The sequence below is a fragment of the Homalodisca vitripennis genome, chromosome 3 (assembly GCF_021130785.1).
Source record: "Homalodisca vitripennis isolate AUS2020 chromosome 3, UT_GWSS_2.1, whole genome shotgun sequence".
Lineage (NCBI taxonomy): Eukaryota > Metazoa > Arthropoda > Insecta > Hemiptera > Cicadellidae > Homalodisca > Homalodisca vitripennis.
This window is the reverse complement of record NC_060209.1, coordinates 119587963-119732141: the sequence shown is the minus strand read 5'-3', so window position 1 is coordinate 119732141 and position 144179 is coordinate 119587963. Positions and strand designations below refer to the sequence as shown.

Genomic DNA, 144179 nt, shown 5'->3' with positions numbered 1-144179 from the left:
TATATATACTTGTTCTGACTGTACAATTCAAAAGCATCAAATTTGTTTTAAGTTTAATTTTAATTTAACTTGAGAACACATTTGTTACTTTTTATTTTTAATATTTAAGGTCACTGCCAAAAATGTCTTACATATACCAAGGAGTTTAAAATGTTCGGTATAAATATAATTATAAATTTGGGTTTGAACAACTCATCTAATACTAAAAATTATTATACATGTACTTTTATTCTTGTTTGTATACTCTATATTTTATATCGTTTATGAAAACCTACTCTACAAGATAGCCGCTAGCTAACCTAGACAGGAAAGATCCTACCAGAACCTGTCCAGTGGAATTCCAGATAGTAGGAGGCTCCCATTGTTTAAGCTATAAGCTGAAGGTAGGCGCAGCTAGCTATCGTGTTCGCGGCTACTGATAGATTACGTGCCAAAATTCAAATCTATAGTGGCATTCACCGCATGGTAAAATACAAAAGAATTGAATCGTAAAAAGTAATTATTATAGTTTTAGAATGTCCGCCTGACAAGAAATCTGGGTTCTAGTACTTTTTGTAATTCCATCTTTATAGAAATAAAATCTCTCTCTCTCTCTCACACACACACACACACACACACATATATTTAAACTTTTGAATGGAGGAAACTTTTGGGCTCTGGAAGTAATGTTCGGTGAACTTATGCTGAATGTTTTGGTAAATGCTAACATGAGGAGAATTGCAATAGGTTTTGCAAAACCTTTATTTGGCTGTTACAATTTTCATAATTTATTGAAAATATTACTTTGATGTAGTTCATGATTTTATTGTATAGAAAAATAACTCCTTGAAAATTATATTTGTAAATTTCAAATTACTAATAGCTAAATAAATATGATTAAAAGTAAGAATACATTATATCGGCCTGATTATTATAACTATATAATTCACTTCTCAGGCACATTCTGTGGTCTCTGACATTCTGCCATTGTCATCTAATTCATAAATGAAATGTGAATTTATTTCCAATGAATATGCACTATTAAAGAATATAATACAAATAATAATGTAATAACAAATATAATACAAATTTAAGACAAGATTTGTTGAATTATTAAACAATAAAATTATCAGAAATATCTACAATAACTTTATCTGGTTAAACTGAAGTTGTATGGAAATGAGCCTACATGGTCAAACGCCCAGTGTGTAAGCTTGAGTTAAACTTGTAAACACTGAAATGTTCTTTATGAAGTTATCAGTAATCAAACTTGTGAGCTAATTAACTTTATAAATATTGTTCTAAAAGGATTGTTGTTTGTTAGATTATTAAAGGGGATAGTAACATAGCGGAAGCATTTGCTACATACTTTAAATCTACTTTCACTCCATCCTCTTTAACTGGAAAGTTCACTGACCCTGGAACTTGTCTATCCTCCCTAGCCTTAGTTATTGATAAAATATTTGAGGGTGATGTAAGTGATGCTTTTAAATACCTTAGTTGTAAACGATCTGCTGGCCCAGATAAAATCCCATCATATATTTATAAGGGTTGTAGTGAAACATTTGTGAAACCACTTTGTGTAATTTTTAACATTTGTTTAATTAATTGTTATTTTCCTGATTTGTTTAAATTGACTCGAGTAACACCTATTTTTAAAAGTGGAAATTCTAAGCTTGTACAAAGTTATTGTCCAGTTACAATTTTATTAACTCCTGCAAAAATATTTGAGATTATTATTTGTAAAAAAAATTGTAAATTTTATGACACCATTGATGTCTGATAGGCAGCATGGGTTTCAAGCTAAGAAATCAATTGTTACAAATTTGTTAAATTTTAAGGAATATGTTTTATTTCAAATGGATAATAACTCTCAGGTAGATATAATATTTACAGATTTAACTAAGGCATTTGATAGAGTAGATCACAGTTTAATTTTAAGTAAAATGCATAATTTAGGTTTCTCGTCTAAGTTGGTAAATTTGTCTTCTTCTTACTTTTCTAATAGGTTACAATATGTTTCTTATATGGGGCACAATTCTAGTCAATATTTAGTAACTTCAGGGGTTCCTCAGGGGTCAAACTTGGGCCCAGTACTTTTTAATTTGTTTATTAATGATATTGTTAACTGCACAAAAAATTCACAAATTTTACTGTATGCAGATGACCTTACACTTTATAAAGTAGTCAATAGCCCTCAGGATTCCAACGCATTACAGGGGGATTTGGAAGCAATTGTAGATTGGACCAGTAAATATAAGATCTTTTTTAATATTAGTAAGTGCAAAGTAATGTATCACAAGGAAAAAGATATCAATTTCGAATAACTATGCCATAAATGGTAGTAATCTTGAAAGGGTATTTGAATTTAAGGATTTAGGCGTAATTTTGGATCCTACTTTAACTTTCAATCCTCATATCTCATCTATTGTAAATAAGGCCTACAAAAATTTGGGATTTATTATTAGACAGTCTTCAAATTTTCATTCAATTTCAACCTTAAAAACATTGTATATATCACTTGTCCGATCAAATTTAGAATTTGCCAATATAGTATGGAATCCTTATTTTGCTAATCGCATTAATTTAATTGAAAAGGTACAAAAAAGGTTTTTATGATATTTATATTTTAAAGAAACTGGTCACTTTACCTTCGATATTTCATATAATCAACTTTTAAGCATTTTTGAAATGGAAAGTCTTCAAAAACATAGAAAATTAGTGAATTTACTTTTTCTTTTTAAATTGCTGAGAGGTGAAGTAATGGATTCATTTTGCTTGTCAAAAATTAATTTTTACACTCCATAATTTTATAATAGATCCCAAAATTTGTTTCACATTAATCTTTCTCGTACAATGGCACATTTTTCATCACCTTTGAATACAATGATGAGATTGCATAATTCTTTGCCTGGGAAGGTTGATATATTTTTACATAATATTAATCAATACAAAAGACTTTGTCAGAGGGATATAAACTGAGCTAGACTATCTAATACCTTACATGTACACATTTAACAAATATACTACACTACCAATATTTGTATTAAGATGTTTATACTTTTAATCACACACACACACACACACACACACACACACAAAATCAAATCAAATCTTTAATTGCTCGTCACAATTACACATTGTATGGCAAACGTCAGAATTAATTGTAAATTTAAGACTCGCATTCCACATTACCACCACGTCCAAACTTACATAATTTTCATACATTCCAGTCTCATTCATCCATCGCCAATCTCAACCCACTTCCAGCGCTGGAGTCAGTCATTGAATTGGGCGGTCTCCCAGTTAAACGCCAGAAACTCGTCAACGCTGTAAAATGCATTTCCAGAAACATGCAACGCTTTTGACGCCTTGGGCGTTTGGGCGTTTGTAATAGAATTTGGCAAACTGTTGATAAAATGAACACCTGCCTGCGAAGGCAAGTGCTCATAAACCACCGTTCTGTGTCTTCCAGTACGATAGTTATCTCTGCCTCTAGTCTCATACCCGTGTATGTCACGTCCCCTGGTTAGGGCACATTTAGACAAACAGAACAAAGATGTTTCTAAAATGTAGAGACTGGGCAAAGTCAACAGTTGCAAAGTTTTGAATGCTGTCCTGCACGACTCTCTGAAATTCAACTTTGCGATGATACGAATTGCTTTTTTTTGCAATTTGAACACCTTCAGGAAATTATTGCCTGTACAGGCCCCCACAACACCACTCCATAGGAAAGGTGAGAGTGAATTAGCCCATAATATGCCGCAATCAATACCTGACTGGGGCAGTACCGGGCCAAGGACCTCAAAACATATATTCCTGAGGACAGTTTGGCACACACATGGTCAATGTGATTATTCCATGTCAACCCTCGGTCGAGGAGTATTCCAAGGAATTTTGAGGAGTAGACTTCTTCCAATATGGAATCTGCCAACATGACAGCTGACCCACATTGGGAGTCCATTGGACGCAGTGCGAAATTTAGCACGTTGGATTTCGAAGAATTCGTTTGAAGGTTGAGGCTATTGAAATATTGCACACAATTGTTGATATCGACAAAGGTTTGTAGCTCCAAACCTTCTTGTGTGTTATCTGTGAAACAGAGAGTCGTGTCATCAGCATACTGCACAATTTTACCATGCAGCAGCGATGAATGTACGTCATTGACGTACAACAGGAAAAGGATTGGGCTGAGTATAGAGCCCTGAGGGACTCCATAACTCAGTTGAATTGGTTTAAAAAGTTGGTTTGATATCTGGACCACTTGAGTTCTCTGACTTAAAAATGATTTAAGCCATAAGAGCGGCACACCTCGGATGCCATGAGAATGTAGTGTGTCAAGCAGTATTTCATGGTCAACGCAGTCGAATGCTTTAGACAGGTCAAGGTGGGGGGGGGGGGTGGGGGGGGGGGGGGGTGGGGGGGGGGGGGGGTGGGGGGGGGGGGGGGTGGGGGGGGGGGGGGGTGGGGGGGGGGGGGGGTGGGGGGGTATAAAAATTAAAAAAATATTAATTGTAGTTTTGTTATCAACCTTAGGGAATAATTGTAAATATATTTTGTGTTTAAATCTGAACTAAAAAACAAGAATAGTCCAAAAACAGCAAAAAAAACCTCCCTCAGGGTCTGTTAGACCGGATGATACTGTAAGTGATTGTAATTTCATGATACGGTAATAAGAGTTAAAAATCGAGTAGTAACATGGGAATTCCGTTCAAAGGTTACTATGGCCAGTTGGAGGGTTAACAAGTAGTAAGCGTACTTTATTTAAACCCTAGATAACTGTTAATCGACAAAATTTTGTCGGTCAATGCCGCTTCTGTAGTGTTAACCGTCAAAATTGGTGTCAGTCAAACATTTCCTCGTATAATTACTTTTTACAATATACTCCGGTAAAGTATCGATATAATTCATGCACCATTGGATTCAGGAAGAAAAATGCTAGGGAACAGATGAGTTTTATTCCTCTTTGTATTATGGTTATGAACGTAGCAAGCTTGTCATTTTTAAACGGTAAAAGAAAACGACACAGTTTTGTTGTGAACCACCTTTCGTGCCGAGCTGTGGATATTTGTAACTTTTAATAGTTTTACGCGTGTTTTAGTATTGTATTTAATGTATAGTGTGTTGTTTGATGTCGTAGTAGTGTAAAACATATATACTTTAGAATAAATCAATTTCTATTTACTGAAATATGTTTGAGAAATTACCGGCTTTGTGTAGGCTATGGCAAAATGACTTGGCTAAAATTCATTTCACATAGTTTGTTATTGTTTTCACGTACTAAACGTTATTTATAGCACTCTTTTAGCTCTGAAGTAACTATTTATTTTTGGTAAATAGATAGTTTTTCACAATAAAATATATATTTCCTGTAATTTCTTTGGTTATATATAATAAACTGTTTGGGTTATTCTATAATTTTTCCATAATATTTAGTTATATTTATAATTTTCTAACTACATAATATTTCCTATTACTTATAAACCATAAATTTATAAATTTTGATATAATACAAGCTTTAGAAACGATTTTATATTTTGCTGAATGAAAATTTTTTCACAAAATTTTTGAATAATGGCAAAATGTAACTTTTTTTACTTTTCAAAAAATAAATTTATGGTAATTATTTCATTAGTACTGTATATTCTATGTTATTCTAAGTAAGAAAATATGCAATATAACATGTATTCATAGATAAATGTATTAGCAAAACTTGTTTTTACTAGTCTTACGTGTACACCCGATTTTCTGAATTTATGTGCATCGCTGCTTTTTGTTCTATAGCTTCATGATGCTTTCATAAATGTGTATAATGTTTATGTTTTTCTGAAACTAGATAAAATTTGACACAGAATGGCTATCTCACTCTTAAATATATCTCACTATAACTTCATTTGTTAGGTATGGTCCCCCAAATTTAACTCTTTGAATGCCACAAGGCAAAAAATTTAGTACAAAAGAAATGCACTAGCAACTATATTGCAAGTAATTTGCGAAAAATGCCAGGGAATAATAAGAAGTATTACCGGGCTTCCGGAAAAAGAATATATTTTTATTATTTTTCATACTATTTTTATGAAACAGGTATCAAAATGTTTGTAAAAAGTTGTATTACAATAAAATGTTACAAAACCAAAAAATGTATAAAGCATATTTTACTATGAGAAGAATTTTTTTAATATTCTTTATAACATTGTTAATGTGAAAAAAAATAATGGTTAACTTTTTTATATAATTACGGTACTTTGGGATTATACCGACCACACCAGTATGAAGAACACAAAAATAGAAATTTATAGAAACAAACATGATAGAACGAAAAAACAACTCTTCAATTACAAAATTACAAACTTACAAGCATTTCCAGGTATTGTGATCGGTATTGTTGTCGCTGTTATCTTATCTTTCTCGAGAATCCTGATTACGGGCAGGCCGCGCGGCATCACGTGATTTGCACGGTACATCATTGCCTTTCCATTACAATTCAATTTATATTTCTGATTAGCCCCTCTAGAATTTGATATTTTTACTGATAGGTACTATCTCGAGGGATGTTTTTCTTTCGTCGACATCAGCGCGGGGCAGCACCGAAGGTGCTGCCGAAGCCCGCGCTGATGGCCGGAGGCACTCGCATTTTGGGTGGCGGAATGTGATCAAGAATAAAAACAAGTTTTGAGTGTTTTTTTAATAAAAAAGTTTAGTTTGGTAAATGTTTGTTTTTGTTTGAATTTTTGTGTTTGGAGAAATGTAGAGGTAAAACACGGAAGTACAACAAAGCGATGCACCAGCTGAACGGGCGGCGGCGAGACTCTGCAATCACGTTAATCTACTAGACGCTCGACTTTGACCTCTGTCTGAGGATGGGGAGGTGTTTGCGATAAGACAATTCCTGTTTTATATTGACGAAATATTGTTCTACGCTAATCTAGTAATCAGTAGAAACGAAATGTGAAATAACGATTCATGTCTGGGTGTGGTCGGTATAATCCCAAAGTACCATAATTACTATAGTTACATAACAATGCTTGAAAATTATGTACATAATGAAAAAATCATTTTTCAGTACCGGTAACACAACACTAAAACAAAAATAATTAATGCATTACTTACATTTATATCCTTTGGTTCTAAAGTATATCTAATATATGGTCTTCATATTTTCCCAAAAAATATGTAACTTACACACACACACACACACACACACGGGCGCGCGCCCGCGCGCACACACACACAACACGCACGTGCGCGCCACGCACGCACGGGAGATATCAATTTAACAAAATCATTTTAGAGATCCTAACCTCAAAACGATGTAAACAGAACCATGTAACCGAACGTATTATTTTAGATATTACGCATACTATACGAAGCGAGTTGTTTACGCGCCAACGATGTTACGCGCCCCGTTGATCACCGCCAGCTGTTGTTGCTTCTATTAGGCTATTCTGTGTTTTTTTTATCTTCACTAATATAAAGTACTATGTGAACTATTATTTATCTATTGCAGGATAGTTAACAAATAAAACAATATTGGTTGTGAAAAGAATTCATGAAAAATAAAGCGTTAAAAATTACGATAACAGACGGCGACGACAGATCGTCGCCTGGCACTTTTCGCACAGAAAGTCGGCGACGATGTATCGTCGCCGTGGCACGCAAAGGGTTAAGAAATATTTTTCGTAAATTTTATATTTGATTAAAAAAAGTGTTTATTAAAAAAGTGTTATGGTTAATTTTACAATATAGTGTAATTCTACGTTTAATTCTGAACACAAAAATATATACTTTTATTTATATTGCTTTTATTTTATATTTGTAATAATTTTTTTTTAAAACCTTGCGCGAAGCTCCAAAACAGCCCGACACTACAGGATGAAATGACCGCCAGTTCTAGGGTTAAGAACTTAAAAGATTAATAATTAGGCTTAGTTTAATCAGATAAAAAGTAATAAAATTAGGTATAGGCATTGAAGACATACTTTGATGACAAAAGTATATGCCACCTAGATTCCAATTCAAAGGCCTGCTGTTCAAAAGCCAATTACTTATTCAACAATGACCAACTTGCTATGGTAAGTATAGGCTACTGCTAATATTATTGATATTATTTCTTTCTGATATAAGAACATATCACGAATACCTTTACAAGTATTAGTTATGTCCATAATAAATTACCTATATAGTAAGGATATAGGATATGTTAAATTTATTCAAAACTTAATGTAATACTAGAATATATTAAATTAGTTAAGATTCCCTGAAGAATCCATACATTAGGCCTAATACTAAGCAAAATGTCGTCGTTCTATTTAATGCGATTGTGCTTTAAAATATTCAATTATAAATACAACTATATACATTACATCTTGTTTTAATTGCAAACTACTCACCATTTTGGAAAAGTAAGAATCTTTAGATACCAAAACACTCTTTATCGCATTACTTAACAATACCTTCACCGGATACCGGCGTATAACTTAATTATTACATCTGTATTGAAGCAACCAATGGGAAACGAACATATGTCTCATCATTTATTTAGAAACCGATACTGAATATAACCTTATAAAGTAAACCGTATGGACGTATAATTTATATATATATATATAAAACTTGTTATATAGTTAATAAAAAGTATATAGCCTATACATATGTACTGGAATACTACTTTTGCTTTCATTCAAAACACAATACCTACACTTTTTATTTACTATATAACAAGTAATGTAATATAGTTAATAAAGAGTATACTGTCTATACATACTGGACTACTGCTTTTTCTTGCATTCAAAAACACATTGTTGGTATAAATATGTAATATATTCTTTCAATTCAATAACAAATATCTGCAATGTTCTCTAGGTCGAAACGACTAAGTGAAGGGATAATATTAATTTACTAAATAATACAAGGCGACGATGTAAGCTGAGAATGGGAGTCTTTTGAGGGTGGCGCACGTATCAAAAATAATAAATTAAATAGACTGAACTAAGATTGTAATTATTGACATGTCAAAACGTTTTGTTTTTCAGAAGGAAATAGGAATTAGTAGCTATAATCAAAGCGCATCATTTATTACGTTTCTTTATAATTAATTTCAGTAGTGATGTGAATACCATAACATGGTTAAACGTTAAAATGAACTAGATCAATTCGTATAAATTTGTTACTACTTAATACTTTTCCTGCAACGATTGAATGACACTTTTACCAAATTAGGATCAATGGGATTCTGTCTTTTGAATGTGTTCAACAAAATAGATAATGGTCTTATTTCTAAACTCAATGGTTACAGTATGTATAACACGCTGTTGGATTAGTTTGGATCTTATATCTTAAGTAGACAGCTGACGATGAATTTTAATTCATCTCTATCTCATGAATTTAGGTTTATGTCAAATGTACTCCAAAAGTTTCACATTAACTTCTTACTTACATAACATATTTTATAGATGTAATTATGCTGTGTATAATCGTAGGCTAGTTCTTTATGAAATAACACAAAGTTTTGGAGCACTCGATTGGAAATATCACTACCTATGTTTGAATTAGAACTATCAACAATAGGAAACTTATCTTGAATTATTTTTATGGATAGCCTCATTAGGTCGCAGTTGACTGAAGTGTGCACCAGTGATTGGTGCATACTAGTATTTGTCATCCATCTTATCAGATAAAGAGCAACCTGAAAGATTTAATAACTACCTATATATTACGTTGTTTTGAGACAACTCCTTGAATTCTTCATAAAAACTTTAGTCTCCATAACAAGTAAATCACATTAACGATATCCAGGTAATCCATGAGAAATTCGTTAGAGGTTGGTGCAGGAAATTGTATTTAAAATAGAGTGGTTTTTGTAATTGATATGAGGAATCAGCCTTATCCTTCCTCCCTCGAAGATCGTAGGGTGGAGTATTAAAGTATGTTCCTGTTCAAAAGTGTGAGGGAGTTTTTGGTGGGGATGGTAAACTACGTTTACAAAGTAAGCAACACACTCCAAATTACAGTTGTTACAGCCACAAGGCATGAGTCTAGAGAATGGATTTCATGTCAGACAGAAGTGGCTTCCTTAACCATAGTACTTCAGTGTTCCGATAGAACCTCAATATTCAGTGTAGGTTAAACTTACCGGAGAGAACAGCCCGCTCTGATGTCATCGTGGCATCATAAGTTCCGGTACTTATAACAAGTAGAGTTATAATGATACTGTGACTTTAGTTTGTCATGTTCATACTGGTAGTAATGCATTGTGTGTGTGTGTGTGTGTGTGTGTGTGTGTGTGTGTGTGTGTGTGTGTGTGTGTGTGTGTGTGTGTGTGTGTGTGTGTGTGTGTGTGTGTGTGTGTGTGTGTGTGTGTGTGATTTCATTTCTATAAAGATAGAATCACAAAAAATACTGGAACCCGGATCTCTCGCTTGTCAGGCGGAAATTCTAAAACTACGCAACAGAGTACTTACTTTTTACGATTCAATTCGTTTGTATTTTACCATGCGGCGAGTGCCACTATAGATTTGAATTTTGGCGCGTAATCTCAGTAGCCACGAACATGATAGCCAGCTGCGCCGACCTTTAGGTCATAGCTTTAAAAATGGAAGCCTCCTACTATATGGAATTCTACTGGAGAGGTTCTGGTAGGATCTTTCCTGCCTTGATGAGCGGAGGTTGTGTCGTTGTGTGGCTATCGTGTTGGGCCGGATAAAAGTGTATGAAAATACGTGAGAGAACGGTTGCTGAATCAGGGTAGGCTATTCTCTGACAACTGTATCTCGTATTAAAAAATAAATTTCTACAAATAACCATAACATAAGAGACAATGGTTATCATAAATCCTTTCAAGCCGCAAATAAAAACTTTTTAAAAATAAGCCAGTGACTGACTTTGATGTCAATGCGTCATGTAATACATTTTATCAGTTCCACTTGACAGAGAAGCGACTTCCAAAACAGTGAAACATTTAAAACATTTTGAACGAAAAAAAATGTCTATACTGTTAGTGGACAAATTTTGAGAATGAATTTTAAAGAGTTGGCATTTAAGTTGATAAAAATGTGTAAACAATTTCAAGCTGCTGGTTTAAAAATACGAGAAAACAAATAACGTGTCTGCAGTCCATTAAAGAAATACAAAGAGGAGGCAATAACTGTGATTTACATGGATGAATCATATATTTTGACCAATAATATGAATGTAGGTTTTTTCAACCTTCAATCTCACCCCATGATAGCCTGACACGTGACAGGTCCGTGGTGTGCGCAGTAGTCGATCGTGCATCTTCCCCACTACAACATTTGCACTTGTCACTGTCAAGTTCAAGTAGTCAGTTTGCAGAACTTGTAAAGGTCTTTTTTATGCAAGTGCAGTCGCACAAAAATGGCTTTCCCTATCGATTCTTCTCCCAAATGTTAATTGACGAGTATTATTGGGTATTGAGTATTATTATCGTATTAAATACGAAATTTTTCACGCCATGGGTCTGCGAGTATAGGCATTCACAGTAAGACAGCAGGTTTGTTCGGGTAGTCCACTTTGATAAAGTTTTACTATTGTTCTCTCTGACCTTGTGATGGGATAGTCGGAGGCCAATCAAAGGCGTCAGATTTAGTTAGCTGGTTAGGTGAAAGGGGTCGGTATAAAAACCTCTGACACACGCTTCCCGGCGTTGTACTATTAGTTACAACTAATAGTACCGCCCCTTTTCGCACCACTGCCAGCTGATTATTTCTCCCGCCCCCTACCCTACCGCATACCACCTAGTCTGAATTCTAGTTTTGGTTTGAGAGTTTGTCTCTTAATTCTCCTATATAATTTCTCCTTAATTTTTTTTTCGAGAGCCATTCTACTATCCACAACCTATGGACCCACCGTGTCCCGGACTGGCAACCGGTAGTCGTGAAGTTCCTCTGATCACCGTCCGGCGGGAATGCAGGTGACGTACCTCACGGGCAACCCACCCTCCCTTCTTGTCATTAGGTATTTACATTATTTGTCTAATTTTCTTTGCATTATTTTTAGTTTGTTATAACTGAATTACCACTAGACTAGATACTCATACAATAGCTTTTTTCTGATTGTTCTTGTTGCTAAGTCGCCAATAATGTTTTTGTAATATAATTTCAAAGTACTGTCGTTTTGGGTGCACAACAACAATATACCATTAAGCTTTTCATCAACTATCGACGATCTAATTTCTTACTTGTTTCTCAAAGCTGAAAAACTGTTCTGCTATGCACATCATCACAGGTAGGGTTAGATATATCCTAATAGCGGCTTTCAAATTGGGGAAAGTGCTCTTTAATCGGTTTTGTTTTATGTAGGGATACATTTATTTGATCTGTGTAATGTTGTCCAAAATCATGTATTGTTTAAAATAGTTACAATCTTGGGCAAAGTCTTGTTCATCAATATCTTTCTGATATATTTTGCCTAACAGTTTACTTTCACAAGTCACCTCTTTGGAATTTTTGTTTTGTAAATTCTGGAAGATCTTAAATCTTGTGTCAAGATTTTATAAGCCTCTCTTCTTTTGTCTAGTTGCACTAAAAGGTTGTCAACTACGGCAACAAATACCCCAGTGCGGAATCTCTCTTGAGGAGACGTTTGTTCCATGCAATGTCCTAATTTTCATCAGGAAATTATTTTCTCCTTCTTTCTTTGTCATATACTGGTTCTTCTTTATCTGCAGCTTCAATCGTTTGACTCGTATTCATCAAACGAGTCTTTTTTTTCATTCAAGAACGAGGATAGTGTTTCAAGTTCCTTTGTAGCGCCAAAAAGATCTAAGTCTGGGTCTGACTTATTGTGTCCACTCTTTCAAAAATTTTCATCTCAGATCACAGTACCTATGTAACGTGATTTTGAAATTTCCAAAAACCAGGCAGCTGTGACTCGTTTCGCTGGTGTTTGAATATCGTCTTTATTCATCAAGGGCGTCTTTCAGTTCATGTTGACTTATTATCAGAGCTTGAAATGCGTCTTGTGCTTCTCAGTGGTTTAATCAACAGCTTTCACTGAGCTTTTTTCCCTTCGTTACTCTTTTCAACATGATTTTTGAGAACGTTCCACCTTTGAGTGTATGCATAGAAAAAAACCATACAGACCTTGTAGGAATGAAAAAATATGGTTACTTCTGGACATGCCTTTTCGGCAGCAAAACAACCAGGTAGGTTTAGTGATTGAGCTACACATGGTACATACTCAGCAAGGTAATTTTTACTTTTAATCCTTGCCTGAAGACCTGAGTATATGCCCGACATGTTGGATACTTTGTCGTAATTTTGTCCACACAGTTATCAACATTCAGCTCAAGATTCTTTAGTCTGTGTTTGATGTGTCTGGGGTCGAGTCTACGATTAGAGAAAAATAAAGAGCTTGTTTGGTTTCATCCAAGATTTCTCTCAGTACTTCTTTGCTCAATATCTCAATAAATCTCAATAAATTCACAGCAAATGTCGGACAAAAGGTATGATACACTCACTACCTTTGCCTCTTTTGCTATATTTTGCGCAAGAAATGGAACACATTCACTTATCAGCTCAAGACAGCTTAGAAAAAGTCCATTTCATTTAGATCCAAGTTTTTTATTATCATCTCTAAATGGGAGACCTCTACTCAATAAAAACTTTATAACAGACACAACTCTAGTCAATAATTCGCGCCTTTTTTCTCAAAATAAATTTTAAAACATTATTTCTGTGGTTGTCAGATTGTTCATGTTTCTCACCTAACCAAACAAATTTTTCCAATCATTAAACCCTTTAGTAAAAGATTTGGATATTTTCCTCTGGTTGGAAGATAAGACAAAATTTACAAATACCTGTTGTGTTGATAGAGAATAAATAAGCCTCTCTCTTTTGATCTTTTCTCTGTTTGGAAGCTCAACAAAAAATAAGTTGACTGAAAGCTTTTGTTTCTCCTTACTTTTTCAATTTTTGTTATGTTCAGACTTTTAAAGGTCAGTTTGCAGAAGAATTTGATGAATTTCAGAACATAGTATTTCATTTACTTGAAATTCATTTTTTATATTCCATCTTGCTGGGTCTTCAAGCTCAAAACTGCATAGGTCTTCATCAATTGAGTCCTTGGTTTTCAGACGTTCTACTTTGAGGTTTGTGTCTGGGTTAGAGTTACTGTCGTGGAAAAATGCAATTATTTAATCTAATGTGGCCGATGTTGTTGGATGAATGAGAACTCCTGATGAGTCATCGTCGCGCAAGCAGGCTGTGTGGTTGGCAGACATCATGGTAGTATCAAGCGACAAGCACCACGTGGAGCGGCTGAGATTGGGGTCGGCAGTAGCACAATCATACATGTAAATAAAACCACTGCAATCTTTTTCATTTGTTGGCACCCCCCAAAAAATGCCAATTGTCATGCGTCCTAGGCATGTTCCTATTCGGTTAAAACAGACCTGAACTTTACTACAACCACTTAAAAACTAATTATAACAGTGGATCGAAGAAGTCTACAAATTTTCTAATTGACGCTCTCTCTCACGATTTGGCTGTCTTGTATCTTCCGTCAGCTTTTTATAAAATATATTTTAATTCATATCATTTAATAGATCCATATCATTAAACAATTTCTTTTATCACTCAAATACTGTATAGAAAATGATGGCTACAATATCCATTTATAACATTTTCCATTCTCCATTACATTCAAGTTCATGCCAGAAATGTCATCACAGATTAGGTTGGATGAGGCTGAGGCTCTTATCATAATCACCTATGGTAAGATGTGGACATGCTCTCTTTATCCCTTCACCCACGCAAGCACAATGTTGGTATTTCTGTTGCAGCATTGTTTCTTTCAGTCATAATCCATCACTGTTGAAAACTTATTGTAGAAATATGCATTATTTTAACCAACCAACTTCCCATAAAACCTTATTTCCAGTTGCTTCTTAGTCATATTTTACCCTTATTTCTGTTTTTATTTTTTTCTAAAAATTTACTTCAATCAAAATCTTTTATTTTATTTTATTTTTTATTTACATGCAACAATACAGGTTACACACCCAATTACATTGTGCATGTTTCAATCAAGAAGACATGCAATAATATCCACACATTCAAATATAATCCAGTTCAGTCCAGTGTTCCACCAAAATAGTTCCCGTTAAATAGATAATTAAGCCTAAAGATAAATAACAGATACATATATATATATAGATATAACAACGTAACTATAATAAAATTATTAACAAAATAACAACAATAATAAATAATCGTAAATATTAACAAAGTCAAGATAAGCCATAACAAAAAGAACATGTGTGTGTGTGTGTTTTTTTTTTTTCCATCGCTGCCACAGGGGAATCCCATGCGCAGACAGAGTCCAACAGCCTCAATGGCTCTGACTCCTGTAGTTGAGGAAGAGCTCGATAAAATCATTCAACAATTACCAGCTAAAAAATCAAATGATCTAGAATCGAGATCCATGTGGTTAATAAAACAATGCTCAAGGCATATCGTGAAACCACTGACTCAATTGGTCAATTTGTCTTTTAACTCAGGAGTTTTTCCCTCTCTCCTAAAAATTGCAAAAGTGCATCCAATTTTCAAGAAAGAAAACCCCTGTTCAATAAATAACTATCGGCCCGTCTCAATTTTGCCTGTATTGAGCAAAAATATTTGAAAAACTTTTTCTAACGAGAATGCTTTATTTCTTAAATAAAAACAACCAGCTTTCTGAACACCAATTTGGATTCAGGAAAAATAAATCTACGATAGACGCAGTGGTGAGTCTGGTTGATATGGTTGTAGAGGGACTAGAACGTCAGGATCACACATTAAGTGTGTTCCTTGACCTGTCTAAAGCATTCGACTGCGTTGACCATGAAATACTGCTTGACACACTACATTCTCATGGCATCCGAGGGTGTGTGCCGCTCTTATGGCTTAAATCATTTTTAAGTCAGAGAACTCAAGTGGTCCAGATATCAAACCAACTTTTTAAACCAATTCAACTGAGTTATGGAGTCCCTCAGGGCTCTATACTCAGCCCAATCCTTTTCCTGTTGTACGTCAATGACGTACATTCATCGCTGCTGCATGGAAAAATTGTGCAGTATGCTGATGACACGACTCTCTGTTTCACAGATAACACACAAGAAGGTTTGGAGCTACAAACCTTTGTCGATATCAACAATTGTGTGCAATATTTCAATAGCCTCAACCTTCAAACGAATTCTTCGAAATCCAACGTGCTAAATTTCGCACTGCGTCCAATGGACTCCCAATGTGGGTCAGCTGTCATGTTGGCAGATTCCATATTGGAAGAAGTCTACTCCTCAAAATTCCTTGGAATACTCCTCGACCGAGGGTTGACATGGAATAATCACATTGACCATGTGTGTGCCAAACTGTCCTCAGGAATATATGTTTTGAGGGTCCTTGGCCCGGTACTGCCCCAGTCAGGTATTGATTGCGGCATATTATGGGCTAATTCACTCTCACCTTTCCTATGGAGTGGTGTTGTGGGGGCCTGTACAGGCAATAATTTCCTGAGGGTGTTCAAATTGCAAAAAAAAGCAATTCGTATCATCGCAAAGTTGAATTTCAGAGAGTCGTGCAGGACAGCATTCAAAACTTTGCAACTGTTGACTTTGCCCAGTCTCTACATTTTAGAAACATCTTTGTTCTGTTTGTCTAAATGTGCCCTAACCAGGGGACAGGACATACACGGGTATGAGACTAGAGGCAGAGATAACTATCGTACTGGAAGACACAGAACGGTGGTTTATAAGCACTTGCCTTCGCAGGCAGGTGTTCATTTTATCAACAGTTTGCCAAATTCTATTACAAACGCCCAAACGCCCAAGGCGTCAAAAGCGTTGCATGTTTCTGGAAATGCATTTTACAGCGTTGACGAGTTTCTGGCGTTTAACTGGGAGACCGCCCAATTCAATGACTGACTCTAGCGCTGGAAGTGGGTTGAGATTGGCGATGGATGAATGAGACTGGAATGTATGAAAATTATGTAAGTTTGGACGTGGTGGTAATGTGGAATGCGAGTCTTAAATTTACAATTAATTCTGACGTTTTGCCATACAATGTGTAATTGTGACGAGCAATTAAAGATTTGATTTGATTTTGTGTGTGTGTGCGCGCGCATGCGTGTGTGTGTGTGTGTGTGATTAAAAGTATAAACATCTTAATAAAAATATTGGTAGTGTAGTATATTTGTTAAATGTGTACATGTAAGGTATTAGATAGTCTAGCTCAGTTTATATCCCTCTGACAAAGTCTTTTGTATTGATTAATATTATGTAAAAATATATCAACCTTCCCAGGCAAAGAATTATGCAATCTCATCATTGTATTCAAAGGTGATGAAAAATGTGCCATTGTACGAGAAAGATTAATGTGAAACAAATTTTGGGATCTATTATAAAATTATGGAGTGTAAAAATTAATTTTTGACAAGCAAAATGAATCCATTACTTCACCTCTCAGCAATTTAAAAATAAAAAGTAAATTCACTAATTTTCTATGTTTTTGAAGACTTTCCATTTCAAAAATGCTTAAAAGTTGATTATATGAAATATCGAAGGTAAAGTGACCAGTTTCTTTAAAATATAAATATCATAAAAACCTTTTTTTGTACCTTTTTCAATTAAATTAATGCGATTAGCAAAATAAGGATTCCATACTATATTGGCAAATTCTAAATTTGATCGGACAAGTGATATTATACAATGTTTTTAAGGTTGAAAATTGAAATGAAAATTTGAAGACTGTCTAATAATAAATCCCAAATTTTTGTAGGCCTTATTTACAATAGATTGAGATATGAGGATTGAAAGTTAAAGTAGGATCCAAAATTACGCCTAAATCCTTAAATTCAAAATACCCTTTCAAGATTACTACCATTTATGGCATAGTTATTTCGAAATTGATATCTTTTTCCTTGTGATACATTACTTTGCCACTTACTAATATTAAAAAAGATCTTATATTTTACTGGTCCAATCTACAATTGAGGTCCGGTGAGAGTCAAAGTGGTATATCTCACTTTACTACAAACTTTTCAGGACAGAGCGTTTTTATCCCATCAGGTACAAAAAAATTAGGTTTCATGTGAGAAATATTTTAATTGCTGGATGATGTTAACAAAAGTCTATTTTAACTAATGGAACAGTTTGAAATTGTTAATTCTTTAACAGATAACCGTAATGATAGTGTTCAAATGAGTTATACCACTTTTACTCTAAATAAAACTCACTAAAATGTAACAGGTAAAATATAAGTTTTTAACTACTAAAACCTGTTTAATTTTTGTATTTAGCTAATTGTATTTACATGAAAAATTGAAACAAAAATTACAGAAAATATTTTACAATAGAAGAAAACTTATTGGCTTCACTGCAAATTTTCTTCCTCCTTCTCGAGTGTCCTCTTCAACATTCAGAAATTGGTGTCTTCCGCTGTGTTTGAACTTTTTATGTTCTTGAAGTAGGCATGGTGGATTGGAGGAATATACTTTAGGAGGAAGTCATGTCTCTTTTTTCCACAGCATTAAATTATTCTGGGATTCTTGTAAAGTTGGTCTCTTTCATCGGGTAAGAGAGGCCTAGGGACGACCCTTAGCTGATGTATTAGGGCATTTAGATCGTTCAAAGTACTAAAAGGTTTGTCATCATCTAGTCTTGTCTTGTACAAGATCTCAAAAGGTTTACTTTTGTCATACCGAATCCACTGAAACGATAGCCAGTTAAATTTATATCTCCAGCTGTGTTTTTAGTCCTCCTAACAATGGCCTTTGCTAAATTTTCAGTGGAAAGAAATATCTGGTGCTTGCTGCCATCTGAACTACTATAAAACTATTCTTTTTTCTTGCTGACGCCATTGCTCTGTACCAATCATTCAGGAACGTAGATGGATTTCATTTTTGCACATTGTTCAATGAGACCAAAAATTAGAATCATTGGGCAAATAGGAGTGTCCTGATACAAGAAATTTTTGTTCTACTATGTTAACAGAGGGCTGTCTTGAACAAAACATTCATCAGAGCTAAGGCAACCTTTATGTTCCGATTCTGTCCAGTGCAAGTGTCACTGTAAATTGTTATATGATTTTGGTTTGCTAAACAGTGCAACGATAAGTGTTTTAAAAATTGCAGAAGTGTGATTTCATTGAGATCCTCGAGAAGCTGTACATTTATTCCAAACATACATTGCAGCGTTATTGTTGGCAAGGTCATGCACACCTAAGTTATAACAATACATGATTCGCCTGTAGTACGCATTAGGACACTGTCGGCTTAGGAAAGGGAAGAGCTTTCTGGAGATCTATACTTAATGCTAACAGTTCATCTTTTTTTCTTTGGCCGTGTCTCCTTCATTCTTCATTGCAGATCTCTAGCCTTTTCAGCTTTACGAAAATGGATTTCATTTACCTGCAGAATAAGAAGCTGCTATCACTGTAGTTTGGTTGATATTCTTTATCCCTTATCACTATCATATTTTTCTTCACTTGTATCTTCCATTACCAGAAATATCTTTCAAACTTTTATCAAGATAGAAAGACATTAAAGCTGATGGGATTTGCCATATAACCGCACCAAAAGTTACACTCAGAGTGAGATAAGTCTGAGTTATACCACTTTTGTTTCTAACTAAAACTAGGTTTTGTAAGTGTAAACAAACAGTGCTGCTGTCTTTAGGAGAAATCATGAACGAGAATTTATCCCACTTTTACACTAAACAGAAAACATGTTTTTGGGGTTTGAAAACAGCTGTTAAGTGAAATTTAGAAAAAAAAAATTTGAGTTATACCACTTTGACTCTCTCACCACCTCAATTGCTTCCAAATCCCCCTGTAATGCGTTGGAATCCTGAGGGCTATTCGACTACTTTATAAAGTGTAAGGTCATCTGCATTACAGTAAAATTTGTGAATTTTTTGTGCAGTTAACAATATCATTAATAAACAAATTAAAAAGTACTGGGCCCAAGTTTGACCCCTGAGGAACCCCTGAAGTTACTAAATATTGACTAGGAATTGTGCCCCATATAAGAAACATATTGTAAACTATTAGAAAAGTAAGAAGAAGACAAATTTACCAACTTAGACGAGAAACCTAAATTATGCATTTTACTTAAAATTAAACTGTGATCTACTCTATTCAAATGCCTTAGTTAAATCTGTAAATATTATATCTACCTGAGAGTTATTATCCATTTGAAATAAGACATATTCCTTAAAATTTAACAAATTTGTAACAAATTGATTTCTTAGCTTGAAACCCATGCTGCCTATCAGACATCAATGGTGTCATTAAAATTTACAATTTTTTTTACAAATAATAATCTCAAATATTTTTGCAGGAGTTAATTAAAATTGTAACTGGACAATAAACTTTGTACAAGCTTAGAATTTCCACTTTTAAAAAATAGGTGTTACTCGAGTCAATTTAAACAAATCAGGAAAATAACAATTAATTAAACAAATGTTAAAAATTACACAAAGTGGTTTCACAAATGTTTCACTACAACCCTTATAAATATATGATGGGATTTTACGAAGGTGGTACTTGCTCCAATTAGTAATTGTGCTTTAAGTGCTAATTTTAACTCTGAAGGTACCCACTGGAGCCTGGTAATTATTGATGTTGTCAGGCAGGAGTTCCAACATATGGATTCCCTGCCAGGTCTTAATCATGAGCTTGCACTTGAGTTCTGTAAGAAAGTAAATAGTGTTTTGATGTTTCCTAGGTTTGTGTTCAAAAACCGTAAATGTAAGAAACAGTTGGATGATTTCAGCTGTGGATACGAAGTTGTTAAAAATGCCAGGTCTCAGGCACAATATTATTGTTATAAAAGTAAGGTTACCACAAATTCACACATTTCCAACAGGAAAAACCACATCAACTTAAATTTGCATACTACAAACACGAAGCGAAGAAACAGGAAATTATGTCACGGAAAAATCAAAAGGTGCAAAACCAATAGTACCAAACAGCAGAGAAAAGAAAAACTCACAAACATGACCCAAAATTGTCTTATAGTGAATTTGTATCAGATTACTTCCTAATAAATTAAAAATTCAAGACGCAAAGTAGTGGTAGTTGGCGGACAGTCATGATACAGAGACCTGGCATGGTTTGTTACCAAACCATTGTTACCTCAGCATAATGTCATGGTTCAATGTTTGTTACCCTGGAGCTCCATTGCGAGTTATGTTTTGGAGTCTCTTGGTCTTCTTGATGCGTGAGGAATTTGGGAGCGCAAGGACACTGTGATTGTAATGGGTTGGAACCAATAAACACTTAGCTCTGACCACGTGCTTCCACGACGTGTTGTCAGAAATTGAAAAACTATGTTGTATATAATTAACAACTTTCAAGTGTAAAAATTGTTTCCCTCTTCGACTGAAGATACCGTTGTTGTTCTTGGTGCCACCTTAAAAAACTTAAGTTAAGTTCAAGATCAAAGCTTGTAATGGCTACGATTTTTTTCTCTTGCTAACTCAATCTCAGTAGTATCCGTTTTTGATTTGTCAACCATCTTTCTAGAGAAACAAATCATTACGTAAGGACTGCGGGTCAAGGCAACCTGATTGAATTTATCTGGGGTAAGAGATTGTTGTTGTACGGCATTTGTGCAATGCTCTGTTGTCTCATTATACAAATGTTCTCTCGAGCTGAGACGAGGCATCACTCACCAGCCTCTTTTTCTATAGAATCAGCGACACCTTTATTCTAATAATTGTAGTAAGAAGGTCTATATAAACCTTGTTGCATCAATAATGTTAACAATCTGGTGTGCCTCAAAAATTGGGCCCATTGAGAAGCCATTCTTCACAGTAAGTAAAGATTGTAGATATTAGCTTGTTTTACAGAGCATTGGTCTAACCCCCGACAAGCGGAGTAGTTTGAATAATATACAGGGGTGTACCTGGAATGTGCTGTGATATTTACTGTAGGACCCTAACCTCACTAGAGGTGGTGTTTGTACACTTGTCAGTAACAGATTCCCTCATCTCGTTCTCGAGACCGGCCAGGTTATCTCTTCACCTCAACTACGAGAAGCACTTTTGGAGTCCTCTGTCTTGTTGTTGCTCCATGGTTCTGAATTTGACATTACTGTCACTTTTACAGATTCTTCCAGGATGGCGGGACTGCTGACGCGTTTTCATTGAGAAGGACCTGGAGGAAGGCTCTCAGAAATACTTATGAGAAGGCAACAGGAAATATTATCATATGCGGATGAATTTTAATATTCATTTTTTTTGTGGAAAGTAACTGACAAGAAATTTGTTAACAAAACTATTAGGATGTTCTCAATAGTTGTTTCACTGAAAAATTCTGTATCGAGTTTCGAGGGTAGTGACACGTTCCTTGCTCTTCTGGTGGCTCGTGCACTTGCATACACAGTCTGTTGAACTAACATTTGACGGAGGTCGAGATCATGGGTCCTCATGCCGGAAATACTCCCTACAAGGCCTTATCGGACCACGGAAAGCCCAGTTGTTCTCCGGTCTCAGGACACCTCTGGTTTCGACTCGGTCTAGCGGTGGCCGACCAGCCCGCCGCCCGGCCACCCGAAGACCGACCCGACCCCCCCCCCGCCGACCTCCCCCCCCCCGACCGCCACCCCCGAACCCCCGAACCGAAGACCCCGCCTCCCCAGCACGGCACCCCCCCCGAGCCGACCCCCCGGAAGATCCGACCCGAAAGCCGAAGACCGACCACCGACGAAGACCCCCCGCCCCCCGCTCCCCCGGACCCCTCCCCCGCCCGCCGACCCGCGAAGCCCCCCTCGAACCCCCCCGAAGATGTACCCCCGGAAGCCCCCGAGCACCCGACCCCCGAAGCCCCCACCGGCCCGTAGTTCCGACCCTCGAAGACCCGCCCCGACCCCCCCCGACCGCCCCGCTCCGACCGACCCGAATCCCGACCCCTCGCCCCCCCTCGCCCCCCGGCCCCCCCCCTCCCCGAAGCCGAAGTCCCCCCCGAACCCTGACGCCCCCCCGTCGACCCCGACGACCGCACCCGCCCGACCGCCCACGACCGAAGAACCCGGGGCACCCCCCCCCCCCGCCAGACCACCCGAAGCGAACCGCCCCCGCCGAACTCCCCCGACCCGACCCGCCCCCAGACCCGGACGAAGATGCCCGAAGATCCCCGAAGCCCCGTAGATACCCGACCCCCCCCCCAGGAACCCCGGCCACCGCCCGACCCACCCGACCCGAAGTCGACATGCGCCCCCCGTCCCCGCCGACCCAGACCTACTCCCAGCCGAAAGGCCGCGCCCCGACGTCCCACCCCTCAGCCGCCGCCCGCCCCGAACCCCCCCCAGCCCCATGACGACCCCGCCCCCCGAACGAATGGTGTAAAATGCGGAGAAAGGTTCTCCTTCAATAAACGTTGATTAAGATTTTCTAGTCTTTTTGCAACAAAGGTTAACTGGGAACAAACATGTATTCAAATGATTGGATAGGGAGGATAGTTGAGGTCCAATTTTCTTCTTTTATTGGATTGTTCTTGTACATATCTCTTAATTTAGACATTTCCCCTTCGTCATCTCGCAAGGACCCGAAAGGTAGAGTACGTCCTAAAATGGCTCACTGTTGAGGGTCGTCAGAGCGAGGGAGGCGTTTGAAGGATCTATGATTTGCTCCAGCCGCAATTATCCATCGGCCTTTCCATCGCAAGTTGGTATAATAAAAGAAAATCCGAGTATCGAATAGCTGGTATCCAATCAGGAGAAGAGCATTGTGGCTAGGTCTCATATTGAGAATAGTGACAATACAGGAAAAGGCGGTTTGGCAGAATTGTGGCATGAATATTCAGGGAAAGGGGGTCAGTGCAAAAGGTAACAAAACGCACTAAATGGTTTGATTGATGGATGGCTTTTTTGGTCTCAGAAACCTAGTTTGATAGCTGCAAGGTTTAATTCTCATTTCGTTAACGCTTGTAATCTAGTTGGACACTTCAGAGCTCAAGAATAAACATCAAACTGATTCGGGGTGTGCCCAGCTCTCCATGTTCATTCCGAGCATTTTTTTTGTGACTCCTGCCTCGTACAGTGAAGTGTTGAGTGTGGACTATGGGTCTCAAGGCTCAGCTCCTGCTTCTGATGTATTTGATATGTCTCCATCCATTGTCAGGAGGGTTGCAGGATTCACTCTCGTGTCCCTTTAAAACTGTCCTGGTTTAATAATTCTTATTAACCAAGGGACTCTTTCCTTCTGGCGTTAAATCCGCCAAGGTCATTCCTGTCTTTAAGAAGGAGAGATAGAACCTCATGTTAACCAATATCGCCCCATCTCAATTCTTCCCACGTTGTAGGCAAAGTATTTGAACGATTTAAATATCACAATAGAATGATTAATTTTCTTAACGAAAATTCCTTTACTAATCTCCTTTCACAATTTTAGGGTCGTATTGTTTCTTTAAAGATAAAATCAAAACCACTCACGCGATAAATGATTTCCTTAATACCAGCTCTTCTCTTCTTGTTTTGACTCTGGCAGTGAGGACTGCGCGGGCTTTTTTTGTTGATTCTTTCCCGTGCCTTTGACACCGTTCTATCACCAACGTCTTCCTGGACAAGGATGGGATAATGTGCTGGTGTTAGAGGCCATCCTCTAGAGTGGTTTCGTTCCTATCTTTATGGCTGGTCGGCTCTCTAGTTTGTTGAAGATGATCCACCAACCAAAAGGGGGTAGGGGTAGGGGTCTGCCTCTCTTACCGGTCAAGGTTGGTGTGCCGCAACAACGGTCTCAATTCTTGGCCCTCTTTTATTTAAATATTATACGTGAATGACCTTAACTCATCTAGTGAGGGGCCACTTGGGTGCAATATAGCGGACGATCACCAGTGTACTTATTCAGGCTGACACAGCTCAATCTCTTTTTACCACCGATGCTTGCCTTTTTTCACTCAAGAGTCTTAGTTCTTGGTTTTCTGCTAACTATTTATTTCTTCAATCCTGAAGAAAAACCTACAATAGTCCACTTTTTAGACCCCACAAAGAATGATGAGTGCAGTTAGTTACTCTCCTTGACAATATACCTAGTCGAGCATTTCTTCAAACGAGTCTGCTTCCTGGGGACTCCACATTGATTTCCAGATTTTGATTGGTCAAATCACATTATCAGTCATGTCTGTCAAAGACTTGGTGCCAGCATTTACTCTTTAAGGTTACACTAAACAAGGGTTTTCTGGTTCTAGAGTTACTGTTAGGCTGGTGTACTTTGGTTTACTTTGTGGCTCCATTTTAAACATATGGATTGATTTTTCTTGGGCGGACGGCTTCAGGTTTTTTTTTGAGGGTTGATCAGCTAGGGTTTTCAAACTGCAGGAAGCATGGCTGTGTACGGAACTGAGCAGTGTGTGGTCTGGGTCATCCGCTGGAAGAGCTGTCGGGAGGTTTTCCTAGGGAACGCCTAATTGACATTGCCATCACTTTATAATATATTCGGTTGCCACATTTACATTTAAGAACCTTCAATCCTTCCCATAATTTAACCACTGTGTATTTCTACAAGGAAAAACAGAGATGCTCTAATCATTCCACAAAACATCATAATAACAACATTTAAAAAATCCAATGTCATATATGGGCCCTGTAAAAATCTTTAATGGCTTTTGCTCTTCTCAGTATCCACAAGCATTGTAGCGAGATGTGAGAGTACGCGGTCTTTTAAAAACAACCTAAAAAAAATACCTAATCAGACAAGCATTCTTACGTGTCCATTAACCGGAACTGGTGTCGCGGAGCGGGTTGCTCCAGCCTAGTGGACGATATAAATTATATTGGTTTGTAGTTTAAGTTGTACTATTTTAATATTTTAAACTGTTTTTTTTCTGATATTTAAATGTGTGATTTTGTTCTGATCTCAGTTTTAATCGATTTCTATAATATCTGACAAATGTTCCATAGCATGTATCATGTCAATGATACATGTAAAAAGAATTTGATTTTTGATTTGATTTTATCTGGGCCAGCAGATCGTTTTACAACTAAGGTATTTAAAACGCATCACTCGTACTATCACCGTCAAATATTTTTGGGGGGGGGTGGGGGGGGGGGGGGGTGGGGGGGGGGGGGGGTGGGGGGGGGGGGGGGTGGGGGGGGGGGGGGGTGGGGGGGGGGGGGGGTGGGGGGGGGGCAAAATTTAACTCCGACAAATTAGATGCATGATTTTTCCGGACATTTGCAATCGTTCAGTGAAACAAAAAATCAGTAACACTACATTTCGAGATCTGCAATCTGATCTCTTCTTTCAGGTAAATACCTAACCTAATACATAATTACAAACTAGGTTAAAAACAAACAAATCATACCAAAGCATTGTGACGTATGCTTAAGTCAAGAATCACAACCACCATGTTGTGTGTGTCAACTTCAACTAACTCTAAAAAACATGCACTTAATAAAAGTTGTTAAGCATACAATTTTTGTGGCTAGCTTTTTTTGCATTGGAAAGGTTATGCCTCTTAATTGAATCATAGTGATAGAAGCAATTTAGTTTTTTTTTTTTTTTTGTAAATAGGGGTATTAAAATGAGTGCCTCCCTATTCTTTCAACTTTTCTGAGGTAAAGTAGTGGTATTACAAGAAAATTCTGTTCACCAAGGCTGTGAGATTTTAGGTGGTCTGTATAGCTATTTACACATTTTATAGCTTGTGCTATTAAAGGTGAAGAAGGTAAAGTTCATTTTTTCAAAAGGCAATCATTTAACAAATCTACTAGCTGACCCGGCGAACTTTGTCCCGCCTTAAAGGCAATATCACATGATCACATTTTTTTACTTTTTAAATTAGGATAACTGTAAATAAAAACAATATAATTATTCGATGATTTTTTATTTGCCATTTATTGTAGCACCTTGTGATAAACTACATTTTTTGTTTTTTTTTATTAGGCGCGAAAACAAATAACGCGGGCGGATGGTCTTCCGACCCGTGGACATGCCACATTTAATTGGCCGTGGGAAAAAACATGAATGTTTGAGATTAAGACCACAAACTTTCAACGATTGGCCTTGTGACTTATTTACAGTCATGGCGAATGCAAGACGGATCGGAAATTGGAACCGTTTAAACTCAAATGGGATGTCGGGTGGGATCATCGGGATCCTCAGAATGAGAATTTCCTCACCTTTGAGTATTGTGGTGTAAATCAAATTGTTCATCAATTTACTTACCACCAAACTTGTTCCGTTGCACAGTTTTGGTTGGTATAAGTTTCGAAGCATGATTACTACGGAACCAATATTTAGTTGTAAATTGTGCCAGGTACATCCAAGGAGTTTAAACATTCAATTGGATAGTTGGTGGCATCATCTTCATTTGTTACACAGTCAACAGATTTGAAAGAATGCAGTGTACCAATGATCTCATTCTGAATTATGTAGTTTAAGTCATCTACATCTTTATTCTTAGCTGCCAAAATTGCTCGCTCACTCAACCATTCATTATTTTTGAGGTTAGTAATGATGTTTGGGAATACTTTGTTGATGAGTTCGTCTTTCGATGAGACAAAGTTACAGATATTCCGAGGAAATGAAATCAATCCGCTCGATTCGTCGACAGGTACTCAACCATTACCGATAGTCAGCAATTACTCAGAGAAATCTTCAGCAGATGTATCGTTCAGCAATGCAACTCTCATGTTTGTTGTTAGCTGAAGTTTCCTAACATAGCGCCATAGATTCGATGATTTGAGGCAAGCGTTTATTTTGTCGGCAGCAGTCGATCTGGGAATTACTGGCAATGTTTGGCGGGAAATCGCCAGACAGTAAAATAGTTGCGCCTCCAAAACATTTTGAGTCATTACGTAGATCTTGCAATGTTAGGTTAACTGCTTCCAATGCATGTTTATGCGCTATTGTGCATTCGTCCCAGATGATGATCTTCGATTCTGATAAAATTTTCGCCATAGCGGAGCGCTTTGTAATGTTGCACATTGGTTCTTCAATATATTGAAGATTTAACGGCAATTTTAATGCAGAATGTGCCGTACGACATCCTTCTAGCAATGTGGCTGCTATTCCAGAAGAAGTAACTGAAACTGCAATATTGGATCTTGCACGAACAGTGGCTAAAACTACTGACATGAGGAATGTCTTACCAGTTCCACCATGTAAATATAAACCACCGTTTCCATCATCAATTGCCTTCATTAATGTATCATAAACTTCCTTTTGTTGGGGGTTCATCAGGGGCAAATTTGTTTGAACTACTAAATCTAATTCCTGGTGATCATATTCACGTTCCCATTCCAATTCTCGATTAAATGCGTCATTCATTTTACGATTTGGCGCTGGCATTCCTAACCTGACTAATAAACTACCACACATGAGATAACACTTGTCTTCGATCAAGAGCAAGGCCCGATTATGTATCTCCTCATTCATTTTAAGATCGGAATTTATTGAACTGACACGAATTTTATGTAAAATATCTTCTGCCATATTATCCTTGTATTTGTGCCACAGGTTATAGATGGGTTCGATGGAAAGCATGTCGAAATGATGATAGCAAATAATGTACGTATCTGACTTGGAGATGCAGAGATAACTGCTTTGAATTGTAAAAAATTAAAATTTGAATTGTATTATCTGGATAGTAAAGTCTATGCATAACAGTGATTGCAGAAACAGTTGAAACAAAATTTGCTGTTTCTCTTAAGCTTACTCTATGCTTTCAAACTATAAGTGTAAAGAAATTTAAAATAGTAATTAAATGATATAAACATATGTTTCTTTTGTCGCATTATATATGTTTACAAAGAACAGCTGATTAAATTTGAACAGGCTCTTTCACTTAATAACATATGTTTGCTGCAATGCATTTCTTATGGGTATTTCTGTAATTTTTAGAGGCCAGTGGGGCGGAATCCTGAATCGGGAACGGGATAAAAAGTATCCTATGTGTTTCTCCCAGTTCTTAGCTACCTCCCTACCAATTTTCAGCCAAATCGGTTCAGCCGTTCTTGACTTATAAATAGTGTAACTAACACGACTTTCTTTTATATATATAGATATGTTTGGAAATAGACATCAATCATCCATTTTGTGCTCAAGAGCTCACTGGTCAAGACTAACTTTTTTAGTGTAATATCAGTTTGACTCTCATTATCTTTAGCAAATATTTCCATCTGTCCATCTGTTTATATCTTAGTGACCTTGTAAGAAAAGCTTTTTTTTCCAGTTAACTTATTTCTTGTTAACCCTTTTAGTGCTAAGGGGTCTGGTGCATTGCCATACCCAAGAGTGCTAAGCATTTTAGTGCATAAATGCAGAGTTTTAGTAAATTCCTTACTATTTCCTTATTTGAGGTCATATCTTGTTACTTTTTTTTGTATTGAAGATAGATAAATAGCCAATAAACAGAAATAAATACAAAAAGATACATTTGTACATATTTGGATTGTTATAAAAAAATTTTTCTTTATAATGTAAATTTTTTCACTTTGGCATACAATTTTAGTATGTAAACAGTTTTATATTATTTTTCTGATGCTACCATCGGAAAGAGCAACTAAAACTAAAAAAATTCCATATATTTTATTTTATTTTTACACAACAAATAAGAAGTGTGGACGAAAAAATATAATATGTTGTCGCACCAAATTTTACCCTACATGTAATGCTCAAGAGGAAAAGTAATACACTTATTATTACTATTAGCATAAATACTTTACTAACTTTATTATTATTTATAAAATAAGAAATGCAAGCACATTAAACACTTTTTTTATGTAATTAATTGTTTTATTCAGTAATAAAACTATAAAAAAGGTGAAGTAACTCATCATAACCCGCAATGTTCTTACTAGACATATTTTGTAACTTAGTAAAATATAATACACACGGAAAACAAATGAAAAATGAAGTAATGCAATGATTTGGAATACTAATGAAGTAGTATTTCACAATTATAACACAATTTAATGGATAAAATAAGATAAAACAGAGTAAAAAAGCACAGCGTCAGTTCGCTCGCAACGTAAACATCCGAACTGACCTTCTTTTTATTTCACGTCAAAGACGTATACACAGCTGGTCTTCGGCAATCAAATATACAAATATCGTTACTCTATGGCTTTTGGATGAACTGTCATCGTTTGCAGCCAGTAACTTGCATAATCTAAACAAATATATATACAAATACGCTGCGTCTACGACGTAGACGCTAGCACTTTTAGACATAAACGTAGCGTCTACAAAAAGGTTAAAACTCCTTACTGTGGTTGTGTTGATTTTGGGCAGTTTTAAAATATTTTATCATCGGTATTGGTTTTTGACATGGTTATAATAAAATGGGGTGCAGTTTTCTTTCTTTTTTATTAATTAATAAATTAATTGTTAGATGATAAATAGTTTTAGTTATTTCATTGTTATTATTGCAGAACATAAGGGATGAAGTAGTTATGCAGTAAAATTTTAGCAATCTTCAGCAAAATGCAGTGAAACTTCTTGACTCACACTCGAGTTGTGTCTGAGTAAACAAACAAACAATGACATTTCCGCCATCACTGCTTTTTTATGCCAGTATCCAACAATTACCATACAATTCACACATCATATGTGAGTGTTTAGAATAGTACATTTTTGCTGAAATCAAATCTGGATTATTGATGCTCTACTTTATACTCTTCTAATGCTACTTATCTCACTTGCAAGACAATAGAAATAATTATTTAAAACTTCCAAATAACAAAAAATTTAAACTTCTTAAATTCTTGTATGCTTTAAATATTCCAAAACTTTAAAAATCTGATCTTTAAATCTCTGTAAAAACCTAATCATTAGAACTTTATATATTTAAAAATTAGTCAGAATCTAAAAGACAAGAGCAAATGGAGTTAGTGACCAAAATTTATTATTTGTGGAGAAATGTTATTTGTTACTTGCACTTTGCTTACAAAGCAATTAAAAAAAAGAAATCTTGATATTTTGAAAATAGGTAACCTAAAGGTGGAAAGGGACATAGCGATACTGAAAATCCAATTGGAGAAAGTATGCAGAGGCTTACAAGGTTCACTAAGTGACAAATTTAGCAACTGGCTGTAAGCTATTACAAATGGAATTAAGATAAACACGGCAAACAAGAAGAGGGAGGAAGGCTACAACCAGAAGCTAAGGGAAGGCTCGGGGTATATGTTAGTCTAACTGATATGCATACGCAGTCACATTAGCTGATCCAACATCGTAGTTTATGAGGCCTGTGTGAGTTGGCAAGTCCAATATTATCAGTCTGAGATACAAACAATCTATATCAAATATCCTGACTGATGATTCACCAACACCCAGCAAATGAAAGATCTACATGACATTTTGGTACTAAAGTTTCCTTGTTGTCTTAGAGGCGCACTGAAGAAGAATTTTTCTCTGCTCATTAGCCTAGTAGCAAAGATTCCTATAAGGAATGCTGCAAGCATAATTATTAATATAAAATACTAGCGGGCCCGGCGCGCTTTGCTGCGCATTTCAATAATTTTTTGCAAAAGTTGCCCGCGGCTTCGCACGCAATTTCCCGTTGAAAACAGTACACTATATTCACTTATTCTTTTTCTATCACATTCTAAACATTGCTGAGATAATTGATAGTCGTTCCATCGTGAGCCTCTTGGGCGTATTATGAAGGTATGTACCATATTCCTGCCTCTATCTAGCTGTTACCCACGGCTTCGCACGCAAATCTTAAGAACCGAAGTCCTTATATTACTTAGTAAATTTTTTTTTACTATAATAAATTTTAGATTAAATTAGTTATATCTCCGATGCCACGATTGAGCTTGCTTTGTTGTCTCGATCGAGAGAATATGTACACACGGAGTTTTGAGAACCATACTTCTGTCAAAAAAAACAACTAAGGTTGATTTTATAACATTCTTTATATTTGTAGCCAACGTAAGATAGTAATTATGATATCTGCATTACTCTTCTGATCAAGCATGAGCATGGTTTATATTAAATAAATATTGCAGTTAAAGGTGAATTTTTACGTCAAATTTGAATTGTATTATCTGGATAGTAAAGTCTATGTTTAACAGTGATTGCAAAAACAGTTTAAACAAAATTTGTCGTTTCTCTTAAGCTTACTCTATGCTTTAAAACTATAAGTGTAATATATGTTTACAAAGAACAGCTGATTAAAAATTTGAAAAGACGTTAACATATGTTTGCTGCAATGCATTTCTTATGGGTATTTCTGTAACCAGTGGGGCGGAATCCTGAATCGGGAAAGGGATGGGCATAGCTTATAAACCTTCTCCGTGGAAAAATACATATACGTACAAATTTTCATCATGATCGGTCCAATAGTTCACGATTCCATAAAGGACAAACATACAAACATTCATTTTTATATATATAGATAGATAAGATTTTGTTAGATGTGAGCAGATGTTTAATGTAAACAGATTCTAATACTCAATATGTGACAACCTCTAACCATAACAGTATCAATGTATTGATGGTTCTGAATACTGGGGCTCTTTTCATTCGATTCCGATATAAATATTTTCAAAATATTTTATTACAAAATATTGAATATAATTAATTACCAGAAATGGGAAGAAAAATCAGTAAAGTAGAATATATGTAAAAAATGAAATCCTTACAGACTGACTTCATTGTTTATCATCAATGCCCAGCAAAAAACAATGAAAGACAGAGACATAACATTTGGTACATACATTTATTTAGTGTTCTAGAGGCGCACTAAGGAAGGATTTTTTTCTCTGCCCCATTGGCCCCTAAAGTTTCAAAAATTTCTATAAGAAACGCAATGCAACAAACACATGTTATTAATTAAAAGAACCAATCAAGTGTTCTATGTAAAGATCGTAAAATAACAACATAACCATATGTTTAATAAATCTATACTGTTAAATAAACATTTTAGCAAATATTAAGTATGTAGTGTTAATACCATATAAGAGACAAAATTATTAAATTTTACTACAGATTTGCATACATGTTATAAAATTAAACTTAGTTGTTTTTTTTGACAGAAGTAGTCATCTCAGACCTGCTTATTTATAGATCTTCTTGATGGGGACAACAATGCAAACTCCACTGTGACATTAGAAATATCTTAGACTTGAAGCAAATTACAATGGCCGAAAGTAGACGCTGTATGAGCGAAGTAGGGTTCTGAAATATATATGAATATATGCAGGATGAATAAAAATTCAGGACCCTTCCCTCAATTTTGTTTTAAAGTTATACAGGGAGATAATCTTTGGGTAGTGCAGTACAGTCTCTGAAGCATTTTGGCTACCCATTTTTTCGGATTGGATAGATTAACATGAAATTTGGACTGTAGCCAATGAAACAAAAAGTGATATAGTGGTGATGTGTGCTTTTACACCAGGGTGGATGAATATAATAATATATAGGTGGGAAATATAAATGTTTTAATAAAAAATAACTTCACCATTTCAATATAGGGAGATATTGTCACCTAAAGGTGGTCGTTTTTAGCATTCAAAATGCATGTTTTATAGAAATTGTTTTGCAAATATCTAAAAAACTACACAATTTTTAGAGAAAAAAATTGTAAGAAATATTAACACTATTAAATAACAAAGAGGTTGCTTTTTGTTTTATTTTTATAGGTGGTATATAAATCAAATTATAGCTCATTGAAGTTGAAGTTGATTTTCAAGATAGGATGAATTGGAACTTTCAATTTCATTTAGCAGAGAAATGAACGCTTTTACTTAAAAAAAAAACTTTTTTGAGGTACTTGAATAAACCTTTAAACCAAGGTCAAGTAAAAGTCATTAGCTTCAAAATTAATGAATTTACAGTGAAAATAAAATTGTTTTCTTGATTTTTGAGAAACAAAATTGGTATTAACATCTATTACTTGACAGCAAACATTTAAATGAAGTGTAATTCATCACCAGTTTACTTTATTCATATGTCAAAAATAAGTTTAGGGAGTTTGGATGGATTTAGATGCTTAAAATTGAATAAATATTTCATTAATATTAACAGGTTAATGGGAGTAGACCTCCTACCTCCACTCATGTTAGGTACACTTTTCTCTGGAACCACTGCAGAGATCTGTAATTTTAACACTTATTTATATATTCATTATTAAGACTTTATCTAGTGGGATTCATTCTTTCTTTGTCAGAGAAGAAATTATACTTGTTTTCAAAATATGTTTTTGAAACACTTAAAATAATTATCCAAAAAGGTCATGAAATAAAAAGAAAAAAGTATTTTTGAAATCTGCTGGTGTGATTGTTAACTATCACTTCCTACACATGTGTTTCATATTTCAAGGTTCTAGCTCAAGTAGTTTATCAGAAAAAGTGTACCTATATGTAAAAAAACAATGTTCTTTTAAAAAATTGCTTTAGATTAATAAAATTACAACTGACCCTTTTAATAACTTCCAGTAGCATAAAAAGGATTGTCTGGAACTTAATCTTCTTGAAATTGATCCTCATCCTTGAAATTGGTCCTCATTCAAATATAATTCATAAGCAACTTTTCCATAAATAATGTTAACACTATGTTTCAATAACATAATTTATTTTTTATAAGGGATAGGTCTTCTATGAGTTTTTGGGGGGAATTAAAAAGTTCAAATATAATCATAAAAAAATCAAAAACTTTTTGAAAGTCACAATTTATCATATGTATACCAGTAACACATTTCAAGCCTTCAATAAACATTTTATTCTTTGTTTTATTACTAGCTGTTACCCTCGGCTTCGCACGCAAATCTTAAGAACCAAAGTCCTTATATTAGCCTACTTAGTAAAAGCAATTATGCGCAATTGGCTGTGGGTAACAGCTAGTTCGTCAATAAATTCGTAGTATTTTATAACGAAAACTCTTCATTTTCAATAAAATACCAATTACAACCAAATACCCACGGCTTCGCACACGATTTCCTACAGAAAAATTGGGACATAGGAGGCATATTTCTTTTGAATGTCGTTATTACCCTTCTGAGATAAATGATAGTCACTGAAAGATACTCCAAGCTCATGATCTATTTAAGATTTAAATTTTAAAACAGTCTCAATATGCACCTGTGAAATAACTGGAATTTTTCTCCAATATTCCATGATTTTTGTATACAATTGAACTATATTAGACCATCGTGGACAGGAGTCAAAAAGTCGGAATTCATTAGCGCACATACAATGTAATAAATGAAGGCGCTCAATGTAATTTTGAAACGACAATAGGCATATTTTAGGTACATATTATTACAGTCTAATGATTATGAGCTTCAGGTGTTAAGCGAAATTGCGTATGGTTTTTATTTTTGGCTTTGCGCGTGTATCACTTTTCGCGTGGATCAAATTAGTTATATCTCCGATGCCATGATTGAGCTTGCTTTGTTGTCTCGATTGAGAGAATATGTACACACGGAGTTTTGAGAACCATACTTCTGTCTAGTAATTTTGATATCTGCATTGCTCTTTTGATCAAGCACGAGCATGGTGTATATTAGATAAATATTGCAGTTAAAGGAGAATTTTTACGTCAAATTTGAATTGTATTATCTGGATAGTAAAGTCTATGATTAACAGTGATTGCAGAAACAGTTGAAACAAAATTTGCTGTTTCTCTTAATCTTACTCTATGCTTTCAAACTATAAGTGTAAAGAAATTTAAAATAGTAATTAAATGATATAAACATATATTTCTTTTGTCGCATTATATATGTTTACAAAGAACAGCTGATTAAATTTGAAAAGGCTCTTTCACTTAATAACATATGTTTGCTGCAATGCATTTCTTACGGATATTTCTGTAACTTTTAGAGACCAGTGGGGCGGAATCCTGAATCGGGAACGGGATAAAAAGTATCCTATGTCCTTCTCCCAGTTCTTAGCTACCTCCCTACCAATTTTCAGCCAAATCGGTTCAGCCGTTCTTGACTTATAAATAGTGTAACTAACACGACTTTCTTTTATATATATATACATAGATATAGATAAGGTGTGGTTTTTAAGGGTTGCAACTGTTTAATGAGTGATAAGTTTTTTGATAAATAATAAAAGGTTCAATATATTATGAATGCACCAAAAGTTCTTTTTACTCTACTAAAAACTTTTTCCTCTACATTTTCGGGCATAAAGGGATAGTTTTTAAGGATTTTAAGAGTAGGAAAGTAATGTAATTTCCTACTTTATATTGAAGAACTTCAAAGGAACTTTATCCAACATATTTGAATATGAATTAAATCTTTAAAATTCGTAAATCTGGACTTTTTGAGTATTTCATACAATGTTTTTACCTCCAAATTGCAAAAAGCACACATTGAGACAATATCACTTTTAAAGTTGAGGGTCAGATGAGGTGGTATGCAAATTTTCAAAAGTAATTCCATGTAATCAGAAAAAATTTGGTTCTTTTATCTATTTTCACCTTCAGTCACTGTATTAGTGGTACAATGTGGAAAGGAAGTTTCATTTGGTAATTTTGAAAATGTTTTGTGTCCTGCAAAAATGCAGGATTTTGGGGGCAACTCCAAAATTTTCAATGTCAACCCGTCTTAAGTGACCCCTTATTTTGAAGAGCATAAAACAAACTTAAAGAATGGTGAAAACCAGAGATTGCTCAAGATTAGTCAATGAATTGCAACATTTATAACACTTTGTGCGGTTTTAAAACTTTCCAATCATAATGTGAGCATTGACACAGTGAAGGGCCTTAGGAAGATTAGCGTAACTTGTCATGACAGTCTCCCCACCTTCACTATGACTTCAATATTTACAAAATTGTTCACTGCCAATTGGGTCTATTTGGATGTCTTAAATTATACTTATTTCCCACCAGAAGCCTGTTTGTTGATGATGTTATTATGTTGATAGATGAGGTTGGTGATTTGCCTGTTGGTGCTTACTAGTGTGGTGCTAGCTGATGAGGGTGAAGCCTCTGTAGAAGTGGATGATGCTTCTGTTGATGACGTAAGTTAAAATTTTAAATTAATTTCACTAGTTTTTGTTTCTACTACATAGTAAGTTATGATTGTACTATATTACATTTAGTAGGTCGTGCAAATTCAGCATAATTTGTCTAAGTAATATGATGGTATCTTATGTGTATAATGCACAGAACCAGGGTATCTTAATTTATGTAAATTTATACTGATAGTTTTCAGTATTTATATTTTCTAAGTTAGTACGTATCATATTAGAGAAGACAAAGGATATTGTAAGAAAATAGTCCAGGTTTGCCAAAAGCTAGTGGAGTCACTGCCGTTAATCAGCTCAACCAAATTGGGTACCTCTACACCAAATGGTGTAGGCGCCCGTATCTCCCAACTATTTTGAGGCAATGGTTATTTCCGTGATGGTTTCCTGGTGAATCATGATACGTTGAATTACCTGAAGAGGAATTCAGGACACTGTTATGCTATATGAATTTATATGAAATGGAAGGAATGTTGTCAATCTGTGGATTCTGTTTTCTCAAAACCAGAGTAACCTCCTGGAGAGCACCATGATCTACGAAAGCGACTCCCAAAGGACTGATTTCACCATTTTAACTACTGACGTTGAGGTGGTATTTCACATATTTCAATATTTTAATTCAACTCGTTCGAAAGTTATTGCGCATACAGACAGAAATCTAATTTCATCATCAAGTGTTTTTATAATTATAGGTATGAGTGAGATGTAAATTGACAAAGTAGGATTGCAAGAAAAACGGAAGTAGTCCTTTCATGAAACTGATAAAATAAAAGTTACAGGTTGTTTATGGTAAAAGTAAATATGAGGTGGATAGAATCAAATTGTCTGCAAAACCTGGCATGTTTTTGATGATAAATGTTTGCTGGTGAAGCCAGCATATTACAATCCCCGTTATAATGTTTGTAATATAAATTTGTCTGCATGATATACAATATGATTGTATTCACAGTCTCGACATGAGAGTTGCTGGCAACGCCAGTACTTTCCTACCTTATGGTTGTTGGTATAAGATTGCTGAGAAAGTTGATGCATTTTCAATATAAACTTTTAAAATATAACTGTTTTTTTTGTTAACCCATTAGTGACTGAATAAATTACTATAATTTTTGGACCACAGGACTGGATATTTTCCATGCTTTCGTGTAAGAACAGGTGCACTTTGCATAACACTTACTGTATAACATGCTATGAATATTATAAATTTACCTTAGTTATTCCTTGTTATTATATGAACACAAAATGTTAGTTTTTTAAAATATACATTTATTTACACTATTTACAAATTATTATTGTACTTCTTTAGAAGTTGGTTTGAGTGTGAAACACCTCAAAACATGTTTCCAGATGAAGTGGAACATGACACTTTTTACACTGGTACACTGTTTCACTTCTTTTCCCCTGTGAGGCACAAACTTTACATTTTCTTGAGGGCCTGGCTTTGGTGGTTGGAGGTATCTTCTCAATAAAATGCCCCCAAAACTTTCCTTGAAGGCGCAGTGGGGATTCCCCACAGGCGGGAGGCCTACCAGCAGTTGTTCTGGGAGGTAGCTGCACATTCTGCAGTATTTGCTCTGCCAAATTTGTTCTGAATGTTGAGATTGATTGTTTTTTTCCCAGTCATTATATTATGCACTATTAGACAATTATATATAGCAACATCAAAGAGATAGAAAAAAATCTTTTTGTATCCTTTTACGGTTCTTCGCATCACTGGGAAGGAGGACAATCTCTGATCTTGTTTATCAACCCCACACATTGATTGGTTATAATCAACCACAACATTTGGTTTGAGAGTTGATTTTGGGTTAGGCCTACTTCTTTCTCTTTGAGAAACGACATCTACAAAGTCCGGTCGCTCATGGATAGTAGATAGCATTGTGACATCCTTCCTGTCCTTCCATTTGAGACACAACATGTTTTGGGTGGAACTAAAGGTAAGCTCTCCTTTTGAAACCTGACATCGCCGCCCGCACACCCACAGCAAACATCAGGGAAGCGCGCGCCCATGGCGGCGAACGGGATGCCGGATCAAAAAAACTAGGTAAAAAAAGAACACCGTGGTCAGCATACTCAGGTTCATTTACTTCGAAAACACAGGCCTATCCTGTCAATATAATTATGTATAAATATATATACTATAAATTAAAAAAAAAATAAAAGTGCCTGCAGTAGTATATCTCAAACAATCTCCGTCAGGTGCACCTGCATACAAAAATTAGAAATGCCATAATTTGAAACAAGAAATGCCAATTCCACCCGGTATCCTTCGGCTAAGGGCGGGCTCCTAATGAAATCCAAGAAATAACTAAATAATATCTAAAACTAACTTAAAACTAAATAACAAAATATAAACTATATAAATGGCAACAATAACAATATCACAGGGTATCACAGGTGTTGAATAGTAGGTATGTCCATCATGGTGGCCGTCCTTCAGCAGCTAGCGCAAAGGCGAAGTTTCTCTGCGACCACGCATGATGGAGAGATGACAGGATAAAACAATTCATCCCTTGGACCCTGAAACCAGGTTTCAGCCTAGTATTCTTTTAAAGTTAATAATAATCAATAAATAGTTGCCAAACAATATAGATTTTAATTAAAGTACAGTTGTCAAAAGTTATCTATCAAGAATTTTAAGTTAAGTTAAATTACCAAAATTTCAAATATCACAGACCAATCAATTACTGATAAAATTAAAATAAACCTTAATATATAAGCTGGTAACATTAGAAAACAATAAATAAACAAGATATTCCAATTAAAAGACTAAAACAAAAAGTTATAAAGGAAATTTGTTTGAGGTATACGCAGTAGCCTACCATACGTAACAATTTGGTTCAAACATTTTTAAAACAGGCAAATACTGACAGAATTGGCTCAAAATTGGTGAAAAGCAGGGGAAGGGCATTCTGCACTTAAAATAAAATTCCCCACTCAAAACAACAACCCCAAGGAAAGTTAGAATGAAAATCCCCTCTGTCACAGAACAAAAATTAAGCGTATTACTCTTGGTGAAAAAAAAATTTTAATGATTAGGAAAAAACTGATGGCCAAAAGTAGCAGCCTATTAACAGGAATCTAAAATTTAAAATTTGATGGCAGAAGGCCTTAAATTAACCAAGTAGGCTAAAAGGGGGAGTTGTGGGCTAAAGACCCGAAGAACGTTACATCTCTCAGAAGGCTTAAAAATTTAGTAAAATGAACCTTCAGCAGTCTCTCTGGGTTTGTTTACAAAACTACATAACAAGTGACACATTACAAACAATATTGGCTGCAGAATAAAAGGAACTGTAACATAAGCCTAGGACTGGTCCTCACTGAGAGACAGAAAATTAATATAAGCTGAAGAGAAAGGGTGAAAACTAACAAAAGTGTAAGAGAAATAATTTGAAAGCCAATTTAAAATTTAGTTAACAGCCAGAAGTACTAAAAGTTAATAAAAAGCAAAACTACAATTTGGAAAACCATGTGCTCTTAACCTTCACAGTTTGAAAAAAGAAAATAATCACTAAAATTTAAAAGAAAGCAAAACTTACTCATCAGTGAGGGGCCGTCAACTTAGCTGCACATGTTAGAAGGAGAAATGCTCAGCAAAACTAACAAACACTTAAATTTAACAAAATAAATTAAACTGGAGCTGCTCCTAACCAGTACAGCACGGCTCGGAGTCTTTGCCACTCTGCCGGAAAGGCCAAACGCCTTCAAATGGTCAGTCGCCTCTGCAGCCAATAAACCACACACACACTATATAAAACACACATGAGCCGGGGAGATATAGGTATAGAACCGGCTCAGACTCCCCCCCCAAAAGGAGGAACTCCCCTCTGTTAATTTCTTCAAAATGAAGAACCAAACGAAATGCCTCTCCCCCCCAATGGTTGAAGAAATATAAACCGGAAACCCTTAAGTCTGCAGAAGGGAAAACCAAGAAAATCCAGTTGGAGGCAAGAAAAACCCTCCAAGAGTAGTGTGGGTACAAAGAAGAACACAGGACCTTGATCAGGAAGAAGTAGCAGAGGTGATCAGGCCTCTGGACCTAAAACCCTCCCGCACAGACTAAAGAGAAATCACGGATGACTCCGGCAAGGCTTCAGATGGGATATGTGCGCCTTCCTGAAAATCTTCCCGGACTGAGGATCTCCCAGTCGGGCAGTCACCGGAGTCAGAAACTTCAAGATGCGGTGGGGACCAGTCCACCTGTAGCAAAGTTTAGCAGCTCTATTGTCCACAGCCGAACTGACTGGGTGAGCCTTGCAGTAAACTAGATCCCCCACCTGGAAGGGATTGGCAATACGACCTCGGTTGTACTTCCTCCTTACTAACTCCCTAGCCCGAATGAGATTCCGCCTGGCTGCCTCCCAAGTGGCTTTCACATCGGGAGTACCAGGAGGTGGCAGAAGATCGCTAATTTTCCAAAGGTTCGCCAAAGGGTTGTTTGGCGGAAAGCCAAATAATAACTCGAAAGGTACCGCCTTGTGACTTTCATGCTGGGCCGTATTAAAGGCAAATTGGATCCAAGGTAGTTGTTGATCCCAGGTGGTCTGATTTTCCGCATGAAAGGCAATGAGAGCAGATCGAAGATTGCGATTAAACCGTTCGGCGTGAGAAGGCTGAGGATAGAAAGGGGAAGTAGTCACATGGCGGATTCCGTGCCCAAAGCACATTCTTTTAAAGATATTGGAGACAAACTGTGAACCATTATCGGAAACTAAGGTGGCAGGGATTCCAAAGTGTTGAAAGAAATGGTTACGAAGTGCTTGCACCGTGAGCTGCGCGGTAGCACTCCGCAATGGGAACAACCAAACAAACTTGGAGAAGGCATCCACACAAACAAGTAGGAACTTATTTCCGGACTTGCTACGTGGGAGAGGCCCAACATAGTCAATGAAAACCTTCTCCAAAGGTTTTTCCGCCACCTCAGATGACAAAAGACCCAACTTGGTATTTTGAGCGGGTTTGCTTAGCGAGCACAGTTCACAAGAACGTACTCGAGCTGCAATATCCCGGTCCATACCTTTCCAGATGAACTGATCCCTAATCTTCGCGATGGTCTTATGAATTCCTAGATGTCCGCCCACAGGAGAAGAATGAAAATACTGAAAGACCATCGGTACAAGAAAGCTTGGCAGCACTAACTTAGGTTTTCTCCGCTGCTTGTCACGGCAGCATAGAGCACCTCGGTACAGAAAATAAGGAGGGTGGGCACCTCCGTTTTTAAGCTCATTGATGATAGCAGTCAGCTCGGGATCCTTAAGTTGGTGTGGAACAATGTCCGAAAATGCCAGAGGAAAGTCTAGGAGCACGCCACAACATGGCGGCTCTGATAAATCCTGGTGGTCGTTGGGTAAGTGATACATGCGTGACAGAGTGTCCGCTATGATATTTTGGGTGCCTCGCACGTGCTGCACTGTGAACTTAAGGGCAGAAATTTGGACTACCCAGCGACCAATCTTCCCGAGCTGACGGGGGTGGGCAAGGAGCCAAGAAAGTGCCTGGTTGTCGGTTTCCAACAAAAATTCTTTATGTTCTAGGTAACGCCTGAACTTGTTAATCCCAAACACGACAGCCAAACATTCCAGCTCATAAACAGAACAACTCTTCTTCTCACAAGGGGTTAACGTGCGTGAAGCATAAGCTATGGGCTGCCGGATACCATCTACTTCTTGCGATAAAACAGCAGCAACGGCTAAGGAGGAAGCATCAGTTTGCAAGACGAACTTACGACTGAAATCAGGCATAGCCAAGACTGGAGGCTGCATCACTGCCTCTTTCAGCTGCTCAAAAGCAGTCTGTTGCGCTTCACCCCACTCAAACTTGGCACCCTTTTTCCTAAGAGAGTTCAGAGGGGCCGCCACTTCAGCAACATTGGGGATGAAACGACGATAAAAATTTATCATTCCCACAAAACGGGCAATCCCCTTGGCATCCTTAGGAGGAGGAAACTCCCTGATTGCCTGGGTTCTCTCTGGATCAATACAAACACCTCGAGAAGAGACAAGATGACCCAGAAACGATATTTCAGGCTGAGCAAAACTCACCTTTTCAGGATTGACGGTAAGGCCAGACTCACGCAGCCTAGTTAGAACTTCCTCTAGATGAGTCAAGTGCTCCTCATAACTCTCACTGTACACAAGCAGGTCATCCAGATAGTTGAACACGAACTTAAATTTGACATCATGAAAGATAGAATCCAGGAGTCTGGTGAGTGTTTGGGCCCCCACAGCCAAGCCCATAGGCACTCGGGTGAACTGGTACAAATTCCAAGGCACACAAAAAGCAGTGAGAGGTCGAGACTCGTGTTTTAGTGGAATCTGATGGTATGCCTGGTTAAGATCAAAAATGGAGAAATACTTGGCCTTACCAAACCAGTCGAAAGCAGAATGCAAATCGGGGAGAGGCACGGAGTCAATTTCTATCTGAGCATTGAGCTTTCGATAATCCAGGACCAATCTGGACTTCCCATTAGGTTTCGGCACTAGAAACGCTGGACTGGAAAAATTTGAGCAAGACGGCTCGATAACCCCACTCTTAAGTAAATCATCAATCATATTTCTCAGAATCTCCATCTTGGGCGGAGCAAGCTTATATGGATGGGAACGTACAGGACGGGTGTCTGTAAGACGAATCTCGTATTCCAAGAGATTGGTCGTACCCAGTTTGTCAGTAAGGACTTCAGGAAAACTGGAACAAATCTGCCTTATGTCCTCTGCCTCTTTCGGCGTAAGATGTCCTAGTTGGTCAGGAGGAGTCAAGCTCTTATCTTCCATCTCTAAGGCAGCAGTCCCACGAGACTCGACATCAGAAAAGGGAACGAGCACCCGCCTGGCGAAAGCAAAGAAAACATGACTGGAGGCCAAATCCAAAATCATGCCAGTTTTTCCGATAAAATCTGCTCCCAAGATGAAAGGAAAAGTCAGGTCCTTAGCCACCAAAAAGCTCCAATCCCAAGAGAAATAATTAATTTTGATGTGAATCTGGGCACTACAGATAATAGGTAAAGGTGTGCGTGAAGCAGTCCAGCAGATAAGTGAACTAGGCTCAACCTGCCGTATTAGCCCAGAGGATTTTAGATCTTCAAAAAACGACAAAGAAATCAGGCTGCGGGCTGACCCAGAATCAACCAGGGCCTTCTGCACCACATTCCCCACAAGCACATCCAGTTGTGGGCAGGTTGAGCGGGCAGCCCTTACTCCCTGCGCAGCCAGAGCAGCAACCTCCCCTCTCGGCCAACGATGATAACTGTCCCCAAGTCTATTTCTTTCTGTTTTCTTTCTGTTCTGTATTAAACCAGCTACCCTTTTACCATCAAAATTAGGTACATATTTGCCCTCAAAATTACCTTTACGGCACGAGTCGGGCTTACTCGTCCGCAAGCTTACTAGTTTTTTTTTATTAAGTGGACAAAACGGTCTAATATGTCCCACTTGCTTGCAGCCATAACAGGTAGGAGGCTGCCTACGGGAAGGAGCAGCTGCTGGCTCAGACTGCACCGGAGCATGGACCGGCCCCGGAGGCAAGTGAGGAAGATGCCTCGACATGGTCTCCCTTTGATCATCCGCATCCTGAACCCCTCTAGAGATGATGGAGAGCCGGTCCAAATCCGCAAAAGATGCGGGACGGCTACAAAAAATCAAACGGGAGCGTTCTTCAGGTTTAATGCCCTCCAAAATAAGGTTCACCAACTCCGTTTCGCTCAAGCTCAAGCGCAACACCCGGGCTACATCCCGTATCTCCCCGACAAAATGGCTCAACGTCTCATCTGGTGCCTGAGGACGATAAACGCGTTCCACCCGCAAGCGCTCCCTAACACGAGCAGGTACAAAGAACTCCAAGATCTCGGCGTGGAACTGGTCAAAAGTGGCACCTCTCTTAAGGCAGTCTAGAAGGCGATCAAAAAGGGGCCTTAAGGAAAACTGCGCTAAAATCTGCATAAGCATGGCATCTGTCATACCAGGAAATTCTCTCAGTTTAAAAACTTCCAGAAGAAAATGGATAAGTAAATTAGTGTCAAGTCCATCAACTCTGGGGAAGTGTTGTAACACACTCCCCAAAGGATGAGGCAGTTTGCCAAAGCTAGAAAAGGAAGGCACAACTATAGATGAAGCCTCACCAGCCGCTTCAGGAGGGCTACCACCCATCGGAGACATAGTAACTCTGGGAGGCTCGAAAGAAAGAGCCGGAGGATGGTTAGCAAAAGTAATGGTAGTGGGAACCTCCGTTGGAGTGACAGAGGTAAATAGTACCCCCTTCTCCTTCACCGAGCGCACCTCACTCAAACCATCTAGGGCTTGTTTTAATTTATTACTGGCCGAAAAAGCCCAACTTTTAATTTCAGAGTCTAAACTAGGAGCCGACATAAGTAAAACTATTCTGTCACCCCAATGTAAAAGCTGAGATGCCAATCTAGCCTTTGCTGACCCGGACATGGGAAGTGACTCAAAATTAATATCGTCTTCCAATTCCTCCATTCGGGTTTTACAAAACTCAAATTCTGTGTTAGTTTGGAACTCTGCATTCCAGCTGCGGTCCAACGCTATACAAGCCCGTAATTGAGCTCTTAATGCCCTCACATCTCCCTCGGGCTTCTGTCCTCTCGCCAGGACCTCAAAAACCAACTCGGGCTTGCGTAGATGTTCAGGCACCAGGGAAAAAGCCATACCAAACAATTAAGACAAATAAATAAACAATAAACAACAAAGCGTACGCAACAATTACTTAGTAAACTAAGTGGACTCAACTCACAAAGGGCTTACACTGACGAGGTCCAAGTGAAGAACTTAATACCTGCTACCTAATAGAAGGATACCCTGCAAATATACACTAACCACAACCTACAAACACAGAAGCAATAAATATAACAAAACAACACATTGATAGGGGAGAAGTAGAGTACAGTTAGATAAATTTAGCGGTTAAGCAATTTAGAGTCCCTTGCTCCCTGCAAAGGGTAAGTCTGCAGGAAGCAAGACACTAAACCAATTCCACCCGGTATCCTGTGCTAGGGCGAGCTCCTAATGAAAAAAAAAATTGTGTACTCTAACCTCCCCCTACCTAACACTAACCTACACCAACAAACAAAACCAGAACTGAGAGACAGCTGAGAGAGCAGCTAACCACGCTCTGCTACCATTGAAACCTGACATCGCCGCCCGCACACCCACAGCAAACATCAGGGAAGCGCGCGCCCATGGCGGCGAACGGGATGCCGGATCAAAAAAACTAGGTAAAAAAAGAACACCGTGGTCAGCATACTCAGGTTCATTTACTTCGAAAACACAGGCCTATCCTGTCAATATAATTATGTATAAATATATATACTATAAATTAAAAAAAAAATAAAAGTGCCTGCAGTAGTATATCTCAAACAATCTCCGTCAGGTGCACCTGCATACAAAAATTAGAAATGCCATAATTTGAAACAAGAAATGCCAATTCCACCCGGTATCCTTCGGCTAAGGGCGGGCTCCTAATGAAATCCAAGAAATAACTAAATAATATCTAAAACTAACTTAAAACTAAATAACAAAATATAAACTATATAAATGGCAACAATAACAATATCACAGGGTATCACAGGTGTTGAATAGTAGGTATGTCCATCATGGTGGCCGTCCTTCAGCAGCTAGCGCAAAGGCGAAGTTTCTCTGCGACCACGCATGATGGAGAGATGACAGGATAAAACAATTCATCCCTTGGACCCTGAAACCAGGTTTCAGCCTAGTATTCTTTTAAAGTTAATAATAATCAATAAATAGTTGCCAAACAATATAGATTTTAATTAAAGTACAGTTGTCAAAAGTTATCTATCAAGAATTTTAAGTTAAGTTAAATTACCAAAATTTCAAATATCACAGACCAATCAATTACTGATAAAATTAAAATAAACCTTAATATATAAGCTGGTAACATTAGAAAACAATAAATAAACAAGATATTCCAATTAAAAGACTAAAACAAAAAGTTATAAAGGAAATTTGTTTGAGGTATACGCAGTAGCCTACCATACGTAACAATTTGGTTCAAACATTTTTAAAACAGGCAAATACTGACAGAATTGGCTCAAAATTGGTGAAAAGCAGGGGAAGGGCATTCTGCACTTAAAATAAAATTCCCCACTCAAAACAACAACCCCAAGGAAAGTTAGAATGAAAATCCCCTCTGTCACAGAACAAAAATTAAGCGTATTACTCTTGGTGAAAAAAAAATTTTAATGATTAGGAAAAAACTGATGGCCAAAAGTAGCAGCCTATTAACAGGAATCTAAAATTTAAAATTTGATGGCAGAAGGCCTTAAATTAACCAAGTAGGCTAAAAGGGGGAGTTGTGGGCTAAAGACCCGAAGAACGTTACATCTCTCAGAAGGCTTAAAAATTTAGTAAAATGAACCTTCAGCAGTCTCTCTGGGTTTGTTTACAAAACTACATAACAAGTGACACATTACAAACAATATTGGCTGCAGAATAAAAGGAACTGTAACATAAGCCTAGGACTGGTCCTCACTGAGAGACAGAAAATTAATATAAGCTGAAGAGAAAGGGTGAAAACTAACAAAAGTGTAAGAGAAATAATTTGAAAGCCAATTTAAAATTTAGTTAACAGCCAGAAGTACTAAAAGTTAATAAAAAGCAAAACTACAATTTGGAAAACCATGTGCTCTTAACCTTCACAGTTTGAAAAAAGAAAATAATCACTAAAATTTAAAAGAAAGCAAAACTTACTCATCAGTGAGGGGCCGTCAACTTAGCTGCACATGTTAGAAGGAGAAATGCTCAGCAAAACTAACAAACACTTAAATTTAACAAAATAAATTAAACTGGAGCTGCTCCTAACCAGTACAGCACGGCTCGGAGTCTTTGCCACTCTGCCGGAAAGGCCAAACGCCTTCAAATGGTCAGTCGCCTCTGCAGCCAATAAACCACACACACACTATATAAAACACACATGAGCCGGGGAGATATAGGTATAGAACCGGCTCAGACTCCCCCCCCAAAAGGAGGAACTCCCCTCTGTTAATTTCTTCAAAATGAAGAACCAAACGAAATGCCTCTCCCCCCCAATGGTTGAAGAAATATAAACCGGAAACCCTTAAGTCTGCAGAAGGGAAAACCAAGAAAATCCAGTTGGAGGCAAGAAAAACCCTCCAAGAGTAGTGTGGGTACAAAGAAGAACACAGGACCTTGATCAGGAAGAAGTAGCAGAGGTGATCAGGCCTCTGGACCTAAAACCCTCCCGCACAGACTAAAGAGAAATCACGGATGACTCCGGCAAGGCTTCAGATGGGATATGTGCGCCTTCCTGAAAATCTTCCCGGACTGAGGATCTCCCAGTCGGGCAGTCACCGGAGTCAGAAACTTCAAGATGCGGTGGGGACCAGTCCACCTGTAGCAAAGTTTAGCAGCTCTATTGTCCACAGCCGAACTGACTGGGTGAGCCTTGCAGTAAACTAGATCCCCCACCTGGAAGGGATTGGCAATACGACCTCGGTTGTACTTCCTCCTTACTAACTCCCTAGCCCGAATGAGATTCCGCCTGGCTGCCTCCCAAGTGGCTTTCACATCGGGAGTACCAGGAGGTGGCAGAAAATCGCTAATTTTCCAAAGGTTCGCCAAAGGGTTGTTTGGCGGAAAGCCAAATAATAACTCGAAAGGTACCGCCTTGTGACTTTCATGCTGGGCCGTATTAAAGGCAAATTGGATCCAAGGTAGTTGTTGATCCCAGGTGGTCTGATTTTCCGCATGAAAGGCAATGAGAGCAGATCGAAGATTGCGATTAAACCGTTCGGCGTGAGAAGGCTGAGGATAGAAAGGGGAAGTAGTCACATGGCGGATTCCGTGCCCAAAGCACATTCTTTTAAAGATATTGGAGACAAACTGTGAACCATTATCGGAAACTAAGGTGGCAGGGATTCCAAAGTGTTGAAAGAAATGGTTACGAAGTGCTTGCACCGTGAGCTGCGCGGTAGCACTCCGCAATGGGAACAACCAAACAAACTTGGAGAAGGCATCCACACAAACAAGTAGGAACTTATTTCCGGACTTGCTACGCGGGAGAGGCCCAACATAGTCAATGAAAACCTTCTCCAAAGGTTTTTCCGCCACCTCAGATGACAAAAGACCCAACTTGGTATTTTGAGCGGGTTTGCTTAGCGAGCACAGTTCACAAGAACGTACTCGAGCTGCAATATCCCGGTCCATACCTTTCCAGATGAACTGATCCCTAATCTTCGCGATGGTCTTATGAATTCCTAGATGTCCGCCCACAGGAGAAGAATGAAAATACTGAAAGACCATCGGTACAAGAAAGCTTGGCAGCACTAACTTAGGTTTTCTCCGCTGCTTGTCACGGCAGCATAGAGCACCTCGGTACAGAAAATAAGGAGGGTGGGCACCTCCGTTTTTAAGCTCATTGATGATAGCAGTCAGCTCGGGATCCTTAAGTTGGTGTGGAACAATGTCCGAAAATGCCAGAGGAAAGTCTAGGAGCACGCCACAACATGGCGGCTCTGATAAATCCTGGTGGTCGTTGGGTAAGTGATACATGCGTGACAGAGTGTCCGCTATGATATTTTGGGTGCCTCGCACGTGCTGCACTGTGAACTTAAGGGCAGAAATTTGGACTACCCAGCGACCAATCTTCCCGAGCTGACGGGGGTGGGCAAGGAGCCAAGAAAGTGCCTGGTTGTCGGTTTCCAACAAAAATTCTTTATGTTCTAGGTAACGCCTGAACTTGTTAATCCCAAACACGACAGCCAAACATTCCAGCTCATAAACAGAACAACTCTTCTTCTCACAAGGGGTTAACGTGCGTGAAGCATAAGCTATGGGCTGCCGGATACCATCTACTTCTTGCGATAAAACAGCAGCAACGGCTAAGGAGGAAGCATCAGTTTGCAAGACGAACTTACGACTGAAATCAGGCATAGCCAAGACTGGAGGCTGCATCACTGCCTCTTTCAGCTGCTCAAAAGCAGTCTGTTGCGCTTCACCCCACTCAAACTTGGCACCCTTTTTCCTAAGAGAGTTCAGAGGGGCCGCCACTTCAGCAACATTGGGGATGAAACGACGATAAAAATTTATCATTCCCACAAAACGGGCAATCCCCTTGGCATCCTTAGGAGGAGGAAACTCCCTGATTGCCTGGGTTCTCTCTGGATCAATACAAACACCTCGAGAAGAGACAAGATGACCCAGAAACGATATTTCAGGCTGAGCAAAACTCACCTTTTCAGGATTGACGGTAAGGCCAGACTCACGCAGCCTAGTTAGAACTTCCTCTAGATGAGTCAAGTGCTCCTCATAACTCTCACTGTACACAAGCAGGTCATCCAGATAGTTGAACACGAACTTAAATTTGACATCATGAAAGATAGAATCCAGGAGTCTGGTGAGTGTTTGGGCCCCCACAGCCAAGCCCATAGGCACTCGGGTGAACTGGTACAAATTCCAAGGCACACAAAAAGCAGTGAGAGGTCGAGACTCGTGTTTTAGTGGAATCTGATGGTATGCCTGGTTAAGATCAAAAATGGAGAAATACTTGGCCTTACCAAACCAGTCGAAAGCAGAATGCAAATCGGGGAGAGGCACGGAGTCAATTTCTATCTGAGCATTGAGCTTTCGATAATCCAGGACCAATCTGGACTTCCCATTAGGTTTCGGCACTAGAAACGCTGGACTGGAAAAATTTGAGCAAGACGGCTCGATAACCCCACTCTTAAGTAAATCATCAATCATATTTCTCAGAATCTCCATCTTGGGCGGAGCAAGCTTATATGGATGGGAACGTACAGGACGGGTGTCTGTAAGACGAATCTCGTATTCCAAGAGATTGGTCGTACCCAGTTTGTCAGTAAGGACTTCAGGAAAACTGGAACAAATCTGCCTTATGTCCTCTGCCTCTTTCGGCGTAAGATGTCCTAGTTGGTCAGGAGGAGTCAAGCTCTTATCTTCCATCTCTAAGGCAGCAGTCCCACGAGACTCGACATCAGAAAAGGGAACGAGCACCCGCCTGGCGAAAGCAAAGAAAACATGACTGGAGGCCAAATCCAAAATCATGCCAGTTTTTCCGATAAAATCTGCTCCCAAGATGAAAGGAAAAGTCAGGTCCTTAGCCACCAAAAAGCTCCAATCCCAAGAGAAATAATTAATTTTGATGTGAATCTGGGCACTACAGATAATAGGTAAAGGTGTGCGTGAAGCAGTCCAGCAGATAAGTGAACTAGGCTCAACCTGCCGTATTAGCCCAGAGGATTTTAGATCTTCAAAAAACGACAAAGAAATCAGGCTGCGGGCTGACCCAGAATCAACCAGGGCCTTCTGCACCACATTCCCCACAAGCACATCCAGTTGTGGGCAGGTTGAGCGGGCAGCCCTTACTCCCTGCGCAGCCAGAGCAGCAACCTCCCCTCTCGGCCAACGATGATAACTGTCCCCAAGTCTATTTCTTTCTGTTTTCTTTCTGTTCTGTATTAAACCAGCTACCCTTTTACCATCAAAATTAGGTACATATTTGCCCTCAAAATTACCTTTACGGCACGAGTCGGGCTTACTCGTCCGCAAGCTTACTAGTTTTTTTTATTAAGTGGACAAAACGGTCTAATATGTCCCACTTGCTTGCAGCCATAACAGGTAGGAGGCTGCCTACGGGAAGGAGCAGCTGCTGGCTCAGACTGCACCGGAGCATGGACCGGCCCCGGAGGCAAGTGAGGAAGATGCCTCGACATGGTCTCCCTTTGATCATCCGCATCCTGAACCCCTCTAGAGATGATGGAGAGCCGGTCCAAATCCGCAAAAGATGCGGGACGGCTACAAAAAATCAAACGGGAGCGTTCTTCAGGTTTAATGCCCTCCAAAATAAGGTTCACCAACTCCGTTTCGCTCAAGCTCAAGCGCAACACCCGGGCTACATCCCGTATCTCCCCGACAAAATGGCTCAACGTCTCATCTGGTGCCTGAGGACGATAAACGCGTTCCACCCGCAAGCGCTCCCTAACCCGAGCAGGTACAAAGAACTCCAAGATCTCGGCGTGGAACTGGTCAAAAGTGGCACCTCTCTTAAGGCAGTCTAGAAGGCGATCAAAAAGGGGCCTTAAGGAAAACTGCGCTAAAATCTGCATAAGCATGGCATCTGTCATACCAGGAAATTCTCTCAGTTTAAAAACTTCCAGAAGAAAATGGATAAGTAAATTAGTGTCAAGTCCATCAACTCTGGGGAAGTGTTGTAACACACTCCCCAAAGGATGAGGCAGTTTGCCAAAGCTAGAAAAGGAAGGCACAACTATAGATGAAGCCTCACCAGCCGCTTCAGGAGGGCTACCACCCATCGGAGACATAGTAACTCTGGGAGGCTCGAAAGAAAGAGCCGGAGGATGGTTAGCAAAAGTAATGGTAGTGGGAACCTCCGTTGGAGTGACAGAGGTAAATAGTACCCCCTTCTCCTTCACCGAGCGCACCTCACTCAAACCATCTAGGGCTTGTTTTAATTTATTACTGGCCGAAAAAGCCCAACTTTTAATTTCAGAGTCTAAACTAGGAGCCGACATAAGTAAAACTATTCTGTCACCCCAATGTAAAAGCTGAGATGCCAATCTAGCCTTTGCTGACCCGGACATGGGAAGTGACTCAAAATTAATATCGTCTTCCAATTCCTCCATTCGGGTTTTACAAAACTCAAATTCTGTGTTAGTTTGGAACTCTGCATTCCAGCTGCGGTCCAACGCTATACAAGCCCGTAATTGAGCTCTTAATGCCCTCACATCTCCCTCGGGCTTCTGTCCTCTCGCCAGGACCTCAAAAACCAACTCGGGCTTGCGTAGATGTTCAGGCACCAGGGAAAAAGCCATACCAAACAATTAAGACAAATAAATAAACAATAAACAACAAAGCGTACGCAACAATTACTTAGTAAACTAAGTGGACTCAACTCACAAAGGGCTTACACTGACGAGGTCCAAGTGAAGAACTTAATACCTGCTACCTAATAGAAGGATACCCTGCAAATATACACTAACCACAACCTACAAACACAGAAGCAATAAATATAACAAAACAACACATTGATAGGGGAGAAGTAGAGTACAGTTAGATAAATTTAGCGGTTAAGCAATTTAGAGTCCCTTGCTCCCTGCAAAGGGTAAGTCTGCAGGAAGCAAGACACTAAACCAATTCCACCCGGTATCCTGTGCTAGGGCGAGCTCCTAATGAAAAAAAAAATTGTGTACTCTAACCTCCCCCTACCTAACACTAACCTACACCAACAAACAAAACCAGAACTGAGAGACAGCTGAGAGAGCAGCTAACCACGCTCTGCTACCATTGAAACCTGACATCGCCGCCCGCACACCCACAGCAAACATCAGGGAAGCGCGCGCCCATGGCGGCGAACGGGATGCCGGATCAAAAAAACTAGGTAAAAAAAGAACACCGTGGTCAGCATACTCAGGTTCATTTACTTCGAAAACACAGGCCTATCCTGTCAATATAATTATGTATAAATATATATACTATAAATTAAAAAAAAAATAAAAGTGCCTGCAGTAGTATATCTCAAACAATCTCCGTCAGGTGCACCTGCATACAAAAATTAGAAATGCCATAATTTGAAACAAGAAATGCCAATTCCACCCGGTATCCTTCGGCTAAGGGCGGGCTCCTAATGAAATCCAAGAAATAACTAAATAATATCTAAAACTAACTTAAAACTAAATAACAAAATATAAACTATATAAATGGCAACAATAACAATATCACAGGGTATCACAGGTGTTGAATAGTAGGTATGTCCATCATGGTGGCCGTCCTTCAGCAGCTAGCGCAAAGGCGAAGTTTCTCTGCGACCACGCATGATGGAGAGATGACAGGATAAAACAATTCATCCCTTGGACCCTGAAACCAGGTTTCAGCCTAGTATTCTTTTAAAGTTAATAATAATCAATAAATAGTTGCCAAACAATATAGATTTTAATTAAAGTACAGTTGTCAAAAGTTATCTATCAAGAATTTTAAGTTAAGTTAAATTACCAAAATTTCAAATATCACAGACCAATCAATTACTGATAAAATTAAAATAAACCTTAATATATAAGCTGGTAACATTAGAAAACAATAAATAAACAAGATATTCCAATTAAAAGACTAAAACAAAAAGTTATAAAGGAAATTTGTTTGAGGTATACGCAGTAGCCTACCATACGTAACAATTTGGTTCAAACATTTTTAAAACAGGCAAATACTGACAGAATTGGCTCAAAATTGGTGAAAAGCAGGGGAAGGGCATTCTGCACTTAAAATAAAATTCCCCACTCAAAACAACAACCCCAAGGAAAGTTAGAATGAAAATCCCCTCTGTCACAGAACAAAAATTAAGCGTATTACTCTTGGTGAAAAAAAAATTTTAATGATTAGGAAAAAACTGATGGCCAAAAGTAGCAGCCTATTAACAGGAATCTAAAATTTAAAATTTGATGGCAGAAGGCCTTAAATTAACCAAGTAGGCTAAAAGGGGGAGTTGTGGGCTAAAGACCCGAAGAACGTTACATCTCTCAGAAGGCTTAAAAATTTAGTAAAATGAACCTTCAGCAGTCTCTCTGGGTTTGTTTACAAAACTACATAACAAGTGACACATTACAAACAATATTGGCTGCAGAATAAAAGGAACTGTAACATAAGCCTAGGACTGGTCCTCACTGAGAGACAGAAAATTAATATAAGCTGAAGAGAAAGGGTGAAAACTAACAAAAGTGTAAGAGAAATAATTTGAAAGCCAATTTAAAATTTAGTTAACAGCCAGAAGTACTAAAAGTTAATAAAAAGCAAAACTACAATTTGGAAAACCATGTGCTCTTAACCTTCACAGTTTGAAAAAAGAAAATAATCACTAAAATTTAAAAGAAAGCAAAACTTACTCATCAGTGAGGGGCCGTCAACTTAGCTGCACATGTTAGAAGGAGAAATGCTCAGCAAAACTAACAAACACTTAAATTTAACAAAATAAATTAAACTGGAGCTGCTCCTAACCAGTACAGCACGGCTCGGAGTCTTTGCCACTCTGCCGGAAAGGCCAAACGCCTTCAAATGGTCAGTCGCCTCTGCAGCCAATAAACCACACACACACTATATAAAACACACATGAGCCGGGGAGATATAGGTATAGAACCGGCTCACTTTTTTCAACTTCTGTTTTTTCATATCAGCAGGTAAATTTTGCCTATTGGCCCTGACAGTCCCCACAGCATATGTCTGTCTCTCCAGAAGCTCCTTGAAGAGTTTTGGTGAACTGTACCAGTTGTCCATGAACAGTACACGGCCTTGATCCAAAAGATCTGAACATAAGTCCAAGACAACTTGTTCACTGACTGAGAACTCTTGACTAAGCCTAGCAGTAGTTTCTTTCCCCGTATAGATTTTAAAATTATAACAGTACCCAGATTTTGAATCACATACTTTATAGATTTTTATCCCAAACCTGGCTCTTTTTGATGGGTTGAATTGTATCCAAGAAAGCCTTCCCCGAAACATCATCAAACTCTCATCAATACAAATATGTCTATCAGGGGTGAAAATCTTTTTGAAAACTAGTAAGAGATAATCAACTATGGGCCTGATTTTTCTCAATTTGTCCGTCGGGTTTAGAGACGATGAAAAATGGAGATACCTTGAAATCAATTTGAACCGGTCCCTTGCCATGGTTTCACCAAATATGGGCATACACTTAACTCTTCTAGTAGACCAATAGTCACTAATTGCAGACTTTGGATTCTGGGCCGATAAGATAACTAAGGCAAAATATGCCTTCAGTTCATTTACAGAAATGTATTTCCATTTAGACACTCTGTTATTGTCTCCCTCTCCCAATCCTAGGCTATCACTGGCATATTTGTTCGTTTCATTACATACCTGAGCCCAAAAGGTTTCGTCACAGAAGTAATTGAACACATCTGATTCAGTGCAGTTTTCTCCTAACTGCCTCGAAATGATAGGATTTATTCCATGATTGCCGGTAAAAACGCATTTTACTAACAGTATTTGGTCCAACACTCCACGCAAAATCACAAGGCCTAGCCGGTGGGTTTTCGTCACTTTCATTATCACTGCTGTCATCGTTTGTACCATCAGACATTTCATTATTTTCATGTATTATGTCATCTTGTTCACTGTCACTTTCCTCATCACCACTTTCATCTAAAACATTAGCAACGTAAGCCGCAAAATCATCCGAATTTACAAACACATCATTCCGGTCGCGAGACGCCATCTTGACTGTGTACAAACAAAAGAAAGCTGTTTTGCCAAGACGATTTGAGGCAATATCAGATGTTTTTCAGCAACGAAGAAGAAGAAAAACATAGACTAGAATATTGAGAACAAAATATGCAGCAAATGTGAATGCCTCTGCGATCTATCGGCAATATATTCAACTACGTCGATGTCGTGTCTAGCGGACGGGCGCTGCCCGTCTTTAGTCATTGGGCCGCGCAAAGTGAAGGACGGAAACTGCCCGTCCAACGTCTTGAATGGGTTAACCTGAAACTGGTGGTCAGATTTCTCTTAAATGTAGCCACTGTATCCTTGTGAACATAACTTATTTCAAAAAAGTGAATTTGGAATTTGTGATTTCTTTAACACTTATGATTAGTGATTAAATTATAAAATATTACTAACGTTTTTAACAGAAATACAGTGTCAGTAGTTCATATTGTTGTGTATGTCACAAGCATACAACAATCTTTTGTTTCTAAGGATGCTAATAATACCATAAAAATTGTTAAATACAATAAAACAAAAATAAAAATGTTCTGTGTAAAAAACACTATCCTATCCTGTGTGTATTGTTTTAATTTCTTAATTAAGATTTATTCATGAAACAACAATCAAATAAAATGGACTCTTGAGATTTTCTTATGATTATTTAATTTTCCATGAAGTGCCCTCCATTGTTGGCACTATAAACAAGAATCCTGTTCTACAGTAATATGAATGAAAGTAGAGGATAAGTGGCATGAACTAATGTTAGCATTGTTTTAATTACTGCTCATAGCTGCAATGCTAACTACTTACTGTACTCAAGTAAATATACTAAGCTAGGAGTTACATAACTAAACATTAGGAGTGTCTTATCATTACTATTTCTTTTGTTAGACCTAGCAAGTAATACCAATGTAGCCTTCCATTTTATTATTTAATTCCTGAAGACTTTTGTTAAGTAGTAGGATTTTGTATGCCAAGTGTATTTTTTAACGTTCTTATCTGTTTTCTTTTTTGTATGGAGAAGAAGGAAATTGGCTTATAATGAACTGATACAGTTCCCATATGCATTTAGTACACAATTTCTATTTAAAACTGACATATGTGGTACATTTATGTAAAAATTTGACTTTGGATTAAGTAAAAACTTTTGTTACAATGTATATAAGCAAATAAATAGTTTCATATCTATAAAATAATATAGGAAATGTTAGCAAATGTGTTGTAACTTGTCCCCATTGTGGCTGACAAAACTATTTTTTGATGGTAATAATAATATTAAAGTCTATCTAAATCCAAAACAAGGCAGCACAGTGCTGTTTATTCATTCTGCACTCATAGTTAATTTATTTTCACCTAAAACAGAGCATGTGACACTTTAGTATCTAATATTTGTATGTATTCAATCATTCAATACAATCGTATGTTAAAATACATCCAATAAAAGTAAACTTATCATTACTTAAATTAAAATCTAATAACATTTTTTATTGGAGATTCAAACGAGTAAATAGACTTTAAAGTAGAATAGGGTTTTTACATAAAAGATTATTGAATATTTTCTGTTGGGTTGAATAAATGGCAATACTGGTTTATTTATTATTAAATAGTAGTTGTTTCAAGCTTTCTTATAATCTGAATACCAAACATTCTTGGTATAGTTTATGTGAAATTCAATTTATTAGTTTAGACCTTGTCTATGCATGAGATCCATAATATCTTACATCAGTACTTAACATTTAGCACTCACCTGAAAACCAAAACTTGTTATATATCTGACTATCGTTTATTACTGGACCGAACTGGAGTGAACTTCTGTACTGTAGCATACATGTTGAAACTGGCACTAGTTCTTAATTATAAATTATGAAACTTAACTATAAATTTATGTATGTTTTGAAACATTATGAAACTTGAATCTTTTTACTACATTATGATTAAAACCTGATTGTTTTGAAACTTTATGATTTGAAATCACAAATTAGAAACTTGATATTATGAGCCTGGAGGTTATGAAATTTTCCTAAGAAATAATACTGATCCCTTTTGTTAGTCATTGTAATTGTATGTTCAATGCTCTTAATATTCAATTCATAATTTTCTTTTATTGTTCAGAGCAAAATATTTAATTGAACACCAAATATTTATACCATATCTATTTATACTAAATATTAGGCTTAAAATACTACCTTTTAGTTAAAAGATACAGAATATTGATTTTTGTTGTTAAATAGAAAAAGTATTCAAAACTGTTATAAAATTATTACCATAATGTGTAAGTTATGAGGGTGTGGTTTAAAATAACTATATTTGAACAGTTTGTTAGTTCAATTTTGTTGTTGAACATTATGTCCAGTAAAGCTTAGAAGGGAAGTAAGAGTTTGAATATTAGTACAAAGTTTTAAATGGGGAGAGAGCCACTTAAAAAGCAATTGTTGGGACCCTCCCTCAGGCCATTGACCTGCTGTGTGCACTGTAGTTGTTGGTTTTCTATCTTTGTATAACTGATCCCCGTTAGCTGTGGTTAATTCATCAACATTATATATATAGTTCAACTGTTGCTTAAACAATTAAAAAATCAAAGTTAATTAGATTTTATATTATTCAATCATTTTGTATGAAATTACGTTTTATTGTTATTTTATAATTGTAAATTTCTAATGTTTTAGGCTGAAGCTACTGTAGAAACTGTAGAGGATATAAGTTATGTGACGCCTACTTTGCCTTCTGGATCGTCTGTTTATATGGCCGAGCATTTTGATGACCCAACAAGTTTTAAAAAGAAATGGATTAAATCTGAGGCAAAAAAAGAAGGAATTGATGAAGACATAGCTAAATATGATGGTAAGATGATTTAATTAACCTAGATATGTGTATAGTTTCATGGAATTGATAGATATAGAATAAAAACCGTAGACAAAATGAAAATTTTGTTACAGCACTACTGTTATGTTAATGTAGGATTGTGGGAGGTGGAGGCAGCGGAGAGAGATCCGCTAAAGGGAGATTCAGGTCTGGTGCTCAAGTCAAAGGCCAAACATTCGGCCATTGCAGCCAAGCTGGACCGGCCTTTTGTGTTTGGAGAGCGGCCACTAGTGGTGCAGTATGAGGTGCTACATCAGACCGGGCAAGAGTGTGGCGGAGCATATCTCAAGCTGCTGAGTGTGGATCGGCAGTCTGCTGACCTGCGCCAGTTGCATGATAAGACTCCTTATACCATCATGTTCGGTCCTGACAAGTGTGGCAATGATTATAAGGTATACTCTCTCAACATTACAAAAACAAGTATTTTACCATATTAACTGCTGCACCAAATTCTGTCACTCTTGTGATCCTCAACCTACACAAACAGCTCCTTTAACCCATTCAGTGCTAGACAATTTTTTGGAATGTTAGTCAATAATGCCAAAAATATTTTGTAGGTGTTATCCAAAAGTGCTGTACTATTTTTAGCAATTTTCGTACGGTTATTATAAAATATCATAAATTGACAAATTGTTTATAATTTTTGTTTTGTTTTGTAAAAAAAGTGTATATTAACACTAAATATACTAAAAAACTTCTTATATTACCAGACACACAAAGGATAACAACAATAAAATCTAAAAAATGTTTTGTTTTTTTTTAAGTTTTAGGTTTGACTCTCAATTAAAAAAAATTACACTCAGTAAAGTCAATCACACTAAAAGAACATTTTATTTTAAACATATCCACCAATTTTTGTAACGTATCTTATAGGGTTTATTTTAACACTGCTCACTTTTTTATGAGGAACTAAAATGCATATCTTGATTAGCAAATGTCCATTTCTTTTACAGGTTTTATTTTTTTATTCTGAGTGATAGCCATAATAATAATAATAATATTGATATAACACTGTAGGATAGAACAAAAAGTAATAGGCCTAACATAATTTTGCCTATTTACATGACAAAAGAAATATCATTTACAAAGTTGTTATAACTTCCTCCTAAAATATATACAATGTTACAACAAAGTTGTGTAAGTATTGATTCTTGGGACTCCTGTAATCTATTCATTTTTAGCCTTCCCAACTATGTGACAGAAAGGCCATCAGTCAGAAGAAGACGAAAGAAATATTTTATGTCCATGACATCATTAAAAGAAAAGTTGACTTTTTTACTGATGGGATGCTGAAGATCAAAGTTTACTATCTCCTGTTAGCTAGACCATCAATGATGTTATAATCCCTGGATTGTGAATTCAGTGGAATAAAAACTGTCTTTTTCTCAAAATTCAAGTAAAGGTATACGATTTGAAAGACAGTGAAATGAACTTGCTATTTTATGTATATTAACCGCTCAGAGTCATGTATGCAATCCATGAACCAAAAAAGATAAGTGGAAATATGAAACAAAATTATATTTTGGGTTAATAAGAATGGGACTGAAATCCATCACCCACCAAAAATTATTTTGCGTTTAATCAGTACGTCAATATCACAGAAGATAATCTAAAATCTGCTGACCATATCATTATTTCAAGACTAGACGTGTATTGTGGTTGATGTCATTTCAGTAAAGTCTAGTTCTTGAACCTACCAATAAGAAAAATAAGATAAATGATTGCTTTGTTAAAAGATGCATGAGATATCTGCAAGATTAGCAAATCACTAAGCTAAGCTTAGCTCAACAAGTTGTTCAAAAGTTGTATTTTCCCATCTGCACTGAAAACAGCTAAAGTGTATCCAAAAAAGAAAAAAGAGTACTCACATTGGTTATGAACTATCAACCTATTTCTACAATTCCAAACTTGATCAAAAATAATAGGAAAATAATCCTAAAAAGGCTAATGACATTTAAATCAACAAAACTTACTGACCTTGTCAACATAGCTTTCTCAAAGACAGGTCTACAACTACAGCCACAACATTGCTAGTTGAGTTTTATCAGGTCACCTAGATGGCTGAAAATACTTTACACTCATTAAGTTTTACTCAAAAGTCTTTGATGCCTGGGCCATGATATAGCACTAGACAAGCTGGAGTCATTGAGGGTGAGAGGGATTGCATAAAGATGGTAATTCGGATCTTAGAAGCTGAAGTAAACTAATGGAGATGACACATACAGTAGTCAGTGTAACACAAACAGCTAGGGTACAGCTACTACTAATCAGCAGAGGAATTGTACAAGAGTTAGTATTGGACCCAGTCCTTTTCATAATGACTTTTTACACATCAAATTTTATAGCTCAGATGTTAAGTATACTGATGACAACATCCTGTTGCTTATATATGAAGCAACCTTAACATCGATTCATATATAACACTTGACATACTGCTCCTTAAATGAGTAATAACGAATTGGTTAAAAACAAAACAAACAAATTTTGGAAGAAGAGGTGATACAATTTTAGCCTTACCTGATACAAACCATGTTGGCGTAGCAAATTCATCCCATTTACCATCAACAAAAATCTTATCTGAACATATCGATGAACTTAGTAACAAACTAAACTAAGCAGTGAACATATATTAAGAAGAATCAATATAACAATAAAAAAAAACATACCATGCACTCCTTTAGCACCATTTATAGTTAACTATTGTGGCACCTCTGGAGGAAATATCAACAGAGTGTTGACTACTTTAAAGATGGTTATAAGATCCTAAGCCAACCTGAATTGCATTACCAGATGCAGGCCAGCTATTCAAGAACTTACTGCAATGTACATACTGGAGGTAATATTCCTCATAGATAGGGTAGGACTTCCAAGAGAAACCAGCACACAAAACTATAACACTAGGAATGCATCAAGAATTGCAGTCACCAGACACAACCCTGGCAATTCATGTACAATAAATATCCTTCCAGCTGACATCAAACTGAATATCTAGCTGACAAAACACCTGTCTATACCAAGTGCAAGAATTTTTAACCAAAATTGGACTGAGCTCAAACACTAATGAAAGCAAATTTTACTACACATTACACAATATCCACCATTATTATTGTTATTATAAATATATATCTTTGCATACATTAAATGTATACACTCCATAAGAAGTATTTACTGCACCCAGGGTTCAATGAAATGAACAATTTGTAAAAAAAGATATAATTATAATTATGATGTATTTTTTTAGTAATTATGTAAATTTTTCAGCTACATTTCATCTTCAGACATAAGAATCCTTTGAATGGAACTTTGTCTGAAAAACATTGTAAGAAGCCCAAAGAGCGACTGGATGAGCCGTTCACTGACAAGACACCTCACTTGTATACTCTGATCTTGAGGCCAGACAACACCTTCCAGATATACCTCGATCATAAGGTATTGATGTTTATTATACGTTATTTAACCCAGTTTTGTGAACAATATATTTAGTTTTATTTAAAAGTTTACATAATATTTCATAACAAAGATCAACAAGGCTAGTATTATAGATGGATTTTGAAACTGTTTTGTCAAATCTTATCTTTTACCCAAAAAATAGTAAAATTTTATTTCAAGTTAGTTGAATCAAAACAGTTAGTTGGACCCTGCAAAACTATCTGAGAAAACCGGTCTGAATATTGGCTATAATATTTCAATACTTTACGTGTATTCTTTTGACCCTTAAATTTAATCTACAGTTCCAGTTAAATAACTTTATAAATAAATTGGTGTTCGTCTTGTTAAAAACAAATTATTTTATTTTTTGTATAATGTTAATAAAATATATTGATTGAAAAGGTTGTCAATGAGGGTAGTCTACTGGAAGACTTTACCCCTCCAGTGAATCCACAAGCAGAGATTGACGATCCAGCAGATGTGAAGCCTGCAGACTGGGACGAGAGAGAGAAGATTCCTGATGCCGACGCACGCAAGCCTGATGATTGGGACGAAGATGCACCACAGTATATTCCTGACCCTAGTGCTGTCAAGCCAACCGGATGGCTTGATGATGAGCCTCCAAACATCCCAGATCCTTCTGCTGAGAAACCGTCTGATTGGTGAATTTAGTTTTCTCTTATGTATGATAGCTTGATTATTATATATATACATACATACATACATATACATATACACACAGATACCTGTGGTTTCGTATGCAATTTTTCAAAATCAAAGTCCTTATACTATTTAGTATTTACTAAACACTAAAAGCACATTTTGATGTAATATGATAGAGTCATATGAAATGCTTCAACTTATGAAAGCATACATAAGGTACAAATTATTGCAGAGTTCATGGTTAAGAGGATCAGAGTTTAACCTGACTCTTATATCATGCTCTGCACGTGTACAAGCTTTTTTGGATCGAGTTAATTATATTCCCGATGCCAAAGATGAGTTTGCCTTGTTACTCTGAATATTCAAATACAAATATATAGGTCTCTGATACCTATTTTGATTAAAAAGCCTTTACTTTAAGCCCTTTTTGTATATGTAAGATCTAACATATTTCCAGTGCCATAGTTGAGTTTGTCCCATTGCAGAAAATATACGTATATACAGAGGACTGAAAAGCCTATTATGGTTTAGAGGAAAATCTTACAATTTCCGGTATAAGGAGGAAATCCTTATTAAGTTCATGCAACATTTCAAAATAATCATTTATAAGGTTTTGCATTATAAACATCTCAATTGTTTTTATTACTGCAGTGAGGGAAAGAATGGATCATTGAAACATGTTAGTGTTTGTTTCTTTGTTTTTCTTTAAATTTCTGATAAAATGGCATATTGCAATATCAAGGAAGCCCATTAGTTTTCTACCTTGTATGTAAAAATTCGCAGCTTTATTCATTAAGGTTGGTTTTATAACTGTGTTTACACAATATTTAAAATGCATCAAATGGTTTAAATTCGTTTAAAAAGCAATTAGCCAAATTAGTCCAGCTTTCCTCGAGATCAGAGCTTAGCAGCACATTTAGATTTTCATTTTCATTTATAAGATATATGATCTTTAAAATATTTTGGTTTAAACTGTTATCAGGAAATTAAAAAACTTGTAGAAATAGGGCTATATTATTCACACACACGCACGCACGCACGCACGCACACACACACACACACACACACACACACACACACACACAATGCATTACTACCAGTATGAACATGACAAACTAAAGTCACAGTATCATTATAACTCTACTTGTTATAAGTACCCGAACTTATGATGCCACGATGACATCAGAGCGGGCTGTTCTCTCCGGTAAGTTTAACCTACACTGAATATTGAGGTTCTATCGGAACACTGAAGTACTACGGTTAAGGAAGCCACTTCTGTCTGACATGAAATCCATTCTCTAGACTCATGCCTTGTGGCTGTAACAACTGTAATTTGGAGTGTGTTGCTTACTTTGTAAACGTATGACACAGACACACAGGCACACAGACACAGACACACAGACACACACAATATATAAAATTTAAATTTCAGTTAAATTTAGTATATTTGAATTACCAGGTAATGCGATGGATGTGGAAAAGTTAGAAATTTAAAGTAACTTTAACAGTGAGAAAACGTTTTTACCATTTGGTCATAATTAATTATGGGTAGATGTCATTAACTCGTTCAACTTAGTGGCTATAGTGTTGGAATAACCTTTTCAACTAACAACAATACAATGCTACTCAAATATAACAGTCCTATAAACATTAATTAGTTAGTATATGCATGAAAATAATCTTAAAATTAAATTAATCTAGCCATTGATATTTCCTTATAAAATAGGGTTAGGTGGGGGAATTGGGAGGTATGTTTCACAAATGTATCTGGTTTCTCATCCTTTCTTGTTATTATTGCTACATGTCTATTTCACTAATTGTGTAATGCAAAAAGCAATATTTTTACAGGTTTAAAATATTTTTTAGTGGTTTTTTCATTTATTTTTAATAAAATGTGTTTACCTCCCAGTTACCCCCATGGGGGGGTAATTGGATGGCAAGCCAAAAAATCCACTCAATGCTACTATTGTGGGCTTTTGGGTGGTAGAAAGAGAAAGTACAAGTAACAGTTTACTGAATTTTATTGCTGTCAAAAAATTTTTTCATCCAAATATTGATGTAACAAAGTAAATATTTGAAACTTTACACATTATCTTAAATCATCAAACTAATACTGAATCTTATGACCTAGAGACTTTAAATTCATAACACAAAGAGTAAACTAACACTATTTAAAAAAATAAAACCAAAACATATTTGTGTAAAGGCAAAATTCTAAATAATGGTCACAAACAATTGTACATTTAACCCTACATCGGGCGCTAAACGGAGTTTTCCTCCATGTATTTTTTATTATTAAAAATAGTACTACTTTTCTGATGTTGGCAGTCGTTTCCCGCAGTGTACTTCACGAGCATCTTTTAGGGAAGCGAAACAATAGCCTCCGGCTTATCTTTGTCAAAATCTGTCAGTATGTGGTCTACTTCTGTGCAAGACTGGACGATTCCTCAGTGAGCGCCCGATGTTGTGTTTGTAGTGCTTGGACGAAATCTCTGTGAGCGCCTTATTGTGTTTAGTTTTTATGGAGTAATAATCCGTGTGCGCCTAAATGTGTGACCTGTGATGGTTTCTTTTTAAGTTTTACAATATATTTTATTTGAATTTTGTGAAATGGAGAATGAAGACGAGAGACCTGTCAGTACAGTATCAGTGTGCTAGGGAACATTTCAGTACTGTTTATGGAGTGAACATTGTCGTTATAAGAACCAAAAGGAACATGTTTTGAAACTGTGTGTACTGTGTAAAAAAAGCTTTAGTAAAGAATAAATTTTGATTTCAGAGTAATAATTGACATTACAATTGTATAATATCTCAAGAATTGAAGTAAGTTGTTTTTGTAAGAAGTTAAAAACTAAGTTAATTTCCATATATTATTACAGTAGGTTAAACATTTTTACAATTAATTGCATTATTCCTTAAAATTAATCATGTTGTTATTATACAATAACATTTTTTAAGATTTTGAATTTCTTATTTGGAAAATTCATTACATAAGAAGTAATTTTTATTTAATTTCTAAAAATTAATATATTACATTGTAATTAAATCAGTATAAATATTTAAACAAATAAAAACAGTTTAAACGACTATGATATCCATTTTTCGCTAACCTGGAGGAAACCTCCGTGAGCGCCTGATGGTGTTTCTAATTTTAAGCGCCTGATGGAGGGTTAAGAGGGATTTTGACCGTTTGAATTTCATTTGGCAGCCAAAAATATTTTGAGCATTCTTTTTACCAAATAAATTATTAGGCATGTTTTTCAATATGTTTTTTTTTACTTAATTACTTAACAAAAGTAGTTTCATGTTACTATAAATTATAATACATTTTTTAAGTTTGTTGAAGTTGAGATACCACTTTTGGATTCATAAAATTACAACGGTGACTAAGACTACTCCTCTCCTTTAAATGTTTAATTCTACAAAGCTGAAATAAAACTGGCACATTCTAGGAGAGTTTAGCTTTCCAATCTTATAATTATAGCTAAGATAAAGTTAAAAATTTGAGAAATAAAAATAAAATAAAATTTTACCACCCAATTACCCCCTCTTACCCTACAAAACTCATGGTAAAATTTGTAGTTTTAGAAAAAAATATATATAGTTTGAGAATTTATTAATTTGATGACTACCATTTATTTTTAACATATAATTGTCTATTAGTTAATTAAATTGTAAATTCAAATAATATAAAAGTTCACAAGAACCTTATGAATTACACAGCCATACACACCATCCCATACCGAATGTAACATTAATTGGCTGTTAAGATGTGATGTAAAAGTGTTCAAAGTTAATTACAAATTTTTATATAATTTGATTATTTTATTACTATGATGTATAATTGCAGGGATGAAGAAATAGATGGGGAGTGGGAGGCCCCACTGGTAAACAACCCTGCATGTGAAGAGGCGCCAGGCTGCGGAGAGTGGAAACCTGCTGACATTGTTAACCCTGCATTCAAGGGAAAATGGAGAGCTCCTATGATAGACAATCCCAACTATCAAGGCAAGTGGGCTCCACGTCGTATACCCAACCCGGAGTACTTTGAGGACAAGCATCCTTTCAAGATGACATCCATTGTAAGTGGTAGCTCAGTTTTGTATGTTTTGTTTATTTACAAGTTAGATTGTTAGATTGTTTTGTTTATTTTACAATTTTTTACAAAAAACAATTAAATTACACTGGAAATTTATGCGTAAAATTGTTTTAAGTCCAATGTTTTGAATATTGGCACTAAACTTTTGAAGCCTGGGTCCATTTATAGCTCTAGTCTGGACTTGGGTATACTTCTAGTTTTCGAAGTAGTGTATGGACATTCTGATTTACTGTAGAGAATCATTTCTATTTCCCCTTGCAAAAGAAGATCATCAAAATCATAAGGTCTTCTGTTCTGCTGGTTGTCAGTCTCAAAGTCTTTATTTCAGAGCATGTTTGTATAAATAACACTCACAAGACCAATGATTGTTGGCAATGATTGTGCTGCAATATCCATAGCAAAACTTATGATAACTCACCTATCCAAACACTTCATTAACATTCTTCAACAGTTATTGTAGTACTTTCGAGAGTGCTGTCTACAAGACAACACGGGGCTGTGAAGTTCTTAGCAAACACATTATTAGAGTCAAATTTGTGTCAATGAAAATTACTTATTAACCTTAAGTGTCAGAGAAACCACCACTGCTCAGACGCAATATTCCTGAATCCTTGTGAATATTGAGAGGTACCTGAGATGCTGGATCACTGGGTTCTGATGAAACAGAATTTGTTTTGTGTGCGATCATACGACTACTGTAGTCAGATTCTAAGCAGTTGGCTCAGAAGGCTCCTACTTGTTTCAGTATCTTACAATTTCTTGATTTCATTAAGTATGCCATAGACTAATTATACACCTTTCTTAAGAATGATGGCCTTAATTTGGTGAACATTTAAACTTAGATTACTTGCTTAGCTGCCAAAGTTTTCAGTTTTGGTAATGCTCTTCACCTTCTCATTAGAAAAGTATAATGTCCATCCAGTTTAAAATGCTTGTAGTCTACTTTTTTAATCTTACACAAATTATCCAATTATTATTTTTGAACGGTTGAGATAGAATATTAATTCTTTGTGCTATTATGATGTTGATTGTTGTCATGAATAAAAATAAAACATTGTACCAGCAAAAGCTTTGCATAGTTATGCAACAATCCAAAATTTAAAGTTTAGACAGTTTGAAATCAGTACAAAATCAGTTCAAAAATGTCAAGCAATGAATAAAAATGTAGTAATAATAGTATTTTAAGTAAATAATTAACTATATAGCTCATTTATTTATTTATTGTATTCTACTAGCAGACCTCGCATTATATATACAGTTAAGTGGTTCCCCACTTTTTGCGTTCTATCTCAAGAAGGGTTGAATGTACGTAAAATTAATTGAGCTAAAAGTTAGAGATTTTTTTGTTTTACAATTTTTCTAATCATATTAAATATTATTCAGTGCAAGGAAGACTAGATATGAAAAAAAACTGATTTTCATGACCTTTGATCTTAAATATCAAGTTGTGGACACGTGTTTATATGAGACTTTTGAGGTAAGTTTTATAACACCAAAATAAAGACGTATGCACATTTTTAGTTTATTATCTTTCATTCTGAGGTTTGCCCCTTTTTTTGCCTCATTTGACTGAGTTAATGAGAAGCTTGCACAACTGTGTGCTGTAAGATAATAGACCTCTATTTACTTAGCCTCAGAATGTAGGTCAACTAAAAACACTTTCTCACTAATAATAATTAACAGAAAACAACCATGCATTCTACCCGACTGTTTGTAACCTACAAAACGCTCTAGCTAGAATATTGATGACTTATTTGATGTTTAAAACAAAGTCTTTAACACATACAAACTTAAGCTCCATATGTATGTATTAACATATGGGCAGTTAATTTCAGAATAAAATATAATTTAATTAATTAAGAAGTATCCAAGTTCTGAAGTAAATAATAAATTATAAACATACCAGAAAACATTAGGTAGATGATGAATATTAAGGTATACTTTACATATCTTTTTGTAAACATCAAATAAAACACAAAGCAGTTCACTATATATTTTGTGGAAAAGTTACACATTAAGTTACACAAAAGTACAGTGAAATAGTTGCTTTCTCACTGTAGTTTAAGTATAACATTAAAAACACAAGGTAGAGTAATTAACTGTTACACTTTATCAGTGCACTGCTTTTGCTTGTCCTTGATTCAAAACATTTTTCAAACCTATCTTATATTACAATGTTTATATTAGGAAGATGTTTTGGACCTTTTGTAAAACATTTTATTAGAAGAAATATCTTAATTGTTGAATATGAAATCTTTTGTTCTGTGGAGAACATCCTGTGCCACAGTAAAACTTAAAAATATGTTAGTAAATAATTTTGGATTATGAATTTTGACCGTAGTGTCAGACCTTGGTGTAGTTAAGAGTGTAGGTGATGAGCAGCTTGTGCCGAGAACTGAAGTGGTTTTAAAATTTACAACTAACAAATTGTATTCAAGTTTGCAGTATGTAAAGATTTCCTTCGGGAACAATTCCCTTAATCTTATATAGTATTTTTGAACACAAACCAACTTATTTTATCTGAAGTTATAAGAAAACTATAATTTGTTTTTGACTGATTTACAGTTTGCGGTTGGTTTCGAGTTATGGTCCATGTCCAATCAGATTTTGTTTGACAATATAATCATCACAGATGACCCATCTGTCGCCACCCTGTGGGCTTCACAAACGTTTGATCTCAAGAGGAAGAAGATAGAGAAGGAAGCAGTAAGTCCAATTTTATTGTTGGTTCTCTCAAATATTTTTACAGTTAATATGATAAGAAGTTAATGAACTTTACTTTATTGTAGTAAAAATGTCTAGTCAAGAAATACAAACTAGATCTGAGACTGCTCAAAGGTTAACATACATAATAAGTTACAAAAGTGTGTTTCTGTTTAGTGATAAAATAAATTTTCATAACAGATTTTTCAATACCAAGTACACAATCTTACTAATATTGAAAATTAATGATAATTGAATAATGCTTACAAATAACAATTATAATATATAATGCATTATGTACGTTATGATTTAAGTTTCTGGTCAGCAAAATATTAAGTATTTAAGTTGCCTTTAATCAGCAATAATCTTGGATATTAATACGTTTTTTTTAAATTAGACAATGGCAACCTGCAGATTCTTATTTTCTATGTAATAAAATAAAATATTAAAACACTTTTTGTACATATTGCTCTTTTAATCCTAATTTAAAAATGTCATTCCATAACCAGACTAACCGTAAAATCAAATGTTTAACCCTTGAGCTAGCAATTTGCCATTCTACTGGGACACATATATGACATTTTAATAGATGTGCAAGCAGTTTATAACTAATCACATTTAATTAGTAATAGACAATTCAATTACTGTAAACCTTTTCACCAATCCATTCAAAAAGATAACAATATAGTAATAATAACATATAGTTTTCAATAAATAATAAGTAAATAAATCAAATTTTTAGACTAAAAATAAAAAAAATATGTTTAATTTTAAAATAATGTAAATAATGTTCTTGCAACTGTTTAGATTTTTTTTACACCTAATATTATGTAAATACATAAATTATTATAGATTTTGTGCTAATTTCTAAAATATATGTAGTTTTTCTAAGTTTTATTTATAAACATGTTTTTTTATATGGCTTTTCAAAAAAAAGTGCACAAATTATCTGTCAAGTATGTAAACAGGCATAGATCTACAATCTCTTATATAAACAAACATTATGAAACAAAAGCAATATTTATTTACATAATTGTGACAATTAACATAAAAACAAAATATACTACTCAGATGTAAATTACACATTTGGTTAGTAGCACATTTTATTTCTTTCTATAACTGTGTTTTGTTCTAAAAACAATACATAAAGCAGTGTATTATTTACATTTATTAATGTAAAAATGTCAATATTATTTGAATGTTTCAATAGCAACAAGATTTTTTTTGGTTTTGTAGTTTTCAGTATTGTCGCCAAGTGCATACAAGTTTGACAATCTATTGTGGACATTAGTGTATTGCGGAAAAGTATAATAATATACATGAAGTTTGTTATAACTTCATGGCCCTTCATGTGGTATAGGTAAAAAATCTAAAAAGTAATACATATGGACAATTTAAAATTAAGATAAAAAGTTAAAGAAATGTTGTATTAACCCTTTGAGTGCCACAGGTATTTTCCGAAGGCATATGCATAAAGTGCCACGCTGTTTTTCGCATATTTGTAAGCTTTTGGGAAAAAAGCTGTTGTAAAATAACTACCAAACAGATTTCCATCATTTTGTTGTTGTTGTTTTTCTTATTAAATGCAGAATATGATACATATCGTTACAAATAAAATTTTATTTATAAAAATATAAAAATTTCAGTATTTATAAAAAAAATTTTACTTTTGTATAAAAAGTTAAGTTTCGACCTAATTTGCGTGTATACAGTATTTTTAAGATTTGTTTTCTTTATACCATGATAAAGGCCATATGATTCTAAATAAAACCCATGTGTAATATCTTATTCTAGAATTTTAAAAACATGGCATTATATGTATTAACAAAATGCTGCCCGGTACCGACATTTTATAAACTGTACTTCATTTGTCACAGTTTAGAAATTACTTAGTAATGATGTAGTTTTCCCAATAAATCTAATAAAACATTAATACAACACAAATAAATATGATTAGTAAATTTAGAAACAAATACTTGCTAAAATATTTACGTAAAAGTTTACATTTACTAAATAATAACCCTAATAATATTTACACTGAAAATTCACGTTTTTCGCTTGAACACAACTCAAATCATACATTACTTTTGTAAAGAAATACAGTAAAATACTGTATAAGTTACTATTTTATTTTGTATTTACTCAAATGCTTGGTTATCGGCACATAAACAACAAGAAATGCCGTTAAGCAACACGGTACTCGTCCGCTACGTCCGCTACGTCGCTACGTCGCGTGACTGGAAGACAGAATCATCGTACAGGTACTTATCACAGCCCACTATTTTTGGACGAGTTTTCCTTATCAGAGATCAAAATAAACTTCATTATACGTTCCTTCTTCCATAATGAATCTAAAAATACTCGATGAGTCATACTTCCTATCTCCAAATCGTCTCCAAATAGACACAGGAATGACCTGACATTTTCGAATAATGAAACGATGTTCTTATAGTTTTTGATTTAATTGATTGTCGTAATAACTTGTAAATTCCAAAATAGGTTAAATAAAGTCAGTTGTTCTTAACACTATAATTTATTTTGTCCCCGATAAGGAAAACTCGTCCAAAAATAGTGGCTTCTTGATAAGTACCCAAACAACATAAGTTTCACAGATAAAATAGTAGAGAAACAACATAAAACTCGTATTTATTTATAGTTTGAAACCTATTGAATACAGCCGTCTGATTATTTGGCCAAAATAATCTTGTACTATATAAAATATTATCGAAATACGAAACGTCAAAATTGGCGACTCTGGCACTTTATGCACTTTTCGTACCGTCAAAATTAGCGACGCTGTGGCACTCAAAGGGTTAATACATATTAAAAATATATTGTATTTTATTTTTATCAGAAAAATATGTATTATATTCTTCACATCACTCAAAGCATTAATTATTTGACAGTATACACAGAAAATATTGTACTGTGTATAAGTAATGATTCCTCTAAGATCACTTGATCTATTTCTAAAGTTTTCACAACATTATTTAAACATAAGTAGTCTAAACACCATAAAGTAAGAACACTAAAACACTGTAATCATAGTTATTCTACTAAAATTTGCAGATTTAATAACACAAATACAGAATACCGCATGTTTACAATGCACAACAACATACAACACACTTACTTGTATTATGTCAGCTTTCCATACAGAACAGGGTTTTTGCGGCAAAGTGAGTGAAACTTTCTGAACAACAATAAATCAGTACTAAGTTAGATCCCTTATTAAAATGTTTATTAAAAGTAATTGAAGTTAAATATTTTAAAGTTAGAAAATTGTAAATGTCTGCTCTGGCAACAATCATAGTATCATGTGAAATGAAATGAAAAATGTCTTCATTTACAGAGGCGAAGTTAGGACTTAAAAGTCCTCTCTACCACTTAACCTCCAATTATGTGTGAACATAATTCAAGTCAATTGTTTTTATCCATTCATAGCTATAAAGATTTTAAATGTAATGTTTTGTTTTAGCTTATTATAATTCTGGAAATGTTAGAGTTTATAAATGTACAAAAATAAGAACTACACTGAGCAGTACAGTTGAATATAAAGTGGCTGAACGTAAATAATAGTATTAACTAACATGTACATTTTCCGGTTCACAGCGTGTTGAAATATTGCTTCCACAATTAAAATTTTGGCCTTGCTATAGAGACCCATCTCTGCACTTAACAGGTGTTATACTGGAACTGTTTTAGCAAGCAGTGTTTGTAGTCTGAACTGGAAAATTTAGATGTTAGTTGCGACACCGCCTGCTTAACCCATTGCGGATCACTGACGAGCTGGGCTCGTCACGCAGCGGCCGGGCCTGACGGCACAATGACAAGCTCAGATCGCTTTTGCGATCTGCTTTTAAGTTTCCCTCCAAATAGTTCTATTAATGTCTGATAGATTGGGCGATCATCTTCACTTGTCAACTAATAGTGTTTAACAACGGTCTTCGTTTAGAGTTTTCAAAATTTTATAAATATCCCACAGATCGCAGTTGTATGTTGAAGTTGAAAAATCATTCATAAGAGTTTACTCTCTGCTTTTTAGCACTTCTGATTGGTTATTTTCGTATGTGAGGTCTGTGATTGGTATTTGTTCCCTAAAATCCAGAAACTAATTAAAGTTTTGTCCAATTTTGTTATGTTTACAGGAAAGAATAAATAGTGACAGCTGATTGAGGACATTGTGCATTGTTTTAAACAATGGTGGTACAAATGTTCTTATTAAGAGTGATGATCTTGTGAGTGATGAATTGGCGATTAGAATCAACAACAAAATTTATAAAACTCATTGTCTCATGATAACAGAATTTTCAAAAAAGTTACCCAAATTTCATGCAATTAGATGGAAAACCTTACTTATCACAAACGTTGTGCTAGTTGGGTTCTGGAAACTGAAACACTGAATTATTGCTTATATTGTATGGAGAAGAGACTGGGAGAAATATTTCAAATGTGAAATTATAGTGAGAAAAGGCAGTTGCTGGAATAGAGACACAAATTCTACCAATTCTCTGCATGTACGTATAAACCATTAGTTAAACCATTGCAGACTGCAGGTTTCTATAAAGACAGTATTGAAAGACTTTTGCCACGGTATGATAAATCCCTTAAATGTATCTTTGAAATTAAAATAAGGAATTGGGAATTTTATTTTCTTATTTCAAAATGCCCGTTACTTTCTGGGCAGCTCTTGCATTATACCTTTAGAATATTGTACCATATTTTTTATTAGTACTATAATGACAATGTATTACATTATTAGATCAAGTTCCATATCATAGGATTAAAAGTTATTTATATGACCCTGTCGTCTTGAGTTATGAAACAATAATTTATAAGTTAAGATTCTTGTGTATGTGTTGTAGAATAACCTTATTTAAGTGTCTAGGACTCATGTAGGTTCGTATAAAATATATCAATTATGGCTCTGGATGGTGGACCATTGATATTATTACAAACTATTATATGAGGTAGTATTGTGGAATCATGAAGCTAAGTTTGATAGTTTGTGTTATCTCGGTAAACTGTGTTTTGTGTACTAACCAACTGTGAGTGTCTAGGACTCATTGTGGGTTCGTACTATGAAACATATCAACTATAAACCTGGATGGTGGGCAGTTTATTTCTTCTACTGCAGTATTCCTATCATCATCTACGTCTGGTACCTCCGGAAAAGAGCTCGGGAGGTATAGAGTGAATCACTGTAGCAAATATTATTATATGCACAGTTGGCCCACTGCAGATACCAAGTGATGTTTGAGATTTTGTAACATCACACTGTCATTTTTAGTTTAGTTCCCTTAGTTCTCATCACACGGTAATATTAGGATGTAGATTAGGAGTATAATGTTTTCTAATAAAGATTTTGACAATATTTATATTATAATCCTAAAATCAGTTCTTAATTTCAGTTGTTCTATAAATATGCAGACCAATGAAATGAGAAAAAGGAATGTGTTTAAAATACTTATAAATAGTAATTATATTTGTAAAGAAATCTTCAGTAAACAAAACTTGAGAAATAATAAAGTTTTTTTGGAAAATTTATTATTGTAGAAAAACCGTGAATGTAGTGGTTGTTACTACCTAACACCCAGCGTAAACACAATGTTCAACTGAGTTTTACTTTAATAATCATCCTCATGTTACTGAGATCTAACCTTGATGTATTGTAGGGCAGACCGAGTATGGGTGATCATCTTGTATCAGACTTAGCTGACACACTGTCTAAACACAATGTCCAATTGACCCTGATATTACTGAGATCTAACCTTGATGTATTGTAGGGCAGACTGAGTATGGGTGATCATCTTGCATCAGACTTAGCTGACACTGCCTAAACACAATGTCCAATTGACCCTGATATTACTGAGATCTAACCTTGATGTATTGTAGGGCAGACTGAGTATGGGTGATCATCTTGTATCAGACTTAGCTGACACACTGTGTACACACAATGTCCAATTGATACTTACTTTCAAAAGCACATTGATATTACTGAGATCTAACCTTGATGTATTGTAGGGCAGACTGAGTATGGGTGATCATCTTGCATCAGACTTAGCTGACACTGCCTAAACACAATGTCCAATTGACCCTGATATTACTGAGATCTAACCTTGATGTATTGTAGGGCAGACCGAGTATGGGTGATCATCTTGTATCAGACTTAGCTTACACACTGCTTACACACAATGTCCAATTGATACTTACTTTCAAAAGCACATTGATATTACTGGATCTAACCTTGATGTATTGTAGGGCAGACCGAGTATGGGTGATCATCTTGCATCAGTCTTAGTTTACACACTGCGTACACACAATGTCCAATTGATACTTACTTTCAAATCACCCTGATATTACTAGAACTAACTTTGATCACGGGAGTGGCTGAGAGTAGCTATCTTTACTTCTCCACTACCAACAAGAAACTATTGTTTTCCATTATAACAAACGGGGCAGTGTACTTAATGCAGTTGCTGAATATGTTTATGTATGTATTCCAATTTGGTCACCAAGTAAGAATCAAAATCAATTTTATGAGAAAAATGTAATAGGTGTATCTAGAGCTGCATACAATGTAACATGACTGTATCCTACATGTCCATTACAAGATCTGAACTTATTCCATCTAGTTAATGTTGTCATAGAATTAGAATGTCTGGGTGCTAAATCAGGACTGTAAGGGGGATGAGGGAGTATTTTCCACCCCAATTTTTCAATGGTTTCACAGGTTAGTTGAGCAATATGAGGATGTGCATTGTTTTGCTGGAGAATCACATCTCTCATCTGAGATTCATGGCATTTCTCTCTTTCTAATGGCTAGCATCACCTTGTTTAAAAGCAAATCTGAGTAGTATTAGCTGCTTACTGTATGTTGCTCTTTGAGATAATCACAGAAAACTAGACCTTCAGTGTCCTAAAACACTGTTAACATGACTGTTCCTGCTGATGAATTTTTGAATGGGTTTTGGAATTTTTTCTTAACACGTGAGTTGAAGTGCTTTCACTCCATGCTTATCCTTTTGATTCTGGCTCAAAGTAGTGAACCCAAGTTTCATCACAAGTTACAATTTTGTTAAGGAAGAGCCCATCTTCTCTTGCATAACATTCATTTACCTCTATGCACACTCTCAACGTTGTTTCCTTGTGTAGCTAAATCCTTTAGGACCCCTCTTGCAGTACTTTAGTTTGTTACAACTAATGTTATGAACTGTACCAGTACTAACTTGAACCTTATCAAATAATTATTTCCACAGACACAGCAGTCGGCACGAATAATGTCATCAATTTGACTTTGAAGTGAGGGAGTTTAAACTGCAAATGGTCGACCAGAACGGTGTTTGTCAGTCACTTAGTCACATCCATTTTTGCTCTAACCACTTTTAAAGATTTGCACGGTTCTATAACCTTCACCATAAACTCTAGACTTTCTATAGTATATGTTCACTGGTTTCTCGCCTTCAGCAAGTAGAAAACGAATAACAGAACGTTGTTCAATTAATGTGGAATTTTCAAGCGTACTCGTCATCTTAAAACGTATTTTTGAGGTTGTAAACAAAAAAAATGTTCATATATCAGTTGATCAGGGCTTATACCAGAGATGCCACCTTGAAGCCATAATAGTACCAAAACTTAACCTGCCAACAGTTTTTCCTTAAACCAATTTGTCTCTTTAGTTAATGAATGAACCTTTTAGAATATTTCTGAGAACTAATACTTGTAATGAGGTATTATGACATCTAGTTTAGATTTGTGGAACTTCTATTATTCTGATGGTGTTGCTGTACAAATCCTTGTTCTGTATATTGATGGTATCTAGTGGCAATGCATAGATCTATTTTACGTGTCAGAGTTTGAAATTATGTGGAAGAATTACTTGTCTGTGGTTAGTTATCTGCCATATACATATGCAGGTGCGGTCATCATAATACTTAGGAGATGTGTACGTTCATTCGTTAAGAATTGAAAGCACGAATGCACTAACAATTTCATGAAAACTATCAATAACCTCTAATAGCATTGAGGATGTGCAGTTTACTTGTTCTGTGTGAATCTTGAGTGGTTGCTAAAGGAACACAACGTTGTATGAAGCAAAGAAATAGTTCTTACTAATAAAAGATATTGACATAATTTAGTTAAACAAAAGTTGAATACAATTGTTTTAGTTGTAAACAATATCCACTATATTGTAGAGTTGTGTTGAACCCAGTAGTGTAGTGTTGTAATTTGTAGGAGAGTTTGGTCACCTCTGTTCTCAACTACACCAATGAGCATCCTTGGCTCTGGGCTGTGTACGTAGTGGTCATTGGCCTCCCTATAGTACTCATAGTCTTCTTCTGCTGTAGTGGATCTTCATCTCAGGTAACCATACAATAGTTACTTATAATTCAAAATTTAGGAATTTCTAATGCCATGTTAAAATTTTTTATTGAAATACAAGTATGAAATCAAGATGGAATAGATTATAGTAAATATTAATAACTAATAAAATAATGTATTTTAGGGTAGAATTTTGTGTGTAAACCGTAATTAGGTGGATTGTTCCTCATAAAATAAAGTAGGGAATTTAAACTGATTTGAGAATTTGAAGTTTTTATTCAAAAGTATACTTATTATACAGTAAACCTTTGCTAATTCAGGATCTTTGGGGATTTTAAGATGCCTGATTACTAAAAATGCTAGTTTACCAATTATTATATGAAAATAGTAGTAAAAGATATCCTAACAAGTATAATTGAAGATTGGGGTGTGAACATAAAAAATAATGGTGAGTGTGCACGTACACGCGCGCTCACACACCCATACACACACTCACACAAGAAAAACACTTCGGGATAATAAACAATTACAAAGAGTTTTAGTAGCTGCCTTGTTAAAAACTGTATACTATATGTGAAAAACAAATTATGAAGGAGACAATGAAATACTCAGTATTTCATCTTGAGAACTACTGCATTAGAACAAGTTGTTTACTGATTCATTGCGAACCCTAGCAATAGAATATTCTTTTGGGCCAAAGTTTTCAGTAAAACTTTAGAAGACTAGTAGGCTTGATTTTAAGCTATGACAAAAATTCTAATGATTGCATTTTAAATTTCTTTTGAAATGCCACCATATAGTTTTTGTTTCAAAATTATAAAGGCTCCATTATACAAGACGTATTCAGAAAGTAAGAACCATTTTGAAAAAGAACTATCATCTCTGAATCAGAAAAAAGAATTTTTTTCAAGTGAATTTTAAATTTACACGAAACATCAAACTCTAAACTATTTTTCCGCATAAATTCCACCAATATTCAAACACTTGTAGCGGGTGACCTAGCTTTTTGGAGATGAGTGAGTTTGAGGTTACGATCAGTACCGTTAGTATTGATGATGCCATGATGTGAAAAATCACATTTCATCTACAAAAATTATGTTATTTAGGAATTTTATTACTATATTTACCTGTATATATTATATCATGAGTTTCAACCCAAATATTTGGTCAGTGTGATACGTGTCCACACTGTTGGTACTGATGACGCTACCTTCAAAGTACTTTATATACAAAAATGGTTTTTTCATAAAAGTGATTATATTCTGTAATTGTAGTGCTGAATGAATACAATAGGCAAAAACAAGTTTTGGATTTTTTCATCACAAAATACAGAGTTTGTTTACCTAATAAAAAGTTCCCTGACAAAGCAAAAGTTTACTGTAATAAGTTATTGTTATACAATTTTAGCGTAAAACTTTACTTTTGAGATCTCTAGTTTCTACAAAGAATATTTTTGTTAAAAATCAGAATCAATAATCGAGGCCGCAATTTTATTATCTGAATAAAATTCTTTTGGTATTGGCCCATCACTTAGTAATAAGTATCAATTAGCTAGATAGAAATAATTATTAAGCTATCGAATGGCACTGAAAACTCGATTTCGTGAAAAAATTGACTCTGATTGTTCTTGCTCGCGACCCTTCAATTAATTTTGGTAAAGTGAGTTGTTGTTTTTATGGATGTTATTGTTTGCATGGCTTGTATACAAGTATAACCTGTATAGTGTATAGGACAATATCTTAATGACTTTCTACATGTTTTGATTTAGTTAATGTACTGAAATTTTGAAACTACATAGCCCTATAGTAGCAGTAATAATAAATAGTGTTGAGGGTAAAATAATCATAAATATTTAACCTGGCTGTAAAATTCCTCTCTGTGGTGGTGTTCTTTGTACCTCAAACTTTGTCTTATATTTATCTTATTTATTATCATATGTATTATTATAATATAATTATATTATGTACCATTTTGTTCAAAAATATTTTCCTTATAAATAATAAGCATATCATTCTTTTAAATGTAATCAATGTATGCTTGCAAACATTAAAAAAGTTAATTTAAAGTTTTTGATTTTTACAAAAGTTATGATTGGGGTGATAGGAAAAAAATGAAGAAAATATACAAGTGATAAGGCATTTACTTAAATTAGTTAGAGTTAAACTAAAAAGAGTTCAAAGTTTTTTTTACATATTATTGTAAAACAAACGAAAAACATGCTCAGATGATGAAAATTGCAACTTGGCAAAAAAGTAAAACTTTAATTTAATGTTCACTTCTGATTATTCAGTCTTGTAACAAATTTTTTTCCATATAATTTCACTTTTAGCGTGTAATAGTACAAAATAAACGTTACTAAAAAAAATAAATTTCTTGAATACCGTATCCCTAAAGTGATTGTAAAACTTATGATCCATTATCATAACAGTAATAGCTCACCGAAACACACGTTCACAACAATATCAAAACATACAAATACTATTCGTAAATAAGAAACAACATCTGACTGATAGACTAAAAACAGCTGTGTGAATCAGTTATTTGTGGCAGCGCACGCAGCTGGTGCAGTACGCAAGAGACAGTTCTGAGATCACAAAATATATAGATATGTAATGGGATATGAAAATGATCTGGAAGTTTATTATTTAAGTAAATTGGATATTTCTCTTTCTATTAGTGTCGATACTGATATGATTTGAGGTTATTTTAAAAATATAATAACAAAAATCTTAGGCTATGTTAAAAGACCTGATATTGGGCGCTGCCATTAAGTTGCAGGGTTAAATTCAAGTAAAAGTATGAAAATGTCATATGACCCTGTTTCTTACTTGGTATTTTTTGTTTCCAGACAGTCTCCAAAAGGTTAAAAGTGACCTCTCAGTTATCACTAAACTCTTCTATATATTGATTTAAAAAAATAAACTGTTTCTTCAAAAATTGCATAATATTTCATTATTTTGCCGAAAAAATTTGAAAAGAACATTGTATTATAGATAGAAACCAATATTAGAATAAATACAGTTATGAACACTTTAAAGACACCAGTAACACAGGGTATCCAGTATCAAAACTAGCAAATAAAATATGTAACTTCTTAAACATAGAGAAAAACAATTAAAAATAAATTAGCTATGTCTAAGCAACTGGTGATTTTATTTGAAGAGCTTAATATATTGGCCTGTTCATATCTTCTTAACAACACTTTTGTCTTATCTTTACTATTATCATTTTGAAATTTATTTATATCTTATTATTATTGTATCTCCTGTCTTTTACAATTTTGTTCTATGTTTGCTTATATACTTATTCATGGAGTAATATATGTTTACTACTTCTACTTCTATTTATGTGTAACAACTTGTGCTCCTCTTTCGTAAGTATGGTATAATGCATATCTGTGGCAGGGCTAGTGTGGTATGAGCACTATAAATAGCACAAGAGTAGCTGTCACTGGGTACAAATGCTTTAGTGGATTATCTTACATCTCAGTTTACAATAGGTTTCCTCAGGGTCTATGTGACATCACAGGTTGTCTGTTTCTAAAAGACCATTGCAGGTGGTTTCTTTAAATAATTTTTTCAATAAGAGTTTAAACAAAATAGACAACCGAAAAGTATAATCTAATAACTTACCTAATATTTAATCAGCACAAGGTTGTTTTAATTTATTAAGTTTAGTTTATTTTATTTTAAATAATCATTTGACTTCTAATGTAAATTGTACAAGAAGTTGTTATATACAACTCGGGTCAGTTGTTGGGTTAGTAACAAGTAAAACTGAGTAAGTCATATTTAAGAAGTATTGAACATATCGTAATTTTAAATGTTTATGACATCTATTGTATAATTTTTGTTCTTGTATTAGTCACATATGATTTCTGTAATTTTTGCTGATAACTGTTATTATATAATTTCTTGATTTGTTATCACGTAATAAAACCTAACTTTATTTTGCCAGAAGTACTAAAAATAACATTTAATTTTAATAAATAAAATTTTACATTTTACAGTTCGACTGATATTTTAATTGTTAATTGTAAAGTTATTGATGTATTACATTATTTATATTTTTGAATTAGGAGAAAGAAGAGCTAGCAAGACGGGCAGAAGCAAAGAAGACTGATGAACAACTACCTGATGATGAGATTGAAGAAATTACAGAAGAAGAAAGTAGAGAAAACGAAGAAGTAGAAGATAAAGAAGTATCATCAACACTGGAAAAAGAAGAATCAGCAGAAGAGGTAAGAAACATTTATAAAAAATGTGTTCTTTTCTTTATTGCTCTGTAGAAATGGAAGGTAGTCGGAAACAGGGCTTTAACTTTGTTGCTCTAAATTATGTACTTAATAAAAGAGTTGGTGTGCATGGAATAGGCAAACAACATCTCTGTGCTTTAGCTTTTCATTATGGTTATGGGTTATTGGCTTTCATACAAGCTCTGTTAACCAGAAATTTTAAGGTCTTCAATATTAAACCCAACAGAGACACTGATTCATCTTGAATGTGGAGTTCTTCTTTAAGAGCATTATTCAACATCCCAATGCAGCAACTTTTCTAGATAATAATTTCTTAGCTTGTGTTAGGTGTCTTACCTTTTTTAATAGAGATTTATCTTCTTGGCTACTGTCAGTTTTTTTCTTTAGCTTCTTTTTTGGAAGTGATTACAGAATTTCTACATCAGGATGTCTATTGCATCTGCTGGAAGGCCATCTCTCTCTTGGAGGCAGGGAAAATCAGTAAAACACAGTGTACTAAATTTCTATGGTATACAGTAATTTCTTTTTACTCACCCATTTCCTTCGTAGTCTTTCTGTGGAAACACCTATAAAATCTGCAATTTTACAGGAATAATTTTAACGAAGATGATTTTATAGTCTGGAAGCAAAATTACAGATTATGTAACAGGCAAAGTCAAAATATGTTCTTGTGTAGGTAAAACATACACAGTAATTAAGGACCTTTCAAGTCTATTCACATTTGTGATACAAGAAAACGATGCTATAATATACAAAAATAAATAAATACAGTAACTATTACAAAAAAATAAATAACTTGTTTTTATTAATTCAAAACCTTAACCTAAGTTAAAACAGAGTTTAAATATTAACATGTTCACGACAATTGTGATTTAATTGATTTAAAACATTTTGTATGTATTTTAAACTATACTGTATATGTAAAAAAACTATTAAAAATGTTTTTTTGCGTAAAAAGCATTAAAAATCATTTCAGAATGCTGTATTATAATTTTGATGTCTATTGGAAATACGGCTGGGTTAAACCCAACATACAGATCATACAAAGTGTGGGGCTCTAGAACCCCACATCGGCATGAACTTATTAATGAGCTTATATTACAGGCAGGTAATCTTGAACAGAGTTAAATCTGTTGCTTTTTATCCATTTCCATGGTAACTTTAAATTTACTGACTGGAACCTCCTCTTTCTGGCAACTTGTTAAATAGTTTTATTCTTAAAAATGTTATGAATAGTTTTTTGCCAGATGAATACTATTTTTTAGTTTGTGCATTTTAGCTTGTGTTCCCCCCAAAGAGTCACACTTTGTCTTAAATGGGAATGGAAAAATATAATACACAGTAATTAAAATTTCTGTAATTAAAAAAACCCAGTTTTTTTAGTGTACGTAACAAATAGATAACTTTGTAGATAAATAATTTACATGTTAATCCCAGCTCAATGTATTGTCTAAATTTACACCCAATAATTAATTAAACAAAATCATTACTACTTTCAATGGATTTTTGAAGAAAAATCGTTATGGTTCTGTTTTACTGGCATGACTGACTGCATCAAACCATTCTAAAGAAATGTTCATGGAACGCTCTTCTTTAACTTTCAGAATTCTTGTGTCAATATTGAAATTTAAAAGTGTAGTCATTATCTGCATAGAATGCAGTAGTATTACAAGGTAAATTAAAAGAAAAATCATTAACTCCACAATAAACAAGAAATGTTTAACAGTACCCTAGGAGACACCTGAGTTTTGCCATTGACAACCATTTGTTCCATGTTAGACAAATTAGATGTTATCAATTAATTGTTGTTCTTTATGTTTTATACCATTGCAGTTTTTCTAGCAATAATTCATGATTGATACAGCCAATAGATTTACTAAGATCTATTATTGTTGAAGATTTTGAAACAATTGTTTTTCAGAATTTTGTAAAATACTGTTGAATATTTTGTCTATTGCTTTTATTGTATCTGATTTCTTAAGAAACACAATTATTGCTCTTTGCGTATAAGATCATTCTGAGAAAAATAATCGTGTAGCTGATCTTTTAAACAACATTCAAAAATTTAGGAAATATCACTACTAAAGAAATATGGCAGTAACTAGCGGAATCTGCTTAGTTGTCCTTTTTGCACACTGGCACTGTTTTAATAAATTTCAATGCTTTAGGAAATGTCCTTTTAAACAACATCGAGCTGAAAAGATAATTTATTGCTTTTATATTGTGATATATCAATTCTTTTATAATATTATTCAACATAAAAGAGCTCTAAAGAAGCTTGTATTATAAGAATGAGTTGTTAAGAACTAACAACATAAACATGTTTTCAGGGGGAAGCGACCCAGGAACCTGCAGGTGGCAGTGGTGATGCTCCATCTTCTCCCCGGAAACGCTCTTCACGGAAAGACTGATAGGTTTAACTGCCTGCCACTCAATAGTCATGGCCTTACATTTCCCATGTAGTTTTTCATGTTTACTGGTGGGCAAATGTATATTTAACGAGCTTTACAGACATTTTTACTCGTACTCTTTTTATTTCATTCTTGTACATTTATTGGTTTTGTAAAAAAAGATAAACTAAGCATAAACCTAATCTTACTTCAAACTGTATCTGTAATATATAACACTAAAATTGTTTTTATCCAAACAATTTTAAAATGTGTATACTGTATCTTGTTGTAAAAATCTGTTGTCAAACAAACATGTTACTTGAAACATATGATTTCATTACTGGATTGAAATTTAGCAGACCATGAATCATTAGTACATGTATTTATAGTGTATTTATGATGTTAAAACTGTACATTTTGTTGATAACTATCAATTTTCATTCATGTGTTTCGAAAATTAAACATATTTTTAGTATTATTTGCTTTTATTGTATTGTTATCAATATATTTTTACTCACTTACTGTGGACTTTAAAAAGTGGTTGCAGGAAGCATATTTCTGGTTAGTTATTGACGTTATCAGTGACCATAATGAACTATAAATTTGATTTGAGACTGTTTTAAACAAACATAGTCTGTTGGTGAGAGTGTTCGTAGTCTTAGTCCTCTGAGGAACACATTTTTATACATTTAAGTTAGTTGAGACCAATATATATATTATATATTTATAGCTTATGTTAAAGTAATATATTATTAAATCTGGCTGTAAGCTGGTTACGTAAAGTTGATGTGTAGATTAGGTATTTCTCATGTTGTATTTTTAATGAATTAGTAGTAAATTTTTAGTTCACCTGGATCATATTTTGCTAAATTCCCGTAGTTGTGTCATAATACATTATGAATTTTCTAAAAATGAGTATATTTGGAACATTTAGTGTAAAAATCTCAAATTATTCAATTTGTTGAAATTCTTTTTATTATTTGGCTTTAATATAAAAGGACCGAACCTCAAAATTAAAGTCTAGTCAGATCATGGGCAGTTGTTTAGGTTAAGTTAGCAATATTGTAACCGTGTTTTCATATTTCATCAATAACTGCACGTGATTGTACATATGTTCCATTTTAATTCATTCAGTAACCAAAGTTTGTGTAGTATATTTCATGTTTGATGCAGTGAAATAGCATACTGTTACATTGTATAATATAAACTTGCTTTTTTTTTAGATTGTACAGTTTAAACCAAGATGAGGTTTTGGTTTTCATTGTTTTAATAAAGTTTTGTGTGAGTGTGAAAGTGAGTTCATTGCATCAAATTGTGAATTACCTGCCTTATTGCGTTAAGTGAAACTTGTGTTTGAAGTATTTATGTTATTTTCAGTTTGTAATAAACATTTATTATGAAAAGATTTATTTTCAATGTCCACTACCATTAAAATAATTGGTTTCAATTAAGTTGCACAAAAATCTATTATACACAGAGAGAGAAAAAAGAAAATTATTAATGAACATATGCAGTAAAATAGTCTTAATATCTGTAGACTTTTAAATAAGAAAAACTGTTAGAAGAAACTGTGACAGTTAAAAGCCGTTGTTTATCTATTACAGAATAACTCCACCATAACGTCTCTGAGATACAGGGTTTTCTTACTTGATGAAACAATTGCCTTTTTTTGTGCAAAAATATCCTATAGGAATTTGTAACATTTTTTCCACTCATACAGTCAATTTTTCTATATATTTTGATTACATACAATGTCTCTGAAAATCACTACTTTCAGCTATTTTAGTAGAGTACACTGGACACAATTGTGGTAGCGTGAAACCAGTAATACTACCTCTGTGCTGGCCCCACCAGCCACCTAGCAGATTGTTCTTATAAGTTATATATATATATATATATATATATATATATAAAAATACATAAACTAAAAAGTAATCCAGAATTATTGATTGTATGTTTGGTAACTGTCTAGCAGCAGAAGAATGTCAATGCACAAATATATACGTTAGAAAATATTGGAACTGCTAGCTAAATTTCATTTACAAAACTGCAATAGTTTGTTAATTTGATTTTTTATGTTTGGGTTTTCCATACACAAAGTATGATAAAATATATTTTAATGATCTGTAATTTCCGTACAACCACTTAGTTGTTGCAGAGATTTTCGTACATAAATACAGAAAATATGTATGGCTAACAATAGGACTGTGGTAAAGTATGATCATGAAAATAAAACTACGTCTGAATAAATGTCAACGTTTTTGGTGCTAATGGTAAGAGGAGATGGCATTGTGTAAAAATCAATATGTGCTTCAATAAACAGAATAAATAAAAGAAAACAAGCAACGTTTTTACTCAAGTTTTACTAGTCTAGAATGGCAAAACAATATTTGGTAGGATGATTTTTAAAACAATGACGTAGTACTGCATCACCTACACAAACACAAAAAAGAATCTATTTCTCTTTCTATTTCACTTAATTTAGTTGCACCTTTGCTTCTACTGTGAATACTTTTTTTATAACCATTACAATAAATATTTTCGTACTCGTATAGCCATACAGTAACATGCAGCCAATAAATCTTCACATTCAGATTTATTTATTGAACAATCATTGACACTAACGTAATTTTGGGTTACAAGTTGGCAGTAATAAAGAGTTTACTTTCCGTTAAAACTAAAATAATGGGAAAGGGGTGGTTGTTAATCCAAGTCATGCTATTGTTCAATTCTGTCGCAATTAAAATTGTGTTCTATTCTGGTTTGTCAATTATTGCTTTATTTTGTGTAAACAATGTTATAAACATATAAGAAACTTATAATACCAAATATTTTTAAAAGTTTTAAAATAAAAATTAAAAACTTATTTTAGAATAAATCAATTTTTTATAAAAGAACAACTTACTAGCTATAAAATCACTTTCTTAAGGGTTATGTAGTTTTATATATAGTTACAAAAATATATTTCACTCATATGCTTTTTTTCACTTATGAAATTTTTTGTGAAATTATTACTACACAAAAATTACTCCAGCAACTATACCTATACAGATATTTGTTTATTGTTAAGTTGTGTCATTTTGTATAGCTTAGCTTTAAAAAATATTTGTTTTACCATTCCAGTAAGGGGATTAAAATTACAAATTTAGTACAAAACTTCCAACAAATTTTATTTTATCTGATGAAAATTTCTTGTGATTATCATATACTATTTCTCACATTACAGCTATAATCTACAGTTACATGGTAAAAAGATGTGTAAACACATATTTTTTTTGGCAATGTATACATTTTTTGGCTTGTAAAGTCCTGATGACAGAGTGACCCATTTCCATCTTTTATTATTGCAACAAATGTAGAGTTAAATTAACATAGGTATAAATAAATGAAAGCAAATTATTATGTACTAAACTATCATAATTTGTTAATTTGATTATATTATCTACACTTTTTCATGGACAAAGTGATAAAAAATTTGCTTACTGCTGATCAGCTGTCATCCCTGAATAGATAATATGCTTCAATACTTTAAAAAAAGCATAGAATTTCAAATCAAATATTGTTCACAAAATTATGATATTTCTTTACTTTGGAAAGTTAGTCAGTTCTCTAAAGTCTTTCATTACGTTCTAGTAGTTTAATACTAGGATTTTCAGTATCATCAATACAAATTAGAGATACATTGGCAAATATATATTTAGTGACCAAACAACCATAATACAATACGAAAACAAAACAACAGAAAAGAAACATACAAGAAAATAAAAGAAAAAAAAAAATTGATAAGCATCTTTATTAAAAATTGTTATCTTTAAAGTTAAGGCCTATATTTAGACTTAAAAAATCAGTAGCTAAGTGTGCTGGGCCACTTTATTTTGAATTTACAACAACAAAAAACATTTTAGATTGTTACTGAACCTATAAAATCAAATGGACGTGTGATTGTTTGCTAAATTAAATTAAAAGTATATATATAGCCAAAAACAAAACCAAAAAATTCTGTTCAAATGTTTGAAAATGATTAGAATATTATCACCCAGAAAAATATGTAGTATAAAACGTGCCCCATTTATTAGTTTTATTTTGACATTATGAATGTTGAAATTCTAATTAGTGTCAATTATAAAATCAACTGATATAAATATAATACTATATTAAGAAATTAATACATCTGAAAACAACAAAATGAATACAGACACAATAATTTACCTGTTGTAACATACCTTTAGCTCAATTATATCACATCCACTAATTTGATTAGATTTAGTAATTTTTATATTTTGTTTTATTTTATTAAGAAATATAATTTTTAATTTCACTCAGTAGCATAAGTCTTAGCTTTTATTTCACGTTACAGTGTTTTAAGATTCTTTCTCCCTGTTGTTGGTGGAAGGGGTTTCATTTTTTCATATTGTTTCAATAGAAACACATAAAAAAAATTCAAGTACCCTTACTAAACCTATAATTGAATTTTAAAATAGGATTCAGAATAGGATAGTTTTATTTCTATTATAAGTGGAATGCATTAACATTAAACAAGGTATTTTGCAAAATCATCATATTTTTTATAAACTATCTGTCCAAAATACAAGACATAATTTGACCTCATGATGCTACTCATGATGATATACACTACTTGATATGCTAAAAGACAAGGAAAGACAAAGCTACAGGGTATAAGCTTTACTAAGAGGCGACTGACTATATTGAAATCACCGTACATTTTATCTCAAAAGAGTAATACTAAACTTTAAAACACTTATGTCCTTATTTTGCACGTAAAATTCTAGGAAATGTATCATATTAGTTACATCATTAATACTCACCCAAAAGCATTTTAGTTTGTTTCATTCAGTTAATTTTCTTGGAATATTTAAACGCGAAGTACAAAAAGTCGTGAAAAATTCTACTGAATAATTATAGCTGTCTGACACTGTCTCAGTGTTTAGCAAAGTGGTGCTGAAGTCAACATTCACATTGAGTCAACAGTTCCTCCATAGCTTTGTTGTCCAAGCTCTGCTGTGCTTTGAGATTGTGTCTAAAACATCGTAGTCCACTCAGTTGTGTACCTGACTGATTGATTAAGCTCTTTATTATGACAGACGAAGTTAGTTAAACCATTCAACATACAACCAATAGGCTAAGTTAGATATAAATGATTGAGATGAAACACAGTTAGCTAGAAAGTAGTTATAAAATAATAAATTACATGTTGCTTGAGGAAAACATGCTATTATAATAATATAAGTTAGGCACTATGCAAAAACTACATGCTGCACACAATGCAATTTATTTATTTATTTGTTTACATTCTGTTGTACATTATCATAGAGATAAGAACAAGGGTCATGGAAGTCTAGTATGGAATATTTTGTCAAGTTAATATAAATCTGTTTCACTGCTGACATTCATTGTTATTAGTCCACTCATAAAATTCTTTCAGTTGGTAAAACGGATGCTCCAGTAACCAGTTCTTCAGTCTTTCTAAGGTGTTCTGGGAGGGTGTTCCATAACTTTGCTCCTGCGTAGGTAGGTTTCTTCTCTGTCATAGTGAGTCGGTGTACTGGGAGTTGGTAGTTGGTGGCATGCCTAGTATTGTAATTGTGATATTGTGCACCGGTTCTTGCTGCTTCAGGTGACTTAATATGGAGAAAGGTGATAGTTTCCAAGATGTAGAGATTGACAACAGTGAGAATTCTTAGATCTTTAAATGGATGCCTGCAGGATTCCCTTTGCTGGAGGTTGTTAAGAATTCTGATTGCTCTCTTCTGATGGACTACGAGACGTTGCATGTTATTCGCTGAGGTGCCTCCCCAGGCAGCAATCCCATATCGAAGGTGACTTTCGTATAGGGCATGGTAAGCAGTCTTTGCTGTTGCTGTGTCACATGTACTTTTTATCCCGCGAATTACATATAATGCTGTGCTCAACTTTTTGCACAGAGAGTCTATGTGGTCTGTCCATGTAAGGCGGTCGTCAATTATTATGCCCAGGTACTTTGAAGTGTCTGTTAACTCCAGCTCTGGTAGTCTCCCTGCAATTTCCTTGTCTCTTCCTAGAACCAGCTGTTTAGTTTTATTTTCATTTACGACAAGGTCATTTCCATGACTATATTGGAAAGCCATATTCAGAGCAGTGTAAGCAGCTATTTCAAGTTGATCTGGTTCTTTTTTACCTAGTAGGAGCACTGTATCGTCTGTATACATCAGCGTTTGTCCGAGATTTTGCATGATATCTCAGACAGTAATGGAAGTAGGAATAAAATTATAATTACATTAGTTATCCTATAGATAGGATGAGATATTAGCATAGTTATTGTCTAAAAATTCTTTTATGCTACAGAAAGGTACCTACCTGATGTTACAATGAAAATATTCATGTGGATTACACTGTATTTATGCTCGGTTAACGTGATGGAACTTTTTTATAAGCTAGGCATTTCTGATATCAAAATGATGAAACACGACAACAACTAAGAACACGTTGTATTGCCAAGAATACGTTTTGAATATTGAAATTGTGACAAGTACTAAGTAGTATTGTTTAGATCTTCCTGAATTTCTTCTGACAGATGTGGACTACAGATTCCAAGAGTAAGCCTGTGACAGTGTCAGAACTCAGACCCTGCATCCTTTGAGTGCCAAGACTGCCAAGGACCGATGACATCAGTGCGGACTAGATCGACCTTTCGATTAATTATTATTCTGCTACTAAATGTTGACATATGACATTGTAATTAGTCTATAATTTTATACTCAATAAGTCAAATAAACCTAGATTTTATATATCTTGATTTAATTTTTTTACAGCTGGTGAAGCTATTTATATGAGAGAGAACTTTTATGCGAGTGCAGATTTTCAATATTTTGTATAAGGAAAATCATACTCATTATTACAGATACTTACTTTTTTAACTTGTTAAGTTATAAATGTTCCTACTTACATACGGAACAATGAAAAATGTTGTATAAAATGTATTAAGGTCAAAAAATCAAAATTTTTCTTTATGAACTTGTAAAACGTAAAAGAAATTATTAAATACAATTCTAATCTAAACATTTCAACAGGTTTTATCATACAAATAAATATTATAAGTTATATCCTACTTTCCCCCAACACAATATAAAAAAAATCATCCCATTGTGTTTATTTTTTTGCAGTGTTGTGAATTATTCTGTAGAACACTACACAAATACCAAACGTAGAACACTACACAAATACCAAACATTAAAAATCATAATTCAGTTATACAGATATCTATTTTTTTAACATTTGATCTTATGCACATAAACAATAAGAAAGACGCATATAAAAAAATTAAAATCGTAAAAACTACAGCTTTTATTCCAAAGTCTTAAAAAGTTAAAAAGTGTTATTTTTGTTTTGAATTTTTTTGGTCTATTATTTAAATAAATATTACAAGATATAACATACTTTCTCCCTGACATAACAAAAGAAATGTTATTTCATCATGTTTGTTTTTTAAAGTTATGAATTATTTGGTTGAATACTAAACAAACACAAAAAGAGTACTTGGCACTGAGAGAGGTAACCTGTCATAAATGCTTGACACTGATAGCGTCATCCTTTCAAAAGTGCTTTGCACTCAAAGGTTTGAGCAGAAAGTGTAATGTACCTAACTCAGTATTTTGTTCTATAATATTTGAATGTTGGAAATATGTTTTTGCAGAGTGTATGCAATGACACAAGTTGAATAAATGATTGCTAGTCTTAATATACAACTAACTGTGTCTTATTTCAAAACTCTTAAATGCCCAAATGAAAGGCAACATTATATCCAGTAAGAATGTAACAGTAGCAATGAGAATAAACTGTGAGTTTGCGTAAAAGTGTAGGAAGGTGCATTTTTACTGCGACAAGTATGACTTCGTGCAGAGTGAGGTTAAGTGGTGTATAGTGTAGGAAGACGGACTTTTACGACAATTAATTTTGGTGTATGACCGTTCCAAGTTCATTATTTCTCGACTCTTTGTTTGGCGGATACAAAATGGCAGGTATTATGGGCAACATCAGTGTTTTTGACAGTGCAGAAAATCATGGTTTTCATAATATTGAACGCTTTGATGTTTTCTTGTAATTGGAACAACAAAGGCAGAGAAAAAAAGTCTGGACTTTATTGACAGCGATTGGTGTAAAAACTTACAATCTATTGGAAGACATGTGTACATTGACAAGCCTAGTAGTAAATCATAGGGTGATTTAATTAAGTTATATGAATGACTGACTAATTATCAATGTCAACCGGGAAAATATCAACTTTGTCAGGACCCCTTCTTAACTCCAAACTATATCTAATAATAGTCAACGCTCACACTAAATGGTGAGAAGTAGGGCAATTTGCATCAACCTCAGCTAAACAAACAATATCTAAATTAAGACCTTTATTTGCATGTTTCGGAATTCTTGAACAAATTGTGTCGAATAATGGTCTACCCTTTTTTTCCTATGAGTTTAGTGCTTTCTTGAAAGCAAATGGTATTCACCATGCGCTTACTCAACCGTATATTTCAGCCAGCAATGGCCAAACGGGATATTCAAAGTTAAAAACGACTAAAACATACCTTAGGTTCTAAAGACAATGTAGAACTAGTGTTAAATCAATTTTTGTTAGCCTACAGAAATGTTATCCACAGTACAACACAAGTGTCACTGGCTAAACTTATGTTTGGTTGACAGTTGTGAAGCAAAACAGTTGGTTGACTCTCTGCTAAAACAGTACTTAAAAATCAGAATAAACAAGTAACTTATGCAGGAGGGAGTAGTACAAACTGATTAGGACAAACCGTACGTGTGCGAGACTTTAGACATAAAAATAAATGGATTGAAGGAACAGTATTAAAAATCTTAAGTTCTGTTTCTTATTTAGTAAAACGTTGGTCTAGTTATCAAAGGTCGTAACTCCAAAAAAATTGAAAATCAACTTTTTGGTGTTACTTTATTCCTTCCTTCGGTCTCTACACATGTAGAAAACGTTGTAACTCCAAAAAATGTTTAAAGCCCTCAAAATCACCATTATCAAAAGTCGTATCAGAAACACCCTAAAATATAAATTAATGTTCAAAAGTTGTAACTCCATTGGGACCATTTGAAAACACAAGGTGGTGGCTGTGAGTATATGGCGGTAATAGCAGTGAGTTCTGCCTAGGTTTTCTTCATTTACTGGGTTTACACTGTGAAGAAACTAATGATTGTAGTTTTATATACTAGGTAAGTATATAATGTAATATGTATTTTTAAATTATTGTATTTAACGTAATTAATTACGTGTAATTTGAATGAAAAATATTGTTTTGTTACGTCTTTTTCTCTTTATCAAATTCTCTTGAAGCAAATTATCAAATGCCGTAACTCCTGTTTTACATTGTTAAAATCATTGCACACTTAGCAGCTGTGTAGGAAACTACCATTTTGCCTTTTTTTCTAGGTTTAGTCAAAGTTGTACTGACACCAGCTGTTATTGTTTATGTTTATAATGTCTTGTTGTCATAACCTCACAAATGTATTTAACTTCTATTACTGAAAGGGATTGTTTTGTTACAGACTGTCATAAACATGGCTAGAAGGAGGACTGATAAAATTATGGAACTGTTAAAAAACCAGACCAAATCAATGATACTGAGACCGAAGATAAAAAAATGAGGTTAAAACAAAAACACCTCATACAAATATCCTGAGATGGCTTGTGATGAAAATGTAAATAGTGTTAATAAACCTAGGATAAGTGATGACTTATTAAGTAGTGCAGTTGCTGCAAGTGAAATGTTAATTAACAGTGACACTGAAGCAGTTTATAGTCTAAATAAAAATAACGAAATAACTGCTGTGTCCAATTTCTATGATGTAGGTTTCAACTGTGTGAATGTTGAAGTTCTGACTAGTCCTATTGTTGCTGAATCGAGTATTGTGAATGACGTTTTGGTAAGTACTACCAGTACACTTAACTTAATTGAACTGAACACTTCAACAGAAAAAACTTCTTCTGGAGTTCTTTACGAAGGTGATAATTTTAATAAAAACATCCAGTTTGATGTAAGTGGAAGTATTGATATTGATAACATAATATTATTATATGAAAATGTTGTGGAAGAAGTAATAGGCTTAGATGACCTATGCTTACAAAATGTGACCATTTAAATTAGGCCTAATAGTGAAATATTTCAAAATAATTCAGTCCTAATTGATGAAATACTGGAAGTTCTGGCGTGACGGAGTGGGCCTAAATCAACCTCAGGGTATAATGGAAACAGCCATAGTTGAAGTAATTACTCAGCCTAATAATGAAGAAAAGTTGCTAAAGACAGAAAACGGAAAAAAACTTCATTAAGTATGTGAAGAGGAGTGGACTGTTAATATAAATAAAAGTAACAGAGAAAAAGGAAAAAAATATATGGGAAAGAAAAATATAGACGGGAAATGGCAGTACATAATAAATTCCAAAGGAAGGAAAGTTTGTCAAAGAAAGATGTAAGTGTAATAGAGGAGAAAAGTCTGTATTGAAATGTGCATTGATAACTGAAGAGGACAGGAAGAAAGTATTTCATAATTTTTGGAAGATGACGTGGGAGGAGAAAAAAATGTTTGTTAGCACCTTAACGATGAGCAAGCCATCTGCAAGAGCAAGAGATCGAAAAGGAGATGAAACCAGTCGTAGGCACACGACTTTTTTTATTATTTGCTCATAAATGATTCAAAACTGAGGGTATGTAAGACAATGTTTTTGAATACTATTGATATTGGGGAAAGATCATACAGAAACTGGAAAAAAATCTTGTCCAAGTGAAGGAGAGCAAAATTTGGGCAAGGATGGTGAACGGGATCGTGATGATAATTTTAGAACCAAGACCTAAAAGGAAATTAACAGCTAACATTGAGGCTAATGTTGCTTTAACCCTTTGGCTGCCATGCTATATTTGTATTTTATGTATAAAGTCTGCCAGGCAGTTTAAGTTACCCGTATCTGAAGACTGCCAAGCCAAACTACCATATGCCTACCTGTACTGCCAGGCTTAAAATGAGCATTTCGCATAGGTAAACCAAAAACGATAATAACTTTCTTTTTTAACTAGCTAGGATCATGATTTTTGTTTTGTTTTGAACGTAATGAAATTTACTATAACTTATATAACTTTTAAAACCACTTCAAATTAATTAAACTATTTAAATAAATAAATAAATTAATTAAATTTAAAAATGTTCAAAAAAGTTTTTTTTTGTATTGCAAAACACCTTATAAATACTATAATGGGAGAAAATAAATGTTTGTTTTATGTTTACAATGTCATTGAGAGTCAATGTTCAAAAAATTACAAAAAAATATTGGAAAATAAAGTTATAATGATTATAACACTGAATCACCGCGGCAACGCAAATTTTTTCATATTTTCATAATTTTATGAATGTGGTTCCAAATACTTGCTTGAATTGGTAAACATTACTAGTCTTACACTAAATTCTATTTTTGATATTGTTATTGGAAGAAAATTAAACTAATAAATAGGTTTTATAGTTACAAAGAGCCTTTAAAGTTAGAAAATAAATTATAATATTATACTTACAAATGAAGTTGGATACAGAAGATTGAAGAGAAACAATGGCAATAAAAATTGGGTACTTTGGGATTATACCGACCGCATCAGTATGAAGAACACAAAAATATAAATTTATAGAAACAAACCTGATAGAACGAAAAAAACAACTCTTTAATTACAAAATTACAAACTTACAACGATTATCAATGGGGTCAGATTCCGTTATATGCCCCCAAAGCTTAAACCTTTTTCAATTAACTTAGAACGTTGTAAAACGATGTAGTTGAGTAACAGAACTAACATTCCATCAATCAACAAGCATTTCCAGGTATTGTGATCGATATTTTTGTCGCTGTTATCTTATCTTTTTCGAGAATCCCGATTACGGCAGGCCGCGCGGCGGGACTCTGCAATCACGTTATCTACTAGACCGCTCGACTTTGACCTCTGTCTGAGGTTGGGGAGGGGTTTGCGATAAGACAATTCCTGTTTTATATTGAAGAAATATTGTTCTACGCTAATCTAGTAATCAGTAGAGGCAAAATGTCAAATAACGATTCATGTCTGGGTGTACCAACAGCCACACAATTACGTCGTTCTTCTACATGGCGTACTATATAAAGTAAGATTTTCGTAATAACTGATATTTTATGAAATAAAAACACTCTTTAGCTATTATTTTTATGTTATAAGAATTACATTGGTGGTTAAATAGCTGCGCTATAAGCAAAAAGGAAGAGGCCGATAAAATCGGCCGCTGGCAGTTTTCAAATAGTTTTACTCGGCCGAAAATATCGGCCGCTGGCAGCCAAAGGGTTAAATGAATTTTTTGATCAATTACCTAAAATTAAGTCACATTATTGTAGGAAGTCTACTAGTAAGCTTTATTTAGAGCCTAACTGGACTAGTAAGCAAGATCTGTATAGGGAATATTGTAGATGGAGTGAAGAGTGCAATAAAAAATCATTGTCTTATTTTGTATTTTCCAATAAATTTCTGGACAAGAACTTGAGCTTATTCTGCCCAAAGAAAGATGAGTGTGAAACCTGTGCTGGCTATAACGTTGGCCAGATTTCAAATGAAGTTTACGACGTTCATCTTAAAAAGAAAGATGAAGCCCGAGCAGAGAAAGAATCTGACAAAAACACAAGAGACTACGTATACACGATGGACTTGCAGAGTGTGTTATTGTGTCCCAAGTCGAATGTTTCAAGTCTATACTATAAAACTAAACTTGCTGTGCATAACTTAACTTTTTTTAACCTCAAGGATAAAGACGTTACATGTTATGTTTGGAATGAGTCAGAAGGAGGTGTCTCTTCCAATGAATTTGCCTCAATTATCTATGATTTTGTCAATAATCAGTGTCCTTTGCAAAGTGATGACCAAGTACTCACATTGTTTAGTGATGGCTGTTGCTACCAAAACCGCATTGCGGTTTTATCAAATACACCTCTCAATCTTGCAAAAGTTCACAAAATAACTATAGAACAAAAATATTTAACAAAAGGGCACACTCAAATGGAGGCCGATTCGGTTCATTCACAAATCGAAAGGCAAGTTAAAAACAGAGTCTTCAATGTGCCAGCGGACTATTGCGATGCTATGAAAAAAGCTCGTACACATCCTAAACCTTATAATGTTAAGTATATAGATTACACATTTTTTTAAAACTGTGAAAATGCTTTAAAAGAGATCAAATCTATTAGACCAGGGAAAAAAGTAGGGGATCCTTGTGTTGTTGACCTTGTTGCTCTGCAGTACAAGCCAAATGAACTGAATTTCAAGTTGCGTTTTACTGATCATTGGCGCCCTCTGCCTGTCAGGGCCAATATTTCCTCAATAATACCTTTGAATATGGACTTACCTAATTTGTTTGGTGAAAGACTAAAAATAAACACCTAAACATACATAAACAAAAACAATAAACATTCTAAATATCAAGACCTGCAAGAGCTCAAGAAGACTCTACCTAAAGACTGTCATTCATTCTATGACAATCTGCCTCATTAAAAATATTTTATTTTTATTAGAGTGGCAAAACTTTATTACCTTACAGTGCTACATTATTTTATTTAGTGTAATGTGTTAATAAAATACACAATATTATTTTCCATGGTAACTTGTATTGTTTTAATATTCAAGCCTGATTACCTAAAGAAAAAGTTGTAACTCCGTGCTCAAATTGAGTTTTGAGTTAGAATATTTACGACATATTAAAAAAAATTACCAAAAACAGTGTATTTCTTTAATAACAATTAAAAACAACGTTTTTATACAAGATGGAGCTACTTTATTGGTTAATTAGCAGAGTACTCTCCCTCAAATCAGTTATTTGTACCTCCTGTAAAATTATGTTTTTTGGAGTTACGACCTTTGAAAAATAGGCCGACGAAAAGTAGTTTGTGAAATAGTGTGGAAACGCCGTAATGATAAATTAATTGGCATTCAAACTGGAACTGAAAGTATTAAGAATTAAAGGTATGTAAACCCCTAAGATTTATTGTTGTCTCAGACTGTAACAGTTAGTAAGTGATCACCTGGTCAGAGGGGGACACCAGTGAACGGCACCTCCCCTCCTCGACCCTGAGACCCACTGGGCCAACTCCAAGTATAGAGCGTCCCTCTTACGACGCTCATTCCACCCCTGTATGCTCAACGTCATTTGCGACGTCACCGCCAGCTGACCGAACAATAATACAGAGCCGCTACCCAAGTAAGTTTAGATCAACTATACTAGTGAAAACTATTTTTCTGAGTAGAGTGTTTAATTTTTTTATTTCAAAATGTTTATCATATGAATTTGGTTAATTTAAATTCATATGTCATTGTATAACTTACTAGCAGTTTCCCGCGGCTTCGCACGCAATTTCCCGTTGAAAACAGTACACTATATTCACTTATTCTTTTTCTATCACATTCTAAACATTGCTGAGATAATTGACAGTCGTTCCTTCGTGAGCCTCTTGGGCGCATTATGAAGGTATGTATCATATTCCTGCCTCTAAGTTATTCAGAACAGTTACTGTATACGGATGAATCTCGATAAACTAATTAGGTTATACAGAATCACATTCGGTCTGTTAAAATTAATTTTCTGTCTAAGATATTTCCAGTATTATTTTAGGGGTGTGCCTTCAAGAAAATGTATCAAAGAAATCAAGTTTCGATCATAAAGTGTTTTCTTTCGGCTCTTTTCATTTACCTTCGATGTAACCAAATTCGATTACCTTATGTGCAAACATTCACGGATTTGTATAATGAGGTTGTTTTCATAATAGCGTTTAATAGTATTTTCTTTGAATTAAATAGTTTATTGATCATTGATGCAATCTGAATTTAAAAACAGTACTAATCAAACACTTTACAATAAAAATGTTTTAAATTTTAAATGTAAACAAATGTTTCTGCCTCTTTGATGAACTTCAGCTGAAAGTATTATCAGCTGTAAGTATCAGTTCGCTTTGTATTACGAGTCGTAGCGCAGTATGTCGGATCCAATATAAAACACACCAACATCAACAACAATTATTTATAATTAAAAAATTAATGAAATAAACTATTAAAATTGGACCAAATACCTCTCTAAAAGTATGCCTATGTTACTTCCAGGAACGTGTAGAATCACTGTACAAAATTTCACGATGTTTCGTGCATTGGTTCCAGAGTTATAACGGAACATACAAACAAACATTCGCATTTATATATATATATATAGATTATGTAAAGCTTGCTTTTATTCTGTGTACTCTGTTCTAACAATATAGTCCATGTTTTGTGTTATTACTATATTGTTGTATTGTATTTTCTGATAGGATGCAAGTAAGATTTTAAAGGGGGAGGATATGTAATATATCTAACTTTAGTATTTTGTTCTATAACATTTGAATGTTGGCAATATGTTTCTGCAGTGTGTATGCCATTATACGAGTCGAATAAATGATTGCCAGTCTTAATATACAACTAAAACTGTCTTATTTCAAAACCCCGTAATGCCTAAGTGAAAGACAACATTATATCCAGTAAGGATAACAGAAGGTGAAATGGAGTAAAACTCAACATAAGTCTCAACATAAGTATTCCACATTGTCTCAACATCCCCGTCATGTCAAGAGTTTGGAGAATAGCTCACTTGCTCCATAATTTGGAACCTTAACTTGACCAGAATCTAGGTTCTAAAATGTAAGTATTCACAAGCAGGGGTGCCCATCCCCCCCAAAAGCTATGGCGCATTCCCCCCCCAAAATTTACCATTCATGGGGGTGTATAAATATTGTCAAATTTTTTTTAGTAAAATGTATAAACAACACATATGCCATACAAAATAATAAATCAATGTACAGTACTATAATTAAAAGTCAAAATGGCTAGAGGTGTTTCAAAAAGGTAACTAACTTGATGAACTTAACCCTTGATTACCCTTGGTGGCCTTTGTAAAGTTTTTTCCTGTTCTCACTTGAAATGCCAAATTTGTCTATGATCTCACTGTTTGGAATTGATTGTAAAATATCCTTTTCGGATGCCAAAACCAACATATCAAACAACCAGGTATCACCCATACTGCTTCTCAATCTATTTTTAACGATTTTAAGTTTGCTCATTGCTCTTTCAGCTGAGCAACTTGTTGCTGGCAGGGTGAGAATTATCTGATACAATGATGTCAAATATGGAAACCCAGATATGTTCAATAAACAGCGATAGGGTCTTATAAAGCCCTTCTTGATCCATTGATCAAGATATCGTTGCTTTGCAATTGTACTTGTACAATCCAATGTTTCATCGGAAGAATCTTGGGTTTCAACTTCAACTTCTTCATTGGTTAGTCTTGCATTTTTGTATTTATCATCTTTTGAAGAAAGGACATCTGACAGGTCAATATTTTGATAGCTGCCTTTGTATAACTGGCTGAAAACATGAAACTCGTTACAGTTTCTCGGTATCCAATCCATAGTAACCACACAGGTCACTGACAATGTCTGGGTTTAGGATGTCGTCCCCAGTGTTTAGCAGCTTTTCGTGAGAAAAATGAGTCATTTGCTGCACAAAATTTAATGAACTTTCAGGAAAACGATAATGTAGTTGTGTGATCACGGAATCAAGCACTTTAAAGAATACTTCTGTCCTCAGTTTTGCCATAGGATCTAATATTATTTCATCAATGGCAAGTTCGTCCATGAATACTTTTCTCTTTCGGATTCATTTGTTTGAAGTTTTCTGGAGGTTGTGTTCTTGAGCAAAATGATTAATACTGCACACCATTTTGTCCCATCGCTCGTCGGTTCTCATAGATTGGAGTTTAGAAATAGTTTCAGACACCACTGTCGGAATCATTCCATAGTCAATAATTTTAGACTGTAAACAAACAGTCACTGGTGACAGAATTTTGAATAGTTCGGCAGCAATGATCATAACTGCAGCAGATTCATAATCAAATAGTGCTTTCAGAAGTCCGTTTGCTGATGTTCTTGAGTCCGTTTCAGATTGAGCGTTATCAGATATGTCTTCCAGGGTTTCTCTTAGGACATCATAGCAAGTTATAACGGTTTTTACGGCATCGTTTTTGCTTGACCACCTTTGTCGTATTGACTCTTTTCAAACGCTTTTTTCTAGCCTGACATGGACCTTTTTCTAACTTCTCTACGAAAATATGATGTCTTTTATGTCCATACATGAAATTGTACAGTTCTTGCAGAGTTGATAACATTTCCCTTATTTGTGGGCACAATTCCATTGATTTTTCGACAACTAAGGCAAATCTATGCGAACAACACCAAATGTAGAATGCTTTAGGGCATTCCTTGAGGACAAATGATTTGACCCCACTAAATGGACCACGCATGTTTCCCGCACCATCCATGCTCTGCCCAATCATACCATTCTTATCAAATCCAATTTCCTGGAGAGTTTTTAATAGCTCAATTGATAAGTTTTTGCCAGTTGTGTCTCTGCTAGTAAAAACGTTAACAAGCCGCTCTTCTGGCTTCACATTCTCTTTGATTTCTCCGAATGTATCTCTGTGATCGACATATCGAATTAGCACTGTTGTGCATTCCTTCTTGCTAACATCTTGTGTGGAGTCAAGAATTATAGAATACGTATTAGTTTCATTAACATGATCCACAATTCTTGAAACAACAATTCTATTCATGAGATTTATTAAATCATAAATGTTTCTGTAACTCAGAAAATTAGAACCAAGTTTAGTTTTATTTTCTTTTGACTTATCAAGCTTCTCCAAATAAACTCTTGCGTCTGGGTTATACTTAGCAAGCAATTGAAATAAATTTACTAGTTTTCCGTTAAGAGACTCTTTATTTCGAAAAGCCAACATCTCCTCGGTCAGATACCGACAGCAGTCTATAACGACCGATAGAACCTCACGGTGATGACTGACTAATTTATCATTTAGCTCAGTCAAATCAGTATCAACTCTTTTTTTGGATATCCATTGCAATCTACCAACTTGAGAAGAAATATGGATTTTTGATTTTTCATGAAGTTCAATATCTCGATCTCCTCTATAATCCGTCCAACCCCTACAACCTGTGGTACCCCAAATTGTTCTTTCTGATGGCAAAGCAAATATCAAACAATGCAAACAAAATACAGCATCATAATGTCTACTGTAAACAAGCCACTTCCTATCTTTGGTTGTTCCATTAGGTAAAAGACTTTTTTTAACTTTTGGGTTGAATTTTCTACCGGATGAGGAAGGAAAATCTATTATACTTAGGTCTTGCGATTCCAGCTTTAGTGCTTCGTTAATTAGTTCAGCAGAGAGTCTTTTGTTTGCATAAATTGCTGGATCTGTAGGATCGATGTAGAGAATTGAAGTTCGGTCAAAGTAATAGGTTCAGATATCTTCTCTGTGGGTATGTTGTCCTCTATATTTTCTAAAACCGTCTTCTTCTTCTGCTGTTGTCATTGGCATGCTAGTTTCCATGGAGGACGTTGGAAGTTCAATTTCTTTATCGTGAACAAGTATTAGAGGCGTATATTTAGATCCATCTCCTCTTTGGTGACACTGCAGCTCAACTTCTTCGTCGTTGCGGTCTTAGACAGCTGATGTTCCAGAATGTGGATTTTCTTCTAGCCCAGGCACCACCAATCTAAATATAGAGAAATGCCTTCACTGTAAACTTTTATATCAATAATCTGCTAGTCAAAATTTAGTAAAATCTATAAACCCTTTTTTCAAGTACAGATTAATTAGAACTATTTTTGAGTTTATTATCAATAATATGCCACATTATGCTACACTGGACAGGAGATAAACGAACACACATAAAGCCATATATTTTTAGAGAAACCTCTTTTGTCTCAGGGCACCTCAAAATGGTAACATCATACTAAAGTGGTAAAATATATTATGACAAAATGTTTTTTTTTTAAAGATAGCAACTCCTTTCTACATACAAAGAGTGTTAATAGGGTTGAAGGGACAAAGCAAAAGCTGTAAGCTGTAACAATAGCAAGTAAAACGATCTTGATATTTTAATTACAAAAACTCTATAGACCAATAGGCTTATACATTATTAAACTGAATTGTATTTGAATTTTTATTTCATTAGATGCTTTTGCTTATAACGTATTGGACCAATACTACTTTAATATTTGGCTGATAGTATGTTTGTAAATGAAAAATGCTAATATTTACATATATTTAGCCTGTCACCATTCCAGGCAGGCCTCATCTTTTCAATACAGTATAATATTTACTTGCATTTTGAAGTTTTTTATCATTTGTTAGTCTTCTTTTATAAGCTTTGTACTTTTCTATGGCCTTCAATGCCTTAATTAATTGTTACTTAGAAAGGTTTTAATGTTTTGAAAGCTTTAGGAGTGAGTCATTAATAGAGCATAGCTTATATTGTGTTTACTCCCTGCTTATAAAATTGAACAAACTAAGATATGGACATTTTGTTACTGTAATATTGCGGTACCTTTCAATAGCCGATGATTGCGCAGAAGTTGATGGTTGAGGTTCGTCGTCCATAGTTATAACTGAGCAGGTCTAGCAAGAGCCGTGACCGGCGCGAGAGGGGAAGTGGAGTAGGGCATAGAGGGACGAGAGGGAGGGAAGCACTGAGCCGCCTGCCTGGCCTCGCCGAGCGGCGCCGACGTGCTCACAAGCAACCACTATTCACAGATACGACATTCTAACCGCCGTCATAACTACTTATACATTAATATTAATATTAGTAATTACATCATCTATGGCTTTAAACTATATATGACGAAATAATATTATCTAGCCTATATAAAATCCTAGAACTATTTAAATAAAATAAAAAACTTACAGTTATTTAAATCAGGGGTTCTATTCCACTCAAGTCCACGTCATCCATTTCATCATCACTTTCTGGATGGCTGTCATCATTGTCATCTTCTGTGTCGGAATCTTCTCCCAAATTAATTATTATTTGTTCACTAATTTCGTTAATTTCCGGTTTTAATGCCAAGTAATCCAATTCCACTTTTTTACATGGTTCACACGAGAACTCCACTGTTCTCGTGTTATCTGGCTACATATCTCTACTACCAGTTGTTGAACTTCAGCTAATTTAAACGAAACGTTTCGTTTGGCTACACTTTCCTTAAGTAAACTCCATACCATTTAAATAGGATTTAAATCTGGGTGGTATGGTGGTAACCTTAAAACAGAATGGCCGGCTTCTGCCAGAATAGAATCTACTTTAAACATTTTGTACTTTGGTTTATTTTCTTTAATAACTGAGTACAATTCTGGTTTTAACATATCTTTAGAAAAGTGTATGTTTCGTTCTGATAGCCACTGTATCATGTCTGCCTTTAAAGTTGACGACGTGGGAGCTGGGTTCAACTGCACATTGTGGTAGGGTGCATTATCAATAACAATAACAGAGTTTTGGGGTATGTTAGGAATTAATTGTGTTCGTATCCATTTTTCATAGTTGCTGAAATTCATGACACCATGATAATCCCCTGTTTTTTTCCCAGAAATGAACGTCAATAGTGCATTATTTACAAAGCCATCTTCGTTACCGGCATGAACTATTATTATTCTCTCGCCCTTACTAATAGGGATTTTTAAACCTGCCTCGCTTCCATCACTCCAACTCAAGGGTTTTGTGTGTGTAGAATGAACGTAGGTCTCGTCCATATAGATTACTGGCCTACCTTCCGATCGATAATTCTGGATATTTCTTAAATATTTTAAACGTAGTTCCCTTAGCCTATATCACTTTTTTCAACCAATACTTTCCTGTTATTAACTGATTTCCTCCAGCGAAAGTTTAGCTTGTGTAAAACCTTACCTAATGACCATTTACTCCCTGTAAAATTAATTTTTTCTCTGAGAGCTGGTAATAGAGTTTTTACTGTTGGTCGTTCGCCATTGATTTTGTGGAACTCATTTACAGTTCGCCTGACAACGCACAAATCAAACTCATCTAACTCCGTTTTGTTCTTTACTCTATGTCGTTTTTTATTTGGCGTATAAAACTGGGTTTCAGTCTGAACAACTGTTCTGCTTTCTGCAATAATTCTCTTTACAGACGTCAGTGATACACCCGTGGCTTCCGCTACACGACATTGAATTTTTTTAAATGTATTGTAGCTCCAGTTTCAGCTTCACGTTTCATAAATTTGTACACATTTGCAATGATTTCTCGACTTTGGCTATGCAATACTTTTCGTCCACCAATTAGTTTACGATGCTGCTGAGCTTCCATATTAATATGAGTACAAACAACAATAACACAACCACAGCACGGTCACGTGAACGCTAGATGTCAGCACAACGGAAGGACACGACTCCAACGCCTGACAGCAGTGAACTGAGCTGGCTGCTACCCCCGTCCCCCACTCGTACATCTGACCTCTAGGCTACTGCGCATCTTTGGCCCACGGCTCTTGCTAGACCTGCTCTGCTATAAAGTAGAACGTTCTCCACGTCCCATGTAGGGTATCCAAAGTCCATCACCTTCTTTCTCCTCTTTAATTTTATATTTTATATCAATATTGTTTTTGAACTTATAGAGGTGTTTCTTTTTACAGTGTTCTAGCCACTTGTCATGGCGGTGCACCGTATTGCACATTAGTTTCAAACACTTATATTTGAATGCCTTTTTTTTAATTTACGAGACATTATTTAATTCTATAAAACAAAAAGTTACAGTTAGCACAGAAATACAGTAGCTACTTAATACTAAACTCGTATAACAAAACGAAACAGAAACGCACACACGACATTCAAGTGGTCACTTCGTTCGTAAAGACACTAATTATTGCGTTGTGTTGAGGTTATGTTTACACACTACACACTACACTTGAAGACAATGCGTGACTGACTGAGCACTGGGCGGCGCGGAAGGGATGAGGTGCGTGGACTTCCCCTTGACAACGACCTTGGCAAGGCGTGGGCGGGGGTCTGTTGGTCTAAAAATAGAACTACTGCATTCGCCTCGTTTGAATTGCAAAGTTTAATTTGCTTTTATTTATTTTTTTGCCTCTCACGGCTTTAATTTGTTAAAACTACTGCAAACTTGTACATTTTTTTTAACTTTGTACATAGCTTATCCGGAACCCGCTTTATAAAGTTCCCCCCCAAAATTTTCATTCCCCCCAATTTTTGTTTCAATGGCGCAACTTGCGCCATTGCTCCCCCCCGTGGGCGGCCCTGTTCACAAGAACTCCCTCGAAGAACTGGAACTCTTACCTCTCTTTAGTTACACAACCAAACGTGTCAATGCACGGCATTTTGTACTGTCACTGGTTGTAGCTGCTTCTAGTACACTCCAAGCAGTAAGTCTATAAACCTCAACACAACATGACCTGTGATAACCTCGACTACTTCAATACGGATTCCTGGCCACACAACATAGAAAATTATACACAATGATCAGCCAATTAAAGAAAGTATGGACTTAATTAAAATTTAAATTTACTGTTATTTTATTAAAATACATTCAATATATAAATTGTTTTTGCAAAAGTTCAATGTCTAATTTCATGATGTTTAATGTCATGTAACTTACGATAGGTGTATCCAAAAATTGAAAGACAAAGCAACCTTTAAAATGTTTTACTTCATAATCATGTATGTGTCTTTCCGATATAGGTATTTCCATTTCCTTAATTCATCATTATTAGAATCCAGGCAGTGCTAAATAAGATAACCTGCAATACGTAATTCAACAATTAATTAATTAAAAACTATTTTATTAAAAATATTAATTTGAAATTAACACAAACGTATAATAATATAAAAGTAAAACTGGCAAATGGTTGTTAGAAATATAATAATAATTTGAAAGATTGGTTTCAGTTTAATGACATCTCTTACTCCCTGCACAAGGCAAATAATTAATTGCTACAAAACTTTTCTCATAAAAGTTTCTGTTTCTCTCTGAATCCAAATGTTATTTCGAGTTCAATAGCAGTTAAATCATAATAACACTTAGTCTTGCTCAACTTCGATGTCTATTGTGAGATTGATATCTTTCTATATCAGGTATTCTATAACAGCACTGTAATAGGAGCTGAAAATATTGAAATAGTTTATAGTGAGTGTTAATGAAAGAGGAACGAGCATGTAATCAGTTACTTCATAATTGAAGCTGTATGTTTGCTTCGTACTTTGGCTATCTACCATACAATCAAGTGAACAAACTATGTTCAATAATCACGCCTTCGTTCGTCTCTGGCAGCAGAGTGGTTTCGCCCAGCAGATTATCCTGGGGTCTCGGGTTCAAATCCCGGTTTGAAGACGATGTTTTCAAATTTTCGACTAATAATCATCTAGTCAGCAGTCATGTAACGACAGGTTCGTGGAACTTGTTAGTACTTGTAGTATCTGTAACCATTATTAACTGCACAAGTGAATTGGAAAAATATTACTGATTATACATTTTGTAGATAGTTTACTAGTTTACGATGGAAGATTAAGAATGTTGACAGAAATTTCATAGACATTTGCCATTTAACTATTTGGAAATATATCCTGTACCTTGTATATTCTGTATTACGACATTGAGGATATGTTGAATTTTGGTATGCCGATTCCTTATATGCTGCAGATGTGCAATAAGTAAGGTTAAAACATTGTCATTTACATTGCTTGAATAAATCTAGATGCAAAAGTATTATTCGGGTTTCTTAGTAGTTCTTATTATTGGCATTATAGGTGTACATCGTAAGTCTAAAATGATTAGGTATGTGTATGGAATTTATTTGTAAAATTATATCAATTACTTTTATGCCAATATTTCCTTGGATACGCAATGCACTAGAAACTATATAAATGATTGTTAAACACGTATAATTAGTAATAGCTTCTCATGACAATATGCGCCTACTTGTTGTATGGAAACCATCAGAATATTGGTATAGTGATAAATTTTAAAAATGATTTGTTTTACAACAGAAAGCCATAGTAATAATGAAAGTATTACAATTAGAGAGATTATAGATACTGACTCTACCTAGTATGTTCATTATAAAACCATACATTTGCTTTTTAATAATATATGAACACTGTTATTAATAATACTGTAATCACCGCGATACGATTCAATTTACCGGGATGAATTAATATTTAATATGACATTCATCCTCTTATATGATTGTGGTAGTTATTAAAACATAACTTTATATATGGGATTCATAATAAAGGTATTAAACCTTAACACAACTAATTTATCATTTGAGTATGTAGTTTCTTGTGCATCTGGTAGGAACGTAGAGAAAGCTCAGATTAGTTGTTGGGCAGATGGATATTGATCACCTGACTAGTATTATTAGGGTCCAGTCCTAACATCAAACCAGTTCTACCCTCTACCAATTTATTCCATTTATATCCTCCTAGTGATAGATAACATGTTGAACAACCTTAGAGTGTCGGATTTCAGTATAGGGATTGGGGTAAGAGCAGTATTTTAATATTCTGTGCATTTTTTGCTTTGGTACATGATTATGGAGATATGCAAGCGGTAATGTGCCATTATTTTCGTTCCACTTCAAAGTGACTAAGCTACATCATTAACCCTTGCAGTGCCACGTGAGTAGCAGCCAACAAACACTCCTCGCTGGATATTTATTTGCACTTTAGGGTTAAACTTATCTTCCTATTTTGTGAAATGCATGCATTTTGTTAACACAACTTTGATGAATTATTCCCTTTATAAGTCTTATGCATATAATAAAGCAATATTAAAAGTCTTGACCATTATAAAGATGATCTTCATTGATGTGGCCAAGAATCAAAGATTCAGGGGGTGATGATGTCTTAAGCATTTCCAACGCACATTTGAGCATTTATAATTTCTTCATTCATAGTTTTGGATAAATCCTACTCTTTGTAATTCAAACAATGGAAGGAAGTAACTATTCACAAGGATTTGTCTTATTGGTTGTAATAAATTGGAAGCGGATGTTCACTAATGTGTTTCCAATTCCGTTTTAACACATTTCGTTCTATTAAATGGTACTCTGTATAAAAGCATTGATGTGCAAATGTTGAGGTGAGGGAACGTAAATCCATTCTGGAAGTTGAGTGTACAGGTTGCTTGCTCTATGATGGCATGCAAGTAATGCTGAAAGCTTAGGCTCAGACAATACACACTAAATGTCGTCAACATTTTCTTATTTATTACCTTTTTTGGTGTTAACATATTCAATTGACAATTGGTTGAGACATTAGCAGTCAGTATACTGCAGTCCAGGAGACAAGAGCCAATTTGCATTCTTTAGTCACTCAACCTGGTTTTCTTCAAGTTTCCCTTAAGAAATAAATCGATCGTCAGCCGAGCTGGTTTTGGTGGAGGTCGAATGGGTACAGAAGGGTTAAAAATATAAAATGATAATAGTTTCTTAGATAAAACTTTTTAGACTGATATACTTAAACGCAACTATCAGACAAGTACTAGTAAATAAACGTTAAATCAGTGCCACTTAACCATATAGAGACCCTTATAGAAGTGGTAACTTTTAGTTTCTTTTTTTAGTTATTTGACAAGGATATAACGATCATCCTTGATTATAAAAACCTTTAGAAGATTTCATAATCAAGGGTATCATTTATGTGTCTGACGGTCGGTTAAAAGTGTATCTATAAATATATAATAAAAGAAAAAAATTATTTCATATTTCTAACCCTTTGTATGCCTATTCCAAAACTAGAATACTATAGAAAACTATCGATTTCTAGAATAACCAGATTGTGTGCTTGTGCGGCACTGATTGGTTCACTTCTCCTAGAACAATAACTTCTACCATCTTCAATTACACCACCTTCATTATTTACTCCTACTCAGCACTCAGCAGTAGTAGTTGAAACTCTTTGTTGTCAATTGCAGTTCCCTTTTGCGTAAAGAACAGCGCAACCAGCTTCATGTATGACTGTGTAACGCAAGACGAGAAAAGCACTTGCGTTGAGTTCTTACCGTGAAAGTTAAATCCTGCTTTTTAAGTGTTAAATAAGTGTTATATTTTAATGAAACTTCAACGGGTGTAGTAGTGAATAATATACTCCAATTGTAATCTTACGCTTGCACGGACGGTGTTGCGACAGCGCCTACACGATGCTTACACAATTACATTCTTGACATATTTCGGCCTAGTTGCGGAGATTTATCTTCAACAGATATAGTTAAGTTCTGAGTTCCCTCATTCTAAACTATAAATAAAGGTTTGAGGTCTAGAGTGCGCTTTTATACCTTATATATTTGTGTGTATAATTTTAATTATTTAACAAAATGTAAATTTGTTTCTGTAACACAATAGTTCAGAAAATACGTGTACACAATCAAAATAATATATGATTGGAAGGTCAAATAGCTGTGAAACGATGTTTCATATTTATTAATTTCTATAAATGACAATATTCATATTTAATTTCAGTAACGATTAATTCACAAAAAGTTCTTGCTTTGCCACAAGTCTCGCTATTCGGCAAGGTTTTGAAGTAACTAGACTAACTTGTTATCGAAGAGACAATTACATTGTTAACGAACTTCAAATCTATTATTAATTTTGAAGATGTATGAAGACGACTGTAATGGTTAGTGAAAAAACTCGCAACACTTAAAAAAAATGTATAAACTTCCACCATCTGGAAACTTTATAATACTAACATTGTGATAAGCATGTATACAACGGTTTCTAAATATGGATTTTGTTTAGTTAAATTTTAAATTATTTTTTGTAAATAAATTCGTTGTTATTGTATGCCTTGTGTACACTTTGGATGGCTACTATCTGGAAACCCTATGATAAATAAAAAATGTAAGACCACACACTGTTCCAAACTACAATGAGAATTCTAATAAATTTCCCCTTTTGCTCTACAGTGTCTCATTCATTACTGATATAAATTTGGGAAAATTTTAAGGAAAATTCCGTCATGAGGGTGATTGCAATAGCTAGATTATGTTACCAAAATTGGTTCTTTGTTATGCATCTATTTACTTGAGTGTCGCCAAGTCATTGCATAAAACGAAGTATCGCTGGAGAAGCATAAAGTTTCGTAGTAAGTTCTTTATAAACAGCGATGTAACAAGTGATCATACTTTCCTTATTCAAGGTCACGTGACACAGCACTACGTATATTAGATGGCGGAAATGTGCAATGCAAATGTACCACCTCTTCCAGTTTACATTATTTTTTTTTATTTTTTTTATTTATTTATTTATTTTCAATTTTACATGACAGCTACAGGACATGATATAGCACAAACAAAGTACAAAACCTTCAATTATTCCCAAAACAGCTATCTTAACTAAAATTAATGTACTCTTAATATGAACTTTAACATAACAAACTAAACTAAACTAAACTGCTGGCAGTTACACAAATTAATATTAAAATTTCTTTACACAACATAAATAAATGAACTCTATAAAATTTAAAAAAAATAACAACTTGCTTCATTGTACACATACACTTCTACAATGAACAATAAATTAAATCAAAATAAAAGGTTGCTGCATATCTTTAAAATATTTTCCAAATTATCATTAAAAATATCTATGTTTGATTGGTTTAAATTAAGAAACCGTAGAGTCTTGTACAAAGGAAAGTTATAATGAGAAACTGTTCTACATGTAGGTAAAGCAAATAAATTAAATTCTCTAAATATATGATGTGGTACATGCAAACCTATGTGACTTAACAAATACGAACTATCAACTGAATTATTAAGTAACTTACATAAAAAACTTATTGAGGCTAGTTCCCTTCTTATGGACAATTTTTTAATCTCAAACATTTCCCTTAAATTAGAAGTGGGCATGTCGTAAGGACATACATAATTATGTTGTTTGTAAAATAAAAATTTAAGAAATTTGTTTTGTATTATCTCTAAATTGCTACACTCTAACACATTTATTGAATTCCAGATAACAGAACAATACTCTAATTTACTTCTTATCATAGTTTTATACAAAGTCATAATTGTCTTAGTATTGTGGAAATATCTTGAATTTCTCTTGACAAAGCCCAGAAGTTTGTATGCAATCGACACCAGCATTATGATGACCGAGCATATGAATATTCATAAACTTCACACGTCGAGAGCTGATGTTGATTCCATATGAATTCATTATAGAATGACAATTAATTTAAATGAAATAAGTTGCAATAAGACTGTGTCTTACACATTAAACAATTAAAAGTAATCGAAAGATTTAAACAATTTTAAACTGTACTAATTTTAGATAGTTTTTAATGTGGGGGCTGAAATAGTTTTGCCCCTAGAAGAAATGTATTTTATTTTTCAACTCCCGCAGTCCTAGAATTTGTAAAATATAGAATAAATAATACTATTTTGTAGTATTCTCTCAACAGACTACGGTGCCGGTAACACCTTATTCCAAAAATAATACCTTCTTGATCAGGGCAGCAATGCAAACGGTTCTGCGGCACTGGAAGCAGGTTAAATTCCTGGAGGAGTGACTTATTGACTTTTCCAACTAACTTTCTTAATCGTACAACAAGGAAAACGCTACTATGATGCCAAAATACCTTAGGGCTGAAGTACATTTTTTTCGAATCTTAATACATCATAAGTACTTCACTAAGATTACTACGATGGAACTATTATTCCTTACCTTTGGCCGAAAACACTTTTCGTGTTACTGAAATTGTTGGAGTTATTTATTCAAATATTATGGATTATTGCAGAAGTATTTGTGTATTTTATTAGTACTCATAAAAACTGTTCCACCCTTCGACATCAGTGCCCCAAATTGTTGATCTTTAAAGTCAAATTATTGTGAAGTGGATCAGGATACTGTAATATCTTTTAGTGACCATCTTTTATATTCAAGAGTGTTTATTAAACCTTTTACAAAGAACATACCTATGATGTACCTATTATTCAATAGAAAATCGTGTGCAAAGATGTGGTAACTGCTAGTTAATTATATAATTCTCAAAGAGATGATACGTTGTAAATGTGTATTAAATATTTAAATAGTTGTTTGGTGATTACTGATGGTTTATTTTAATACTACAGTTATCTTAAGATTGATAATTTCAAAAGTAATTACATTTTTCGTTGCTAAAAAACGTTGTTATTTAAATCTGTCATTTTAAAGGCCCGTAGTACGTTTAAGGTTGTAATGACCTATACATATTTCACTGTGTAGAACACTACTACTGCACGGAAAAAGATTTTTGGCACACCAGTTTATTACTTGTTTAAATTTCACCTTATGGTGCATCATAGCTGATAATAAAACTTTTTATCCGCTATCTGGAATCTCATTATGTGTATAAAATCTTATTAAGGACGACCAAGAATTCCTTACAGAAGAGTAACATGCATGTATGAAGTATTCGGTACAATTAGGGCATCAGTTGCAACGTAGCTTTAAATGAAAATACAATTTAAGATTCGTAATACGAGTATATATGATTAAATATTTCATATTCAGTTTAATATACATCTGGTATACTGGAGAGTGCTTTCAACAATATGGATTGTCTTCACGTACCAGGAATTTATTCTGGAGGGATCCATTACCGTGGGGATGTGGGGTGTGGAGAGTACGATAATATATTCCCCACTCCACAGGAGGTCCAGAGGCTCCCAAGCGAATTACTCCTAATCAGCATTATTAACCTACCTTACATAGTCAAACACTTTTAAAGCCGATACAAACATTATTAAAAAAATTCCATAGATAATGGTAAGACATGCACAATGTGTTATAGAAATATGCTAGGCTTGAAACGTAGCATTTCAATTTGTTTTCGATGATGGAAGGATTGTAAAAGAAACGGGTTACCGGGTATTTGCCAACACTACGTTTTAAGATCTAAAATCTGATTTCTTCCTCGGTTGAATAGCGAAACAAACACATAACTACAATCTAGGTTAGAATAAACAAATCAGGTTATTAGAAGCAATATGGATACTCTCTATCAGTAATAAACAAGCAAATGAAACAGAAGAATAATTCTTGAATCATTAAATCGAAATGGAGATCAATTTGCCTCGCTGGCAAATCGGAGATCGCTTATGCGCAGCGATTATAGAAGAAAACTAATTTTAAAAGAGTAGGAAGCGAGTACAAAATTAGAACTGCGTTTAAAACACACAACACTCTTAGGCAAACCTCGTAAAACAAAACAAAAGTATGGCACACAGGGTTCTATAAACTGTTTTAACTGTGGTTAGTTACAATAGAAAATACACAGGTGATACGAAAGGATCGTTAAGCATAAGGATAAAGGAACAAAAAAAGAAGAAAAACACGAGAAAGGATTTAACAAAACAGTTAAAAATTACACATCATTGCTGGTCCGAAGACCACCGTATAAACTAGGATGAAGCTAACCCACATAATACACCCATTTTTAAGAGGAAAAAAAGTCGAGGTTTTGTACATTAAATTAGCAGAGTAACCAATCAGTTCACAATCAGGTGAAATTAGTCAGTCGAAAACAGTTTTGGTTGCCAGTTATGAAAAATGAACTGCCTTAAGTATCAAACAGATTACAGATTTGTAATAAATACGGAATATCATTGTGGTTTAGAATGAACCAATGCTATAAAAGGCCCACTCTCGTTTTCTCCTTTTTTTGTCGCCATCTTGTCTCTGCTGTGACGATCACCATTTACTATTGGCCTTTGGTCAGTTCACTGTGATTGGTCGGTCAGTGCAGACCTATTGGGGCAAGTATTGTTTAGTTCAGATTTAATAATTACTGTTGACTTATAATTAGTGAATGTTTTAGAGTTAGTGTGCATGGAGTAGAAACACAACATTGTTGTTGTGATTCCTGACTTTGCGTGCCACATCGCTCTGGTATGATTTGTTTATTTAACCTAGATTGTAGTTATGTGTTAGGTTAGTTCTTTAAAAGTGAGGAAGAGAATATACTGTAGATTTCGAAACGTAGTATTACTGATTTTTTTGTATCACTGAATGTGTTTCAGGTTTTATAAAATACAAAAATGTAAAAAAATGTACCGTTATTATAGTACATATATTATATTACTTTGGAGCTAATACTTTATAAATCAAAACAACTTTTCGGAAAGACTTGATTTATTCCGAATTAAAGTTCACCCAAAAATTTAACAAAGTTTACAAACTTTAGATTTGATTTTCTTCAAAAAACTTCTCACAATCGGGCAAATCTAATTAAGAGTGTTTAAAAAAAATGAATTAAAATTAAAATGAAACTAAAAATGTATACTTCTCCAAAATGGTTTAAATTAACAAAATAAACTAAAAAGTTCTCTTCTCAAAATATTCAAAATCAAAATAACACAAAAATTGATATTAACTTTACGATCAAAGTCTAATTGACAATACTTCAGAAATTGAATTAAATTCACAGACTCTGTAATATGGGAAACTTTAGAAATTTAATTACAACAGTATAAAAATAAAAGATATTAACTAAACGCTGGTACGGGACTTACTACTTTGAAGACTATGGAGGCTGATAGGAAACTAATACGCACTAAAGAAAATTAAAACCTGATTTAAATTACACCCGATAAAAAGCTAATAAAAAGATAATAATTAAAGCGTGAAAGAAAGACAAACTTGTGTTTAATTTATGGATCCATTCTAAAACGTTATGGTGGGTTTTAAACCTTATTTTAATTTTCATATCATGCCAGGTACACATCCCAAAAAATATTTTCTAGTGTATTGGAAATTAAAGGTTAGAAATGGAAAGAGAAATCGTGGCAAAAATAAAAGAAGTCTTCTCGAGCTCTTAGCTGGAAAGCTAAAGAAAGCTTAGTATTACGAGGTTGTTTTGACTGAACGGTCATTGGTCTTTCTGTCTAATACTGCTGTGTTCTACTTTTATATTTGTCTTGATACAACACTCAAACATTTAATATTGTTCAATTGGCAATATAGCGTACGGTATAAAGTTTATTGTTCCAAGGTTGCTGTGACTGATCGGTAATTGGTAATAGCGTATTTTTCTTTTAATACTACTTTGTTCTACACACACACACACACACACACACACACACACACACACACACACACACACACACACACACACACACACACACACACACACACACACACACACACACCACACGCACACCGCACACGCACACGCACACGCACACGCACACGCACACGCACACGCACACGCACACGCACACGCACACGCACACGCACACGCACACGCACACGCACACGCACACGCACACGCACACGCACACGCACGCACGCACGCACGCACACACACACACACACACACACACACACACACACACACACATAGTTGGTGTGTGTGGCAGCCGAGCAGTGCAGACGTATCCTTGCTGTTCTCCGTTTTCCGTTATCTTATCTGTTTGTCTCCGTTCACGATATGAGTGATTGTGCAAGTTGCAATGATCCCTTACCGGAAAATAATGATTTTGCAAAGTGTTCCATCTGTAAAAGTGAATTGCATTTTGATGTGCGCAGATATTCTTGAGACGACTTGGAATAGAATGGGGCAGACCAGGCGTGACAGCTGGAAATGCAGTAAGTGTACTGTAAGTAAAGCGAAAACGTCCAAAGAAGCTAATATTATTAGTAAATCTTTTCTTGATAAAATTGCACGAAGAGTTTCTTAGTCAAAAATGGAGGAAACGATTAAATTGTAATTGTTACAATACGAAAAAATTTTGGTACCCAGATGAATGAGTTTAAGGAGTCATTGGAATTTTTCTCTAGTTATTGCTCTCAAGTTAAAGCTTTGAAGGACTCTCAAGACTCTTTAGTAAAAGGAAAATTGTAAAACTTAGGGAGGATATTTCCCAGTACAAATCTCAACTGGAGGGCTTGGAGCAGTATAATAGGAATAAGAATATTCAAATTGATGGGGTGCCAGAGGGAGCCAATGAAAAAGTAAGTGAAGGTGTACAGACAGAAACTCTCGGATGTTATTGGCGTCCCTTTAAATCTGCCAAATGATATCCAGGCAATGCACAGAATACCTACTAGGCGTGAAGCAGGTCCCAAGCCAATTATTGTGCAATTCTCTAACAGCAGACTCGAGATTTGTTCCTACAAAAAGCGAAAAAAAGCCAAAGTAAAATCGACCTGACTTTCAGGTGGGTATACCATTGACAAATGTTTATGTTAATGAGAACTTGACCCCGTTCAACAATAATCTTCTGTTTAACGCAAAAAAATTAAAACTGTCTGGTTGGATGTATGTGTGGACGAAAGAAGGAAAAAATACTTGTTAAAAAGAACGAAGGTGGCAAAACGCTTCGTGTCACGTCCCTGGAACAGATCGATAGACTGTTGGGTGTGAGTGGACAGGCAACATTGTCTTAAAGTGTCAAATGAATAGTAAGTCTAAACTGTAATTTACAAAATTTTGTTATGTCGATCAATCCTGTTATCAGTAAACTCAATGATTTAAAGATATTTGTGTTTAAATATTAGAAGTTTGAGGACACATTTCGATGAACTATGTATTTATCTTCAGATATTGTTCCATATTGTTCACACGGAAGTCTGGATTAAGAGCGGTGAGGAAGACAGGTTTCAGTTGACGGGCTATGACATGTTGCTACAACCGAGACCAGAGGGACAGGCGGGCGGAGTCTGCATGTACGTCGAGTCTACTCTGCGGTACGCTTATCGGCTGACCCTTGTCCCCACGGCCGAGATAATTGAACTGGTGCTCACCGTCACCCACAACAATCACAACCTCCAGATATCCGTGTTTGGCATTTACAGACAGTGTAAATTTACATTTAACCAATTCAAGACTGATTTTGATTATATTTTGAGTAAGACAATTAATCCTACCATTATTGTAGGTGATATGAATCTGTGTGTTTGCTGAAGAATAATAATTCATCTAAAGAGTATTTAAAATTTAATTTCGTCATTTGGTTTGAGAGTTTAATGAACACATCTACTAGAGTTGTAAATAACAGTCAGTCTTGCATAGATCATGTCCTTGTAAGAAATTCTTTAAAAATCAAAATTGAGTCTAATGTTGTCGTGCTTCATATTACTGACCATTATGCACTAAATATTTCTATGTCAGAGATTGTAAACATTGCAGAGCGCCCAAAATACTGTAGCTTATTGGATTACAGAATGTTAAGGAGGCAGTTACAGATGGCTAACTGGAATGATGTTTATGATGTAAATAATGTTGATTTATGTGTATCTAATTTTTACAAAGTTTATAATGCCTGTTATGTTGCCTCCTGCAAACTAAAAAAGCTTAATAGTATAAATAGGAAAAGAAAGGTGTGGGTTAACAGATCAACTAATTAGATTAATTAATAGGAAGAATAACTTGTATAAAATGTACTGTAGGAATAAATGTAATTTAGTTTTAAGGGATGAATATAATAATTTTTCAAAATATGTTACTGGACAAATTAAAATGTTAGGAGGGTTAAAATGAATTATTATTCTTCTCTTATCGATGACTGTAAGGGTGACCCGAGAAAATATTGGAGTGTAATAAAGGGAATTGTAAAAAATAAAACAAGTCTCTGAGTGTTTATAAGAGTTGAGGATAGGTTGGTTGATGTAAGTGGTAATGAATTTGAAGTTGCTAACGAATTTAATAAATACTACACAACTGTAATTTCAAAATTAAAATCTGAGGCCTTTGGAAGTGATCTGTTTTTTTTGGAGAGTTTTAATGAATGTAATGTTTTGATTGATAGTTTTGATTGTACATATGAAGATGTCGAAAATGTTATTAATTCAATTAAAAACAAGCGTAGCACTGGTATTGGATGGTATCAATATAATGACTATCAAACAAAACCTAGATATATTTGAACCCCTTTTGTACTGTATGTTTAAAAGATCATTAGAACAGGGAAGGGTGACTGACAAGTTCAAGATAGCCTCAGTAGTCCCTATTTTTAAATCAGGCGTCCCCTCAGATGTATCGTCATATAGGCCAATTTCTGTAATTAGTGTGATAGCTAAAAAAATTTTTGAAACTTTAATTAAAAACAAAATTGTAGATTATTTTTGCCAAAAGTCGCTTTTTTCTCGTAATCAGTATGGGTTCCTTCCTGGAAGAGGAACCGATTTAGTAGTTGAAAGACATATTAGCTCGATTGTCAATGCGTCAGATAAATATAAATATACAGTGGGCTGTTTACCTTGACTTTCAAAAAGCTTTCGATGTACTAGACATAGACATTTTTATTGAATACATTCAGATACTGTGGTTTTGGTGGTTTGGCTCTCACATGGTTGAAATCTTTTTTGTAAAGGGAGGAAGCAGGTTGTTAAGATTAATAATGTTATGAGTGATCCCTTAGAATTGTACTTTGCACAGCTCAGGTGGAGTTTTGGGGCCGATTATTTTTTTTAGTTTATATAAATGACCTGTTAGACTTGGAGATGTATTCATCCCATGTATGCCTATGCTCACGACACTGCACTTGTGTGCTCTGCCTATAATAGGCAATCACTGCAGATAAAAATTAGAAGTGATCTGCATAAGGTTTCACAATGGTTGTCATCTAATCGACTTTTGATAAATTCTTCTAAATATAAATGTATAGTTTTTTTTATGTATTTATAGTTGTACTTGTAGTAATATTGAGGGTAGTAGATATGTTAAATATTTAGGGCTGTACATAGATAAATGCCTTAGATGGGACCATCACATAGACTTTCTGTCCAAAAAGTTGAGAAAGGTTAATTATGTACTCTATCACTTAAAAAATTTTGTAAGAAGCGACCAGTTAAAAAATGTTTACCTTTCATGGTTTGAGAGTCTCATTAGGTTCGGATTGATTCACTATGGTGGAACTTATATTACCTATCTAAATAGTGTAATTATGAATCAAAGACATGCCTTAAGATTAATATACAATGTAAGACGCATGGACAGGATGAGCTACCTTTTTTTTCCGAAAATAATATTTTAACCTTTTTTAAACAGCTACATCAATACTCTGTAATACTGTTTGTTCAAAAGTTTATTGGTCAATTTGAATTAGGGAAAATAATAGAGTGACAAGATCTAGTTCAGAATTTACTACTAAAAATTCCGTTTGTAACCAAGGAATCGAGTCGGCATCAATTTTGTTATATAGGTCCTAAAATATACAACAATTTCTTGCTGCATTGTGAGCAGAGCATTATTTTTGAAAAGAAACCTAAGGTAAAATTAAAAGCTCTGGAATATGTCAAGAACTTGCCTCTTGATTGATAAAATAATTGTTTTTGTTATATAGTATATAGTTTGTGAATGTTATCTTATTGTAATGTGTATATATATATATTTATTTATGTTATAGCTATTTATTGCACTCGTTTTGTCGCTAAAGTCTGGCCTGGTTGACGCTCTGTATCTGTATTATAGTTGTTTTTGTTGATTTATTGTTATTGTCATGCACTGTTTGTTTGATCTGTAAATGTATAAATTTATTTTATTTATATGGATTGTTTAATATATTTATTTATTTAAGTTGTTAATATGTATTTGATTTATATTAATTGTTATTATATTTATTTATCTAGGTTGTTAATATATTTATTTATTTAAATTGTTAATATGTTATTGACTATATTAATTGTTATTATATATTATGTTATCTAAGTTGTTAATATATTTATTTATGTAAATTGTTAATATGTTTTTGACTATATTAATTGTTATTATATTTATTTATCTAAGTTGTTAATGTATTTTTGGCTTATATGAATTGTTATTATATTTATTTATCAAAGTTATTAATATATTTAATTAGTACGCATTGTTAATCTAATGATTTGTAAAATTATGAATTTTGAGATAATTATGCATGAAATGTAATATGTGTTTTCCTCGCCTCAAAATTTTTTCGGTATGTAGTGTGATGATTAGTCAATTTAAATAAAGATCTAGGCACAACTGCTCCCCGCACGCGCAGTTCTGCGCCTTGGGGGATAAAAGTGTATGTATGACTTTGTATTGTATTTTTTCCTGAATAAAGTGGTTTTGAACTTGAACACACACACACACACACACACACACACACACACACACACACACACAACACACACACACACACACCACACACACACACACACACACACACACACACACACACACACTCACACACACGCACGCACACGCACACGCACACGCACACGCACACGCACACACCTTGATACAGCCCTCATTCATTTAATATCATAATATCAACAGTTGGCAGTATAAATAAATATAAATATATACATATATATGTATGTATATATGGATATATTTATTTATACTGCCAACTGAACAATATTAAATCATTGACCGTACGGTACCGCCTCGAACCTGAATCATAAGAAGAGATTTAACAGCCATGAGTATTGATCTGTTCCTTTGGAATCCAAACCGTGCTGAAAATGGGAGACGGTCCTACTCAAAATAAACTAAAATACTCGTACTTCAAATATTATATCAATTAATAACAACTAAGTTTAGATGTAAAGGACCTGAACATAGAAACTATCCTAATTACAGGGATTATCCTAGAACGCTTTAACTCATCGGAGAAAATACCATGTAACATACAAGCATTTCGCTTTCAAGTGAAACGTGGAACAAACGTATATCAACATTTTTAAATGTTGTCTAGTCATGCCATAAACATCTTTACTATCAGAAACCTTGTTCTCATTCATAAGTGACATCACATCAAAATTGGAATCATTTTGTCATTTAAACTTGATTTATTGTATGGAAGGGAATTGTATAGTTTAAATCACTTCGATGTTGATCGGGAATACTATATAAGATGTTGCAGAAATACTAAACTCTTTATTTTCCTTACAACTGGTCCTTAAAATTAACGAAGATCATCATCATCATGGTTTGGTGAAAAGGGGTTTGTTTTTCTCTTAGGACAAGAAGCTTATAAATAGCACTTAGTCCTGTAAGAACCTTTGCGCTGCTTCCGGAGTGATAGGATATTCAGGATGGGTAAGGTTAGGGAGTAGGGGCCACCTCCTATCGAGATCCATGAGGAAGAATTAGGGCACTACATCTCAAAGTCATCCCGGAAGATGGGGGAGGCCAGCTCTGAACCAGCCTCTCCAGTCAAAGTAGGCAGGGGGTGGCACACCCTTGTTGAGGTTAACAAGAGCCTCTGAGATAAGGGAACAAACCCCACCACCTCCAACAGTCATCTTCCACAGTAGACTAGACCTATCGAATTTGTCCATGAACCCCAGAATCTCAACATTTGCGGTTAGGGATGTGCCGCTACTGGACATCCATAAGGTTGCCCAGATTGAAGTGGCACTTCGGTTTTTGCTGCACCCAGTGGTGGGTACAACTGGTAGGTATAAACCAGCCACCCTGCTGGGTCAGTGAAAAGGGTTGAAGGAGTCCTGTTGTAAACTGTGTTATTGTGACTCAATGTTCAGTCAAAAGATTGCACGAACGGTAATTAAATCATCCACAGAAACAACGTCAAAGTCAGTAACAAGTCGTTTACGTTTACTTTGATTAATCAAATTTCACGTAGCATTAACAGTATTTTTCTGAGAGGTAAGTAAACTATTAATTAGCTGCAAGTATAACTTCAATTACTCTGGGTCTATAGTCTATCCTAATAAAGGGAAGATAGACTAACATGTCAGGTTTACTCTTGGTCAGATCATGTGATCAAATATGGTATTTTTTTTAAATAAAGGAGCTCAGGTGCGCACCACTCCTCACCTAAAGGCTTGGTTTTACATTTAGCTTACTATAATAACACTGTATAGTTTAGGGAAATTTGTAAAGAAGTAGTTTATTTTAAGCCAGCCTAGTTTTAAGTAGATATTATGTTTATTTTTAAGACTAATAAATATTTAGTAGATTCAATTAGTGTAAGTTTCATTCTGTGAACTTTTGTAAGTAGTTTTTCAAGGGCAAATATTGTGCACTTCAATATTTTTTATTACGTAAATGAATTCTAATAAAGCGTAACTTGTACCCCTGTTTTGAGTCACTTACTATTAAGAATATTACGGAACTCAAAGTTGTCTTGCAAAGGCCCTTATCTGAATCAAGTCATTGTTTAATCTCCAATTGTCTCATATTCAGTAAAGACAAAAACCAAGTAATAGATTTCTCACCTTTTTGAAAGAGTTAATCATAAGACACAATAAAATTAAGCTCAACCCTTTTCTATAAAACTATGATTTATATAGCATATACTGAGGAAATTAAGTATATCTGTAACACAATCTTTTCGCACCTATGATGCCATTCTAAAAAAGTTCAGTACATTAAGAAATAATTTAAAAATCTAAATATTTATACTAAAATTTAAAAAGCCATCCAAGATTTTCAGTAAATCTTAATGTATATAAATACATATATTATATATATATATATATATATATATATATATATATATATATATATATATATATATATATATTAATCAAGATCAGGGCTGACAATATTGTGAGCAGATCTACCTTCGTTGTAGTAAGTGCAGTTATACATGTGCAATTATATCGATGCCTTTGGCCTTACATCACTGATATTTCCAGTTGATTGTTTCTCAATACAATAAGCGTGACGGTATTTTATATAATCACACATCAGAACTGACAGTCATGAGCAGAGCTACCTTTATTTTAGTACGTGTTATACGTGTAATTCTATCGATTCCTTTGTCCTTAAACTACTGATATTTCCAGTTGATTCCTCCTCAACAAAGTCAACGAGACGGTACTTTATATTCCGAAATCAGATCTGACAGCCGTGAGCAGAGCTACTTTAATATGGCACGTGCAGCTGAGGTACAATAGTAGTGGTGTCTTTATACTTATAATGGGTAGGGTACGATAAGCGGACCCGGTTTTTTATATCGAAGAATGTAATCATCGATACCTAATATTCACATCTCAAATCATAGACTATCAATCGATACAAAAGTATCTATAGTCCTCAATAACAATCATATGTTTAAAATTAAAATATGAATTTAATATTTACAGTGATCAAACAAATTATTATAACCAAAATTAGGAAAACTGAAGACGACCATATTTGCTCCTCTCACAGTTACAGTTGTTTCTTTCCCACAAGTTTCACATAACGGGTTTTTCGGTACGAGTCCAACATGTTGAAGTCACAAAAAACATGTCTTATCATCTTTAAAAGTAATGTCGTGTAGTTTTCTAAAATTGACTGCCATTTTTAATAATAAAATGTTACTTATATATAAAAATGAAATATTACATTACGAGCATTGTTTGAAAGTGTTTACAGCTGTTGATATAGATTATTTAGATTAATTGTTCAAAATAATTAATCAGTACCGATTGGTTATATCGATGGTTATGATTAAGTAATATCGTTTGCCAATGTCGATATAAAAAACCGGGTATGCTTATCGTACCCTACCCCTTATAATATACAATAAACTTATAAAGTCACAAGTAAGTGTGCCTTGATATTTTCAGTTTATATCTTCAGTTCTGAAGAATAAATCGTTAATTTTATTGTACTCTTCAACGTTTTTGGCAGAGAGATAATATCCGAAACATACGTATGTCAGAAGACAACTTCCGATGTTGCTTATATTGACTTTAGTATAGATGTTCTGATTATCCAATAACGTTTTGTACACTATTTGACTGTGAACACAAATTAAATTTGCGATGTTATTTTCAGGGCAAGCGAAAATATTCGCAACTTGCCAGATAGCCAGTCGAGCTGGGTTAGAAATTTCCAGGGTTCGAGAATTTAATATAACTATTATTTATTGTTAGGAGTCGAATCAGAGGGCCCTGCGGAAGAAATTGATACTTCCAAAATAACGTTGGGCTTACTTCATCACGTCAACTCCAATAAAATTTTGAAGACGTAAAAAAATAAAAAAAATAATCTTGTTCAGAAAAATAAAAATTTCTTGTTCTAGGAAAGTTATTGTTCAAGCGAGTTCGATTTTCGAAAACAACTGTATTGTTTATTAATACGTCGGTCAGTGAGGAATTACAAGTAAGCTGAGTAGTCTCCACTGATAACTTGGTCGGGGAGTCGTATACAGTAACTATTGTAAGAGCCCGGGGTTGGAATAATTAATCGGTTAAATAATGATGGTTAGTAGAAGCAAAATACAAAATCAAAGCAAAATATGAATAGCAATGGCAAACAAAAGCAATATTCAAATAACACCAATAGCAAATATACAATCTTATAAATTAAAGGTTTAGCCATGCACCAATATCACAGTGCAACTACTATATACATAAAGCCAGCACTAACCATTAACAAAAAATATTTCTACGGGATGCAAAAGCTAGGTGAATTTATAATATAAAAATAGACTAAACTGTATTTGTTTTCTTTAGGCAAGTGTATAAAATATCGAGTTTACTTTCTCAGGCATATAGTTTTGAAAAATAAAAACAAAATAATCACTTATAACACCATGCATAATTACCCTACCATATGCAGGCTAAGATAAAGGTAAATTATTTGAACCATACAATAATGCTACTAAGCTAAATTATTATAAATATCAGGGCTCTATGAATATCAAAGAAAAATTCAACACTTACCCTATCTGTACAGTTCACCAGAAAAATAAGCTAAAATATCGTTAAATAAATATTTTGAAGGAGGTTATCGGGTTGAAGGTGTCAGGACGTTCGCAAAAATAAAAAGAAAGGGTTTGCGAGTCCCAAAATAGATAAAGGAGAAAAATAAAGATAATCACTTACAAAAATATAAATAGTTAATAAAATGAAAATTAGATTAAACTTCAATAAGAAAGAAAAATATTTCCGCGTAGATTAGAGATTCGCCAAGAAATGTGATAATAATCAGACAACAGAATGATGGTCGAGAAAACTTTATACCTAATATAAAAATTTACATCGATTGAACATAAGATTTAGTTTATGAGGACGGGGTCAGTGGGAAGAAAGTATTTATAAAAGGAAATCGTGGGTATAGGATGCCAGTACTATCGCCGGAAAGAAAGCAGTGGTAAGGCGAGTCCCGACTGTTATAATTTTTTCCGGGTAGGAGATAATTGGTAGGAAAGTTCGTAAAGGAAACTCGGGATGAGGTGTCAGATCGATCGCCAGGAAAAGACATGCGAGATCTGAAAAATTTAGAAAGGAAAATTTTAACACAGTAATTAAAATTTAGTCGAAATGACAAAAAAATAATCTGAGTAATTGGAATTCAAAATATAAGTTAAATTGAAGAAAAGAATAACTTTAGTAATTCTAGTTGAAAAAGTAATTAAAGTTTGAGTAAATTTAGAAAGTCAAATATATTCTATTTAAATTTATTGATACCCTTAAATATCAAATAAATTATTAAGAGTATATTTAAAATCAAACAATTATCTTATCAAAATAAATCTATAACCATCAAACATTAATAATATATTTCAGATCGATTAATTTTCATAAATGATAAATAAAATATTAAATTCTGTTTCACATAAAAAATTTGGAAGAATTGTTGATGGCGGAGATAAAACACTTTAGTAAGGAACAGGGTCGTTGTTCCTTACCTGGTGCTGGATATCGGCGGCGGGCGTCGAGTCGCGATGTAGTCGTTCAGCGAGCGGGGTCGGGGGAAGGGGTCGAAGTAGTGGTGAGCAGCGGTCGTCGGCGGTGTCGCGGTCACTGGCTGTCTCTCTTGTGTCTTCAATCGGCCGTCATTATATAGGTTCGCGCGATCGCGGGGGGGGTTGGGGGAAGCCTTCTCCTCTCGCCGTGATCGGAGGGGAAGCGGCGATATCCGTGCGGGCACGGACCTGCCAGATAGCGTCTGACTCATCGTCAGTAAAATAATTATTTCGCTCCTTTTTAATGGTAATTATAAAACTCAAGTCGTTATTCGTAATATAAAAAAAATTGTCTGTTCTAATTTTACAATTTTACTAATGAATATTTTAAATTTAAATTTAATTTTTGTATGTTAAAAAAAAGTAACATGTTACACCCCATCTGTACTTTGGGAAACAAAAAAAAGATGAAAAAAAGTTAAATGTGGTATTTGTATGGTCCTTCAAACTTTGGTGCCAATTTTTCCTGCTATATTCTCAGCCGCTGAGGAAAGTGTATGGCTGCGCCTCAAAACTTGTTGGCCTATTACAAAACTGTTATCTCTTCTTCTGAGATTATAGTAATGAGCTTGGCGAGTGTGTGCTTTTTCCATGTTTAGCTTACATTTTTCCCTTATTTTTAGCATGAAGTTCATTCGAGATTCATGTATATCGATTTCGCTAGGTTTAACAGCACCTTGAGTGGCATTCTCTAATACCTGACCGTAGATACAGTTTGGAGTTTTAAGTTCTCTGCCAAAATTGAGCATGGCCGGGGTAAATTTTGTTGACTCGCTACAACATGTATTCAACGCAAATCTAAATTCATTTAAATGTTGATCCCAACTACGATGATCATTTCGCACGAACTGAGAAATCATAGTTTTTAATACGCGGTTCGTTCGCTCTGTTGGATTACTCTGCGGACTATAAGGTGCGGTTCTTTTGTGAATTATTCCCCAATCACTTGTAAGTTTTTGGAAGATTTTCGAGAGGTACTGCGTTCCGTTATCTGTCAGTACTACTTCTGGAGCACCATATCGCATCAATATAAGGTCTTCGAACTTTTCTGCCACCTTCTTAGCAGTTGCTGATGGTAATGCTACAATTTCTACCCATTTGGTAAAGGTATCTTGGAACACCAGGATAAATCTGTTTCCTTTACGAGATCGAGGTAAGGGTCCCATCAGATCGCTGGTTACTGTGAACCAAGGTCCTTGGGGGCGTCTGAAATGCATTTTCCCCACCGGTTTACATTGTTCCACCTTGTATCTCTGGCAAGTGTCGCAATTTTTTACGTATTTTCGAATATCGTTTCTCCATCCAGGCCAAAAGTATCTGGCGCTGATTTTCTGGATCGTTTTGTTTACACCTAAATGGCCAGCTGTTGCGCTGTCATGATTTTCTTTCAGTACATCGGACTTTAGAGAATCTGGTACGCAAAGTTTCCAATTGGTTTTTGGGTCGGTACTTGATTTATCGATTTTTCTGTATAGTTTATTTCCTCGAATGGTGTAATCTGCATATTTATTCGGACTTGCAGATACCTTCCGAAGCATTTTCGAGTGCCAATCGGGCATAAGTTCGCCTGAAGCTGTTTCTAGCCTTGGTTCCTTGGTTTTGAGCGATAGTTGCCTCCAAGAGTTATTCGAACTGTCGTTGGCGGTGCTACAACCAACGGTTGAACCGACTACAGGATCATAGCTTGACGTGTCGATCGGATACCGGGAGAGTGCGTCTGCTACTCGGTTCAGGACTCCCTTGCGGTATTGGACTTCGAAGTCATGTTGCTGTAGTTCCAGCATCCAGCGAGCAAGTCTTCCAGATGGTTTCTCCAAACTCATCAACCACTTTAAAGCTTGATGGTCAGTTATCGCAATAAACTTGTACCCTTCGAGGTACGGACGAAATTTTTGAACGGCCCATACCAGAGCTAGGCATTCTTTCTCGGTTACGGAAAATTTCTTTTCATTCTCGTGTAAAAGTCGACTCGCATATGCAATAACCTTCTCCCGCTTGCCAATAGTTTGAGTAAGCGAAGCCCCTAAACCTTCATTGGAGGCATCCACGTGGACCACAAAAGTTTCCTTGAAGTCAGGGCAGGCTAAGACCGGTGCGGTAGAAAGTTTTGCTTTAAGGGAATTGAATGCTCGTTCTTGAGAATCCGTCCATTCCCATCTATTCCCCTTTTCTTAAGAGTTTCGTCAATGGCATAGATATGTTTGCAAAGTTTTCGATAAATCGTCTGTACCAAGACGCAAGTCCCAAGAAACTCCGTACTTGTTTTACAGTTTTAGGTGCTGGAAAATCTACAATTGATTTAACCTTTTCTGGATCCGTCTGGATTCCTTTCTCGTTTATTACGTGGCCAAGGTATTTCAACTCCTTTTTACAAAAGTTACATTTTTCCATATTTGGTAATAATCCTGCATTTCTAAGGCGTTCAAACACTTCTTTCAGAAGTTTTAAATGTTCTTCGAAAGTTCGGGATACCAGCACCAAATCGTCTAAATAGGCAAAAGCGTAAGGCTCAAACTCAGGTCCTATCACTTGGTCTAGCAATCTCTGAAAGGTAGCCGGAGCAGAGTATAAGCCAAATGGCATGACCTTGAAATGGAATAACCCTCTGCCAGGAACGGTGAAAGCCGTAATTGGTCTACTGTTAACTTCGAGAGGTACCTGCCAATAGCCATCCTTTAGGTCGATCGTGGATATATAGCAAGCATTTCTCAGTTTGTCGAGTATCGCACTTATTTGGGGAAGGGGATATGCATCCTTCTCGCTGACCGCATTGACTCGCCTTAAGTCGATGCAACACCTTACTTTTCCATTCGATTTCTTAACCAGCACTAGTGGGAGAGCTCCAAGGACTAGATGATGGTTCAATGATGCCTGACTCCAGCATCTTGTCAACTTCTTTGTCGATGATCGCCTGCATTGCCGGGTTGCGATAATAATACCTCTGTTTAATGGGTGTATCAGTTTTAAGGCGAATTTTATGTTCCACTAATGTCGTGCGACCAATAAAACCATCGAACAAATTTAACTGATAATCAAGAAATTCTTTAAGTTTTTTACTTTCTCCTTCTGTTAGTGTCATAACGGCATCAGTATGAATAGTCTTTGAATTATCGCATCTAGTCACTGTTTCTGCAGTACTTTCATGAGGAGTGATATCGATCAGTTTTAAAGGTGTTATAACGTCCATACCCAAAATCATCGGCGTAGTTAAGCCTGGTAGAAACAGGGCACGTACCTTAGTTCTAATATCGGATATCTCGCAGTTAAATTCGAAGGCCTGAGATATCTGGCTATTTGTGCTATCGGCCATATTAACATTAACATTTACGTTCTTAGGCCTAACACCTAACTGTAATAGATGATTAGCTACTCTTTCCCCTATAATAGTCACCATCGATCCCGTGTCAAGCAGTGCACAAAAGGTAGTTTCTTGAATCTTAATGGATACAAATGGTCTAGGATCGTTCGATTTAACTTCTGCACAGCTGCTTTTGTTAAATTCTTTTATTTGGTTGAGCCACTTGGGCCATTCGATTGAGGTGATTTGTTGCCCCAGAGTCCCGGGACACCTCTGACGCTCCGGGCTCCGGAAATGTTTCCCTGCCTGCAAGGACACTGGACGCGGTTCGAACTCCTACTTTCTTACAGTTAAAACAGCGAATGGTTTTAGGGAGAGGACACTGGTGGTATTTATGCCCTTTAGTTTCGCAATTCCAACAAGTAGGAATGGTAGTCGTTGTATCTGTAGTAAGATGCCTTGGCTGAGTAGTGTTAGTCGGGACAGTTGTAGAGGGCTCGAACCTTCGTTTATCGGTAAAATATTTGGGTTTATCGTGATACAGTTCTGGCTTATCTATCATCTGAACTGGGTATGACTTAAAAACTCTACGTTTTGTGTCGTATGCTGTCTCAGGTACCATGGATTGAGCCGGATTTGGAGGAGGTCGGTAACTATTCTTCTCTCGCAAATAACTTTCATAACCTTCGGCAAGATGAATTAATTCACTAATCGAGTGAAAACTTTCCCTTCTGATCGTCAATTTGTATTCAGGTCTCATGTTTGAATATAATCGGTTTAGTGTTTGGGTTACAGAGAAGCCACCATGTCGTCGAATTAGAGTCGTAAGGGCTACAATAAATTTTCGCATTGGCTCACTCTCGCCCTGAGTTCTTCGAGTTATTTCCTCATCCAAGTTACGTCGGTAATCTGGAGGAAGATACTGCTCTTCGAAGCTGATTATAAAGTCGTCATAGTTTGCCCAAAATGACTTATTATTTCGGTACCAGAAAAGAGCGTTTCCCTTAAAAAGTTCCGGTAATGCTTTTAGTAGCCGATCGGGAGGTATTTCATAAGATTCGGCAAGTTCATTGAGACGCTCAATGAAAGAGACTGGGTCTCCATCCCCATCGAATCTCAAATTCCATTTCCGAACTTGATTGCAGATATGAGAGATATCCGGTTGTCTAAGTTCAGATGTAGGCCTGCTTGCCATGTTAGCGTCACTGTCCAATCCAAAATTCGGGTCACAAGGCTCATCACCTGTGAGGGATCTTGCTGTCGGCATTCTCAACGGGTGAGGTGTTGTTATATCTGGTGTGTTTGTTTGGGCTATTAAATTTACAGATTTTTCGTGCATTAAAAGGGCTAATCGTTCCTGTACTAGTCTAAAACTAGCTGTAGGAGGGAGGTTTAACATTTCTCGAATGCTAACTTCCTCATGTTGTATATGACCATCAATATGAGAGGCACTAATCGGTCCTAATGCCGAGGAAACTACATTGGTCGCGAGGTTTTGTCCGTATGACAATAATTCTGTTCTTAGTGGAAGAGGTTCAGGAGGTGTTTTTCCAGACCTAAGAAAAGTTACAAGTCGCTTTCGTAGTTCAGCCACATTACCATCCGGATTCAGATTAAATTTTCTCAACTCTTCCTGAAGGTCGTTCTTTTGTAGTTTATAAATCCAGCCCACACGAGGATCATTCTCCGAAGGGGAAGGGAGCATAATTTGGGGATTGGGAATAGTTGTAGGGGGGATCGGTAGGCCCATTGTAGTAGTAGTAGTAGTGGTGGTGGTTACTAGTAGCAGTAGGCGTAGTAGTAATCGATGCGACTGTAGGGGGACAAAGTTTTGGTAATGTACCAACAGAAGCCTGTGGTGTCGTAATACGAGTTGAAGTCGTAGTAGTTGTGGTTGTTTTTTCGTTTGTTTGCGTCCCCTTGTCCGTCATTTCCGTTTACATACATAAAGAATAAAATTTGATAAGGGCGGAGAAAAGAGGTTTAGTAAGTACATCATTATTGTACGTATAAAATTTTCTTAAACAAAAAGTTATTTTAAAACTTTAACAATTTTTAGTCGTAAATTGTAAAGTATATTTACAAAAAAGTGTAAAGTAAATCGTAAAGTTCGTAAATTAATGTATATTACAGTCCCTGTTGTTCGGGCGCCACTTTGCGATGTTATTTTCAGGGCAAGCGAAAATATTCGCAACTTGCCAGATAGCCAGTCGAGCTGGGTTAGAAATTTCCAGGGTTCGAGAATTTAATATAACTATTATTTATTGTTAGGAGTCGAATCAGAGGGCCCTGCGGAAGAAATTGATACTTCCAAAATAACGTTGGGCTTACTTCATCACGTCAACTCCAATAAAATTTTGAAGACGTAAAAAAATAAAAAAAATAATCTTGTTCAGAAAAATAAAAATTTCTTGTTCTAGGAAAGTTATTGTTCAAGCGAGTTCGATTTTCGAAAACAACTGTATTGTTTATTAATACGTCGGTCAGTGAGGAATTACAAGTAAGCTGAGTAGTCTCCACTGATAACTTGGTCGGGGAGTCGTATACAGTAACTATTGTAAGAGCCCGGGGTTGGAATAATTAATCGGTTAAATAATGATGGTTAGTAGAAGCAAAATACAAAATCAAAGCAAAATATGAATAGCAATGGCAAACAAAAGCAATATTCAAATAACACCAATAGCAAATATACAATCTTATAAATTAAAGGTTTAGCCATGCACCAATATCACAGTGCAACTACTATATACATAAAGCCAGCACTAACCATTAACAAAAAATATTTCTACGGGATGCAAAAGCTAGGTGAATTTATAATATAAAAATAGACTAAACTGTATTTGTTTTCTTTAGGCAAGTGTATAAAATATCGAGTTTACTTTCTCAGGCATATAGTTTTGAAAAATAAAAACAAAATAATCACTTATAACACCATGCATAATTACCCTACCATATGCAGGCTAAGATAAAGGTAAATTATTTGAACCATACAATAATGCTACTAAGCTAAATTATTATAAATATCAGGGCTCTATGAATATCAAAGAAAAATTCAACACTTACCCTATCTGTACAGTTCACCAGAAAAAATAAGCTAAAATATCGTTAAATAAATATTTTGAAGGAGGTTATCGGGTTGAAGGTGTCAGGACGTTCGCAAAAATAAAAAGAAAGGGTTGCGAGTCCCAAAATAGATAAAGGAGAAAAATAAAGATAATAACTTACAAAAATATAAATAGTTAATAAAATGAAAATTAGATTAAACTTCAATAAGAAAGAAAAATATTTCCGCGTAGATTAGAGATTCGCCAAGAAATGTGATAATAATCAGACAACAGAATGATGGTCGAGAAAACTTTATACCTAATATAAAAATTTACATCGATTGAACATAAGATTTAGTTTATGAGGACGGGGTCAGTGGGAAGAAAGTATTTATAAAAGGAAATCGTGGGTATAGGATGCCAGTACTATCGCCGGAAAGAAAGCAGTGGTAAGGCGAGTCCCGACTGTTATAATTTTTTCCGGGTAGGAGATAATTGGTAGGAAAGTTCGTAAAGGAAACTCGGGATGAGGTGTCAGATCGATCGCCAGGAAAAGACATGCGAGATCTGAAAAATTTAGAAAGGAAAATTTTAACACAGTAATTAAAATTTAGTCGAAATGACAAAAAAATAATCTGAGTAATTGGAATTCAAAATATAAGTTAAATTGAAGAAAAGAATAACTTTAGTAATTCTAGTTGAAAAAGTAATTAAAGTTTGAGTAAATTTAGAAAGTCAAATATATTCTATTTAAATTTATTGATAACCCTTAAATATCAAATAAATTATTAAGAGTATATTTAAAATCAAACAATTATCTTATCAAAATAAATCTATAACCATCAAACATTAATAATATATTTCAGATCGATTAATTTTCATAAATGATAAATAAAATATTAAATTCTGTTTCACATAAAAATTTGGAAGAATTGTTGATGGCGGAGATAAAACACTTTAGTAAGGAACAGGGTCGTTGTTCCTTACCTGGTGCTGGATATCGGCGGCGGGCGTCGAGTCGCGATGTAGTCGTTCAGCGAGCGGGGTCGGGGGAAGGGGTCGAAGTAGTGGTGAGCAGCGGTCGTCGGCGGTGTCGCGGTCACTGGCTGTCTCTCTTGTGTCTTCAATCGGCCGTCATTATATAGGTTCGCGCGATCGCGGGGGTGGGGGAAGCCTTCTCCTCTCGCCGTGATCGGAGGGGAAGCGGCGATATCCGTGCGGGCACGGACCTGCCAGATAGCGTCTGACTCATCGTCAGTAAAATAATTATTTCGCTCCTTTTTAATGGTAATTATAAAACTCAAGTCGTTATTCGTAATATAAAAAAAAATTGTCTGTTCTAATTTTACAATTTTACTAATGAATATTTTAAATTTAAATTTAATTTTGTATGTTAAAAAAAAGTAACATGTTACAAATTGAATAATCATCACATCGTTCATACAATATGTGTCAGTATCAGTCAATGTATAAGTCATATTGACTTACCTAAAAATTATTTCGTTTGATTTTGACCAAAGGCGTACGTAGCCGACTTTTGAAAGGTCCCACTTTTTAGAATCTGACATAACTGGTATGGTATCAATCATTAAGGGTTATTTGTACGATATAAAATGAGATAAAACACCTTATTTTGGTTAAAATGGTGTTTTCGAACGATTTCAAAACAGTCTTTATGTGCAAAAAAAGAGTAAACAGTAATTTTGTTTTAATTATTTAAAATGTTAAATGCTTGAAAAATGTATTTATTTTATTTTTTGCTTTGAAAGTAATGTTTAGCAAACTGTTACGAATGAGTTTTCACTTCCCATCTTAGAAGAAAGTAATATATTTACAAATTTGTCAACTTCAGATAATCAAAATAAATTGCAACTTAAGGTGCTTAATCCTGTAATTTCCGATAGCTTCATAATACACAAATTCCGATTGATAGTAATACTCTAAAGTGTTCAGCGTCAGCCTAGCGTTACATATGTGTCATATGTTCCTAACTTTCACTTCACCACATCTTGCACTGATTTATATTGATTGGTGGACAACAGTTAAATATTTCGTTATTATTTCATTTTTAAAAGCTGTTACGTTGTGTTGAGATATAAGGTGATACGTCCACAAAGGTGTTATTTACTCCTTTACAATCAATTTTGTGCACTGTTGTTCATTTAAGCAAGTTTTTGTAATATTTCAAGTACATAACTCTTTATGTGCTATGTACTAGACAACCTGCCAAATGAATGCAATTAAAATAATCTACATTTTCTTTATTTTTAAATGTATAAATTATGGCAAGACAGAAACCATTGCGGGAGTAAACTGTGGGTAAACTAATAACAATGGACCAACATGAAATAGATATTAATATTTGTATTCCAAATGTATTTTACGTAGATACATTTATTTATTCTATTAAATACAGTATAAAACTAATCATTACTACAGACTTACGTGTACAAGTCCTTCCTCCGTGATATCAAATATTAGAACAGTATATTTTTAAAAGGAAGAAAACGTAACTCTGACAGATATGAAGGAAGGGTCGGGAGAAAACTTTAGGCGAGCCTAAATCGTGCAGGTTGAAGCACGTTTAAGACATCATTTATACTTTCTTCTACATTAACAACTGTTACACGTTTCTAAAACGGCCTAAATTTGGTTTATATCATATACTTCCATTTATGAACCACGAAGAATAATTATCAACTTTATCAAGTAGTTGTTTAAGATTGAAATGTTCCAACTATTAGTAATATAAGTACAACTATTATCCTACCACATACAAATGATAACGCGATGACGTCACTACGTGTTGTTAATTATTTTTGTGATATAGGCTAATATTAAATGCTTAAATAACAATTACTCATATAAGAGGAATTTACAAAAAATAAATTGACAAAAGCCAATGTTTTATATTATATTAGGTCTTATTTAAATATTAGCAACGCCAGGATTTTCGCAGCTTTTGTTAAAAAAACCGCATAAGCTCCTGGCAGTAGCTTATGAGAAAATTATTTCTCTTGATTATAAAACTAAAAACACGACATATATTTGAACAACTTAAGCCAAAGTTCTGAGGTGGCATCTTATGTTTTGTTATTGCTGAATGCTTTATTTCCAAATTCCTCCACTGAGATATCTACTCACAACTATAATACTTTACTGACTAGAAAAATTTCACCATTAAAAAACAAATATAAAACTTAAATATTAGTAAAAAACATGAACAATTGTAATTGACTCAACATTAATTTTGTAAGGTACTGTCAGACGTTATTAAAATCGTGTCGTTGTTTGTCCATCCGTGCAATAACTCTAGATAGAAACTTAACATAGGTACAAGATGTTCCTCTTGAACTAAGGAGGACTGTTGATTTTGAGGCCGACAGGGATTAATTATTATAGGTTAAAGAATAAAACGCTGACATTTGTAGTTTGGTCTTATGGGTAACCATGATGGCAACAAGAAAATTGAAGAGTAAACAAATTTGTGTACAAACCGTGACATTTTGTCGTCAGGATATATCATTTATGTCATTACATATATGACAGTTGGCTGTGGATAACTGGCTGTGGATGTTGTCTGTGTACATAACCTCAAAATGAGTGAATGTTGTTATAGTTTGTTCCGACCCTCTTCCAGCTGAGGAGGATTATGCTATTTGTTCTATTAACAGTTGCAAATTGCATTTTGAATGTGCTGGAATTGCCCAAAACACTTGGGCTACCATGGGCCAATCTAGAAGAGACACGTGGAAGTGCAAGGTTTGTCGCAGTAAGTCAGTTACTAATGATGCTATGAGTAAGTTGCATGAAGATTTTCTTGTCAAAATGGAGCTAACAATTAAAGAACAATTTTCTGTATATGCTAAAAAGTTTGACTCTCAACTAAAGGAGCTTACAAAATTCTATAGAGTTTTTCTCTGCCAAAATGGATGACTATGAAAAGCAAATTTTCCGGGTACCAAACTCAGGTAAATAATCTAGTTGATTCTAATGTTCGTCTTACCACTGAGAATAAAACTTTTAAAAAGGAGCTTGAAATTTTGAGAGCACAGCTTGAGGACCTTGAGCAATACAACCGCAATAAAAATTTACAAATTGATGGTGTTCCTGATTTGAAAAATGAAAATATTGAGGAGGTTGTTAACAAGCTTTCTGACATTGTAAGTGTTTCCATTAGATTTTAAAAACGATTTGCAAGCAGTTCATAGGGTTCCTACTAAGAGAAAATCGGGTGTAAAACCTATAATTATGCAATTTTCAAATAGGCAAAAAAGGGACTTGTTTCTGAAAAGTGCAAAATCTGTAAAAATTAGATCAACTTCTTTTGGACCTGGCTTACCTGAAACTTTCATTTATGTTAATGAACACTTGACACCTTATCATAAAGAACTTTTATTCAAAGCAAAGCAATTGAAGGAAAAAAGGGTTTCAATTTGTGTGGCCAAAGGATGGTAAGATTTTTGTCAGAAAAAGTGCGTCACAAAATGACAAAATTATACAGATTAAAAACTCTCGGTGATGTTGGCAGACTTTTGAATTCTGCTGAAGGGTAAGGACTTTAAATTCGTTGGCAGACTTCCTGTTGCTGTTTTGTTTATGTTACTATAAAATTTTGTTTTAATTGTATGTGTTCAGTCAAACATAAGTTTCAAGGAAAATTACAAATATTCCACTTAAACATTCGTAGCATAAGAAAACATTTTGACGAGTTGATGGTGCATTTGAATGGACAAAGTAACAAATATCACATTATAATCTTATCTGAAATATGGATAAAGTCAGGGGAAGAGGATCGCTATCAGATTTCGGGTTACGACATGTTGATGCAACCTAGACTGGAAAATCAGGCTGGTGGAGTGGCTCTCTACGTGGACAAACGACTTGGCTACTCTTATCAGCTAACGGCCCTTCCTACTGCAGAGATATACAATACTATACAATACTAATACATCGCTCTCCTGTTTGATTGTACAGTGGGCTCTAACTGCAGACTTTCTTTGTATGCAATGTATCGCTCATGTAGATATACGTTCAACCAATTTAAAGATAGTTTTATAGAATTGTTACAGCATGATAATGATCCTACTGTTATTGTCGGTGATATGAATATTTGTACCTTAAAGGATACCGGTTCTGGGCCGCAATACTTGAGCATACTTGCTTCATATGGGTTTTAAAAATTATATAGATGTTCCCACAAGAGTTATAAATAATACAAGGTCATGTCTAGATCATGTTTTAATTAGAAACTCAAAGCAGATATGTTTTAAATGTAATGTAGAAATATTGGGTATAAACTGATCACTGCGCCGTGACTGTGGATATTGCAATAAATAAATTGCAATGAACATAGTCAGGGATTTCAAAATAAATTTTATAAGGTCTTGGATGAAAATATGCTGAGTCGTCAACTAAAATTTGCTGACTGGGACAATGTGCATAACTGTAATGATGTTGATGAAAGTGTATCAGAATTTTACAGGATATATAATAATTGTTATGATAGGTCATGTGTGCTAAAGAAAAACAAGGGGAAATTTAAAAAAACGAAATCCTTGGATTACTTATGATCTAATTAATTTAGTAAACAGGAAAAACGAGCTATACATAACGTATGCTAGAAACAATCATAACTTACATGTTAAATTGCAGTACAAAACTTTATCTAAATTAGTGACTAAGGAGATAAAAAAAGCTAAAATTAATTACTTCTCTTCTCTTGTTGAAAGAAATAAAGGCAACACAAAGCAATATTGGTCTATTGTTAGGAATATTATGAATAAACAAAAAAAGTCCTTGTCAGTTATACATATGAATGGCATTAACACGGAAGTGACAAATAACGAGAAAATGGTGGCAAACTATTTTAATGAATACTTTGCAAATGTTGTGGGCGAACTAAAATATCAAGCTTTTGGTGAGGATTTATTTTTAGACAAAGAGTTGGATTTTAAGTTTAATAATGTTCTAAATAATTTTAATGTAAGTCAATCAGATATTAGTACGGTTCTTATTAACGCAAAAAACAAGAAAAGTTGTGGTTTGGACAATATTAGTATTATTAATATTAAGAAAAATAGCAATGTTTTTATTCCACTGCTATACAGCATATTCAATAAGTCATTGAAACAAGGAAAATTCCCTAACAGTTTTAAAGTAGGTGTAGTGGTGCCGATTTTTTAAAGCCGGAGATAGCAAACTTGTAATGTCGTATCGTCCCATCACTCTAATAAATACAATGGCTAAGCTTTTTGAGATGCTTATAAAAAATAAATTATTACAATTCCTCTTAAATAATAATATATTTTCAAAGAACCAGTATGGATTTTTACCAAACAGGGGAACTGATCTAGCTGTGGAGCGCCATGTCTATACCATTGTGTCATCCATTGAAAAAAGAAATTTAACTCTAGCTTTATATCTGGATTTTCAGAAGGCTTTTGATGTGGTTGATATTGAAATATTGTTAAATAAACTAAAAAAGTATGGAATAAGGGGACCAGCATTAACTTTATTAAGATATTTTTGTGCTGGGAGGAAGCAATGTGTGAAGATTCGGCAGGAATATAGCGAATTAATGGAGCTTAATTATGGGGTGGCACAGGGGGGTGTTTTGGGACCACTATTGTTTAACCTGTACATAAATGACTTATTGGAAATGAAGTTAAATTCAGAAAATAATTGCTTATGCAGATGATACTACCTTGGTATGTTCAGCCTCAAATCGTTATTCTCTAAAAATGAAAATAAATGAAGACATTAAACAAATTTCCCAATGGCTTATTAGTAACAAATTGTTAATCAATAACTCCAAATCTAAGTGCGTTATATTTTTCGACACTGATATACCTAAGGAAAATTTGAGAAATAAATTTGACTTAATGTGTCACGGACATCAGTGTTTATATAAATGTTCTTGTTCAAAAATTGAAATTGTAGATTCAGTTAAATACTTGGGCTTGTATATTGATGATAAGTTGAAATGGCACCAACATGTGAAATATTTGACGTCAAAGCTAACAAAAATCAATTATTCTCTTTACTTCATCAGGAATTTCTTGAAGAGTGAACATCCGAGACAGCTGTATTTATCATGGGTTGAGAGTACGTTAAGATTTGGTATTATAACATTTTGGAGGTACGTATCCTACTGTTTTGCAGCCTCTTGTAATGACTCAGAGACTTGCTCTTAGAACAATATATTTTATTAAAAAAAACTGAAAGATTAACTTACTTATTTTTACAAACTAATATTTTAACATTCGAAAAAACTATATACATTGTCATGTTTAATGCATGTTCATAAGTTTCTTAGTACCTACGAGATTAAAGAATTCACTGTAAGGACGAGAGCTGCAAATACGTTCACTTTAAAACTTGATAATTTTTTTAAAGATATACGCCGTAGACAGTTCTGTTATAAGGGGAAGGAGATTTTACAATGGAATGATAAGGAAGTTTGGGAATAGTGTCACCTATGACAGTAAACCGAAATTTAAAATGAAAGCAAAGCAATTTGTAAATGATGGCATTAATGTATAGACATTAAGTAGGAATTTAATTTATATGTATAAGTATTGTTATACTTCTTATTTCCTGTTTTTTAATAGTACCTTTTGCTTCACATGTTTGTTATTGTTTATATTTATTTTATATTGTTGTTATTGTTTATATAATCAATTTTAGTTATTGTTTGTATATTCTATTTTAGTTATTGTTTGTATGTATATTCTATTTCTTGTTGTTCCATTCTAGTATTGCTTGATACAGTACATTTTGTAACTGTTGCGGTAACAACTATAACGTTGGTAATGTGTTTATTTTTTATGTTTAATTGTTCTATTACTTGTTGTTTCATTCAGCTGTTTTGTTGTCGTTATTTAGGTATTTTTTATTGTTGTTGCTTTCATTATGTTTCGCTGTTATTTGTAACCGAGTAATTGGGATTGGGTAACGTGTGTTCGGGTTTGTGTGCCCAGACCGGTGTCCAGCCCTATTGTCTGCTGGAATTTCCTGAATTTTAAGTAATTTGTTTCTTGTTATTTCTATTTATATTTTATTGTTATTTATATACATATATATATATATATATATATATATATATATATATATATTTATACTTATCTATTTATTTAATAATTCGTATATTTAAATTTCTTATTAGTTGGTCATTGTTATTTTATTTTCTATTATATTTAAATTTAATATTGAATAACATTGGTAATATTAGCTGGTTCATAGTTACACTATGCGATTTGGAAATTGCTCATTACAATTTTAAAAAGATAAAATTAAGAACATTTGTGAATTATGTTAGTTGTATAGAAGAATAGCTACATAGCATAGATCACATGCCAACTGATTGTTTCTTAAGTACGTTTTAGTATAAAAATTATTCCGCGCGAGTTCAACAGAACTCATGGAATATGTATGTCTTTCTATATTACAAGAAAATAAACGTTTTTGAACTTGAACTTGAACATATGTGAATATTGTGCAATCCTTTTCTTCTTCTATCTGCACCAGCAGTTTGTTTTTTCTCATAACATGCAGACCCACAACTTGAACTGTAAAATTCATTAAATAAATATTTGTGTTTTACTGCCAGTTACGTTGAATAGATTATGCTTTGCATGGGTAACATAATTTACCCACAACTTGCATGGCTCGCGAATCAGGCGTTTGTGTTCTTTTCTAAGAAATTCCACTAACCATAAGAAAAACATACATGGGATAGTTTAAATGCATGTTTTTCCTTCACGCAAAAGTTATTTTATACGATTATGTTTAAATTGTGCGTGAACACTAAAATAATATGCACTTCAAAATGCCATCTTCCGTTTCTAAATTATCATAGGGCTCCATCATATTCCACCATATGCGCTTTCAATAACAAACCACAGACTTCAACTTTAGGATTCCTCCACACTGGCTTAAAAGAGTTCAGTGTTATTGAAATCTTTGGAGCTATTTTATCAAATGTTATGAAATGTTGGAAATAAGTTCAAGTTTATTTCATTGGTGCTTATAAAAACTGTACAACTCCAATGTCGGAAAATCGAAAAAACTGATTTTTAAACTTAAGGTCTTATTACTCTAAAATGGAAGAGGTGATTGGGGTATCTTCCATCGACCATCACTTATCTCAGGATTATTTTATACATCATTAAAACATAGTACGTCTATGACGTCCTTCTTATTCAGCAGGACATTATGTGCAAAAACCGATCAGTATTTTCAAAATTAAATGTTGTAATTTTAATGCACTGAGCACGTCACTTTTGTTAATAGTTTTTAGTATATGCAAACGTTAAACAGATTATACATAATTATGTATAAACACACACACACACACACACACACACACACACACACACACACACACACACACACACACACACACACACACACACACACACACACACACACACATTATGTACCAATTTGTTGCACATTACGTTTTGAAAAATACAGACATGTTTTTCCGAATAATGACATTTTATGAGCACTATTGAGGGGTGACGATTATCAAGCCGAGTCGAGAGCGATTATAGGGATGATATAGCGCGCTGAGAGCTTAACTGTCGTAGAAGTCTTTAACAGGTTCCTATACATATCACTCCCGATCCGTTTCTTACAATGTCAAGTTTAGGAAAATTCGAATTATATGTTAATACATATTATGCGTTTTAGATTTAAAGATATATTTCTATGAGCCCTTTATCTAGCATACCTAAAAAGGTAAATTAAATATAGGCGTAAAATACAATTTTGTAACCTAATGATTAAAAATTATTTTACTGTCTATTTTTTAACAGAATTGGTATAAAAGTATCAGGGCATGCACTCTACTCTGGCCATGTCATCGAGATTCTAAAGTTTATCTCATCAAACTCATGAGTTCATGAACCCCAACATGAGACATACATTTGAGTAACATTAACTTTTATGGGATATGATAGCCTTTGATACTAATTTGCCAAATACCCCGATAGCTAGGAAAATGATATAATGTTATTTCAAAGTTGCAACATCGAAATTCCTATGTTTGTAACATTCGCAAGAATAGAGCAGAAAGTTGTTTTAATTTAATGGGCAAAAGTTCCTTTACTAAGTAACATTAAATAAAAGAACCTGGACCACATAACATCCCCGCTGTGGTCAGAGCTGCTGTCGCTGTGGAACAAATGTGTGTTAAATAAACAAGGTACGCCACACCACGTGTTGCGTGAAATTCATCCATTTAATGTAATATTTTGCGATCATCCAAAGTGTCACATTCACACATAAAAACTTTACACTGATTCACTCCAGTCACTCAAACATTTACACCATATTCAACGCCAGGATCTGTTTTACAAATAGATGGTCTCCCAGTTACATGCAAAAAACTCGCCGACATTAT

The 144179-nt window shown here is 34.7% G+C and overlaps 1 protein-coding gene across 1 annotated transcript; it reads left to right on the top strand.

Moving 5' to 3' along the window:
- Positions 1-23094: 23094 nt before the first annotated feature.
- Positions 23095-86264, top strand: LOC124358330 (calnexin-like). The gene is made up of 11 exons (XM_046810631.1): positions 23095-23316; positions 36796-36891; positions 58805-58979; positions 59097-59392; positions 62262-62429; positions 62832-63091; positions 66943-67174; positions 69757-69897; positions 78130-78258; positions 82295-82456; positions 84802-86264. The coding sequence occupies exons 1-11, from the start codon at positions 23095-23097 to the stop codon at positions 84880-84882; spliced, it is 1962 nt and encodes a 653-aa protein (XP_046666587.1). The 3' UTR covers positions 84883-86264.
- The last annotated feature ends 57915 nt before the right edge of the window (positions 86265-144179 follow it).

What these genes read in the sequence shown, in the direction of transcription:
- LOC124358330 (XM_046810631.1), top strand. Translation starts at nt 23,095, where the DNA reads ATGCCCGAAGATCCCCGAAGCCCCGTAGATACCCGACCCCCCCCCCAG. An exon ending in ATGATGCTTCTGTTGATGAC is followed by an intron (nt 36,892 to 58,804) that starts GTAAGTTAAAAT and finishes CTAATGTTTTAG; the next exon opens with GCTGAAGCTACTGTAGAAAC. An exon ending in CTTTCAAGATGACATCCATT is followed by an intron (nt 67,175 to 69,756) that starts GTAAGTGGTAGC and finishes ACTGATTTACAG; the next exon opens with TTTGCGGTTGGTTTCGAGTT.